The 128557-nt window shown below is 41.8% G+C and overlaps 2 protein-coding genes across 3 annotated transcripts; both read right to left on the reverse strand.

Annotated features, from left to right (window-relative positions):
• Positions 1 to 519: 519 nt before the first annotated feature.
• On the reverse strand, positions 520 to 67140 carry LOC134858106 (contactin-1a-like). Of its 2 annotated transcripts, none has more exons than XM_063873993.1 (24): positions 67010 to 67140; positions 37172 to 37301; positions 35253 to 35291; positions 21927 to 22053; positions 19781 to 19959; positions 18795 to 18890; positions 17587 to 17793; positions 15946 to 16045; positions 15484 to 15665; positions 15180 to 15304; positions 14611 to 14728; positions 14172 to 14319; positions 13201 to 13328; positions 12205 to 12377; positions 11357 to 11480; positions 8519 to 8680; positions 8069 to 8218; positions 7417 to 7487; positions 6123 to 6357; positions 5058 to 5161; positions 4685 to 4874; positions 4213 to 4325; positions 3791 to 3947; positions 520 to 2080 (listed from the first exon to the last, which is right to left on the reverse strand). In XM_063873993.1, exons 2-24 carry the CDS (start codon positions 37224 to 37226, stop codon positions 2004 to 2006), a joined length of 3060 nt encoding a protein of 1019 aa, XP_063730063.1. In that variant the 5' UTR covers positions 37227 to 37301; positions 67010 to 67140; the 3' UTR covers positions 520 to 2003. The 2 variants fall into 2 exon arrangements, with proteins under 2 accessions (XP_063730063.1, XP_063730074.1); XM_063874004.1 differs by having other exon boundaries at positions 66998 to 67018.
• Positions 67141 to 75228: 8088 nt separating this feature from the next.
• On the reverse strand, positions 75229 to 118533 carry LOC134880202 (neuronal cell adhesion molecule-like). Its single transcript, XM_063906972.1, is given in 34 exon segments — positions 75229 to 77288; positions 79819 to 79897; positions 80556 to 80687; positions 81330 to 81491; positions 82596 to 82715; positions 82964 to 83023; positions 83469 to 83504; positions 84672 to 84848; positions 85274 to 85396; positions 85919 to 86123; positions 86215 to 86249; positions 86252 to 86329; positions 86452 to 86677; positions 86944 to 87014; positions 87249 to 87446; positions 88098 to 88199; positions 88965 to 88994; positions 89291 to 89415; positions 89880 to 90027; positions 90631 to 90797; positions 90875 to 90986; positions 91092 to 91235; positions 91984 to 92118; positions 92308 to 92492; positions 92585 to 92696; positions 93994 to 94050; positions 94573 to 94743; positions 95445 to 95567; positions 95790 to 95822; positions 95924 to 96117; positions 96936 to 97041; positions 98572 to 98746; positions 114335 to 114416; positions 118438 to 118533. Coding segments are annotated over 32 exon segments (3978 nt in total). The 5' UTR covers positions 98657 to 98746; positions 114335 to 114416; positions 118438 to 118533; the 3' UTR covers positions 75229 to 77041.
• Positions 118534 to 128557: the final 10024 nt, after the last annotated feature.

Raw genomic sequence — 128557 nt, forward strand, 5'->3', positions numbered from 1 at the left:
TCAGTTTAAGACTTTCTCCATAAAACATCCTCTCCCCGAGACATCATATGAGATGACTGGCTTAATGAAGTTTAACAATAACCTATTGGGCTCTACACGGTCTCTGACGTAAAGGGATGTCACTCGGGAATTGAATGTGTTTCACGTGAAGCTGAGAGGTTGACAAGTTGCTATGATGTCGATTTGTTGCAAAGTAATGTACCGCTTCGTCTCCAATGTCATGCATGTTAGAATGTAGAGCCGCCGCTTCGTCCAAAAGTTCAAGGCATTCATGCATTTGGCAACTCTTTTATGATTTGTCGCATGAAGTAAACGTGGGAAAAGCACTTTGTGGTGGATGTTGATATAGTCACAATGTAGAAGCCAGCGTCAGTCACACAGGGAATGAATCGGAGGAATTCAAAACGCAGCATTTGTTCTCCATTCGAGGGATATAAAGTTTGAAACTGTCCAACCAGAGGTGGGTCATGACATACAAATATAATAATAATAATAATAATAATAAACAAAAAAAACGACAACAGTTGATAATGTTTATATATCTCTGATCACATGTTAATAAAAAGACAGAAACGGTTCAGTGGAAACAACGTCATGAGCTTCTGATGGGCTCCACTGACAGGAATGGCTCTGCTCATCTTCTGCTAATGTCAGATTATGAAAAATTATATACACAAGATAACTGATATAGGAGCTAGGCAAGTTGTCTTGTTAGAAAAAGATAAAGTAGCCACAGATGAATCGTACATTGCACAATTATTGGAGGGCATGAGCATCGCTACCTTTCACTATAACTGTTAATAGTGACTCTCACACAAAGCCATAAACGAGCGAGATGAAATGAAAATGATTCCACAAAATAAAATGCCAACATTCTTTACAAAGCACCAGCTGGTACCACTGAGGTCCTAATGATACAGTCAAAACAAAAGTGGTTCTTTTTTAGTCAGCTCTGCAATGACCCCGATGTTTGGAATGTCACTGCACCGTTTTACGAATATACAGCAATAAAAATAACCACTGTCACATCGTCTGTTTGAGTTTTAAATTTGACAGCTCATGTCTGATATGTTGTTCAGTTCACCTCCTGCTCCTATGGGGTGCTATATATAGCTTTTTCAATATGGATCCTAAACTCCAACACGCTTTGGAGCATTTTTTAAACTCTTCTTCCATGTAACAATGTTAACATGCACACAAAAGTGGTTTTCTATCCATCATGTTATGGTTTGTAAATAAGCATTGATTGCAGGTCAAACTAATCTTCCTTTTTTTTTTCAAATAACATCCATAGTATATTAGATAACAAAACAATATCAATTATTGGATATACTAATTCAGCGTGGCATAATTGTTTCTCTATGTTAACAAAAATCAAGTATGAGAGGATGAGATTTGCTTTGACTGTATCTTTGTAACGAAGGGTGTGCTTCATTTTAAAAAGAAAATGCCACTGAACTGCAAGTAAAGAAAGACATGAAGACATTTTTTTAATAAACTTATACACTTATCCTTCACAGCTACTTGTTTACCTTATACTATGGAATGCACTGTAGGATAGATTTTCTAAAATATCATAAATCAAATGAAGCCCTCATTTCTAACGTTGCTTTTATCTACAGTATACGAGAAAGGTCGGCTTCATGATGTAAAACGACTTAACAGCCCGCCTAAAGTGTAAAGCCCACACTTGCAGTCAGGATCCATTTTAAAACAAGTCATTGTGAAAGATAAGTGCAGTCGTTTATATAAGGCATATTTAAAAAGTTGACTCCTTTGACACCCCTCCAAAGAGGCTTTTTATGGATAAATAAGGGATGTCTTTGTCCAATTCTTCCATTTCTGTGTCTATTTCCACAAACATATCCCAGAGGGCAGGAGTTGGAATATAACGTCCTGGGGGTTACGAGGTGGAACCAAAAGATAGTGGAAAGAGTCCCAAAGTCCTTATAGGCGTCAACCGTAAAGAGTCTCCTTCACGAAGGACAAAGATGGCGCTACATTCAAAGGTTCAGGCAGAGGAGGGCCACCAGGAGCAGGGAGAGGAGGCTGAGAGCCGGGGCGGCCAGGACTCCTCCACCTGAGGGACAGAGAGAGAGGGAGACAGAGAGAGAGAGAGAGAGAGGGGAAGTCAGCTTTTCTGCTGTGCAATACCACTGTCTAAGTGCCATGTACAAATATGTGCAAATTACAATTACATTTTTTTTAGATTTATTTTCAATTTGCAAAGATCACCGGCGCCTTCTCTTATTCATTCACTCACTTTTTAAAATACTGCTACTTGCTTCTTCTTTTTTTTTTTACCATGGTGCCCTTTTATCTTAGTTGTTTTTTATCTGTATTAATGTTTTCTTGCCTTTAAATTTACAATGCAAGTCCACTCGTTCTCCTTTTGTCTTTCTTCTGCACCTTTGCTGCATTAATACCAGAAATGTTCCCGCTGCAGGATAGATAAAGGATTTCCGAGTCTGATTCTGAAAAAATCTAAATCAAACGTTGCTTTGGATTTAAGGGGGACAATATTTAAATATCTGAATAAGTCTTTTGAGTTTCTAGCTCTCATCCATCAAACTAAAGACCATGTTTGGTGTGTGAAGTGTGATACTATACCCCATCTGTGCTGAGATCACCTAAAATGCCCCTTCATTTGTCATTGCCCTGCATTTGAAATCCCCCACAGATTAAATTCCCGGGTCTGTGAAATCAAGCTGTCAGGTGGGTCTGCACCGAGCGATAAGGGATAAGGAAAAGCACAGGAGGGGTTTCCTCTACTCATCAAGATCAATTACAGGGGCTTAAGGCCTCCTCCATCCAGTCAGCCTACCTGTCAGTCCGTCAGCCGGAGAGGCGGCTATCAAGGCTTTAGTCACGGACTGTAAAGTTTCCCATCTCAGCCCCCCCCCCAATCTAAAGTCTGAAACCCCAAGTGTCCGCACTGCTCCAGCCCATGGGAACCCTCTAGCTGTGACGGGTGATAACCCAGCACCAACCTTAAACCTTGTATAATCTCAGTGGCAAATAGCAGGCCAGGAATGGACGCAGTGTGTCACCTCAGCATTGTGGATTAAAACGGGATTCGATAACTGAAGGCTTTCTCTATTTACGTTCCAATGATGTGAAACTAAACCCGGGTGAAGACAGAATACAGTAGTATCCTCCGCAAGAGATTACTCTCACTCAACTAGAGTTAATTTCAGTGTTCATTTAACAGAACACACAACTGGCTCTTTCTTCTAAATAAGTAAGCTGTAAAGTGTCATCGGTTTTGCTGACACCCAACAACTACCGTCTGTTAGAACAAGGATGGATGTTGGAGGCACCTTAGTTAACCAAAAAAATGGGATGTTCATTTAATTAATGCAATATAGAAATCAAAGAAAATGACAAAACATTACACATTCAAATGTTATTCATAGGTGATGAGTTAAAAATACCTTTAATGATATATATTTTTATTGAAGCTTACCTTTTTCTGTCACTGCCAAAGAAATAATCATTTTGGTTTGGTTCCAAATTAAGAGACCACTTCACTTTTACTATTTATAGGTGTGTCTTTTGAGTTAAAGAATGTTTTTAAATTGTATTTTATAAACTACTGACAACATTTCTCTGTGTTGGAATTCAACAGACACTGGAATGTCTGCCATACATGTAGAGATTGAAATTTAAGAGTGGAGTGGTCTCTTCATTTTTTCCGGAGCTGTATAATAGCAGTATAATAATACTACTACCACATTATTCAGCATTGTAAACAAGGAGCAGGAATTAAGGGTGGAGTGTGTTTGTGTACCTGTGACGTAGATTTGTGACACGGCCCCATCTCCCCCCTCTGTGAACGCCCGGACCTCCACCACATAGTTCCCCACTCCGGGCAGGGGGAGGTCGATGTACCGCTTGCTGGTGATGAACAGAGAGCCTGTAGTGTGGCCCTGCTGCCTGTACAGCACCTAGGTACACACACACACACACACACACACACACACACACACACACACACACACACACACACACACACACACACACACACACACACACACACACACACACACACACACACACACACACACACACACACACACACACACACACACACACACACACACACACACACACACACACACACACACACACACACACACGCACACACACTGTATCAGAAATGAAAGGGGCAGCTTCTGTTCATAACGTGTATCAGCGTCGTGCTCTACTCACTTTGTAACCATTTATCGACGCCTCGTTGCCAATCGGTTCCACATGCTCCCACGCGATGTTCAATTTCTGTGCCTTAAACTTTTTCCCAATTATTTTGGGAGCGCGACTTGGAGCTGTTAAAAGACACCAAAACAATATTTTAAAAATGTATGTTACATTAAGCCATATTGTGTCCAAACAGAATCAGAATACTTCATTTATCCCAAAGGAATTTGTATTTCATAAAAATAAATCCAATTAAATAGAATAAAAAAACATTAAAGATAAAATGCCGATGAAAAGAATTCTAAATAAAATTGAACAAAAATATTTAGATGAACATAAGTTAAAGTTAAAAAAAAATCTAATAAATGATAAAAAAAACCCAACATTTTATTTAAACAGACTGTAAGAAGTTAAAGTAAAAATGTTTGACTGTGTATTGTGAATAGGGACTATAAATGACTCTAAACGTCTTTATGGCACAACATACGGGGTCTCTTGGTGAGGATCTGGAAGTGCTCGCTGGGTGGCCCGAACCCTGCAGAGTTGTAAGCCCGAACCTCCACCAGGTAGTAGGAGTAGGGCTTCATCCCCTCCAGCTTGGTGCTGTTCTCATCGGCGGTTACCACCACCCTCTGGGCCCCACCCTCACTGTCCTCTTCAGTCCTCCAGTACTTCACCTGGAACACAGAGGAGCAGCGGTCAGAGGATTCAACATCAGCTTGGTTTTTAAATCTAGCTTTAATAAGCACTGATTTAAAACATGAGGAAAAGGATAATAGTCATAAAAAGTACAAGACTATAAATAGATTTCAGATAGGAACAATTTAGAGAAACTTGTAGGTATAAAATGTTCTACTGACCTGGTATCCGTCTATATTGCTCTGTGTGAGACGCAGCCACTGCACGACGGCTTCTGTGGCAGAGACAGATTTGCCCTCCACAATGACAGGAGCTTCAGAGGGAGCTGAGGAGGGACACAGTTTGGTAAAAAAAAAGGGTGCAGGAAGAGAACCATCTTTATATTACACACAGGAAACTCCAGTACTTTATTTATACACTAATGGATCCATTACCCTGCCTTTTTGCTATCGGCCACACTAATGGCATTTCTCCCTCAGTGGAGCGTTTTTTTTAGAAATGAGAATGAATCACTGTAAGGAACAACTGAAGTGACAGAAATCCCTCTTGGCCAGTGTCCCTACACTGGGCCGTCGACACTTTTCCGAGACTTTATGGGCCGGTTATACACTGTGGCTCTCCCTGCCAGGGAACTCTCACTCTGATAATAAATTGGTATTCGGGGCCTTGGAACGACAACTCATCACTTTCTGTCATCGTGTCGCACACAGAAACAAACGCACAGCACCACACAGAAACAAATGGCCACAACCCCTGGAGGCAGAGCAATGATATAAAATCACAGACGCTCAAACGGCAAGCGTTCCCAAAGTGGGTAACCATGGCAACGGGGCATCTCTGTAACCTATCATGTCTGGGTTGCCAGTGGTTATCTCAACTGTCTGTCAGTGGCAGTTAATAACTAGGCTAAATGCTTTGCATCCTTGGGCGAATTATCAGCTTTCTGGTTCATGCTACACAGATCATGATAATCCCCCCCCCCCCCCCCCCCCCCCCAGCAGGGAGAGGCGGAGAGAGGGGAAGATGGGTTCACTTTCAAGGGGGTATTAAAATTCCTCACAACTATACATGAGAACTTTTATTAAATGGGTCCCACTCCATTGAAAGCCGTGCTAGTGGTAAGTAGCTGACACTGACAGATTGAAATAGCAGAGTGTTGGCATACGGGAGAGTTCCTCATCCTGTGTGAAAACAGCAGCGGTTGATCCATGACATCGTTTCGAGATCAGCACATTTTCCCTTTTTATGCTTCAGCGTTGAGAGCTGTACATCTCTCCGGTGCTTACCGTCCTGTGCGGAGTAAACGCTGGCCGTCAGGCTGAAGGGTCCCTCTCCTTTGCTGTTGAACGCTTTGACTTTGACCTGGAACTCCGTGGATGCAGGGATGGAGGCATCTTTGTGGACGTAGTGCTTGGCCTCGGGGTCAGCCAGGGTCACCCTCATCCACTCCGTTCCATCGTGTGGTTTGAAGGCCACGATGTAGCCGAAGTTAGGCCCGTAGTAGTACTGCGGCTGAAGCGGCTGATGACAGACGCACAAACAATAAACCGGAGTTACCACAATGAAAATGATGCATCATATGCTTATGCTTATACCAGGTTTAACAGCAAGATTTTAAAAAAGGGGTGTGGGGAGGGGGGTTGAGGGGTTCTAGATACTATTATATGCACTTAAGGTGATCCTTTAACCTTGCTAATCATTCAAATTAGCTTTTTTAATTCAATTTTCTATTTATTTATGTATGTCTTATTACTTTTTGTTTGTTTTTGTCCGTTTGTTTGTTGTTTTGTTGTCCTTACTCGGTTATACTGTGTGTCTTTTGTAGTTATATCCATCCCACAGGAATCTGTATCACTGTATGTATGATATTTAATACAAATATTGGAAAATGATTTGTTTTTTAAAGCATATTCCTCTAATAAGATGATGTTTACACTCTGAGTATTTTACAAAGAGTCTCCTCTGGCTCGTCCCTCTGGATTTGTCCTCATGCCTCATTTCCTTCGATGGCACTCTGTTTTTCTCACAGCACATGTTGAGTTAGACATGCCTGCATTAGGCACTGCCTCTAACCTCTAAACACATCTTATCCTCCAGCTGCTTGGGAATTGAAAAAGCAATGAGTAAGCCAAGCAAAAGGCAATTTACCCATGAGAGCTAATTCATCTCAGGCTGCAGAGGGGAAATGGAGGGTAATGGTTCTGGTAACACATTGATTTTGTTGTTGGTGGTGATTGTTTCGTACGAGATTATCCAACACTTATTTTTGTTTAAGGTGAAATAAAATGCATCAGAGTCGTGAGGGTGTGACTTAAATCTGCCTGGGGCTAGCATCTCACTGTAGTGTGTTATCCTTCAGTTTTCTATTGTGGAATTAAATCTGTTTCATTTCATTAAATTTCCCTCGTTTAGGCATGTATCTTATTCTTGGGAGGCAATTTATATATTTGATACTCTGTTATTATCATTCTAAGAAAAGATTCACCTCCTTTAAACGTTCCTTAATGTGAGAGAATGGCAGCATGCCTCAGCGTTAGCATGATGTTTTGACACTTTTCCCAGTGGAAAGTCCACACTCACCGTCCACGTGATGGTCAGCTCTCTGCTGGTCCCTCCGCCGCCGCCCACGTCAGAGGGCGCCACCACAGGAACTACAATGAGACGGCAACAGCAAAAACTCTGAACCCACATGCTAAGAATCCACACAAACAACGCCAACCCACACAGGCTGTAACCTATCCCTGGCAGCGGTACTGACACATCCTCCCTCTGCAAACACAATATCAATATCTCCATCCGAGCCAAACGCAACACCTTTATGTCAATTTGGGAATCTTGCCACTGAAAGTTCTCTTGTTTTGCCTCGAGTCTAGTAGCTAACTCTCAAGGTATGGTTATTTTTTTAAGAGAGGTCAGAGTAGGCCTGTGATTTCCATTTTATAATTGAATTTCAGTATACAGTTTCAGCAAAGTGCTCATTTGTAGAGGTTTGTGTGGTGAGTTTGGCAGCAGGCTTCTCCTGTAGGAAGAACAACTTCATGGGATTTCTGCTGACTCATTTATACAGCAATACTTAGCGTAAGTAAACAGTGCTAAAAAAAAAATGATGAAGAATAAATAACAGAATGGAAAGCTGGATTGTAGGAGCTCATTTCCATGACCTTTGGAGTAACTCTGAGGCTTTGTACTGGAAACCTTGTGTATGAAATGGTAGCTCAGGACGTTATCTTACGTGCTTCCAGGGTTCTCTCTTTATGAGACGGGTTGCTCGGCTCTCCTGTCCCCAGAGTGCTGGTGGCGATCACTCTGAACTCGTACTCAATCCAGGGGATCAAGCCCACCACTGTGGCCATCTCTGTATTCCCCTCTACATCTGCGGGAGCTAGAGGAGGAAAACACTGAGTTTAATGGACAGGGCTATAGCACGGTATGTACATCATAGGTTATACTTTCCCTCAATTTAACAGAAATGTCCTTAAAACAACAATTAAGTTCCATTTTTGGAATACATTCCTATATTTAAGATCCTTGAGGCTTGACTTTAGCCATTTTTGAAATCACACCTACAACCGTATAGGCCTAAAGTATCACTATGTGGCATGACATTATTATAACACCAGTGCCAGCTCAGCATTTAGGTAGCAGTGTTTATTTGACCAAGCCGTGTGCTGGAGTTTCTCACATGTAGAGGCATTCTTCCAGACATCCTTTGAGAATGAGTCCCTGCACTGGATGGTATACTTGGTGATGGGGTTGTGGTTGTCTGCTCCGCGGCTCCACTGCAATGTTACATTCTTGTCAGCTTTGTTCACTACTCGCACCCCACCTGGGGCTCCGGGGGGACCTGGGGTACAGAGAATAAGAAGAGACGAGTTAAAAATGTTGCATGATGGATGACGAATAGTGTAGGTGCAAAGTTGTGTTGAGATTAGTGACACTGCTCCTCGCCCTTCACAAGTTAAACCCTCAAAACAAGCTAACTCTTCCCGACGGCAGAACATTTGGTACCACTTTACAACAAGAGTACCCTTATTATTATTTTTAGGTTGTGAACACTTTATAAATCATTAATAAGCTTTTATAAGACAACTGATAAACAGGGCAACGGAGAGATGCCAAGACACATTAAGATGGATGGGGGGAGAATCATCTCAGTGAACAGCCGATACCAAGGATGTCGGCTGATGAAGAAAACAAAGGAAGCTAGGTAGCCAATATAGGGCTTAGTCATCTTGCCAAATAGTGAGCCTTTGTTGATGTATGAAATCTATGTTAGAACTGGTTTATAAATGCTTCTTAATGATTAATAAAGTATTTAATTTATTGTAAAGTGGTACCGAACATTTTAGTGAATCACAAAGACTGACATATTGTCCTGAGCCGTTTATCAACTTTATACTTCAACACCAGTCTTCAAAGAGACGACTGCGTATGAAACACAGAGCATCAAACCCTTACATTCTTCTTTAAAAGACTTCAGCGAAGAAGGACGGATTAAGACATTAAATCTTAAAGCCCATTGACATACAAGAACTGAAAGTTAAGCACGAGCGTTTGACTCCAGTGTTTCTCTTGGTCCTCCTGCTCTCCTGGATTCTTCCTCAGAAACATAAAAACGGCCTAATAGAAAAGCCAGACTGTATCAAGGTTAGCTTCCCAACCCGCAGCCTCTGATGCCAGGATTTTTTTTTAACGTCTTGAATATAAGCTGAGACAAGTAAGGCGATTAGACATCCGAAGCTTCTGAACCTTAAGCTTCCCCTAGAAAGGAGTGAAAGCAAAGACGGGGGAAAATCTCACTGCAAGAAATTAAAAATATACGCAGATTTCAAATGTCCATACAACTCTCACATACAACTAGTCTGGCAACGCGTTTGAACTGATGAGCTCAAGTGTTTCTAACTTACTGACATTAATAAAGTTCATGGATAGTTTTCATACTCCACAGACAATTACATTAACACGGTTCCAGGCAGAACTGTAACATTACCCTACAATAACACACACACCCGCCATATGAAAACAGCTCTTCTCCCTATCTCAAATCCCTCCTAATAACAAGCTGCAGGTGCAGAGCCGTGTCTTCAGCCCGGGCGATCTCCTGACGCAGATCTGCTTCCTCATCTGCCGTGATAAATGGCCGTCTTTCATCTCCCCCTGGCTGCGCCCCGGACCGCTGGCATTTGGCACTCCATTAGGAGCGGCCCAGGGCCTGTGTTTTGCTTCTACTCTGGGAAACGTTACAGTCAGCTGCTGTGCTTTCACCTGGCCATCTGTCAACACCTGCTCAGAAAAAGCAGCGGTGGCGGCAGCACACCCAGCGCACAACAGGGATCAGCGGCAACCAGAGCACTGTTAAGAGTTCTTGGGTTGCTATCTGAAGAGGCCCTTTGTCCAGCAACACTAGGCCTGTTTCACGACCCGGGGGGAGGCTGTAAGGCAAGCTCTCACTCATCGGGAAGTGGAGGCTGAAAACAGAGCCTAATGAATCATCCAGGAGGTGAAATACAGTGGATGACAGATGGAGCACAGCGGCAGAGTGGCAGTGTTTATTTTGCGCGTGTTGATATGTGGCTGGGAGAATAAGAAGGGAAATCATCAGTGCTCCGTATCAAAACACCATGATTTAAGAAAGAAATCCATGATATTCTACACACTTAAGTAATCAAATACTCATCACATGGCATTACACAACTGATCTCTACAAACAGGGTAGCTGCTGTTATGCTGACAGCCCTACAAAAAGTGCTACTTTATTCAGTTATAATGAAGATAAGTGGGCGCTGACACTCTATTCAAAACACTTCCTAATGCTCCTTTCAGTTTATTCAACTCTACAACTTTTTCTAAAACCAAAAAAACCCAACCCGAATTTCTTTGCCTGGCTGGGTTTCTGAATGAAAAGCTTTTTCTCTTTCGATTTCCTTCGCATTGGGTCTCAGGGGTCGAAAAGCTATCTGGGAATAACAGCTACGGTCTGGGTACTCTGAAGAGATTAACTCATATTCAAACATGCACTGGATAAAGTACTCAAAACCGCGGTCTGAATATAAGGAGTTGGGGAAACATTTTAATGAGTAGTTTAGAAATATGGGTCTGATGAAGTGTGGAATAATTTGGTCCTCGGTTGAGTTTATTACGCTCTATCGAATGAAACCCCTAGGAAACTTGGCTTTAATCTTTAGTATTTCTATAAAACATGATATACTCATTCAAAAGCAACCATCAAATGTTAAAAAAAAAGGTTATTTATTAGGCGTTTAACTGTAAAAACCCCCGCTTCACCAGGACTGTGAAGGCAGAGCTCAATCCGATTTGATGCACTAACCAAACGATCCCAAAAAATGTATTAAATAAAACACAAATTACATAGAAAATAACAAAAACTGTGAGAACTTCGACAGAGAATAGTGTTACCATGTTAATCCCCATCTCTCAGAGCTGATAAAACATGTTTTTTGAGATGTTGAGACATTTTAAATACAGAAAATAACAGGTTGTGTAAGCCTTTATGACTCACCCCTGACAACCAGGTGGGCAGAGGCGGTCACGTTGTCGATGGGGGTCTGTGCAGTGCAGGTGAAGCGTCCAGCGTGCTTCAGGTGGACGTTCTTAATCAGCAGCTCGCCTTCTGAACTTCCATTCTGCATAAAACAACAAAACAGACAACATCAGCAAAGCTTCCCCTCTGTGTTCCTGTCAGAGCACAACTGTAATGTGTCACATCTGAAAATATGAAAAAGATATTTCAATCACTAAGGTAATCCCTCAAGGCAGAACTTGAGCATCCAATTAGGTGAAGTGAACATGGGCTTCAGCTGAAGGTCTTCACCTCTCTTCCTATGAGGAAATGTCAACTTTCAGACAGTATTTGCTCTAGTTAGCTCGCTCACTGCACAAAGGTTAAACCCCCACAGAAATACACAATACATGACTGCATTTGACTGAGTTTGAGAGTCAAATTGGCTTTGCTATTGCAACACAACACTATCTGTAACTCCTGGACCCCGAATCTATGAGCGGAAAATCCTCCTTGTGTACAAAAATGGAGTATCATCAATCACAATCATAATTGGCACGCAGAGTGACGAATGAGAACTGCTAACCGCTAACTGATGCCTTGAGCTGCACTAAGAGCAGAAGTGAGTCATGTCAACAATTGTGGATGTGAGCGGAAATTGCCATTAGATTGATATAAAACGCACTATTCCACTCAGGAATGTGAAATGGCTTTTAGAGTCAGAAGCATTTAAAGCAGGCGGTACTTTTCCATTTCAGGTAATCCAATAAAAGCAAAGTTGGGGCTAGTTTTGAATTATTTATGTAACTGTTTCTTTCAAATACTTGATGACCGACATCATGCCTCACCAGGGTGCGTTCATAATGCTGGCTTTCCTTGTGTAGGTCAATGACCCGGCCGTCTACAGACCAGATGAAGGTGATGTCAAGAGCGGTGTCATGTGACGCGGCGCACTGCATCGCGATGGTCTCGCCCACTTTAACGTCAGCATTGGCCGGTGCCAACGTGATCTTAGTGGAATCTGGGGAAGGGGATGAGACAATCAGAGATGATGAACAATAGATCAGTCCAGCAGGAGAAACTTTATTAAGGTACGAAGTGGAAATCTGATTTATTGGATAATAACATTTTAAAAAAGCTGATCTAGATTTCTGTTTTGTTGTCACCCTTGTAAAACTTGTTTGTTGTCCTTCTTCATACTCCTGAAACAATGCTAACCTTTATCTGTCATAACCAGCCACATGGCACCTTCAAATGTTTAAAGGTTGTGGTTCCTTTTTATGGTTGTTTCTGTAATTTCCTGTTTTTAGGTAATTTTAAAAAATAATAACCGGTTAATAACTTCGCAATCTGTCTGGTGGTACAGTACTCTAAATGGTGCTTAAATGTGTGTTAAATAGCTTGAATTGTTCAATGGACACAAATGTCCAGCAGAGGGCAGAAAAGAGCTATAAATAGAGGTGTGACGGCTGGGATTTCATGTCTACAGAAAAATATTCCCAAGCAAAAAATAGCAAGTTGATTATTTGCTTTTCAATAAAACTGTCTCAAAAAGGTTCATAATTCAAGACCTTTTCCTCATATCTCATTGAACAGTGCGAGGACAGAGCCCGTCACATCACATCTAATGCAAAGCAATCCCCTCATGCCTCGGCCCTTGGGGAGTGACTGAATATCCAGCCTGTATACTGTCACTCTGCTCAGAGGGACATAATTCAACAGTAGACATGTAGAGGTCAGAGCTGTTTGGTTGGACCCAGAGTGACAGGGATGATTTCCAGCAAAGGTCAAAGCATCACTAAAAAAATAAGTATAAAGAGCGTTATTCATTTGGTCTTCTTCACCTGTAACCATCAGATCCCCCGTGCTGTTGGCCTTGCCCCGGTCGTTCTCGGCGAAGCAGGTGTAGCGTCCTACATCGGCCCGAGTCAAGTTGAGGATCTCCAGGCTCCCGTCCTCCAAGATGAACACCCTGAGAAGGAAGAAATAATTATTCTTCACACACTGCTGAGAAAGAGCTATGTGATATAAAATATTCAGAGCGATATGGAGGTCAAAAGTCCAGAGTATGTTTTTCTATGCATGCTGAAAAATGATGAAAGTAGTTCCCTGATGGGATGTAGGGGTTACCAAACAATAGAGTGTGAACTGTACCGCAACATTAAATTGAGCTAACAGCAAGGCAACAATGTTTGATTTGCTTCTGCATACTTTATATTCATGCATGAAAAATACTCAACTACTCTCAAACACAGACAGTCACCATAGAGATTATTATAAGGCATTAGCTGCATGGTAATTTTGCCGCTCCTCCTGTGTGTGACTTCCTGTGGTGCATCTGGGGGTGGGGGGAAAGGTTTTGGGGGTTTTAGAGCTCACAGATTAGGCTTGTTTTTCTCAGTGAGGAGTACAAGACAGGGTTTACACATCCGGTCTGTCCATGCTGATGAGCTTGAGAATGAGCTTAATGTCAGCGGCTGACAGACAGCAGAGCAGGGCTCAGCCGGCGCTGACAAACAACAGCTCTGAAGACTTTACTGGCACAAAGTAAATTTAGAAGATCTAGAGCTTATTTAGATCCCTAAAAATCCCCGTACTGTTCTCCAGAGGGGATCCCCTCTAGAGTCGAGAGACATTACATTCCCAGATACTCGTCCCAGAGGTGATATGACCCAGATGTGTCGCAGTCGCAGAAGAAGCCTGACGAATATTTGCATTAAAATCTGCAGCACAAAGGGAAACTAAACCTCTCTGAATGAATATTTACAGGTAAAAACACAAAAGGATGTATGCTGTTTATTTAGAGAGCGCTCACCGGGTAGAGTTGGAGAGCAGCTCGGTGCCTTTGCTCCAGGAGAAAGAGGGCTTCGGTGCTGCTTTGGGTCGACATTCAATCACCACGCGGCCATTTTTAGGGGCCATCACGTCCTTCACTGGGTGGTGTTTGAACGTGGGAGCACACGCTGAAGAGGGATATATTGGATTATTCATCACAAACTTAGTAGGATATGCATAAGAAATGCATTTATTTACATACCTGTTTTATATTCATTTTAATGTGCAGTGTGCTGCTTTAACTTACTGCGCATGCTACTTGGATGACCAAGGTCTTGGAAACAATCTCAATATTTTTCCGCCATGTAAAAGTTGTTCTTCTTAGTCTTACTGAGCTACGATTAGTCAGCTTGAACCCTGACATTTAAATCTCTGACTCAAGACGCTTGTGCCGCGGCTGTAGCCAGAGTGTGACTCACCGTATACTCGCAGCTCTGCGTTGGCATATATGATCCCGTGGTGATTCTCTGCGATGCACTGGTACATCCCTGAATCGTCAAACATCAAGCTGCTGAACCTCATGTCTTTCCTGTTGGACTGTGGATAATAAGAGAGGGAAGTCAAAATGTATCAGTCGACATTTCACTATCTCCAGTTTATTAGTAGCCTACAGTGAGCAAATGATTCAAATCAAACTATTGTTGACATCCACAGAGGATGTTCAGATGTTTATTTGTATGGGAGAGGATTTCATTAATGCATAATGATATCCAGCTGCATATATCAAACAACCACCCCCGCTGCTGTCACTATTACTCTTGTATATTTCCAGGCCTGATGACAGGTGTTTCTATGGAGAGCTACACAACCCATGCTGGCAAACACTCAATACCAACAGGTACTTTCTCCTGACGTGACGTGAACCCCCGGTGCCAGCTTCCTGTCACTGCTGAGCTCCTGACTGTTGCCATATGAGCTCTGTGTATATTACAACAATAATTAAATCAACATTTATGTCACACAGTGTTTATGTGAGTTTGAATATTACCGGTTCTCCATTTCTCAGCCAGCGAATGCTCGGTTCAGGTTTGCCGCTAGCTTTGCAGGACATGGTGTAATCCCTGCCGAGGTCCTTCTCTGTGCTGCTGATGTGCTGCACCCACTCAGGAAAAGCTGCAAATGAGCAGAGGTGGAAAATCAGAGGAAACTACAAAGCTGCATGTGATTTGAAACTTTGAAGAAAATCCTGAGAAAATGTACTGATAACGACAGGTTTTTGATGTTACCCTCACACATCAGTGCCCTGTGCTCCCTGTCAAGAAGGCTGACGTGACGTACAACACATATCTCACCTTCTACAGACAGACGTGCAGCGTGGTAGTCCTTCCCTCTCGAGTTCACCGCCTCACACTGATAGCTGCCTCCGTCTTCAAACTGCACGTTGTACAGGTGCAGGTGAGCCCCCGCCATCCGCACCTCGTGATTGGGTGGTAGCACTCCGTTCAACTTCTTCCAGCGGATCTCAGGGACGGGGCTGGGAAGGGTAGAGAGAGAGAAATAATTGACTTTGCATCAAGGGTGAACTAAAATAGTTATTTGAGGGATTGGCATCATTTCAGTTAGTTATTTCATAAAATGTTATCACTTTAAATAAATATTCCCCATTATTTCGTACTGACAAAGCAGAAAGAAACCTGTAAAACTTCCTCTTTATGTATTTTAGATCCATTTTATGACACTTGAATATTATAAGACAAGACTCACTGATGGATGCACATTTCAAACAAAGGTAACCAATGCTCTCTCAAACTTACTTCCCCAAAGCGAAGCACTCCAAGGTGATATTCTGCCCCACCAAAGCAGTGGTGTCTGGGAACTTGACTTTGAGGTCAGCTGGGTATTTCCTGATGGGACCTGAGAGGAAAAGGCAGCAGACCAGAATCATGACTCAGGTGCTCATTGTGACCATCAAAGATGTTCTTTCAAATCCCCTTTGGTCATTGCCTACAGTAACTGGGTCAAATAAACAAAAGATACCTCTGTTTAATCACTGTGTTACTCCTACTGAAGGACACACATTCAAAGAGCCTTACATAAGAGGGTTATTTAAGGCCTGTTTTTGAGATTGTATAATCCCCGCAAGTTGTATAGGCACAGTTTATCTGGCTTTCTCTGTCAGAGGATTCACTTTTTAAGGAAACTTTTAATGTGATTTTGTCTATGGTGTGTGTGTGTCTAGATTGTGGAGTACATTGTGTGGATTTACCTGAGTTTTTGATATCTTGACATGAGGAAAAGAGCATTTTTTGTCATTGATGTAGACGAGAATGAAATGTACCCTTTACATTTCTGATTTCATACTTTCACTTTTTTTTTACAGCAAACCACTAACGTACCTCACTACTTTATCCAACAGGTATTATCCCAGTTCCTAAAGCCAATAAACTGCATAAAAACTGTAACAACTGTGATACTAGTACACCTGTTAATCCACTCAATGTAAAAATCTAGATGATACAGAGGATTATCTATCATGACAAGTACAATCAGTGTTTCCAAGTGTCGGTACACACAGCATTTCAAAAAGCACCAATGAAAGACAGTTATGCACTCCCCTGCCAAACACAAAAAGTTAAATACTGTCTGACGTCATACCCAGAAGGCTTCTGCCCTAATCCTGACCTTTTTTCTGTGGGACAAAGATTGCAGTTTGTGTTCTCTGATAGCACTTTTAAAAACACATCTGCCACAAGTATAAGATCATGAAAGTCAATATCAAAGGTGGGAATACTCATGGATTCCTGGAAGCTAAAGAAGGAAAGACATTCAAAGGGTCGTCTCGTTCCAGTAAATGTTTTATAACATGTTGCCTCGGTCTCAAAGCAGGTTTTCTTCTGAGCTAATCAGTTCCAATACATCTGATTTAAAGACAACAACAGTGGCGTGACCTTATCACATTTAAACAAGCCCTTTTGTGATTAAACATGGTGCTTCAGCAGGGCCGAGGGAGAAAAATCAATTCAGTGCTTTGCTGCAGCCAGACAGAGTCTTATATCTGAGCTTACTTGGAAACTCATCTCTTTAGGAAAGAGTTACAGTATATACACACATTATTCTGCTATAAAAGAGTATATCATTTCCTTAATGTGCATTCCTGGCTATTATAGAGACACATGTTTTAATTTTCTGTTTTATTTCGTGATTGTATTGAGCTAAGGTTTATTTTATACATCAAACAGGTATTGGATTGCATTACTGAAATGAGAGGCATTCAGTGTATTGCATTGCAAATGTAATAATGGCCTGAGTATCACACTGAGATCAATCTGGTACAGGACAATAAAACGCAGATGTAGTCAATGGTTTTATATCTGATATAATAAAACAAGCAGCTTTAATGTAATTAAAAATCAAAGACAAGCAATAGGAAAAACTGTAGGAAGTGAGGTACTAACGTTCAGCCAGAGGTACGAGGGGGATGTAGTTGGAAAAGACGCTTTTGGAAATGGACGGGCTGGATGCGATGCAGGAGTAGTTGCCGCTGTCGGAGGAGTCCACCTTGGAGATATAGAGGTTACCCGTTATCTGGGAGACAAAACGCCTCTTGTCCAGCGGGATGAAGGTGGGGAATTCATTGAGGATCCATCGGAACGACAGCTCGGCTGCACAGAAAGAGACAAAGAGGCACCCGTCACTCAAGACTCCAGACACACACATGCTTTAGAAAGAGCTGTGGGGATTGGATATAAAACTGGCTCACTTTGGATAATATGAATACATGCTAAATAAAAATAGCGCTATTCTTGCTGAGGGGACTTTATTATTCAAGCATCTATTGACCTTTCAGATGAAATCTTTTAAATCTTTTAGCCGAGAGCCATAATAGAAAAGAGAACATTGTCTTGTGGAGGTAATGCTGATGCTGTGGAGAGAGAATTAACGATGCTTTCAGACTGTTGTGTTTATGATTTGCATAAGCATTAATATGGAAAATATGTGTGCAGTTTCTTGGGTTGAGGGCTAAGTAATGGCAATGCTATAAAAACTATTAAGAAAATGAGGCCACATACAGACAAGAAGAAGGAAGGAAAACAAATAAGAACCCTTGTAATGATATTAGCTTAATCTGGAGATGGGAGTGATGAAAACATTTGGATTCTTTCCCTTTTCGATGCGTTAGGGAGCAGTAAACCCAGCATGGGGATGCTATCTGAGACAAAAGCTTATAACTCATAATGAGGCAGTGATGTCATTATTTCTGTACCTCAGAGGACATTAGGAAGGGCAATTCAATCCCAAGCTGATAGGGGACAAAATATCTTTGGTTCATTGTCAATCAGTTCCTCAGAGCCAGGAAATCCCCCATGTGGATACATAAAAGAGCGCACAGTAAAGTACGACTTCAGTGATTTTCATTTCAATATATGGTAAATGTACAATCCTCCTGGAACTGTGACTCCTGGCTGGAATGCAGCAGTGGGAAAAAAGGAGCCCACATAATCAAGCACGGCCCATTATAAATCCACACAGAAGGAACCAGAAATCAAAGCAGGGAGCAGCTATGAATACTGCTCCTCTGTTCCATACGCCCACTCCAATCAATCAGATGCCACATAATGATGGAGGCTGAACACTCCGCACACTCAGCCTTCACATGCTCTACCTGGATAATGTGGTGGGGGGGCGCAGAGCAGCACGGCCCCCTGTCCCTCCTTGACGTACACAGACTCCCTCTCCTCCGACGAGAACAGATCGAGGTCTGAGGAGACAAAAATCAACTGAGAGGAGGTTTCTGCCAGAGCCACTGAGAATCTACAGAGGTGTAAAGTACATTTACTCAAGTACTTAAGTACAACTTTGAAATACTTGTACTTTACCTGAGTATTTCCATTTATGCTACTTTGAACTTCTACTCCACTACAATTCAGTGGGCAATCATGTACTTCCACTGCACAACATTTATTTAATATCTTAGTTACTTTGCACATTTGGATTAATAATGTGAAATATAAAAACACTTAAATAAGACTTTAGTTACACTTATAGTAAGAGTACATTTTTAAAAGATACCTGCAGCATAAAAAACTAGCTGAATGAATCAATATTTATAATTCAAACATATAATACATTATTCTGAAATGGCATAATTTGGCAATTTGCATAATCAGTACTTTTACTGTTGGTACTTTAAGTATAATTTGATGCTAATACTTTTTTACTTACATAACATTTTGAATGCAGGACAATTACTTGTCACAGAGTATTTCTAAACTCTGGTACTTCTACTTTTACTTAGATAAATGATCTGAGTACTTCTCCCACCTCTGTTCATGTATCTCTAAAGGTAATATGTATACAACCGAAACTAAAGGTTAAGGGGTTACATAAAGTTCAGCAACTGCTTAAGAATTGAGCTGTAGTTGATGGTAGAATAAAGTACATTGGAACGGTGGAATCATGAAGAATCATGACGTTAGACCAATCACAAACGGCTCTCTCTACAGCACTTATCATTGGTCCCAGCTGCCCTTGCAATTTGAGCGCTCTTAATATGCATGAAAGTACAGCTCCAGGGCAGCGCTCTGCTAAGTCTGCATGGTGCTGTACATCGTTGCAGCTTGTAGGGGAGTTTGGATCTCTGCTACTTACATCCGAACTGGACTGAGGCTTTTCGGCTGATGATGGTGCCGTGCAGGTTACTAGCCGAACAGAAGTACTCTCCTACATGTTCGGTCTTTATGGGATTGCTGATGACCAGGTTGCCTCCTGATAGTCTGTAGTGACTGCTTTGTGCTTTCAAGTCAATTTCCCTGCCGTCCAGCATCCACCTGCAGCGGAAACAATCGGTGTCAATACAGCAAAGCGTTGTGGAAACTGTGTTAAGTGGAATATAGTGCAGGGGTGTCCAAACGTTTTTCACGGAGGGCTACATACAGACAAAGGGCTGGGCCCGTCACTAGAGGTTAGGTATATAGCATCAAGTTAAGACATAAGTTAGCAAACTAAATTAAATATAGGTCAATTATTCATGATATTTGAAAGTGCTTCACATCACAGTTTTATTTTGTTGCACAAAGTATTTGCAGCTCATTCCTTAAAGGTCCTCTATTATGCAAAATGCACTTTGTGATGTCTTTTATACATCAATATGTGTCCCCGATGTGTAAGGAGACTCACAAAGTGTCAGAAAATACAACCCTCTCTCTTTTCCTCCTTACCCACATCTCTAAAAACGGGAGTACAAACGAGCTGATCCAGATTTGCTTCGGTTATGACGTCATAACGGAAATGTGGGCTGGCTTTACATTGAACTCCTGGCAACGTCCCACCCACGTGACACGTCCCAACCTATCATTCCCAGTTGCGAGCTGAATCCCCTCCGCAGCACCTCTGTGTGTCTGTGATGTCTGCAGGAGGGACTGAGTTGTTGTGTATATAATACATAATGTCACTGTTCTAGTGGTAAACACTGAGAAGTGTTTCAGAAATAATGCTTGATTTGGTTTGGAACATAATATCGCGTTAAATCGCGGCAGCGTTTAGCTGAGTTTCTCCATTAGAAACTTCTCTCTTCAGATAGAGAGATCATGACGCTGCAAAGGGGCGTGGCCAGCTTCAGCTCATTTGCATGAAAGAGAAAGTCACAGAATCAGCACTTTCGAAAACCAGGTTGAAACAGAGGGATAGCGGACATGCTAAAATGCAAGATCTGTTTGGTATTTTGAGCAAAACACGTCAGAGAAATGTTTTTTTTTAATATATTTGAGACCTATAACATAGGCCATAATAGGAGAACTTTAAAACAGAAGGCTGAGATTGGAGGGTCAAATAGGAAGGGTACATTTCAAGCATTTCAGCATGTGAAAATAAGTTATTGTTTTTTTTTTTTTTAAATCAATCTACATTTTTAATTATGATTTGTTAGAAAATGTTTTCAACTTAAATTAACTGAGTTTATTTGAAAACTGGCCTTTCTAACACATCAGTAATACTATGTTATATATCTTTACAAATATATTTAAGAAGTACAATATAAGACACGCACAAGTTGCATGCGTGGGTCATATTCCATTATACTTTTGGAATTGGCTGAGGAGCCATTTAAAAATGCATGTCCATTATTCCTATTTGGCCCCTTATGGTGTGGCAATATGTGACAGTCTGCATTAGAGTAGCTCTGTCTTGTGCTAAACGTATACCTAGAGTTATTTACAAATATGAAATACTTTTGAAAAGCGTCACGGACTGTACTATAGATGAACTCTCTCAATGCCCGCTGTGGTCAAAGCTTATTCCTCCCCTTCTGACGTGTAATTCTGGGCTCTCTGACAGTGAAACCGATTTGGAGGATGCCAAGCAATATCATTTACATACATTTACATCTAAATTGAAAAAGATCATGCGAAACAATTTACATTTTGAGCCGCGAAATGAAACACGATGGCAGTGCTGTTTGGAACAACATCATATTTGTTGTTCATTTGTCCCGGCGTGTGATATTTTTTGTTACATTACATTTTGGTTAGTAAGAAGAAGGGAAACGCTTGCTGCAGAAAAAATTATTGGAGCAGATTGTTTGACAGCAACACTATTACGTGGGTCATAAACACTGCGGGATGCTCACACACACACATGATGGACCTTGGTGGTGCGGTCAAGATCAGCATCCTAGTGACCTTGCCATTTAAAAAGGCAGATCATAAAACAGTCTGCCTGAGAGATGGCAAGCGATGGGAGGCCCACAGAAAGCACAGCGGGCAGTAATGAGACCGGGTTTATGGAGAACATATGTTACTTGTATGTGGCAGGTGGATTGGCCCGGGCCCGGCAGCTCATGGTGATTTTTGCCTCGGGCGACTCCTCCGGGTAGATGGTTTCCACCGGCTGCTCCTCAAACACTGGCCCGTAACCTGTGGCTTCATCTGGTGACAGCAAACAAACAAAACCAGGGTAAACAACAAGCGGGAATTTATAAAAAAAACTGAGATATCAAAGTGTCTGTCTGGCAGTTCTGGGGCAGCTCCAGCAAACACAAGCCCGCAGGGTTCAAATGGAAGAAAAGAAATACACATGGACTAGAGATTGCCCCTGTGAGGACTTCTGATATTTTATCCTGGTTTGGTTTTCACACACATGCTTACTGTTCAGAGGCTGGTTTCAGAGACATCCTGGCTGTAGCTGTAACTAATCCAATCTGTGATTTATGCCGCTGAGTTTTATTCAACATCAAACTAATCATGACAGTGACGTGCTCACTCAGGTGCCAAACAAGAGTGACACACTCATTGTCTGCCAGTGGATATGATATTGTTACAAGCCAATACGAATTCTGGAACTGAGAATGCTATCTTGACTAATCCAAACGCCTTTCATACCGTCATCCTCAGTGCCGTGAAGCAGATGCACAGATGAATCCTGGGAGAAAAAAAGTCTCCTTGATGAAAATGCCTTTCTTGGTTCAATCTGCCTTTTACACCATCAACACACACGCACAATTAGCCCCAATTACTCATTAGAACAGACAGACATCGGGAGCAGAGGCATGAATAAGACATAAACACAATGCTGGGCTATGAATAAGCAATGAGGTGAAATGTTTCCAAATGCTGATTATTCTCTCAGATCAAGAGTGTGTGTAGGTGACTGCGGAATTACAAATGTGAGGCGTGTATGGACGTGCGTGTGTGTGTTGTTATTCCCCTGCGTCTCGGAGTTCTGAGAGAGCGCAGCTGACACCTCAATGGGGAGAAGCTCGCTCTTTCAGACAGTAATATCCCACTTCTATTCCAGCTTTCTATCCAGGCCTGCATCGGGCCTTTCACTACCTCTGCTAAATGTCATATTGACTGGCAGAGAGCAACCTTTAGAAACCCGAACAAAAGATGCATTTTCACTTCTATTTACTCCCACAAAAAACAGGAAACTATGAGTGTGTAGAATCAAAAGAAAATAAAGCAGTAATCGTTAAAAATTCCAGCAGTGGAAAATGCATCAGCGAAGCAAAAGGAATTAAAATCTTATAATCCGAACCAGTATGGAGACAGACTTGTAAAGTTAGCTGCACCCTCACCGCACCAGGATGGCCAACCAAGAGGGAGCAATTAAGATGTTAGGAGACAGGATCCACTCCCACTCACACACTCCAGCAGCCAACCGTGTGTGTGTGAGTGCCTGACGCAAATCCCAATTCTGAATAACTGCTGGCTGAGAGAGAATTAAACATGTGGGAGCATTGTGGCACTGGGAAACTGTGTTCTTGGAACAAGAGAGGAAGAAAAAAATGGAATTGGAAGAAGCAGAGATGAGTAGAGTTGAGGGAATAGAGTGACCCTATTCCAGTGTTGCACTTAAATTGCTCTGCGCGAGTGTCAGATAAACGCTTTACATGTAAATATGAAATATAAATGTGGAATGGGCTGGAGGACGGGAGCCAATGAGGCACTGGTGCAGTGCTGGAATAGCGGTTGGAGTGAAACACAGAGGAATGAGCGCTGGTGCCGTGCCTATCCTCTCCCTGCAATGCTGGTTGTGACAGATGGTGAAGGGGAGGGTTGAAGCAGGCCACAGAAGGCCCGCTGCCTGGAGACACACACAGGCCTCTCTCTGCCTCCTTACACTTTCACATCCAACTCTCTGGCTTTCCCGTGTCCTCACTTCCTCTCTCTGAACTATATCCCACCATCAGGTTCTTGATTGACTTTTCCTGGAATTCCTTTCACAAATACTTAACTCTCTAGTTAACCATGCTATGTGCTAGCAACACGGCTCCAAGGATGGGGAAGTCAGTCGGTCAGACCACCACTTCAGGCAAGACTGAAATATTTAAACATTATTGGATGGATTACAATGATTCTGTTTCGATATTCATGAGCCCCCACAGCTGCGGTTTCAGATTTGTTTGTGAAATGTCTCCACAACTTTCACATGTTACATTAACTTTCTTTACAGTCATGAAGATGCCTAAGATGAACACTAATTTCCTTGTTTTCAGAAGTGAAAGTTAAATAGTTTTTCCGAAAATTACTACGGACATTTATGTGCCCCTCAGGATGAATGGTAAGTGGTAAATGGACTGGCATTTATATAATCACCTTTTCAGTCTTACGACCACTTTAAGCACTTAAACACTACATGCTAGGATTTACTCATGAACACGTGCATACACTAATGGCAGAGCTTCAACAGGATCATTCACACACACTCACACACTGATGGATATGACGGAGCAATATGGGTTCAGTTTAAGAGGAACATTTGACAAGCGGATTTCAGAAATCAACTTACTTTCAATTGTTTGATGATCTGCTCTACCTCCTAAACTACAGCCTCCCATTTATTTGCAATTACTTTGGTGCACATTCCATTTAGTACCATTATAAGGTAAATATGGATAATGGCCAAATAAAGATTCCTATTAGCCTTCAGAATACTTTGTGTTAAGAGCACATTCAATCCTGATAACATGAAAAAGACACCATTATACCTGCTAAATGTTGCTAAAAGTGTGTCAGCATATTAGCATTGAGAGCTCAAAGTAGTAGAGTTTGAAAGAGACTTGAATGGCTGTAAATTCAGAGTTTTGTTCTTCTCAAATGATCAGTATTTATCCATCTCTCAAAGCCTCCCACTCTCAGCGCCTGGTGAATTCTCCCTCTATGTTTTGTCCAAAACAGAGAATCTCTTTCCAACTCTCCAAAGCTACATGCCTATTTCAATCCCTCTTTTTTCCGTCTCTTTATATCCAAATGTCTCTTGGGTTCTCTGTTTCCCCCTGCATGAAACACTTTCACTGTCTATAATATAAATACGCAGACTTTGGATGCCCTGAATCGCCCTGTTTAACAAGCAAGGAATTATTTTCGCACAGCCACGCACATAGAAAACAAACACATACTTAAAGACAAAAACCGAACGTACTCTCACGGAAGACCACATCCTTACAAAGAGGGAAAGACATTCACAAAACCACAAGTAAAAGTCAGAGCCTGGGAGAGATTTTCCTCTGAATGGATCCCATTATAAAACACAGAAGACATGTACGTGTTGAAATACTGTAAAGTCTGTTCATTTCCCAAGCATCAGTTTGTCAATATTTATTTAGTTGTTTGTGTTCTGTAATTTTGAGTTGTATATATTTAATGTTTATTTTCTACTTTATTTGACTTTCAAATGACATGCAATGCTTGTTGTACATGTCCAAAATTGGGATCAAATCCAATCTAATTCGAAATCAATTTTCCATTAAGCTTTTAAGGTATAATTTAACAGTACATGCAAATGAATTTTGATTTAAATACATCTAATCCAAGAACTGCAATCTGTCCTATTTGTTGAATTATTTCCTCTTTTGTCAATATTTCCAGCTGTTTCATGTGTTTTCCCTTATTGCAATATAATGTGTTCTTATTAAGTATTTTAGTAGTCACATAATCAAGCCAAATCCCAGAAGGACTTCTTCCCCTGATGAACTTAACTTTACTTACAGCTGTGTGTTTCTCTTACATCTGCTGCATGGTTTGTTTGCATGACCAAGAGTGTCCAAGTGGGACAGATAACATATTGTTTCCTGCAGGCACCCAAAGCACGCCGTGGCAATAATTACCCACAGGCCCTTGAATCACATAATGAGGCGTGGTGTCTGACTAATTTCTCCCTAGGGTAGAAATCTACTTTTTAAAATGTTATATGTTGAATAAATAATTACTCTGCTTCACTGGCAGCCCAAATCGTATTTCCATGCCGACATGCAGCGGGTGTCAGTCAGTTGAGTGCTCGGTGTGGAGCCAGCTGTGCAATCACAAGCGCTGTCAAACAAATTACTCTCCAACCTGATGGCTGCTACGGAGCAGAGCCATTTAAACAGGACATTTGAGAGGGTGACTTTGAATACAGATGTTTTCCAAAGTCACAACACTAATGATTGTAAAATAAATCCCAATACAGTCACTGATGTTTCAAAATGGTAATTCATAGACCATGGCTGTCCGTCAGATGTTCAGCCTATTTATATTTACAATTGAGCTGCAGCTAGCAATTATTTATATGATGGATAAATCTATTGGCCAATTTGCTTTGTTTTTTCTATAAAGGGAAAAATGCCTGCTAAACCTTCCAAAAAAAAGGTGACATCTTCAAACATCTTGTTTTGTCAGAACCCAAATACACTATATAGACAAAAGTATTGGACCACCTACACATTACACCTACAGGAGCTTGTATGACATCCCATTCCAAATTCTTAGGCATTAATATGAAGTTGGGCCCCCATTTGCAGCCATAACAGCTTCCCCTCTTCTGGGAAGGCTTTCTATAAATGTTGTAAAGGCAGACTGCATGGCTAGGTGCTTGATTGTATACCCCTGTGGCAATGGGACTGAATTAAACACCTAAATGCAATGATTGAGAGGACTGTCCCAATACTTTGGTCTATATAGTGTATATTCAGTTTATTATCATGTACTTCAAGAAGTTAAATCCTCACATAAAAAACAAACAAACCAGGAATGTTAAACAATTCAGCAAAAAGTACTGAAAATGTGTGTGTTGATTTCCTGTTCCAGGGTAGGAAGTCAAACTAAAACACCCACATGCTCTCCAATGTCATGCTTCAAAATTGAGGAGTGGTGTACTCATGAGTGAAAAGTACCGACCATATGGCGGGGGGAAAAAACTGAGAGGTGATTCGAGGAGTCCCTTCTGACATTTGACACTTTTGTGGAAAACTTTTTTACAGCCATCTTTCGAGCCTGCAGGGGATGTTTGCCACTGAACGATCAGATGGGCATTAACATAGATACGGGCTGAATGATAAGCAGTTCACTTGTTAGAAGCGATGGAGTCTGCGTGTGTGTCCCAGCTGGATGTCCGCCTCCACAATGCTCTGACCTTCGAGGAGTGTGGCGTCGACTCTGCCTCCTCGTATGGCTACACCTTCATCTTTGTCCAAGAATGACAAAGTGTTCAAAGTTATAAAGCCTGAGCAGCATTTTCTCACATTTATTGCGACCTTAAAAATGTGTATCCGACTGACGTGTGCAGCATCAAAAGCACGTTGCACAGTTTGCATCACGCTGTGTTATTTCTACAGACGAGTGGAGATAATGTCAACGTGTGCAGGAGGTGACTCTCCGTACAGGAACACAGATTTTAAAAGTCATGTACGGTCGATGCTCCATGGAGAAGAAGAGAGGGTAAATGGATGAAAGAAAAACAGAAAGAGAGACTACCAGAAATGAGTCCTTTTCTTACTGAATCCATCAAAAATTCAACCTGCATCACAATCTTTTCCCAAAACACAAATCAACAAGCCTTCCTTTTTGCCACCTCACCCCTTGCAGACAGCCTCTACTTTATTTTTCTCCCACAGAATAACACCCAGTACAACACAAATTGTATGAAATACAGGGGTAATCACTGACATTGAAGCCATTCTCACTATATTATTTTAACAATAAAGATCAACACAGAAATGGAAAGATTTATATATTCATATTTTTGAAAGCACCTTTGAAAACATCACTTGGGCCAGGAGGCTTAAATGTTAATTTAGCTCCTTTCGGCCCAACATAAAAACATTTCGAGGAAAAAGTCATTTACTTTCTCGCAGGGTGTTGGATAAAAAGATCGATATGGACTATTTCCGGACCTTTTCTTGGCTGGGAACAGTGACTTCCTGCAGTCTCTGGTGGTTGCCCAGCAACCTCGCAGCAATTGGTGCATATCCCACTGTAACACCTCAACTTGTCCTTTACACACTTTGGTTTCCAAACAGATAGAACAAACATGATATAACGTGGTTCTTATCGTTCTGTAGTGTAGAACAGGCTAGCTATTATCCTGTTCACCGGTCTTGATGCCAAGCTAATGGGTAGCTGGCTGTAGCTGTGGCATATTTACCATACATTGCATTAATAGAAGCATGAATGCAAATCTATCTTCTCAAATAACCATTTTGCAATAGAACAAAAAGAAGATCTCTTCAAAAAGCCTCCTCCATTTTCCCCCTAGTTACTTTACATCTGAAAAACGTTGATTTGGAGTTTAAATATCTAAATTGGTACATAATCTTAAAGAATATTATGAAATTAATATTAAAATGATATATTTGAAACTAAATATAGAACATTGCATATCTACAGCATGATTGGGTGCTTGAATGACTCACACCGCCATCTATTATCCATTTTCTGCTTCATCCATCATACCAATATAAGCCCACAATGGCAGCTCTAACAGCGTCCAGCTCTAATGATCATCCTGGATTCATCTGAGCAGAGCAATGTCTTGAACTTCAACCATCTCCATTAGGATTAATGTTCATCTGTAAGTAGGAGAAATCCAGAAATAGCAACATTTCCAAGAACTGTGACCTCTAGACAGGATTTCATTAGTCCTGGTCTATTGTGGACCCTCAGAAAGGCAGCCATCTGTCACTTCCTGTCGCCTAACCATGCAGACAGGCAGATAGCAGTGTTTCTGCCTCAGGGGCCGCAGCGGGCAGAGGATGGGCAAAACTGCACCCAAAGCCCATTTGGATCTGACATACTTCTTTTACTTATTTTTCATTTAATAGTAAGTGAGAGGAAAACATGACAAAAGGTTGAATAGTGTGTGTTTTGTTAGGAGTATGAAAATGTCTTAAAAACATTAAGTTTAATCTCATAAAAAAATGTATATATGTTCTTATTTCTTATTAGCATTACAGAAATATAATGTATTCAAGGAATATACCTTTCCCTATGGGTTTCTATTTAGGTCGTGTTCACATTAAGATCACATGGTTCTAAATGTCCTATCACAAGTCCCGTAGTTCGGGAGTAAACGCTCATTCACGGCCAGCGCATTTCAGCGATTTATTCAAGTTAAATCCTTTGCATTCCACAATAATCTGTCGACAGCTTGTGCCTGGCATAGCATCGTTGGTATTTATACTTCTTTCTTGAGATTGTCTGTAGAGTTTTATAATTATTTGGGCGATAATGTTGGGTTTTGTAGAGTATGGTCTCAATGTACTACGGTTTGTGAATGCTACGTCTTGCGTGTGTGCACGACGGTGAAAGACGGTACAATAACCAGAATGTTAACATGTTGTTTACTATAAGTATGTTTATGTTAGTTAAAATAAGTACCAACGAAATGCAACAGTATTAATGCAAATTAGCCTTTATTCATGTGAAGGTAAATAGGCGCGGTGCTAATTTGTCCTTGTTTGTTGCAGTTTCACCTTTTCTCTGTAACGTCAATAAACCTGTGGAACGAAGAATCAACCCTCAGAGTCTTGGTGTTGGGAAAAAGTTTAGCTGGCCTTCAGGATATTACGGTTAGGCATATCGAGGACGGAACAGTGTGTTTGTTAAAGAGGAGCTGAATATTCTGAAGGCGCAATATCTCGCTTATTACTTCTGTAGCTGTAGTGCTTTTCTATTTTTCCAACGGGTTAGGGGAGGGTTTTATTGAGCAAAACAAGGCTTCACATGTGGTTTGGATGTGCAGCAGATTAAACAGTGAACAAAAACAGGACATTGTGCTACACGCAAGCATCTGCTTTTGAACAGTGGGTGCATGGTATTTGTCCTTTTATTCAAATCAAAACCATCTTATGGCCTCTACGAACAAACGACTAAGTAAATGTCAATGCTGAGTGTTTTTCTTCAGGATCGAATGTCATTCACACACACCATGCCCGTCTCTTGTGCAAGAGTTGTTTTGAGAGTATAAAGCAATAAGCGAACACACGTAGCAGGGCTTTCAAACACATTGCTGTGCCGACTCGATGAATAAAAGCCTGATTCCTATTCTGAAGAGCAAGGTCAGAGCCTCACCAGCCTGACAGTCAACAGGTGCAGCGTGCTAGTTAGGGCTGGGCATTCGATTACATTTTCTTAATCGATCGTCGGTAGAATTAACGATATATTTTCGATTAATCATTAATATTGTTTTAATTCAAATTCATTATTTAACTTTTTATATATTAAAAATGCAATGAAAATACCAAAATACAGCGTGTTTTCCTCTATGAGATCTTTATTACAAGAACAACAACTCTTGTGGCAGTTAAACTGGACGTTCAATGGTTAAATTTGAAGATATGCGCTGCGGTGCTCTAAGGCAGTGGTTCTTAAACTTTTTGTCTGACGACCCCACAAAAAAAACTGGAGAGGTTTGGTGACCCCACTTTCCCAAAAGTGTGTAAGTGTGACGTCACGTTTCCGTAGCAACCGATTTTTTGTTCCAATCCAAACAAATTAACAATGTATGACGATTATTTTATGGAAAAGGAACGATTTTGTGTGAATTAATTTACGAGTTTGCGTCTCCAATGATTTGAGTGATAGTCATACATTTTGAAAGAAACAGCAATGCCATCTGCAGTTTGGTTGTTTGGGGGCGGGCTGTAAATCGCGTTGCCAGGACAACGTTATGCATTGCAAACCCATGGTAACGACTGTCAATCAAGCAAAAACAAATAGGCAATGTGTAAGAAAAGGCCTGGGCGGCAACAATTTATTAACGCAAACAAGAACTGGAACAAACAAAGCAATGAAACAAATGTCCAAATCAAACGGGAGTCAAGAGTCAACAGAGAGTGTGTATGATTGGAACGATCTCACTTCCTCTTATACGGACGCCATGTCAATGAGAAGGATGGGCCTGCTTCCGCGAGCATAGCAGGTCAATTCGGGGATCGATGCTGCTCACAGCAACACGAAGATTCTCCTCCATGCTGTTGAGACGACATCTGTATTTGTTCTTTATGTAGGCCAGGGACGAAAATGTCTTTTCGCACAGATAGGTTGATCCAAACGGCGTGAGGATGTCCATGGCAGCCTTGGACAACCCGGGGTATTCCTGCACAACTGACAGCCAGAATTCATCTAGAGTTTTTGAGGCAAACGACGCCTGCAATGTGCGGTCGCTGGACAGCTCAATCAGCGCATCCTCGAGCTCAGATGGCAGGTTGTTTGAGGAGCAGTTGGTGAATGGTTGTCGTACCCAGTCAAAAGGCTCTACATTCTCCGTGAGGAAATACTTATTGAATTTGTCGAGGAGACTACGAAGATGACAGGTTATTGACTCTTTCAATGAATTGGCATTCATGTCACTCTCCAAAAAGTCGTGCAGCTCCGAGAACATTTCAAAGTCCCCACTCTCTGCACGGGCTGCCCAACGCTGCAATTTTTTTGTGAAAGCATTCACTTTGTCTGAGAGGGTCAGGATGTTTGTGCTGGGGCCTTGTAGTGACAGGTTGAGACTATTTAATTTGTCAAATATGCACGCCAGGTATGCAAGACGTGATAACCATCTCGAGTCAGTGAGATGGTCTGCAAGAGGGGAATGCACGTCTGAGAGGAAGGTGCGCACCTCGCTTCGCAACTCGAACAGGCGTGTAAGAACTTTGCCCCGTGAAAGCCACCTTACCTCTGAATGAAAAAGAAGGGATTCATGTGCAGACCCCATTTCCTGGCAGAGAAGGGCGAAGAGTCGTGAATTTAAAGGGCGCGATTTGATCGAATTCACTATTTGGATTGCTGTTTGAAGAACATTGTTAAGCTCGGGTTCAAGTGTCTTGGATGCCAGGGCCTCCCTATGGATAATGCAGTGTGTGAACTTGACATGTGGTGCAACGCTAAGGACCTTGGCTTTCAGCCCTTTGTGTTTTCCCATCATAGCCCCGGCACCGTCAGTGCATATGCTTATGCATTTATCCCAATCCAGGCCTGTCTCCTCCATCCAACCATTAAGACAGTTAAAAATGTCTCCACCAGTACATCTTCCTTCCATCGGAGAGCAGCACAGCATGTCCTCATGCAGTTTCCCGTCATGACTGTAGCGAATGAAAACCATTAAATGGGCTACATTAGTCAAGTCAGTAGACTCGTCTAACTGCAAAGAAAACCGGCTGTTTTTCACTCTCTCGATGAGCTGGCATTTCATATCATTAGCGATGTCGTTAATGCGTTTGGACATGGTATCATTGGAGAGGGGAATCTGTTTAAGCACACTTGCGATCTTTTCACCATGCATTGCTGTGGTCATCGCAATTGCTGCAGGAAGGATGAGGCTTTCAGCAATTGTGTGTGGCTTTTGTGCTTTGGCTACAAGGTGGGCCACTTTGTATGACGCTGCCAAGGCTTTGGTGGGCACAGTAGCTTGGCTATGCACAACGGTCTTTTGCCCATGCAGCGCAGCTTCTTTTCGTAAAAAAAATGTCATGGGTTTCTGAGCATCATCTGGATGTCGGCTTTCGAGATGTCGTCTCATTTTTGTGGGCTTTAAACTTTCATGTGCCAGAACATCGCCGCAAATAACACACTGTGGGTGGTCGAGCTCATGTTTTACCTGGCACGTGAATCCATATTTAAGAAATTCTTTCAGGTATCGGCGACGCCTCGTTGGTGGGTCTTTTTTATTCTCACCACCGGCCAAACTTGTCCCATCTGAGGATCGCGGAGGAGTAGGTGCACAACTGGAGGTAGATGGCACTTCTGAGCTCAAATCATTGTTTTTTAGCAGCCACCTGTCCATTTTTGATGAAAGTTATAACTAGGCTAGTGGCTAAAAAAGTGGCTAGTATCACAAACGTGGCTAGTAACGTGGCGAGTTAACTATGACGTATTGTAAAAAAACCGGGAAGAAATTGAGTTTGAACAGTGGGCGCAGATTGTTACATTGTTTCTATCATAGGACCAATAAACGATTCGAAACGCCATTTAAAGCTGGGCAACTTTTTTTTTTCTCTCTCTCTCTCCCTCTTAACAGCGTGTAGGAATGAGAAAAAGGCAGATTTTCATTGTATTGACATTTTATTTTTCGTTGTTTCACCAGGTGTTATAACAGCTAATTTCCGACTGAAGTAACAAATAATTTTGCGACCCCACGGAAGTTTTTGCCGACCCCGTTTGGGGTCGCGACCCCTAGTTTAAGAATCACTGCTCTAAGGCAGCGGAGCCTGCAGCTACGAGTCGGCGCTCTTAAACACAATTGACCCTCGTTTGTTCCAGAATAATAATAAAAAACAAAACAAAAAACAATCATGTTAATCAATAACTTAACCAAAAACATAATAATACTTAGGTCTGGTCTTACGTCTGGTTTTGTCAAAATGTAACTCAAAACTATCCAAAAGGCACCGAGTCGAGAAAGAGGGTGAGAGAGATTAGGCGACCTAACAATTAATTAGGCTACTTCACAAAGCCTCATAAAAAATAACCAGTAACTCACATACAACTTCAGCACCAGTCTACTGATGTTTGTTGATAAAGATAAGCATGTCAACATGCTCTGGGGCCAGACGTGACCGCAGCCTGGTGACCGTCAGTCCAGCCGCCGAAAACACCCGCTCTGAGGGGACTGACGTTGCCGGGCTGCACAGGTACCTCCGCGCTAACCTGGCCAGCCTGGGGAACCTTATTCCATTCACTTTCCACTAGTCTGTAGGGGTGCAATCCAGGGGTGAGGAAGTCTCCCTCACAAAGTTCCGAAGTTCTGCTTCGATGTAGTTTTATCGATAAAAAGTTAACGTGATCGACGAAATTCTTAACGATCAATTATCGATCGTCGATTAATCATACCCATAGTGCTTGTATCTGATTTATTTATTTTTACATTTCAGGTATTAACTAGTATGGTCTTGGTCTGAATAAGCAGCTCGATATCCTCAAGGATACTTTATCGGAACACATAGATGTTCATAAAAACACGACCGTGTGACCCTTGTAACCAGGGTGCGATTTGTAGGGGGGGATGGTGAGGATTTCCCCCCCTCTGGTTTTCCTATCCCTACCTCTGCTAAATTATTTTTATCTCCGGTGGGGACAAGGATTTCCCCCCCTTGATAGCGATGAATGCAACTTAACTGCTAGCCTACTTAAACTCTTGAAATCTAACGATCTTCAGTGTCTTTACATCAGAGTAGGCTATTCAGCAGCCTTCTGGCAGACCGTGCATATTTCTGAACGTCATCGAACACAAAAACATTGTAACATTTTTGTGCGGGAACTTCGCAGGAAAAACAGCGCTGATGCAAACATGAAACGCGTTCAGAGCAGCATATCATCTTACTTTACAGGACCCATTTGCAGAATTGTGGATAGAAGAGGGCCGAAATGCTGCAGACAATGCCCCGATAGGAAAAACGAAAAAGCCACCACAAATTTGTCACCAGAGCCGACTGTTTACTTTGTCTAGTTTTCCAGACCTGTCCCTGAGTGTTGACAGCACGTTGTGCTATTTAGTGAATTATTTTGAGTGTTTGATTTAAGTTAATTGGAGGGTCTTTTCATGGAGAGCATTGATGCTGTTCTATGGTGCTTTCTGCCTGTTAGTGCGTACGCATGTTTTTGTGACGTTGAATAGAAATCCATGTATGGGTTATTAAAAGTGTTGCCATGTTGTGATGGGGACTAATCCACGGACCCGAAAAAAGGGCCTGTCTACTTTTAGCGTTTTTTTCTCCCTAGTTATGCAAGTTAAAAGTCCAATGTTCTTGTCTATGAATAAATAAAAAAAAACATCCCCCCCTCTGTTTTTTTGTCAAATCGCACCCTGCTTGTAACACAGCTCTGTCACCTCTTGGTCAGCCTCGAACATATGACCTTATCACCACTACAATTCAATTGTATTATTTGTTGTGCCTTACATGAACACTTTGGATGCATGAATGTAGGATGGAATCTCAGAGTTGCATTCCCATTAGACTCTCCCTCTCTCACGTTAAATGCAGTATGAGGAGGAGTTTCTCTGTATGACTGTTTGTGCTGGCAAGCTCAATGTACAAACATGTATAAGAGAGAAATGGCAATAACTACCAAATGATTGTGTGTGTGTGTGTGTGTGTGTATGTGTGTGTGTGTGTGTGTGTGTGTGTGTGTGTGTGTGTGTGTGTGTGTGTGTGTGTGTGTGTGTGTGTGTGTGTGTGTGTGTGTGTGTGTGTGTGTGTGTGTGTGTGTGTGTGTGTGTTAATGCTGAATGTCTCATAACGCAACACTGTCCAAAACCAAGAAGCATCTATTTTCATTATTATTGGAAACTGGTGGAATATTTTATAACGCTTCAGGAAGATTTTTTTTTTTTTTAAGAATTGAAACAAGTGACCATTATTATAGAGTATTATAATTCTTACCTCTATAAAAGTCAGGTTCCTCCCCATGCGTTGATGCATCTGTAAGAGTTAAAGGAAATCATGTCAACATATTGGACCATGGCACTGCAAATATACGACTGCTGATGTTTCCACTCAAATTACTTCCTGTGTTCCTGCTCATATGATTTAACAAGATCAGAACCAATCATACAACATCATGAGACTTTATTCAGAGAGGAGAAGGCCTTTTCACTGCTGAGGGTGTGAGGAATGACTGAAAACCTTGCATTGAAACTTTTTGGCCTTCACAATAAAACATAAAACTGAAAGCATTTGTGGTTGGACTTGAATGATTGTAAGTTTAAATGTGCAGTGTCAACGATGTCCAAAACAAAAAGGGAGAACATGATCATCTTAACTTGAACAATATTCCTGTATTTTTATTCTAGTTTAAACCCTACAATGGTCCCGCTGAGCTATAGAAAATACACACTGCACTTCAGTGTGTGCTAGACTGGTTTTGACCTCATCGCATGTCACATTAACCATCAAACCTTATTCTTGTTGGGGCTAAACAAAAATGTCAGAAAAATGTTCCCTCCCCAGGTTAACAACAGAGTCCATTGGTTGGCTGCTGTCGGTTTGGATGGAGTAGCCGTACAGTTCCACCCTGTGTTGGTGAGCTCTGTATACCGTGCGTTTTCTTGCCTATTCAGCTCATATATTTTGCACATTCTAGTTGTAGCTGCCAAAAGCTTTGGTGGGCTCTCACAAAATAAATCTCCTCAAAGTCTGTTTGAGAAAGATGTGGTGGGAACCTGAATAATACCCAATCCAAGCTTCCCCTTCTTTCAGTTCATGTGAAATCAAATCAGAAACAAGTGAGTATAGCCCAAGGAGTGGGAACACAGAGGGGGCTGTATTTTTAGCTCATTTTCAGGCCTGCTGTTTTCTGACAATGTAGCTTTGTTTCCAAAACGGCTGACTGCACAGCAGCATCACAAAGAGAGGAGAGTAAACCTGCAAAACTGAGAGGCACACGTCGTATACCCAGACCCCTCAGATATTCATAGCTTCTTCGTAAAATCTTTTGGCTTTAGCATGTGTATCAAATCTTAAGTGCATCTACAGTAGGGGTGGTGGTGGCAAAGTCCATAGGGGCTTGGCCTGGGAACAGGAAGGTCACCAGTTCAAGTCCCCGAAAGACCAAGTTGTTACCGTGGTGTCCCTGAGCAAGGCACCGTTCCCTACACTGCTCCCCGGGCGCCGTACATAATGGCAGCCCACTGCTCCTAACACTAGGATGGGTCAAATGCAGAGACCTACTGCATTTCGTTATCCTAGTACTTGTACTCTGTGCAATGACAATAAAGTTGAATCTAATCTAATCTAAAAAGTATATCTGAATGAAATGGTCTTCCCTGCCAGCGTCACTATATCTAGTTGTTTAAAGCTGGTAGTTAGCACCTTTTCTTTTGTTGCATCTTCTATCCTGAGAGGCCAGTTTTTTGATAGATAATTTTTGTAATACTTTTAATAACACTAATAATAATACCAATTACACTTTTCACAAATGGATTTGAAAGGGGTACCTGAAAAGATGAAGGACACGTGAGTAAAAAAAGAATCAAGCTAAAGTAGTAGAGTGTTTTTTGAGGGCTGCTTTCCAGAAATGTTTGTATGGAAAATGTTCAGAAAGCAGACTCCTCATACTGCTGAACAAACAACATCATCTAAGGCATTGAGCCCACATGTTTTATTTCAATTGTAGCTCCAAGCTGAGAAATTAAATGACTCATTGGGTCATACAAACATCCATTAGCTTTATCATGATTTTTAAATTAAAAAGGACTGAGTGTAAATAGATGCGTTGCTTTCATCCCAAGGCAGTGACTCAGTCTCTCCGTTAAGACATTATGGATATAAATGTAGCCATTCTCAGTTTAGCTGTTACTGACCTGCAGTGGAGAGACGGAGGACCAGGAGATGGAAGAGCAGGGTGAGGTGCAGCATGATGTTTAGGACCACCTGGTGGGGTTACAGCTAGAAGCTCAGCTGAGGGAACATCAGCAGGACTGCCTGGTTTTCCTTAAGGAGAAGAGAGAAATAGAAAGAGAGAGCCGTCAAATTAGAGAAAAACATATCTGTGAGTCTGAATGAGTGTGAATTTGAATAAATAGAAATAGTTGATTTCTGACCGGATTTTTATTTAGATTACTTAAGAGTTGTTATGTTGTCATTTAAAATGTAAAAATCAATAAAGAGAGTTTTAAAAAACTAACAAAAGAATAGTTGATTTCTTTATATATATATGATAACAGTCTGCAAAAAGAGTCTCTTTAACCAGTTGCAATTAACTATGATTTTACACTCGGGTTTAAAACAATTCAACTAAGAATAACTGTATTAATTACAAAGCACGATTTGGTTATTGGACTTCTTTTTCTTACAATATAAAACTCAAAAATAGAGTAAAAAGTCAGGAACCTGCATGAATGAGTCAGGAAAAGTGTTTTAACTTGTTAATGGGAACCATCACCATCTAAAACAGTAAGTGTGTGTATAGCCGCAACTAACTATTACTTTTATCTGTAATAAATGCAATTCTTTTTCCAACTTGATGGATAACAGAGCCTATAAAATGTCCAATTTGAAAATATCTCGGACAAGCCAATCCCTGCCTTCCTGTGATCCCTGGCAGACAGCGGCACAGCGTCTTCACTGTGTCTCTGCTTCCTGTCAGCCCCCGAGGCACAAGCTTCTTGATAGGTTGATGCCTGATGATTGACATCTCAACAGTCATGGCAGAAAAAAACCCCGAGCTCTGGTTTAGCAGAGCTGGCACCTAGCCGCTTACTCACCGCCCCCCCCCCGCCCCCCCAGACGTTAACACCACACCAGTAAACACCAGCACTGCACCAGCTCTCAGCATCTTGCCCAGTAACACAACATGAAGAGCAGCAGCTGTGTGAGTCAGGAGCGCTGGAGGAGACAAGGGGAAGGACGATTCCTCCACGGTGGAGGGGAAAATGGGATTTGAAAATAATGCAGTGACTTCGTATAATTGGTATTTAAAATAAGAGGAGATTAATCACGTGTTTAGAATAATGTACTTGATCAAAAATAGCACCGAGACCCATCAGAGAGGCAAAGATGCTAAGACTGAACAAAAGCATTTCAGTTATTGTGACAGCATTTTGAATTAAGTGGTATCCAACTAACCTCATTACTTATTTTAACTGATTTAAGCCAAAAAAAACATAGTCATAGAGAGAATCTTCAGGGAGAATATAGAAGTAATTCTATGTAGCAGCTTGCAGACAACAAAGTGTGTACATTTGCAGCATCGTTAACAAGTCTTTTGATATCAAAATGGCTTAAAGAGAAGAAAACAACCTAATTCACACCATGATTTCTCCTAGTGTCAGTCAAATCTGCTTTGAATGCCTTCTCGGTGCTCGACAACTGGTGCAGTCTTTCAGGGCAGACTGCCAAAGCTCCCAACCAAATCTAACACCTTTATATATTCATTTAGAGGCATCACAGTTTTGAGCATCCGTTCAATATCTTCCACTCATCGCCGGGTCGGGCCCGACAGGTGTGTGTTGATTAGAGTGTAATTGAACATGAGGCAGACACCATTGATTCTCTGTGCGCAGACTGAGGTGTCAGCTGGCCGAGACTCAGACGTGTGACAGCAGAATTGAGATCTCAGCGCTCACCGAAACAAAAACAAAAAAAATGGAGTCTTATTTTAGCAACATGGATTATGAGACAGAAGAGAGTCCATCTAATATGCAGGCTTTCAGAGACACAACACTGCACCTGTACTGTACGGCTGAACATCCACACACTGATACACACACACAGAAAAGAGGGATTGAGACACACTGTACGAGACTACACAACACGCACAATAAGTTGGACATAATGTCCAAACTGTACAGCTGCAGGAAAGCAAAACAAGAGATTTCCATCTTCACACTGGCCTGTATCCTAGCAACACCTTTCAAAAGGAGCAGTTTAGTGTGCTGCGGGGGGGGGGGGGACTTTTGTGACCACCAATGAAACTATGCAAACACTAATTATAATCTGGAACAAATCTGCTGTTGTAGAACGAAGCCCCCTTTAGGGCTCCCCGCTCAGCTGTGACATGTCCGGAAGTCAAACAAAGCCCTTATATATAACTTAAAGAAAACTCCCTCAGTGTTTCTGTCGCTCTGTGCACTTTACTCTACAGCTATAGTGCTACTATATCATTTCTGAAGATCATTAAACATTCATGAACTTAATAGATGCACTTAACAGATTGAAAAAAAGACCTGGAGTCTCATTACAGCGTCACAGTACATACTGAAGGAGCCATTCCCATCCATCCCATTAAGACGTGTCACTGAATTGATATAGTGTAAAAACCATCAGACCAGCGCCGCACAGAGAAGGCAGCATGCTCTTATAATCAGTATTAATGGGTCTCCTCCCTCCTGTCCTACCTGAGCAGGCTGGATGCACGTGGTGAGGCTCTCCCGTCATCACAGTGAATCACAGACGGAGCAGGCCATTCCCCCTCACCCATAAATCACTCCCTGGATGCTGCCAGAGCTATTACTGCTTCTGCTTTGAAATTGGTGGTTTTTCTTGTCAAGGTCTTTTTTCCCAGCATTCCAAGCTGTGCTAGCTGAATTTCAATGTCTTCCTTCTCCCTTCGACTCTCCTTAGAATCAGACTCATTGCTAAGAAATCACAATATGGAGACTATAGGCTGCCGGGGGCCGATATTTATCTGCTTCACTTCAACAGCCAGTACTGTCATTTGTGCTCATTCTTTTTTCTTTTTTTTTGACCCCACAACGCCCTAAGGGCACCTCAGGCTCAATTGAAAGTGAGTGAAACCCCTCCTTTTTCTCAGCTTGGCCTGATGTGTGCTGCATAATCAAGTAGGGAACTTTAGAGAAATGTCTTCCCTGATCACAAGGGGCAGCTCTGTGGTGTGGGGGAGGAGAGACAGAGAGAGAAAAGGGGATAAGGGAGACGTCAGAGTGGTAGACTTAAAAAACAAGACGTTTCTCCAACAACCCCACGCCCCCCACCACCGCCACCACCACCAATGTCACTCCTTACACACACAATCCCCTCCACCTACGTCACCACCATCAGTTATTAACCGCAGATTTACAATAATCCGGCAAGGGGAAGCAAAGACGGGGTTAACGCTGGATTGATCTTAATCGGTAAGAGAAGAAAAGATGAACACTGAGCGGCATCAGCTACTGCAGCATCCAAGATATGTCTTCCTTTTCTAGAAAGTCTCCAGTAGTGAAGCTGGGGATGGAAAAAGGGCTGGGAACCCAAAATCTGAGCAAGAACAAAAATGTAAATCCCAAGTATCGTGTACCCCCAAAAAAAAGAGACCAGAATTTTGGTTCTGTTTTTTGGTTCCTAAATAAGCTGGTGAGTGACGGCTTGGTTCTGTCTCCAGGCTCTCACTGGCTGCTATCTGCTCTGCAGCGTCATCCTGACTCAATCGCACCCACGCTGCACATATTTAGAAAGGTGGAGTCACTGCCATGATGGTAAAGGCTGAGTTACCATACAACGGCTCTTTAGACACCTATGGGTGACTAGATCTATATTTTATAAAATCTCTGTAAGGTAAACAAAGGCTGCTGGGTATAGCTTCGTAATTCAACTTGTATCGATCTTTTCATCAAACTCTCAGGTAGATGTATTACATTTTCACAACACCTTTGCATATTACACTGAGCCACAAGATGTGGAATCCAATATTAATAAGGTTTCCGATGACTACTCGTTCTGAAATCACACATTTCGAGATTTAGTGTCATCACCAAATGCTACGGGGAAAAACAAGCGAGACAGCGAGAGGAATATTGATCCGGATTAAATTAAGACGAAACATTGAGATACTGGGTCTGACATCATCTGTGAGGCAGGAGGGTTAGAGGGGCATGACTGTTCTATCTCTTTTGAGCTTTATTTATCCATAGCTTGCTGAGAAAAGTTCCTGATTTACATGTATTATAAGTATATACAAACATTAGCACAGACTGCCCAGTACATCTACTGCTGCTGTTTCTCTGAAGCAGCCGGGAAGTCTGATAATTACACTCTTCCATCAATAATTCAGAATCACACATTTGAAACCAGTTCAGCAGCCAAAAGAACATCTCTTCCTCCCAAGCTGCCAAAATCTGTCTATTTTTCAAAGCAAATAAGTGTAACAATCCATACAGTACTTTCTCCACGTACTAATATAGAACATATTCTCCTCTGTAGAGAAAGCCAAAGAGTTCCAAAGGATTACTTTGAGATGTAGTTTGACAAGATGTTCTCTTTAATGGAAAGCAAGAAACAGGAGAAGACACAAGTCGCATCACATTTGTTGAGAGCCGACACCTGATATGATGCATTCTTTCGAGCCACATGCTGCGATCCCTTCAGTTTTTATGTTGAATCAGTGTTATTTTACCACAAAGCAGTGGTGATACATTTATGCTTACTTATTATTTATTCATGACCAAAATCATTGATTTTCATTCCGAAAATGTACAACACAGAGTGTGTCTCCTCAGCCTGAGCTCTGAGATATGCTCTCCTTCTGTGAGGAAAATAAGACTGGACAGGCTACAGACAAACCGGTTTTATCTCCCAGAAGACCCAGCAGAATGATTCAATCAACAGACATAGGCTATCCAAGCCTATTACACAGCGGATAAAGCAGTAACCCCAACACACACATACACACACACACCTGCCGATAAAGATGCTCTCTACAGGCTTTGTGCAGCACAGGCCCCCTGTTGCTAGCAGAAACTGGTTCAGAATAAATAACAGTATTTTTCAGATTCTAACAGCATGTGTTCTGCAGTCAGAGTTCACTTTTATTCTTTTTAGAAATCTAGGACAGCAAATTCGCAGAGCCATCTAAAACATTCCTAATATTGGCTGAAATTCAATGTGTCTTAATCTTTCAAAATAAAAGAGAAACTGTGCAATTGTCTGTTATTATTCGTAGGGAGATGTTACGGCCCCTCCACTCTACTGTTTCAGCAGTTTCAATTTGTCAAGCTGATGAGCCGCACCTGAGAGGCTTGGATTAAAAAAAGCCCGACACACGAGCGCTGACTCGCATTTTCACACACCCATCCTGAGTCTCACATTTGTTTGAGTCTGTTAAGTTATAAAGTATCGTTATCTAAATAAATCTGATTTTATTACACGTAAATGTGTCGTGTCTCCCATCTTTGTTGCAGCCTATGAGTCGGGCTGTAACATAGAAGATACAAATAAAATAAAAAAGGTAAAATCACATTTGACATGGACTAATTAAGAATCCCGAATCTAAAGCACAACATTCCAATTGTTCACGCTGTTGTGCTCGGTGCATTTTATTTTTTTACCCATTCTCTTCAAAAACACCCCGCTCTCCCTGCGGACAGACAGTATCGGTGTCAGTATGGAGTCCAGTACCAGTCGTGATGTTATCCAGCTGCAGATGATCCAGTTTTGGCTCGTTCACTGTGTCACTTCGTCTCTCCCCTCCCTCCATCTTTTCATTCTCTCTCTCTCTCTATCTGGGTCTCTCGCCAAATAGACGCAGCCATGCTAATGTAAGCTATTTATCCCGACCCATGCAGTCAACACAATGCCCCTTCAGGGCCACACAGGCTCAGCAACCTCAGCTGACCTGAAGATCAATGACACCGTTGACTCCATGGAATCCGGAGCTGGACGGCTGTATGAATGACATTAACCCCAGATCAGATACTGTCTGAGGGGCAATACACACATGACTTGAATAGAAAAATTATCTCTCACCTTTGATGTTACATTGCAGATTAGGTTACTGTAAGGCAATGAAGAAGAATGAGCTGCAACTACACAGAGAGGTGCTTCTTGGTTCATCTGACCCTTCATATAAGCTAATGGTTGTTGCCATTTAGTGTTCACACAGAATGCAGGGTTCTGTCTAAACCGTGTAACAAAGCTGTGCACTCTATGCGTGCGCCCTTATACCAAAATGCAGATTTTCCCCATAAAATCTTAAAGTGATGCCAGAAAACAATATGTTCTGTTTGTCTCACAAAATATGAAAATCGTGTCAAATACAGCATCATACGGCATAGCTTTGTTTTGATGGAGCTCCGACGGTGGTCGCTGGTGGACGAGTGACATGCAGCAGGCTTACATTTAAACTGTGACTTCTGAATTAGATTTCTGTAGAGGAAGTAAAGAAACACTAACTTGGGATTCATTTGGTGTGTGAGGTGCAATATATGACCCAGCATCTTTAAGACATTAAGAAACTATAATTTCCGCTTCGCTCTATAATAATAATAATAATAATAATAATAATAATAATAATAATTAATAATAATAATAATTAATAATTAATAATAATAATAATTAATAATAATAATAATAATAATAATAATAATAATAATAATAATAATGCTTTATTATCGCGGGGAAGTGGGCGGGCCGTCATTTTGGCCTGAAGTGACATTCATACTATATTTTTCTAGAAAAACCCTTGAATGTGTTCCAAATGATCCTATACGAAACTGAAGATGCTACTCCAAAGAATGCAGAGCAGAACACAAAGATGTTACACATGTTTATTTACCTGAAAAGTGTGTCATAACATCAAACTGTTTTTCAGTTTGTATTTATGTGAATGTAATTAATTGTAAAACATCAATGCGTTGACCTTTCAGTGCAACGGTCATAAAGGATGTGAAACTCTCTATGGAATATCAGACCCAAAGGAACTCCCCAGATATGAACTACTAAGTGGTCTTTGTCACATCATGTATGATGAATTGTGTCATATAGGCGAAGGTCAGAGGAGACTTCACTCCACAGAGAAAGAGTGCTCCGCTTAATTACTTCATCCGTCCACTAAAGATATTGGCTTTCTATAGTGGAGCAGTGACATGCTTCCACTGGAGGCTGCACTCTCTGCTGTAAATAAGAAGAACTACTAAGTGATACTTGATGTTAAAGCTGCACAGATAAGGAAGAAGGGTTCATATGTTGCCATTAGTGTTAGGGAATATTTTGCTTAGGTGTTTAACCTTTGACATAGGTCATACTGTTCTCCTTCCTCTGTCTCTATTCCCATGGCATAGTTCTTTGGCCTTGGGGTTGCTGTAATCTCCCTTAGGAGGGGCAGCTTGGGCGCTTTGCTGATGCCAGTTTCTGACCGAGCACAAGCTGACATGAGATAGTTTATTGCTCAGGGACCTCTAGAAGCCCTTATTTGGAACGTAGGTTCCCTAGTGCACATTATTTTCCCATGTGCGACAGGATATATGATCCATATTTGTTTAGTCTGGCGACTGAAGAATGTTGATTGTCCATTCCGAACTGGTTAAAGCCTCGTATTGTAGTAGAGATTTTAAGAATTGGTCGGGGAACCGCTGTGTCATGTCGTGGCTGCAGCAAATGTCTTGTCAATTTCCAGCTGTTAACTTCATAATAAACCTTCAGTGTTTGCCATCAAAGTTCCAGCTCTCCAATGTCTCTCTGAGTTTTGTCTCCATTGCAGAAGTTTCCATCACAAACAGTGCATCCTGTATCCTGAGAAAACAATCAATACCTTCCAGTTGCACCAAGAAAATCTCAGAGGGAGAGTGTGAATGCATTTACTCTGCATTGGGTAGCCACAACAAAGGGCAAACAATAGAAAGATTAATCTAAAATCGAGCCTTCCCAACAACACTTCCCATGTATCCCCTTACTGGATTATGGGGTATGAATCCAACATTAGGCAGCAGATTAACTGGACAAACTCAAAGTGTAATCAGAAAAGAAGCCTGCTTAATTGCATGGTCAGGAGGAGGAGGAGGTTACCAATCAGAAGGAAACAATCACCGCTCAAAGCTATGAGAGACACAGTAAAACAATCAGGACAGGGAGAGTGGTGTGGCTCAGTGGCTCGGTGCTTACCTTGCTGTGGAGAGTGATCATGCCAGTGGCTATGTGACAAGATGAGCTACTTAGCCGCCCGTGTCCCCATCCCCTCCACCATGCCTACCCTGCCAAGTGTCCTAAAAACTCCGCTTCATTGTCTCCCTCAGAAATGAGCAGAGCTGCTGCTGGAAGGAAGCACTCTCTCCAAGGTGCAAAGAGGGAGGGAGGGAGGGATGGTGGGAAAAGAAAAAGGCTAATTCCCCGAGCAGGACAGGGAGCCATGCAAATGGGACGCCTGGAAGAAGCCTCCCTGCAGCGCTCGGCGGAGGGGTCTTCTCCCGTCACTGTGGCCAGGCTGGGGTTTAATCTTTTAAGCCCTCCCCACCGTACACACACACACAAAATACACCAGCACAAAAAAAATATCCCTTTTCCACCAGCACCCAAACTTGAACCCCACCCTCCATTAGCCTGGCAGCGGGCCAAACGTATCATCAGCACTGTCATAAACATCATCTGCTGTGGCACAGAGAGACATTTTTCCTGCTGGAACCGAAACCCCTTTCTAAAGAGGGGAGCCAAGAAAATGCATGCTTTGCAAAAAAAAGTGCAATTCTGTAGAACACCAACACAGTGATGACAAGACTGTTACTGTGACTGGATTGCTCACTTGAAAGTTGATATCATTCTCCCAATCCGAAATGAATTCTATTCTCTTGGATCTATCTTACCAAAGAAAGCCAAATAAAACTGAGCTTTTCTTTGAACTTCAACAATCTACCCTCCATAGTTAATAAGTTAAGAAAAGGCTACTTATACTTCATTTAGTTTATTAAGAAATAAGCATATTGAATGTCTCAAAGTTCCAGTTTTAAAAAGTGCAATTCAACAGCCAGGGTAAACTGAAGTCACCCGCCCATTGAATTATAAAACAAAGGAGGTAGAGAAAAGCTATTCTCAACTAGACAGTGAACCCCGTACATCTCCAGTGGAGCTGCTCATTGGCTAACAGCATCTTGATGATATAATACTCAGCTGTTGTGAAGGGAAGTCCTGAGGACAGGAGGCAGCCACCATGTTTGTGAACAGGGTTGCGGTCGAATTGTCAGTATATCTTAGGAAGATTCCTAACAGAGTGAAATGACCCGGAAGTACCCAAGTGCAGCCATGATAAGAGCTGTTGTAATTCGTCTAGATGATAGGAAAGGAGCTTTGAAACTTCCTTCCTGGTTTGTCATAGTGTAAGTTTAAGTTTCCTTTTTCCGTACAATTCCAACATGATGAAGAATATATGTTTCACTGATGTCCTCGTTCATAAAGCATAAAACAACTCCATAAGAGCAGAAGGTGCAGAGTAGATGTGCTTTCAGTAGTGCTGTACAGAGAACTGTACAGGTTTCCTCGCAGCAGACGCACGTTAATAACGTCCGCTGGCGCATCATGAATACGTCGGATAGTGTGAGTGCTGACGGAATCTGAAAGCACCGCAGTCTCTTTTCCTAAGTCCTTTTGGATTCTCCTATCCACTATTCCTTAACCCAGTGACGTTTCACGCATAGGTCGAGGAATAGTAGATAGGAATAGACGATGGGAGCTGATTTTTGGACAATTCGACCGTACCCCTGGAGTGTGGCAGTGATTTGGTAAAGGGGCCTTAGAGCGGATTTAGGAGATTTACAGACGTGTACAGTGTGGTCCGCACAACCAGTTAGGTTGAGTTTGAACCAATCTGTCTAAAGACATGCAGCAGCATTTTAAGCACATTTAGTATTGGTCTTGTCCCACATCATGCTAAATTGTCCAAGCTAAACAATAAATAAATAAAGGCTTTGTGCTGCGACAACAGAACACATAGCGATGAATTGATTTATGTTATTGGATTTCATGGTGTTTAATCATGCAGAGGTCCAGATACCCTATAACCATCTATCTTACTAAGAAATGTATGTCCAGCTGGCTCTACGGAAAGAAAATACATCTCAAATGGTCTTGATTCACTCCTAAGGACTTAAGTTATGTCATGGAGGGATTTGGAATGACCCAGACAGGAATGAGGAAGCATTAAAATAGAGAAAAAGAAGATCCTGTAGCATTATCCAAGGCTGTGAGTAACAGTAACTTTGTGGGTCATCCAACTTACATAAGTGATTACAGAAAATAAAAGGGATTATGGAGAGCAAGGTGGGGGGAGCTGGGTGTTTTAGTGCTGAGAGCATTGCATTTGTATCAAAATGAACCCAATAAAAATCGGTTGTCTACAAATGTCTGCACTTAACCTTCAAGTCATCAGAACTAATGGAGCAGGTCAAGAGAGCGGCAGATGAGACTCGAGACCAAAGTCAACATAATGGCTTCCATTTAGATCCACCAGACAGGCAGGAGACTAAAAAAGGAGAGGAATTATGCAAAAAAGTACCACTGTTTTCTTTGGGAAAGCACTCTATTGCTATTTATTAACCATGAGCTGATCCAGAGGAGTGCACATGTGTCAGAAACATGTGGAGAGCAGGGTCGGAGCAGAAGGCTTCAGAGCTCCAGCTTTGTTCTTCCAGCGTGGTTTACTCAAGACTTCTGACTCGGCACAATCCAACCGCTGACGGGAATAAAAGAGGATCACTTCCTCCCTCCTGTCTTTGTTGCAGAGAAGCAGTACAGAGAGGATGAATAGATCTGTGCTTGTTTCCCAACACCACTCTGACCACAACAGACACAAATAGCTAGGTAATTGTTGGTGCTTGTTTCAGTTGGGAATATATGATATGGGGCATCAGACGGGCCAGGGATTTCTTCATTTTTGGAAAGTCTGCAACTGAAAGCTTATTGGATGTCAACTGCATTTTAGATTAGGGAAGAATTTCTGTATTTTGAAACTCATTCAACTTGGTTCTACTTTTTAAAGTAGGACGTCATGAGATTATCTCATTTGGCTGAACTCTCTCCCCTCCTTCGCACCTCTCCACCCTGCCCACACTGGACCTGGAATTTAACTATCAGTAAATTAAGATCAGTAGCTGATTGATAAAGCATCTTACTGTGAAGTGAGAAAATCACTAATATTGCTTAAACTACATTACTTGTGTAATATTTGACAATGATGCAGGGCAAGTGAGCCTCATTTGTGGTATGCATTTCAGTCGTCACAAAACGGCCATGCCCTGGTTTGAGCTCCCTATGATCACACTTGATGTAGTATTGTGGTATTGTATTTATATCAATACATAGGCCTTCATTGTAGGTTTTACCCTCAAACATGCAGTTGTTGGACGTTTTGTTTCATTGTCACAAAAACCCTCGTGTTCCTTTAGCTCTGAGCTGGTTCATGTAGATGTTTAGGTGTCAGAGTAAGAAGCTCAATATGTAGTGAACTGTCACCACAAGTTAAGGACAGGTCAGTGAATTAGGCCTTATTAACGTGCCATACTGGAATAAATTAACTTCCACGGCTAACAGGGCTTTACTGCTGCTGTTTATGGTTGATTGATAATAGGACAGGCACGAATACTCTTTTAAAGGCTTGAGTTTAAGCCAAAGCAAATTGGCCCTGATTGCTCAGATCTGATCCTCACTTTGTCTAAGCCTTTTATGCTGCTCAATGAGTTAGTCCAGGAGAATAGAAGCAGACAATCTGTCCAACCTGTGACCAAGGAGAAGAGTCTAAATTCTATCCAACCTTCCCAAAGAGCTTTTGTGTGCCTGTTAATATGAGTAGCGCTGAGAGGTCTGTGTGAATGAAGCTGCCTTGAAAGGCGTTCAGCTCTCTTGGCAAAGTCAGCTGGGGAATGAGGCAGCGAGGGAAGCACAATTGGATTACTTTGATTACTTGATAGGGGAGAGAAAACAAAAACAACATCTTTCAAAGCTCCAGTGGGTGTTTTTTGGCTTTTATATCATGCAAAAAATCCAGAAATGTTCAAATATTTGCACATATTCAGTGTTCACGTTAAAACCCATTACTTATAGTAAGAAGCTTTAAAGAAAGTAGCTTTCCAGAGCCTTTAATTGGCGCACACATTTGGCAAATGCAAGTCAAACTCATATCACCTTGGGTTAATGTCATTATTCAATATGCAGTTTGCTCATGGGGCTGAAAATGAAGCATCTACAACCACAACCTACTGATCAAAACCCCTTATGCACATGCAGGTTTAGCTTTACAGTATCTTCTCAAGGGTCTGATTTCTGAGTGTATGGGGGAGCGTGTCATTCTGTGGTTGATGGCACAATGACATAAAATTATGCAAATAAAGTCATTACAGAAAGGTCACAGAGACTCTCATCGTATGGTGTGAAGCAGCTTCTGGAAAGAAAAAATCATTGCCACGAGCGACATTTCCAACACTGTTCAAGTACTTAAAACCTACTAACACAACATACATGGATGAGCACTGCACATATAGGGCACAACATTATAGCAGCATACATGAGGATGAAGCTCGACCATTATTGGCATTAATAGGCTACACTGGGCATATAGGACAAATAACACACTGTATATGTGTTAGTCGTACAGTAGTTGTATTCTAAAAAGACTGAAATCAAGCGTGAATATTTAACGAATAGCACCCATGGTGGCTCAAACATGCTTCAATTAGGAAGAATGTAAACATGACAAGCCTTGCGTGATGCCCAGAACAGAGGATAAAACACACACACTGGGACATCCACCTATCCTTTCCTTTCAAAAACCTAGAAACAGACATGTGCTGTATGACCAGGCATGCACACACACATAGAGCAAGCCTACATTGCTTCAATAGGTTTCTCCCCTCAGTTCTGCAGTGCTGAGGCAGGATGTTTCATTCTTAGAGGCAGATAATGAGCTCTTCCCTCTGCAGAGGACAAAATGACAGAGCCAGCAGAGTTGGGTTGTGCTGCAGAATACACACAGTAAACACACACAGTTTACAACCCCCCAAAAAACAGCTAGCAAACTTCTCCAGCTTGCTCTGGCTCTGGCTCCTACACACACACACACACACACACACACACACACACACACACACACAAACACACCTCTGTCCCCGAGCACACAGCCCTGAGGTGCACCCCAACACGACTGCAGTCGGAGTCCTGCTAGAGTTTGGCAGCCAGCTGTGTATCTCTGCTCCAGAGGGCCTCAAGATAAACTGCTAGCGCTGGTTAGCAACCGCTGTCCATGGCATCCGGCCCCCTTCTATCAGAGCCACTAACACACAGGAGCCCCCTCCATCACACACACACACAATGCACTCTCACATAAACATTTAGCTGTCAAATCATAGAGCTCACAACCCACTGGAGGGGGAGGAAAGTGATGAGAGAGAGAGAGAAAAGGGGAGGGGGCTGGGGTTACATGTGCGAGTGGTTACACGGTATGGACAGAAAGCATGGCAGCCACAGTGAGGAGGACAACAAATGACAGAGGGAAGAAGAATAGTTTGCACCATGGGGAGATGTGGCTGCTGTGAGGAGGAGAGAAAAATAAAAATACAAAAACATGCAGGGGTGAGGACAGCCTATGGGAGGGAGGGAGGAAGACAATTTAATCTAGATAGCTGTGTTGTCTGTGTCCAACCCCTCAGCTGGAAATAAACATTACAGTCGCGCTGCAGGAGCCAGCCAGAAAGAAGCAGCTGAGCTACAGCGAAACAAAAACAGCTGCACGGCTCCCTGCCCGGCTGCAATCTCCACCTTCATCCCCATCTTCCTCTCCTTTTGTGCATCAGCTCTTCCTCCCATTTTCACTTCCTGCATTCCCACCCCGTCTTACAATCGTTCCCATACTCTTATTTTCCACCCTCTCATCCATAATGGATAGTTTGGAGATATCCGCTTCCTTTCGTGGGCCCCGTGCCCCTGGAGCCCCTGGAGCCAGTCAGGCTGTATTGATTCCTGCACCAGAGGAGTCATCAAGGCATAGATAATAAGGTTTAGAGTCACACGGAATATTCTGCATCCTTCCCGTCCCCGCCTTGGGGTTGTCAGTCCATCTTCTCTCATCATCTGTCTGGTTTTGTCCAACATAACTTGCATACAAATTAAAATAAAGGTTTGTCAATTAGGAAACATCCAGTCTGGAAGTATTTCAGAGGCACTGTGAACAGATACCCTATTATAATCTAGCAGCACCTGCTCTCTTTTTATAAACGTGGCTATTTAATGCCCCTATAAGCTTATAATACACATCAATATTTACACAGATGCTTTCATTATCAGTTAGTGGCGGTGTGGCTATTGTAAAAGTATTTTGCACTGCATTTTTAGAGAAAAGTCATAGATTTGATTAGAGTTTAATTGATTAATTATCCTAAAATCTGATGTATTTACAATTAAAACATTCCTTTGAGTCTTATAACATTATTTTGCAAGGTACGCACAACCAAACTGAGTCTGTAATAGTAGAATTTGAACACCGTTTGCTCCTAAAATACTTTTTTTATTTACTGTTACTGTGAAATCTTTTTAAGGGAAATAATGGGAACAAGATCGAGCGGAGAGAGAGGACAGTGAGTCTAAATGTGAGTGTCTGAAGGTTTTCATGCGTGTCATTTTCACCCAGAAGGCAGTGGCGGTGTTACACAACACAACTGTTTCCTCAAGTAGAATTTGCCAGAGTTCCACAGAAATTCCGTCTCCTTTAGCGATCGATCGGAGCCGCAGTCTGACGCGCATCGTGTCACTGCGCGCTACTTTAAGGCTCATTACACTGGAGCTCAGCCCTATGCTGTGGCTAGCCTGCCCCTCCCTTGACCCAGGCCTTCATATATAGGTCAACACTGAAGTGACTGACATGTCTCACAAGGCACAATGCTGCTCTTTTTAGGACCAGACAGACCATCACTCTCGCCCTGCAGCATTAGCACACAACAATGTCCGACACAATAGGAATAAAACACAAATATGTTGTTCACTTACATCGACATGTTCTTTTAGGTTAGGAGCCTTTAGAGGAAGGGTCAGTGAGTTCTCAGTACTTCAAGAGGCATTGCGTCTTGGGAGGGTGTCATTAAATAGGGCAATGTTCATGCTCGCTGAACTAAACACACACAATGTAAAGTAGGCAGCTAGATGCAAAGAGACAAGAGGAAATATGGCAAGAAAACAACTTTCCAAGCCGGTTTGATGAGCCTGGAAGGAGATATAGAGGCAATTATAGATTGATTTATATATCATATCATCTCTTTTTTTACTACAGCTTCTTAAAGTTATAATCTATAAGGCTCGGCTATATCGATACATTTCTACCATAGTGTCTGTCTCTTAACAACAGAACATCAATATACAGCCGTGGAAAAACTGGAGAGACCACTTCAGCATTATCATTTCCTCTTGTTTTATTATTCATAGGTAAGTCTCTGAGTTAAATACAGGTTTTTGTATTGTATTCTATAAACTACTGACAACATTTCTCTGTGTTGGAATTCAACAGACACTGGAATGGCTGCCATACATGTAGAGATAAAGATTTAAGAAGCATTTGGAGTGGTCTCTTGTTTGTTTTTTTCCGGGGCTGTGTATTGTGTTATAGTATATTTTCTGTGAGCAAGAAATGAAAAAATAATTAGGCATTAAATAAGACAGTTTTAGCTTGATTAGCAATTGATTTCTTAGAAAAAAAAGAGTTATTTCATAGGAGGCTTCCCGATAATATTCCCATTTGGACATTTGAAATGGGTACATGTTTGCTAAACTGCCATCAAAGAGGGACTGGAAATACTTGTCTATTTAGCTGACTTGTGCTTATAATGCAGAACACACATACTGCTACTACACAGCCATTAGTTACTGGGGAGAAAAAAAAGCAGAAATCAAGCAGTGTGTGGAGCAGACGGATTGTTTGCTTTGACTGCGTGTCAACATTTTGTGGAGGAGGGTAAAGATTACAGCCACACAAACAATAGCGGTGTCTGCTAATAGTCCCCACCTAAAAACTCCTACGGGGAAATCTTCTCCTCTGCAGTTTGTTGGAACAGTCTTCTGAGCAGATGTAGATAATGAATAACCCAGAGTTGAGATGTACACCGGCAATCCACACAGTTATATGATTAAGCTAAAGGCTTGAATGTACAGCAATGATGAACAGACTCTCTATTGTGAGAGCGAAAGAGATCATGTTTTGTTTATATTGTGCATGTTTGCATTTGAGCGCTTTGGAAAGAGAGAGAGAGGGAGAGGACAGTGGGAGAAACGGGGGACCAGGGCTCAGAGCCGTCTGTGACCTTGTTTTCTAATTAAGTGTCAGACCTATTTTTCCACTCCAAAGGGGAAAAGCTCATATCTTAGGGGGTGAGATGGCCAGGAGGCGATGGGAACACACATTCTGCTCCTGCTGGCTGGCTTCTCTGGGTCCCCTCCTTTGCGTGTGTGTGAGCATGTGAATAAAAGTCATTAGATATGCTTCTGTACGGGCTGCTCCTGCTCATGAATACTGCATACAGCTGTGAAAACAGATGTAACAACACAATATAGGCAGGCTAAAATGTCAGGGGTAGATAGATCGAATTGGAGGATGAAACCCTCATTATTGTCACATACATGCACACAGCAGAGCACACACAGTGAAATTGGTCCTCTGCATTTAACCCATCCTAGTACTAGGAGCAGTGGGCAGCTATTGTGCAGTGCCCGGGGAGCAATGGGGAGGGGGGATTGGAGGTGTCCAGTGCCTTGCTCAAGGGCACCACAGCAGGGCCTAGGAGGTGAACTGGGACCTCTCCAAGTAACAGTCCACTTTCATATTTCAAGTCTGTTCGGGGACTTGAACCAGCGACCCTACGATTCCCGGTCCAAGCCCCCACTGACTGAGCCACTGCTGGAGTATTGGCTCCAGTGATCAGCTCCATCTGAATCCTGGCACAAATCCAGTTAAAGAATAAATCAATATTGGGATACAGGATTAAGTATGGCCTGGGACTGTTATTTTTATATTGAGACATCCTAAATGTTGACATTCCAAGGTATTAAGGCAGCAATCCACACTTTTGTAGCCCGGTCAATGCATACTAATGACATTTAAAGCTGATTCCAGACCATTAATCTGCATTGTATATTGTTCAAATGTGACACTGCAAACAGAACCTGAAAGGAAGTGAACACCAGGCTGCCTTTTCATTACTGCTGCACATCATAGCCCCTCCCCACTCTGTCCTTTATCTCTTCAGAAGCAACATCTTAACTGTTGGCTATTCTGTCTTCATTATCCACGTCTGCTCAGAAGAATGTTTGAACAAACTGCAGGTGAGAAGATTCAGGCGGGGGAGTTTTTAAGTGGGGACAATTAGCAGACTGTGTGTGCCGATCGGCCGTAAACTTTACCTTCCTCCACAGAATCAAAGTCAAACCAAACAATCCTCTGCTCCACACACCACAGCTCTCTCTAGCAACTAAAGGGTGAGTGAGGGAGTGTGTGGGTGTGTAGTGTGTAAGAGCAAGTCAGCTGAAGAGATAAGTGTTTCCCCGCCTCGACACTTTTGATGGACTTTTCACCAGCCGGCAATATTGATTGTAAATAAAAAAATGTACCTTCCAAGCAGCTGGGAATAATATGAGACCCAATGCGAGTCAGTGGCGCTCACAGGAGAGGATTTACACGGCAGGAGATACAGCAGTGTATGTGTGTTCATCATTTACATTTATAAATCCGTTCACTGGCATGTGAGGATACACAGAGCCTGAGAAATGGAATCCATCTGGAGATAAATCGATGTTTGTCAGTAAAGCTCAGGTAAATCTGAGTCAGAGCGGCTGGATCAATAGCACCGCATCGATCAGTTAATACCGGGCTGATCATGGCACCACATAATCAGCATGATTACAGAGCAAGCCTCCTTTCTCTCGTTGCTTATGTTTTCCATGGTTTCTGGAAGGATCCGTCTGGCTTTACTCTAGACTTTTCTTATTGTTAGCACAGCCCGTGAAAAGATAATGTTTACTTTGTGTCTGCCCGAGACAATTTGCGGCCCTCAGCCCGAGCCCATTCATTCCCATTAAATGAAAAGATGTTTTTACCTGCTCAAAGTTATATAATAGCAAGAAGCAAAAAGCCAAATGCAGCTAAACACTGTACTTTTGGCAAATAAAATGACTGAATCATGTTTTTTTTTAGGGGTAGTCTTCTATGAGGTTATTACAGTAAGACAATTTACGCGGCATAGCAAAGTTTGAATGTGTATTTGAGGCAATAACAATGAAGTCTTAAATTCCTATGCAGCGAGTGCCCATATTTTGACTGCTGAGAGTATAAACTAGTATATAAATATATATATATTCTGATGCCTTAGGTTTTTATTTTGCATAATCAGTGTGTTGCTGTATGTTTGTACAAGAACAATGCGTCTGGATCCGCCCAGCAGCGCGACCCGCAGCTTCCCTCGCATTATCATGTCAAAGCTCACAGCTACAAACAGACTGTAGCAGAGCAGATGAAAACAGAGGCAGGAGAAAGGCAGAGAGGCAGCCAGATGTATGCCTGCGCTGGACATGCGGAAGCTTTGGGGGCAATAATTTAATTTGTAGAAGCCAGTGTGGCTGACACTGTAACTCCCCATGCCTCTGTAGCTTTGATGCAACGGCAGCCCTGTTGCCAAGGGCAGTGTGGACCAATTTGCAGCTTTAAGAACTTGATAGCAAGCTCCACAGATACTTGTTTACTCGTGGTATTTCATATTTTAAGATGACACATTATTCTGGGAAATGAGAAGGAGAGAAACAAATCCCCTGCCACTTGGTCGCTGAACGGCGTCGGTGCCAGTCTAGAATACGTACAGAACACAAAGTGTTTATGACAACATGTTACCAGATCTCAAGAGCACCAGACGGACCACTTGTTTACTTTGGTAAGCAATTACATAGCGAGTTCATTAAACCAAATCAAACTCAATGAATCCCCAAATGAAATGTCATAATTCCAAGTTGGTTCATGGGATGTAAACTGATAAATAAGTCATTATGTTGTGACTGAGGAAATATAATTACCCCTGAGGATCCTCATTGCATTTAGAGGATGTTGAGCAAGATTAGAGATTTTCTGATAGTTATGCAGAGGCACTCTGGGGCCGAAAGTTCACTCAGACACCTCCTCTAGAGTTGAAAGCACATGAGACAAAGGCTGCTCTGTGAGTCCATGGACTGCAATACTGTATCAGTGGGCCAGTGCTGGTAAGCAGTGCCATGCATATTCATGCCTACCCATCAGGAAGTCTTCCTCCACTACTTGAGCCCCTGCAAGCTCCACAGTCCCTCTCAATGGGTGCACTTGTGTGTAAAATCATATTCCCCTGTTTGGCACTCAAGATCTTCTCGAAAAGCTGCGTTTACTATTTAAAACATCAGCATGAGCTATTATTCAAGAAACCAGAGTATGCCAGCGGGCCAAGATATTATTTGATATATTACAAAGTGTGAACAGACTATCAAATGAATGTTTTCTCTGCTGGAGGTTCCTTTGTATTCATTAAAAGAATCTGTTCATTTATAAGTGCAGGGATATTTGCATGATAATCACTCCAAAAAGGACAGGGCCTTCCCCATGTAGACGTCCATGTCCGGAACACTGTGTCCGTGGTCAACAGAGCGATTCACCTGTGTTTACTGCTGAGCACATGGCCACAGTCAGACGGCCTGTTTGAGAGCAGTGTGTGTTCCGACTGACAATGAGCACAGCCTGGGCAAAGACCTGAGTCATGTGGCGATTCTTAGCCAAGTCACACCATGTGATCATGGCTCATAAGACAGAACAGGTGCCAGCTTTTTTTTTTAAAACCAGAGAAAAACAGGAGGAGATGTTTGGGGGAAAAAAAGTGTTTCAGACATGATGCCAGACCATGATCCAAGGACTCTTTACAGCAGATAACGCTGCGGCTATGATACGGCTGAAGTGCTCTCTCTTGTATTCCAAAATAAAATCGGTACATCCTGACATTATGTCTATTCCAGACGTAAGCAGAAGCAGATGTGTGGGAGCTTTATGGCATTCAGATCACAACGTTTATCATCTCATAAGGAAATCCTCTCTCCTGTTATGAAGCCGTTTACCCACAATGCAGTGTGACTGCTGAAGACACAGCTCTGATCACAGCCCACGCAGCAACAGGGTTTACAGCATCTCCAATCAGGAGAGCTGATCTAGGTTAAGACACTGCTCATATATTATGCTGCAAAGAGATGCTTTTGCTTGACTGCCTTAAGAGTACTCACAGGCCCTTCACCTACTTTGTGTTTACTTTTATTCATGCAAGTGCTTAAGTAAACTGTAGCAGGAAGCAATCATTTAGAACTTTCTTTTAAAGTTTATATTTGTCATGATTCCTGCTGCCTTACTTAGCATTTACTCATATTATAAGACACTGAACATCGTTTAATTAACAAGAACATCTCGTATTGCATGGACTTGTGTCAAATATATACAGCTGCGGAAAAAGTTAAGAGACCACTCCAATGTTTTCTTAAATCTTTATCTCTTCATGTATGGCAGTCATTCCAGTGTGTGTTGAATTCCAACACAGAGAAAAATTGCCAGTAGTTTATATAATACAATAAAATACAAATAAATAATTGAACTCAAACGACGTATAAAAAATAAAACAAGAGAACCTGATAATGCTGAAGTGGTCTCTTCATTTTTTCTGGGGCTGTATAGAGTGTTCCATTAAATAGTTGCAAAATGTCCAGGTTCATGTGGCCTAGCTTTGCTCAAAAGTAATCTGGCCCCTCTGCTGGTAGCCGGGCAACTTCATAGTGATAACAGGAATTCAAGAAGTCACTGATCAATAAATTGTCTTAAAATCACGGTACTATCCATTTTGAATCAAGACTTGATTACATAAATATATATATATACACATACAGCTCCGGGAAAAATGAAGAAACCACTTCAGCATTATCAGTTTATCCGGTTTTACTATTTATAGGTAAGTCTTTGAGTTAAAAAAAAATGTTTTTATTGTATTCTATAAACTACTGACAACATTTCTCTGTGTTGGAATTCAACAGACATTGGAATGGCTGCCATACATGTTGAGATTGAGATTTGTGGTCCCTTATTTTTTCCGGGGCTATATGTATATGTACTATATATATATATATACACATATTTGACATAGGTCCATTTATGACCAGTGCCAGAGGTTTCAATTTTTTTTTGCTTTGGACAGAGCCTGGCTGTTTTCCCTTGCTTCCAGGCTAAGCTAAGCTAAACTACAGTATGTTCCAGGCTCCAGCTCTCAACAGACCGACAGAACAGGGTTATCAATCATTTCAAACCTTCCACAAACTATTTATTTAATAAAGAAGTGTATTAACATTTCACAGCAATTTCCATCCATTATACTACTCTCTTTGACAGATCTACGTAGGAAATGTGATTCATATGTCATTTATCTTCCTGCCTAATGTATACACTCAGGTATTACCCTGTACCGGGTCAGTTTATCATCGGGCTGCTCTCGGGTCATTGTGAACAACAGTCAGTGCTCCAGCAGTCTCTCTAAACACAGAGCAGGTTCCTCCCCCCCTCAATCACATAGAAGAGCAGTGTTTGGCTTGGTGTTGTTGTCCTCTGTTGAAGGGGAATTAAAGAAAACCCACCCCCTCCTCCTCCTCCTCCTCTTTCTATCCATTGTGCGTGTTTGTGTGCGCGTGCGTGTGTGCGCGTGCGTGTGTGTGTGTGTGTGTGTGTGTGTGTTTGTTTGTGTGTGTGTTTGACTGTGATGCTGTGCCCTTCGCTCCTTCTGTCCTCAACACACTATGGCCCTGTGTGAGCAGCATGAGTGGAGCTGTGTGTTGCCGATAAGAGTCATACTGTAGTACTGCAAAGGCGGGGATGTGTATGTTTGTGTGTATGTTTGTGTGTATGTTTGTGTGTATGTTTGTGTGTATGTTTGTGTGTATGTTTGTGTGTGTGTGTGTGTGTGTGTGTGCGTGTGTGTGTGTGTGTGGAAAGAAGACAGGGGGGGCAAAATGGATTCAGTGCCCTTTTTCACAGTCAGATTCACCTCTGGATGCCCTTTCCTCCACTCACCGTCCTTACATCTTCTTCATGAATAATCCAACCGCTGTAAGTGGCCACTACTACGGACACATCTCAGCACCAGACCAGCAAGTGGAGTACGGAAGTTTGCCGTGGTCCAACTGAACAAATGCCATATTAATATGCATGCATGGCTTCATTTCTTCCATAGGATAATGTGAGTGGATGTTGTGATTGCTGGCACCTCCCTCAGTCTAGACGGCCAGTAATGAGAATAATAAGGGGGTTACATCTTCATTATCTGCGGCCTGCTTACTGTTTGTATACATTCCTCTGCAGTGAGGCTGAGATGTGAAATGAGATGAGAAAAATATCTGTAATTAGTAAGCTGGCATCCCCTACTCTCCTTTTGCTTCTTTCTCGCCCTCGCCCTCTCTCTCTCTTGGCATCAGTACGACTTGCTCCAGCAGTAGTGTGACTCGTGCTCGCCCAATTAAAACATAGCGATGGACTACATGTGTTATTTTTTTTCATGGGGTAATATTAGCCACTTCTTCTTGGGGGCAATTTTTGCTGTTGCTAAGTGAAATGGTGAGGATCGTGTGAGCAGCATGAATTAGCAGATTGCAACAAAAAAGCTCCTGCAGCTACAAACAACGCCAAGGAGAAGAATCTGCAGAATAATTAGTGCACAAATCTCTTGCATAAGTCAGCCAGAGTCCCTCAGAATGCTGGTTCCAGATCTGAATAATGATATGCCAACGGAAAAGAACAACCCTTGTTCAGGGACGTTTTAGGGTAGTTTGTCAGAAGCTATTAGAGCTGCATTATTGACCCGCTAGCACTTACAGCAAACATGACGCAGAGGGTTACATCACCTGGTGAGTTTGACAGCCAGATGTGACAGTACTGCCTGACCATGCAGTTGGGAGGGGGGCGAGTACACTGCTCGGACTGGAGAGGCCTGCATTCTTTGACCTCTTTTATCCACACTCATTTGCAATGCAACAAGAGGGGTTGATTTGAGACCTTTTGGAGGGGAAGCCGAGAGAGAACCGGTTTGTTAGTGTGAAACGGAAAACCGACCTGTTTGTCGTGCTCGCCTGCAGCGCATGCTAATGTCACCCACATCAATGGGCTCTTCATGTGGCCATGCAGCCCCGAGCCCAGTAGCTGGGAGGCTGACCGGTGCCACACAAACGCACCCGGCAGCGCGGCCAGAACCAGGAGAGGACAGCGGCGACCCGCAGCCCAGAGCCTGCACCAGCCACATCCTTTATTTCTGGTCTCACTGATCTGAGGAATGAAAGGAGAGCTCCAAATGTTTTGTTCTTTCTGATTATGCCCCCTTCATTCTCTCTTCATCCCTTTTCTCTCTCTTTCTGGATAGCCAAATGGAAAGGGAAAACAAAAAGGCATTTTAAATAAGTGTTGAATCAATACAGACAGGCTGCAGCCAGGCTCCGGTCATTATGGGCTGCATTAATATCCAATCAGCTGGCCCAACACAACCTTATAACTTTCAATCGATCTGTCCGGGAAAACACAGCCTGCACTGAATGACTTAAAAATACAGGGCACACAGCATCACTTCAAAAGAAATGATCACCAGGTGCTGATACTATTGGATAGTAATGGACCGAACTGTGTGGCAGAAAAAATGGAAAATCGAAGAAAATGTGATATTGAGAATAGCAGGACTGTGGGTGGGCTCAGCCGCAGCGCTGCAGGTAAACAAACAGCGAGGCTGAAGAATGGCCAGAGCACTTGCTGAGGCCCCTAGTGCCGTGCTTCCCCTCTCTGCCAGGGGTAATGGGATTTCTTGGGTTTAAATGCACTTCACTCACTCTGTGGAGCCAGTAGGAAGCTAAACTATTGATCCACAAACAATTTAGCTGTCCGGCTGTCCAGGGAGAGAGGGAAAACAGGACACCCCTAAATGTATAATGAGACTTCCCAAGAGCTCGGCGTGCTCAGTATTCGCTCCACGTGCCGGGGGGGCCTTCGCCTCGGTGCTCTCTCCACTATTAGCCTTCTTTCCCTACACTTTACACACTTACAGTCCCTCTGCAGGAGGCTAAAGGTCAGCCAGCTAAAGAACTATGCTTCTCACCAAGGACGTTTCTGATTAGTATAATAAAACATTTGACACCCCCCCCCCCCCCCCCGCCCCTTTCAGGCTGTCACCATCCAGGATGCATCATCACTGTGAGCTGGGATACGATGACGAACAACATGAACGGTGACGGTGTGAGCTGAGGAGTTACATGTTGATGAACTAGCATGTTTGTGAAGTCGCGTCTGCCACAGATGCTCCCATCACCGTAGCAACAGGCCTTGTTCACATGCCCCAAGAGTGGCCTGGCCCCATTGAGGAAGACGGTTTCCTTGTTCCTAATTGGACAGTTCCTTGCACAATTGCTTCTTTATCCCCAGCACTATAAGATTACAAAGCAAGCGGGTGAACTACAGTAAGCTCCCACCAACCCATGATGAATTAAACGGGATTAAATCCAAAACAATGCAGCCTATTTCTAAGAATATAAATGACGACGGATACAGAGGTAATCTAATCTTCAAAAATGATACCAAATACTAGCTTTCAAGAGACGATTAAGGAATAAATGACTGTCAGCTGGGATATATCTGTATAGGTTAGGTCCTGCTAGAATCAAAAAGATGCTTGTTTTCATTTCTAAACTTTCATCATCCAAAATCTCATCATCCTCATCCTTACAATTGTGCAACTTGCTCGAAAAGACTTTATAAACAATCTCTCTGAATCGAGATGATCTGGACTGATGTGTATAATCTGTTTTGGAACGGCATCAAAAGGAACAACGCTTTCAACAGATTCACTTTTTTTAAGTTTTCTGGTTTGGCTGAAATCCCAGGGAACAATTCAGACACACGCACCACTGATTTTCAAGTTGCACAATAATAAAAGTCACGTCTCATAGGACCAAAATAGCACATAGTGACTGCACAGCTTCTCAACAGCGGCGTAAACAATGCATCTCACTGAAACAGATGGCTCAAGACTCCCGTGTGAGAAGTCAGTCCGCTGTGTGTAATACTATCTCTGCTCAGTCGAATGTTAAACGTATACACAAAAGGTGAACCCGACCCATTGAGGAGTAGTTTAATTACGAGCCCTTCACATTAAGATGCCTAAAATTGACAACATAATTAGGGAAAACTGTCCTTTGAACTCGCTCCTCATGTAGTGCCGTCCCTTTTCCTGCGTGTCATCATTAAAAACAAACCTCTTTGCTCAGAGTTAACAACACGCAAAATGCAATTAGCTATCTGACCAGCAAATCACTCCAGAAACGGAATGCATCCCAGGGAAAGCGCGGTAAGATTTTGCCCTGATGATAAGCAAACAAACAGTCGTCTGTGCTGACATTGTAAGGAAGGAAGTCAAATATTATCTGAACGTTAGTGATCGTTCTGGTAACCGACAGATTAACAGGCGAAGGGCACACGTTAGTAATCTCCTTCTAATTGAGTTCATAAATCCCAAAAGATTTACTTTGATTGTAAAGTCTAAAAATATCTCAGAGAGAAAGGAGCAGAGAATATAACCTAGATACAGATTTTAATTCTTCTTTATAGCAGCCCAAATAATGTCTTTGACAATTACAACTGAACGTTAAATGTCATCAGACACACACAGATGGCTTGTGAACCAATACATCAATTATTCACTCAATCATTTCCCCCATCAGTCTCCTTGAACGAATAAAGGAATCCTGAATCTTTTTGTGTTTTGTTTTCAATATTATTCACAGTTTAACTCTTCACATGCCCAAACAGAACACTTACAAATCTCTGGACCTGAAACGTGTTCAGCTGCAAGACAACACTTCAATGACATTCATCAATGTCCTCTTCCCCCCCCTGAGTGACAGGGGGAGATAGCTGGCAATTTCCGAACACTACCTGCCTGTCCGGTCAACATTATCTTAATGGACGGGGAGTAATCTTGTTTTGAATGAGACATCACTTTGGCAGAAAGACAAACTGTAAGAGCCGCAGAGGAAGCTCGGCACTTTATCGCAAACAAAATCACACTGATAAGGAAAAGAGGAACGGATTCAAATGTTCTATGATAAAAGACACTCTAAGTTCATCTTTAGGGGAACTTTGTTTTCGATGATTTTACAACCTAGCCATATCTTTAAAAACTTTTTTTGTTTACCTTGTCAGTAAACGAATAACATCTTTCTCCAGGAGCTTTAAAGCTATAAATAGACAAAAGCCAGCGGTGGATATCAAAAATGTTCTATTTTGGTCTTCGGCATTGTGCTACATTTGTGTGAATCAACCAAAGGTCATTTAAGCAGACTGTTTCATGGACATGCATTTGTATTGTGCGCATACACAAACAAACAAAAAACTACTTTAATCATGTGAGGCTGAATAGTTATTCATTTGGAGTATGCCTTTAAAAGTAACTAGCCTCCTGATGTGCCGGGAGCAAAGATTCAAGATCATTAGATTCAGGTGAAAGCCACAGAAATAGAACAACAGAGTGACCGAGAGAAAAGTCTTACACGCATAAAACAATGTCAGGTGCTTCACGGACCATCAGTGTGGCGGTGTTGAAAAAGGATGATTAATGTGTTTGATCAATAAAAATCTGACAAATGACCATCAAAATGTAATATACTACCACATTAGCAAGAACCAGTAGTGTTCTGCCTTTTTGCATGAAGAAATCATTTTAAATATCAAAAACAGACCAATTAAGAACTCTGTCGATCAATTAATATACAAGTTACTTTAGCGCTCAACAGCGGCTCTCTTTTTTAAGTATTGGCCGTACAATGCACAGAGGTATCGCCAAAAACCTTCCATATCTGAAAGGCTACCAAAACAATGCACCACACAGTTTGGGCTACATCAAATGGCATGTCAACAAGTGAAGTAGAAACATGAGAATTGTTTCCTCTTAGCTCAGTCTCTCACACATAAGACGAGGGTCACGTGCCTGCAGAGAGCAGAGGGCCGCCCACAGTGGGAGAATCAATGCTAGGTCTAGTGCAGAATGTATTCAGACAGCCAGAGATGGCAGATGGGGACTGGGGCCCTTTCTCCTCTACAGGCATGAACAGAGGCGAGGTCTGTCTCTAGGCAAACATAGAAGACGTCATGTCTCCGCCTCACTGCCGTACCATTAGTGGATCTCGCTATTGATTGCCGGTGCGCAAATTGCTGAGCAATCTAGACTGAAGGATCCAGACGAGAGCATGGCATCTTTTGTCAGCAGGATGGAGAAAAGCACTTGCACATGCAGTGAAGACAGTCACAGCAATAAGGGATAGTTTGTGTGTGTGTGTGTGTGTGTGTGTGTGTGTGTGTGTGTGTGTGTGTGTGTGTGTGTGTGTGTGTGTGTGTGTGTGTGTGTGTGTGTGTGTGTGTGTGTGTGTGTGTGTGTTTCTGCACATAAATGTTGAAGGCTGTCTCATCAGGATATATATACTCTCCCAGTGCATTCAATTTAACAATGAAACAAGTCTGCGGTTATACTCCTTCCAGCGTGACGAGCACTGTGTTCAGGGACAGAACACACAGCGCCTAACCAACCCGCCCTGCTGCCCATCAGTTAAAGACTCTTTCCAAAGATCTATCTTGCTTTGACTCTCTGCCCAATCATTTGTCACCCAGGGCTCAAAGGACATCTGGAAACAAATCTAATCTCCTAAAACAACTTTCAAATGGGTTAATCTTAAATGGCAAACATCCAAATGTCTGCTTCGAGCACCAAGCTGCTTGTAGAAGGACTTAATTGCTGATTATTTTAACTAAATGCATTTGACAGATTGACGTAAACATTCTTACACAAGATATGTAAAAGCAGTCTGTCTCGAAATCATAAATAACATGCGGTCTGAGGTGAAGTACAGATAGGGACGTTGGAGACAGCTCTATTTTCTGCCTCAGGTGAAGTTAGCCTGTCTACTACATGACAGATGTATGCGACTGAAGCTTCTAACCAAAGGAAAAGTGAGTGTACAGCTATGTTGAGTCATTCGACTGTGACACTAATGGGGGCTGAGGCTGTAGCCTTGAAATGCATCACAGAACAGCCACATCCTGCAGGGAGCTCTGTTATGTAAAAAGTTTGTCACTCCTCAAGCCACTCGGGCTCTATAGCCAAAAATGCTGGCTGGGAACATCTTAATACAAGATTCATAGCTCCACATTCAAACATAATTCGTTGTGGGGCAAGGGGTATAAATGTAAGATGATGCAGTTGGTTAGCCTACTTCTGAGCAGAGAAAATGTGTTCAGCTAGCATGAAGGAGTGGGACTGTCCTCAGGGTGTACAGGACAGCACAGGATGCATTAGCAGCATTCGAGCTTGCAAGACTCATAAAGTGCTCCACCTGACAGGTGGCAAAGGAATTCCTCGGACATTTTGTGCCATTATTATGGCTCTGATTCAATCAAGGCGACCACACAATAGAAGAATCTGAAGAACGGTATGGCAAAAAATGTAACTCGTACAGATATTTACATAGATAGCTGCAGGAGCAGAACGGGGTCGGACAGGTATCAATAAATCATCTGAGAGTATACACATTTTTATAGGATGAAAGCCCCACATTGTACAGGAACATAAAAGTATTATTGTATGGTAATCTTATACCAATAACCTCCAAACCAGGCACTGATTGAGCTAGTGCTGCCCATCACAGAAGCAAAACTACTCTAGTGATTGTGATTAGCGAACAACAAGGCCCATGAGATGCCATAATTCTGTTCTGGAATGGTGACATTTATTACATTACATTAAACACATGTTTTGCAGGCTCATTAGACCACTAAGAAGTTGTGGTGACTTAAATCTCACTCTGCTGTCTGCTGCAGGGAGCGGTGCCAAACCCATAACCACACTATGCATGTAAACACAGTATGTGGTTTAATAGGAAAACATAGTTAGCCTTCCAAGTATATGGGACATCACACGTTTAAAAAAAAAAAATGACCCCCTACATAGATGTGAAATACAAAAGTAATTTGGGACTTTGTAATTCCCTATGAATATGTGCATACTTGTGTGATTTCTGAGTCATCCTTTTTTTCACCATGTCATTAATGAGTATACAAATATAAAGAATAATATTTATAGAATAATTAAGACCCTCTTTCGAAACATGGGACTTATGGAAGTCTATACTTCAGCAACATGTAAAATGAACAGCTTCTCTTCATTGAAGCCTTCAGTCTGATGAGACAGGACGCGCCCATGACACCTTTTCCAGCACCTGACATCCGGACTCACCCTGCCATTACTAAACACTACGGTTCAATCTTCCAGGGATGATGACACAGCCGAACCATATGCCTCAATCGACAGCCACACTAAGACCAAAACATGCATTTTAGTTCCGCCCAGATGAAAGTGTTTACAGTCGTCGGGGCTTCCTAATCTTTTGGCTGACAGGCAGGCGGCAGTTTGAATCATCGCTATGTCGACGCTGATGGCGTGGTCAAATAAAAGCTGCATTTAAACACTCAGACTTATTGCACGAAAGCAGATGTATACTGCCAAAAATATCCTCACATTTTATCCGTGAATCGACTATTTTTTGGGAGGGAAGTCGTGCCAGGATGTGCAGCAGATCTGACACAGCATCACCCTCAACCACGCCACAATATGTCAGATTTTGCACACACATGATCCCTTTGCATCTGTCAAGACGACACAAAAAATATAAAACGCAGATCCCCATATCGTCTAATTCTGCATTGCGGAGGGCTGCACAAGCTGCATCCCATCCGTGCATCCCACTCAGTCGGTTGTAAACAACACTGATTTCCGAGCTGTCAAAACGCAGCGCCTGGCTTCACTGATAATAATGTCAATAATTCCGTTCTGATTGTTTCTGACCGGTGTCCTTACCTTCTGTAGAGGGCAAATGCGTCCGTCCGTGTGTCCTTCACGATGCTCACACACCTGCTCAGCACCGCATCGCCGGGCGCTCAAGAGCGGGGAAGAGACTGACGGAGCAGCGGTCCTGTCCCCGCGGATTGGATGAAGGGTTATGGCTGTCAACTGAGGGGGCGCCAGACCCTCTTGTTCCGCAGGAGCATGGAGCTGCCACAGTTTTTTCCTCGTCTGCTCCATCATTGGAGGATGACCTGATCAACATTTAAGTGTATCTTATAAAACATTGAATATCTCTATATCTACAATCATCAAATTAAATGGCGCGACCTTGCCTCAGTGAAGGACCTTGCCTGGCTTCTAAAGTGACATTTATGGGTTGCGTTTAGGTATTTTAAAATCAATGAATTTTTGTTTTGTTGGAATATAAAGCATAAAGTTAAGGTTAGTTTATAATATAGCATATTTCAGACAGAAAATTCACATAATTATAAACAAAAAAAGGAAAGTAAAGGTAAACTTTTTTTTTTAAATAGTTTAGAAATAGTATAGAAAAGAAGTGTTCATCTGTAATATACAATATATTTTAAAATCAGCATTGACTCCCCATTTCCCTATCTACTGTCAAAATCATCAAAAGGGTCGACTATTTGTTTTTAAAAGGAGTCTTCCCATAAAGCAGCCAGCAATGTATTATTATTATTTAGGCAATGCAAGCTCCTTGTAATAACTTATTTCATAATCTATGTTATTGTATGTGAAATAATTAACATTCAATTCTACAGTTGAAAGCAACTAGCTCATTTTCTATTTGCTATACATTTGCTTAGCAAGTGTGCTAGCTAGCTATCGTAAACGTAAGCTAGCTCTCATAAATGTTTGCAACCTAGCGTAACGTTAAATGTTAGGTACCTATAGGAAACGTAAGATAGCTTCTAGTTTTTATGCAACTCCTTAATCGTTGCCCTCAACTTAAATAGTTTTCAAAGAACAGAGAAGCTTGGCTAACTCCATATTACTGCCATACTTGCGGGCAGAAACACAAGCTACGTATTCCAAGTAAAAGTTAACCGACAGGTGCCCACCTCGGAATCGACACCTGCAAGCAGCATCCATCTGAAGTCTACTTCCAGCCATCTGACGAATAGAGGTCCAATATCCAGTCTCCCTTCAGCTCTTTTAGTCCCCTCTTTTGACGAGAGGTTGTTACTTTGTTCACCTTCATTATAACTCCGCTTTTGTCTGCCGTTTGGTGTATAGGCAGGGGTGATCAGGGAATTTATCCGAGCATTATTGCTGCAAACACTACTAATGGCACTAAATCGTTATTAGTGATGTAATGTTTACCCAACGTTTGTCTGTTCAGACAAAGGCAGAGTGCATTGCATTTCCAAAATGATATTGTTACATAACTTAAGTCATTAAGGTCCAGAACAAACTGTTATACATTTCCTGGAATGAATAACTGATGCATCATCTGTTATACCATAAAGATGTATTGTTTTTATCTCATGCATCTGCTTGTCCTGACTTCTGTTGCCAGGTTTTTCATACCTCTACAGTCCACCCCTGTCATTCTTCACCTGCCCACCAGTTGTTCTCAATGTTTTTCCCTGCCCACACACCTGCTTCTCATTAGTTGTCAGCCCCATTTACTCCCCATCGAGTTATAATCTTCCAATTCTACAGGAGGTTAGCATTTGGATAATTGTTACTGATCAATTATTCTTCTATCACTTGCTTCTGCCTCACTCTTATACATCAAACTTGACTCCAGACACAGTCCAGTATCTTTTTATTATATTTTAAAAGATGTCAAATAAATAACACTGTTGTTTTATTGCAACTGATTTACCTATGATGCAATGTGAATTTCCAGGTAAAAGTTTGTTCAATATTTTTCATTCACCATTTGGAACAAAAAATATCCATTATGTTTTGTAACAGAAAGTTCTAAAAAAAATCAAATCAGCATAGGAAAATCATTTCATTGCGACTTCACATGGTTGGTTATAAAGCATAATCAGTTGAGAAGTAGCTATGTTTTTGATACACTACAATATCAACACCTTCTAATTACAAACTGCTGTGTCAGTCAAAATGAAATTCTCCCCAGGATAATAACAATACTCAGTGTAACCACACACTGCAAAAAAATTAGCGTCACCTGCGGCCATAAAAATGAGAATTGCAATAAGCATAAATAATAAACTATGCCACTTGATATTTGGGAAATAAAATAATTTTTATTTCATAAACTATTTATGAAGTATCTTATTCAAGATTTAGTCTTTTCAAGGAGCTTATTTTCAATTACTATTTCATCTAAAATATTGTCATTGAATGACTGATGTTCATAATAAAAAAAAAACATTATCTGAACATACATTAAATATTCATTTCATAAAATCCAACCATGTTCATAAACATTTGAAAATTCATATTCATAAAAGAGCGATAATATCAAAGACCATTAAAAATCTTTCAGTGCTGTTATTCATAAATCTATTTTCATCAACAACACATTTGATTCCTCTTTAACTCATTGGCATTCATAAACAATTCCTGCTTGTAACTATCATCTCACCATAGCCAGCTCTGGTCGTGATGAACGAAACTTCATCCAAACACCCTCTGTTTGGGCAAGAATGGTGGCTGAGCACTTTTGATACTGCCATTCAATCAAGTGGAGAGGCAGTAGAACTTATTCAGGAATAGGAAAGGTGAGATTTAATATGGATTTATGTGATCTCCCATCAGGGTATCCAAGGATACGCTCCCACTCATGCAGCAAATACACAGACTTCAGGGTCGGAATAAGAATCAAGGGCTCGAAAAGTTATAATCTGTCCACAGGCGGATGCTGGTGATCTGTCTGAGAAGGGTTGGGGTCAAGACGCCTGGACTACCTCATTAGCTGCCTCAATTGCTTGTACACCACCAGCATTGCAGCTCTCCTCTCCTTCACTTACCTCCCTTTCCAAATTGTTGACAATATCATGACATAACCCTCACGCCGTTTCTCCAGTACGATCTGCCCTAGTGACAGGGTTGATATCTCTCGCTGCCTAGATATTTGCTTTCAGCAGCACTCATTTGCCTTCCTAAATATTGAAAAGTACAAGCAAAACAAATAACTATCAAAACTTACTTACATATATATAATTGTGTTGTGTGGTGTTTTTTTTTATTGGTGTTGTTGTTGGTGTTGTTACAGGTGTGTTGGTGTTTCACAGCCTGTTTAGCCAAGGAAAGTAAGAGTAACACAATTATTCCACCATGCTTGGGGTAGAAAAAAACTACAATAATAACAAAATGGCCCGCACTTGTTAAGAACTCCTGCTTCATGTATCAAAAACTTAAATTTTTTATATGTTTAATGTTTTATTTTAATTGTTTCAACAGGAATTATGCAGGAAGTTCATGCGGCTTCACTAGCTCTGATGCAAATCTGATAAATCAGATTTTGGAAAAAGAGCATGACATTGACTTACCTCATTCGCTTGACATTACCACAGAAATTAACCCTTGCCCGACCGTAAGTCAAGAAGTGACATTAAATTTCAAAATAATGGTTTGATGTAGCCACACACACAATGACCAGTAATTATGAGGTGAAGTGGAGATGTTGTTTCAGATTAGAAGAACTGTGGTTGATATAATAGGGGTATTGGGTCATGTAGTTTGACACAATGATCACCAATTGACATTAATTAAAAATGGATTTTTATGAAATTATAACTTCCTCTTACAGTATTGTAATTGGGACCAGCGATTCATGAAGTGCCATTTAATTATAATGGTTGATCAAATTAATATTTAATATTATACAATGAACTTTGTTTTAAATATTTGAATACTGTCTTCTGATAATTTGTACAACAAAACTTTAGTTGACCGTTCACACATCTATGGCATTCTTTTAATGTTTAATAACCTGTTGTTATTTCACTATGGTCTTGTCTCATATACAGTGCATTGAGGGAAATCTTAACAATCAATTGATGGTCTCTCCGACTGCTGCCGATCATTCTGCTTTGGCATCAATGCTCCTCAGTGTAAAAAAATATGACATCTTAACATAGTTAAATGTATCTTTCAAAAATATAATGGCCATTGAGAGAAAAATTGATTCAATTACTATTTGGAGAAACCATTTCAGCCCTGTGTAAATTTATCGCAACAATCGTGTAAATATCCCTCAACACTTTAGCTGCAATAAATCCATTCATGTCCTGAGTGAACAGAAAGAGTCTTGCAGAGGAAAAAATTCAAACACATGACAGACTCTCTGAAACTATTGCATGAAATACACCAGAGGGTGACGCTGAGCGCTGATGAACTGCAGTATGCTGTAATGAACGAGCCTGTTTTTCATCAGACAGATATCAAAAGGGCACCTCTCCTAATTACAAAGCCGTGCTGGTGTGTCAGTCCAAACATGAGACCATCTCAATCCCCAGGGATTAGATTTAAATCTCAGATGTAAACACCACACAGCAAATAATAATCTGCTGTCGCCGCGGCCCATAAATAATGCAGGAATCTTTGAAATAGAGCAGGGTAGAATTAATTGAAGGACTTAGCCCTCTTGGATGAATTTGGGGTAACATATCAAAGAAGTAATTTTATAGTGTGATCAGAAACTGACTTTACATGAAGGTTATACTCTTATTGCAAGTTGAGTTTTAGTGCTTTGTCCTAAGGCTGCGTTTATTTTTCAGATTACTATTTATCATAAAAAGTATTGTTGTCTTTGAGATGGGAACTGATGTTAATGCACAGTGAAAAAAAAAGACATTATCTGCAGCACAGGGGAATGGAAAAATATGTCAATCCATAGGAAATAGCCAAACCATAGGGATTCAGTAACATTGAGGAAATTCATGATATCTAAATAGAGCGGCATAATACAAGACCCAAAAGAATACTGTTTTCTGTGCTGGTTATCCAAGATCTAGGTGTATTCAAGGCTCAGACAAACACTTTTGTTCCTCTTACATCATGGCAGTGCAAATAGAGAAGGATCCTGCTTGTGAATAGCACTGTTACATAGCCGGTCTCTGGGGTGGGTGAGAGGAACAGCAAACACCCTGCTGTTTGGAGGGAAGAATAGGTGGCTGTCATCTATCTGCCTGCCAGAGGAGGAGGAGGAGGGGGAGGAGGAGCAAGGAAAAGGAAGAGGTGGGAGGGGTAAATATGATTTAGCCCCAATGATCTCCACAGGGGGCTCATCCAAAGGTAACCCCCCACCCACTCACACAAAATACACAGGGGACATGCAGGGGGGTGCCCGGGGAATAAGAATCAGGGCTCGGAAAGAGTTATAATCCTGGTGCTGTCGAGATAAAAAGGGGGGGAAGGTAGTTTGATAGAGAGTATCAGATCGATAGAACAAAGCACTCTCACTTTATGTAGCATCCGTCCAAAAGGAGTTCAATGATATCTGCCACCAGATCAGCTCCCGCCCCCCTCCCCCAACAGGGAAAACTGCCTCTTTGAGTTGATAGAAACACCAGGGAAGAAATAATATTGCTACACAGGAAAGGGTGATTTCCTTCCTACAATTTGGATTCAATTTCAGGCAGACCACACCTTCCATTCAGGCTCCCAAAAGCTTGGTCTTGACAGTGTGTGAGTGTGTGAGTGTGTGTGTGTGTGTGTGTGTGTGTGTGTGTGTGTGTGTGTGTGTGTGTGTGTGTGTGTGTGTGTGTGTGTGTGTGTGTGTGTGTGTGTGTGTGTGTGTGTGTGTGTGTGTGTTTCAGCAGGCCGTTTGTCAGCCATATGGAAATGTCACAGAGTAGTCATAAACAATTATCCTCCCCATGCTCTCGGAGCATCAGAAAAGGGCAAATCTACATAATACACAAAGGCTCTGCCACTTACATCTAAGGAACTCCCTGAAGCTAATCATATACTTACAAAAATATCAGGAACTAAATGATTTTTCTAATACCTGCCTTTGATGTCCTTTATTCTATAATATGTCTCAAAAGGAAGGTTGATGCTGGAAGTTCATGCCCTTCACTTGAGCGTCTGGGATGCAAATGATGCGCTTTAAAACCCCCGGGATTGTTGGAAAAAGAGCATCTGATCATGTAACGAATTTTTCTCCTATTCAAAGGCTGAAGGTGGACATTAAAACAGCACTAGATCAATTCTAACCAGGCTTTCCGCCCGGCCGTAAATCAAGGAGCTGGACACAGTTAAGGTAGGAATAGATAATGGATGCCATGGCAGACACACAGCCGACACGAAATGAATCCGCAGAGGATTGGATGAGGGATGAGAGGGTGGAGGGAGGGGTTGTTGCAGATCTGGAGGAAGGACGGTGGGTGGAGTAGAGAAGGGTAATGGGGCAGCTGCTTGTTTGGCCACAATGATCACCAATTGACAGACAAATAATGGGATTCTTTTGCCATGAAAATAAAGAGCTAATCCTCTTACAGGAAGCCTTTGTAATTGAGGACCAGGGATGTCAACAGAGGGCCAAACTAATTCATAGACTGCCGTTGGGTTATTCAGTATATTATGATTTCAATATTTTATAGCATGAACTTTGGCTTCTGTAAGAGATATTTGAATGGCTGTCTCTGACATTTTGTACCAACAACAACTTTATTGACCGTTCACATCATCTAGGACACTTCCTTTTAATTGTTTAAAGCCTGTTGCTTATTTCAGCTATGGGTGTAGTTGCCTCATATCACTAGGTGGCAGTAAAGTCAAGAGGGAAAATCTGTCAAACAAATGCAGATTGATGAATCATCATCCAGTAGCTAAAGGTCATCCGATCATTGCTGCTGAGTGTGGCAGTCAATGGCTCCGGTTAAAAAAAATATGGACAATCTTCCAACAGCTGCAGTTCCTAATGCACTCCTCCTTCATACAAATATATTTGGCTTCATTTTGGAAAAGAAGAAAGAAATGGTTCATTACTATTTGGAGCAGCAGACCACTTTCCATCCCTGCTGTTATTAACTGCCAACAATCCTGATAAATATCCCCAAACAACTTTACTCAGGAAAATGAATTAGTGTACCTGAGTGAACAGAAGGCGAAAAGTCCTTGCCAGAGGGAGAAAGTATTTCTAAAACACTACATACCAGACTTCCCCGCTTCCTGACACCATTGCTGTGTGATAATACACCAGATGGTGAGCTGCTCTCTCGCTATTACCCTGACAATATGACTGTAATGGAAGTGGAAGTGCCATAAGTGAGCGCCAAAAAGATGGAGCCCAACTGTCGTGTTCCATAAGGTCTCTCTATAGCTGCTTCGCACTTAGGAGACTGAGGCAGGTGTAGGCATCCATATTAACATAGCCCTCGGCTTCTGCTCACTGTGCTCAGTAGTGTTATGCAGTATTGAGAATGTATATGTATGTGTCTGGGGTACTTGGTTGTGTGTGCAGTTGGTCTGACTACTACGCATGCAAGGAGGTTTTGGAAATCTAATGTGTTTGGCATCACTCCCTTCAGATTCAGATATAGCCCTTCATATTTCAAAAGGCATGATGTTGATCCAATGCCAACACACCCACACATGCAGTAGTGGAAAGTAACTAAGTATATTTACTCAAGCAACATATTTCGCAATACTTGAGGATATTCATTTTCTGCTACTATATATTTGTATCTCACTACAATTTAGGGAAACAGTATATTTTGAAACCCTATATTTATTTGACATTTGGTTGAATTACCCTTTTTATTTGTGGCCATTAACAAAAGAACCATGTCTGGTTTGGGCTCCTAGTCACGTTTAAAGATATTTATGAGCATAAGCAGCCTCACATAAAATAAATGTCCCTTTTTCTTTAAGCGTTTGAGGTCCAAAGCGGTTTATACTCTATTATTTCACAGAAACAAACACTTTTTGTTGCATAAATGTGTTTTTCAACATCAATTACCTCACAAATCTTCAGGATTATCATGTGACCCTTTGGAGGTGACCTGAGAAGCAACAACAGTAAAATCCTGCTCCGACGCGTCATTATTAATAGTGATGTGGTGTAAATCACATGGGCACATATTCAAGAGGAGCACTTTATAAGTGGTGTCATTTTTGTTGGGTAAAGAATATTATACAGTTCAATCATGTAGCACTAAGCATGCTCATCAATAGGGCTTTTATAACTTGTCAAATCCTCTGCTATTCAGAGCATCACTCATCTTCGAGAGAAGGCAATGAGGTTTTGAAGAAAGAGTCTGAAAACTGAAACTAAAGCAGATATTTTTTTTATTCATTCTTTATATTTCCAGTAGCTTGAATTTCATACTTGCACTAAAAGGAGAAACTTAAATAGAGACAAAGAAAGTATCTGTTAGTACAAATCTGTTTCTTAAATACAAAACCATTTGCAATACTGTCAGAAAAGAGCAACGTTTTGGCAGTTTCAAGGGGACTGCGTAGAACCAATACAAATCAGAATAATATAATTCTGTGCATCAATTAATATTGTCTATATCCTACATGTTGTACAATACCAAAGTCATATAACTTGCAGACAAGCAAACCCGAATACAATCCAAAAATTCAAATGTATATGCAATTTTCTGTCCAGTTAGTTACAATACAATGTACAGTGCACAGCAAGAAAGAAAAAAAAGAATATATATATATATATATATTCTCTACAAGTACTCTATATTTAATACAATCCTATCAACAAGTTAAACCATATCATGCACAATATTGCCTCTTAGGCTGCCTTATAAGCTCCTTGTCCCTGTACAATCAATTGATGTATTTACAAAATTAACAAATATTCTACACCTTAAAAAAAAAAAAAACTTGATGCAAGTTAGAGAAAAAAAACCTTGATCCGTTCCAAAGGCCCTCAAGTGTAGTTAGTACAAGTGAACAATAGTTGCCTAATAGGAATTGAATAATGTATTCTCACACACACACCTACACACTCAGTTATCCATACATTCATCCATACACTGCAGAAATACAATCAGGTTCTGTACATAATGACTGCAGACTTTGAAAATGCACCTGGTATGGTTTTAATTATGATTTTGTCTGATTTAATGTGAGTGCGCTTTGCTCCTTGGAGGAATCGAAGCCAGCCCTGTGTCTCAAGGCATTGGGATGTCTTTTTAAAGACAAGATGACAAGAGTGTATGGATTATTCCTCCCTCCACAGCGTCCTCTTTAGCTTATCTTATCCTTCCTTGGATGTGACTTCTGCAGTCCTACCACTGTCTCTGTTCCGTCGACTGAACTCTTGAGAGAGACTTCAGGACTGAATGGTTGTTTTGAAAAAAAAAAAGGCACTACCTCCTGAAGGAGCTCTGCAGGAACTGAGTCAGGCTGTCACCCCCTCTCAGTGTTTCCCACTGGCCCTCAGATCAAGCTCAACAAGAGGAGGTTACATGCAGGGCAAAGGTCATGAGGTCATGTGACAGGCCATGCAGCGTTTCAGCCCCCCTTCTTCACAGGTGGTGATGTGACAGATGAGGATGTTTCGTAAGCATGCTGTGTGCATTGCTCCAAATATTAAGATAGTTCACTTTATATGTATTTACACTGTACATGATCTACTTTGTGCGATGATGGAATTATATTGAGGATTTACATGATTAAATACAGGTTCCTGTACAAGCTTTTGTGTTGGAAAAAAAAAACCACATGGAGTAATAGTCGACACTGATTACTATTTGAACATAGTAGATAATATAGTAACAAAAACAAATATAATTCAGACGAGCACTGCATAGTCCATAAGAGATTCCTGGTAAGAACGCAACACTTGTTAATATCAAGGTGTTAATTTAAATATGGATTTAGGTCATATCAGATGTTTCATGCACTGTTAAAATCAAAAAGTCTGGTTGAGCTACTTCATTCCTAAATAATGCGTAAGGTATATCGAGCCACAGGTCTCCATAAAGATTTCAAAAGGAAAAAAAAGTCTTTGCTGTGGTGAGTATTTCATGTGTGGCTCTGGGGACTGAGATCATAAAGCCATGCGGTGTCGGGACACCCATCTAAGAGAGATGCAGGAATTGAGCAGTCAGTGCAGCACCTCACAGCGGCCTACACAAAAGAGTTTAAGGAGTTCATGGCATTTATAGGGGACGGGGCCTCCGAGCTCTCGTGGCCCTCAGCAGTCTCCCTGGTGGCACTCTTCCCACTATACTGGCCGATAAACGAGCCATCCTCGTTGAACTGTCCGTCTCCTCCTTCCCCGTAGTCAACTAAACTGTCGTCACTGTCGTCTCTCTTAACTGTCCCATTAGACGGCGTGCGGCTCCCTTTTAACGGTTTATGGTCCTCATTGTCACTGAAGGAGAAAATAACATGCAGGTGTTACAGGTGAGATGATGTGACAGATGCAACAAAGTGATTAGTGTTTTTTTTTTAGATGGAGCACTGACTGAACAACCTACTGTAAAATCAGTAGGAAGTGGAAAACTTTTTTTTCCAGATTCAACAAAAAGTAGTTTTTTAAACTTTTTTTAAACTCAGATCATGAATATGCATCAGTTTAGCTCGCTCCATGTCTAAAAAACAGCAGCAATGAATGATTAGTTGGTTTCCATCAGGCAACAGGGGAATAAAGCTCAAGCAATCATACCCTGTTCACATTCCCCCTGAAACCAAATATGAAGTGGTAAATGTATTGTCTGACAAAAGCGTTTCCCGCCCCAAGACAGAGGTTGTGATGACAAACAGAAAATCCAAGGCAATGATGTGAATAAAAACTTGGAAAGCAAGGTCTCAGCCAAACATCCCCCCAAGCAAGCATGATAATAATCACAAATTGGCAAAATGCATGAATAATCTGCAAAGAAAGTTTTTCTTTGGATATCAGATAGTCGAAAACATTCCACATACATGAGTTGAACATCAATGAGATAAGATCACAAAGCCGTCATAATGCTGAAGTGTTTTTTAAAATTTAGTAGAGATATTCATCTGTTTTTAAAAGCATTTTCATGGATTAAACTAGCACATTAAAGCCATAAAATATGTATCCATGCAAAGTAGGTTACATGATGAAGGCTTTATGACCGGATATTTAACTTGATGATAGCCGTGAAAGAACCTGGGATGCTTACACAGCGAGCGTTTTTCTCCACAGTGACTCGACTATCTGCTGACCCTCCTCTCATGCTAGATTTACAGCACAGTGACCCTCGGCCCCGACACACACCAGCTCCACCCTTACCTTTCCTGAGACCTACACCCCTGCGATCAGATGAGGAGATCCAGCTGAGATCCCACAACACAACACACACTCCTCGGGAGGATTGCACTTTAACAGGCACTTACGCCATTTACACACTGTCTGGATTTACAGTATGCTCTCTTGCAGTCAAACAAAAACAGCTCAGTTGAGTAGAGTTATGCCTTTTATTGACATATTGTAAGGTTCCAGCTGAGCTTATTGACACAGCATGGATAGAAAGTATTCTATCACAAAGGCACTATAATATTTGTACACTTTGCCTTGTGTTTTATTGTCTACTGTGTTCTTTGAGTCAATGTCCAATGGAGATTCCCCTGCAGTGTAAATAGGTCTCCCTACATGAGTTTAAAGGAAAAGTCCTGGTGATAATCTACATTTCTTTCATTCCCATTAAAGGCCAAAATCAACAATTGATTTAGAGCCACAAACAAGCATTAGAAGTTGGAAAGTATTGTGGTAAAAACCCAAACATTGTGGGTTTTGTTCTATTCAAACAAATTGTTGACAATAGAAAAATGTAGAATATCAGCAGACATATCTTTAAGAAGTGTTTTTTTTTTTTGTATAGAATGGCTACTGGCCTACATTAAACAGCATTAACCAGCTCTTGTACACTCAGTGATGATTGTTTCCCTCAAACATGCTGATAATTTCATAGAAGATCCATATGCATCTATATACTGTATATCTATATATGAACAATAATTCCATTCAACACATTATTGCCTAGAGCAAATTTCCATATAGCAGATGTTCACACCATGCATGTCACATTTTATATATACTATATATATCGATATGTATATATCACAGCATAAAATCCATAGAACATATTTATGTTTACATAATACAAAAAGGAATATAAAATATAAAAGCAAGACCATCTTATAAATCGACTTGTAAAAAACAATTCTGAAATGCTAGCGATACAGAAGTAAAGTGCTTCATTTTCTTTATTCTGTGTGCGATTGGAGAAGCAGCCTAGAATGAGGATGCTAACAGGCATGTCTGTATATCTGCTGTAAGTCAGAAGGAATGATCATTCAGTGATTTTAATCCCATCAAGTGTGTGTATGTAAGTAGCAATACACTAGGCAAAGTGTCAATACTATATAGACTGTACACAGGATGAATATGAGGAGCTTATTAGTTGGAATGGGATTCGATGCGTAGGGCCGGTTAAGGTTGCGTTGCACATGACTCTAGCTTATATATATTTTCCTGACATTCCTATTTAAAGATGTAAAACACCCAAACCCCTATATCCCTTGAACCTGAAGAATACTGCTTCTGAAATGACACCACAAAGTCATACACGCACCAGAGTCCGACACAAGTAACGTCCAGGACGTCCTAGAACTGAGAGAAAAAATGTTTGTGCTTCACGGTCGTAGAAGTTCAGGTGAGGGACACTTCCTTTTTCTTCTTCCTTTTGATTTCTGTTACTGGTGATCCTGGGTCAGTTATTAGTCAGCTGTCAGGGTTGAGAAGAGGGAGGGAGTGCAGAGCTCTAGCCCAGCCAGAGAGAGCAGATCTGGGCAGAGAGCGGGGACGGGGCAGGAGGGGTTGATGGGTAAAATGAGCCTCTGGGGGCTCCAGAGGCCGGAGCACTTTCTCTCACCTGTATTCCCCAAAAGTACAGTCATCGTCTTTCATGGGCTGGAACTCTGGGTCTGTGTGTGCGTCTTCCTTCTCTTTGACTAATGCGGAAAAGAAAAAAGAAAGAAAGCAATATGAAAACCAGCAAACAGACAATCATGTGGGTGTAAGTGTAATATTGTATAAAAACTGTAGTTGTTGTTATTATGCTCATAAATGCTCCTTATTAATAGTACATTTGGCAAAAAGCAAAGCAGAGTCATTCTAAATATGTTGTCTTTTTAATTTCATAAACCAGATAATAAACAATATATATAAAAATATATTTTTTTATCAGTAGAACATATCAAATTGTTTTATAAACCAATATAACGTTTATTGTTATCATCACAAAAACGTGCTCTCAGGTTATTATGTAATGGTTTGGTAGGGTAAGGAAACATAGTATTGATTGGGAATAAATGGGAAATATAATTTTTAAATAACCTAGCAATATATTTAGAGATGCATAATCAAGATATTCTAAAGGGAAAATCTGTCCAAAAACAAATGGAGCCATTTTTTTCCCTCATTTTAGCAGCCATTTATTGTCACACAGAGCTGTCTTAGGGCTGATTAGTATGCTTTCAGAGCAAAAACAAACCAATATTCCAAAACCATGAAATCTAATCTTAAAATCCTATTAAAACATATAATTGAACGTGGCAAACAAAGCATTAGAGTGTGGGTTTATGTATTGGCATGTGTGCCTCTACTCACCGGGATACTTCCCTCCCTTATTCCTCTGGATGAAGCAGATAATGAGGAGGATCAGGATGAGCAGAGCGATGGCACACATGAGGCCGATGAACCATCCCTGAGTGGCGATGTCCACCTGTCTGCTCGCCACAGCTGGGGGAGGAAAATTCTCAACATTTAGGAAGAGGTGATTTATGATTGGTGAAAATATAAACATTTATCCGTAATAATATGCTAAAAACAAACATGGAACAAGACGTTCTCATTGTATTACTTGTTAGAGATTTCCCTTCATGAGTGGATCATGATTGCTTATTGTTACAGAGAAGACAACTGTCACGTTAGATGAGTTAGAAATCTCCTATATTAAGCTAATGGTGACTTGGACATAATATTGAAGCCTCATTAGTACAAAATGTATCTTTCTCTCACACAAGTGCACACACAAACAGACACGGACACACACACACTGTACACGCAGGAATACTGTGGGTGATATTAGGTTGGATATTATACCACTAAACATATATACAACTTCTATATGAGAATTACCATGGACTGACTTCTAATACGCTAAAGATTCAACCACACGATCATGCAAGCTGCTATACACTGTCTCTATATGTCTACAGTTCATGCCTGGCATACTGCGTGACAACAACACGTCTGTTAAACCCATGCTCGACCTGATTATAATTACACAACGGCACAAACAACTACACATATACTACACAATGCACGGTACAGCGCCATGCCAGGCCAACGGGGGAGGCGACCACCGAGGAACTGCCTCACCTGGGACCGAGACCACAAGCTCCTCAGAGTGGTGGAGCTGCTGGTCGTGGTGACCTTGGGCCACCAAACGCACCCTATAGGAGAGGCCCCCCTTTAAGCCCTTCAGCATTACATTCTGAGAGCCGTTCACAAGCTCTTTCTGCCACTCCTCTTCACCTTCACCTGCAGGAGGGACGTTCACGGAGAGAGGTACGTTTGAGGGAGCAAACACAACTTAAGTGCTGTCATGGAGATTGTGACATCATGGGATGTAAAGAACTACGGATATGCGATTACACTGCAGCTAATTTGGTCTATATTACATTCAATTCTAAAATGATGGAGTCTATCTATGAATTATTGCCCTGAAAGTTTAGCACACTGCAACTTAAGAAGACACATTTCACCACCTTCATCAACAGCCTTTGCACTTGCTGCCAAAAAAGAAAACATAACCAAATGCAAAAATGCTACAAATTGCAGAGGACACCACAAAAATGTTTCTGGAGGACAATAAAAAGTGATGAACACACCTGCTATATTTATTGTCCCCTGAAGTGATGCTTTGCAACTCATTTGTTTTGCGTTTTAGTATGCCATTGTGTTTCCTGTATTAGGTTCTGCTTTCTGCAATTATTAGCATTTTATCACTTTCCATTTTCAGCCACGGTTGCTAAGCATGTCTTGGCAAGTCGCTGAATATGTTCCATTATTCCTTTTCTATTTGTGTGTGTTTCCTTACCCTGCAGTGCGTTGATCTTTCAGGGCAACCGTAAATGAGACATGTGGTGATGAGCTTAATATGAAATGTGTTTGACTTAGGATCACAAGATAATCTTTTTTGATAACATTTTCTCAATTACTGTGAATCTATGATTATAGTGTTTGCTAATTGAATCCATTAAACAGTAGGTGTGAGAGAGCCATACTCATACAACAGGGCTTTCATCCTCACTGCAGGTGCATAAAAACAACGGAGAGTGCTTCAGTCAAAAATTAATTGGCATAACTAAAATGTTTGTGCCGCTTTTTGTGATGTTTGTTTACATAAGTTCCAACGAGATTGTCGCGGGAGATGCATGCAACTCCAGGCAATAAGAGGCCTGGGTAATTAGAAAATCAATCACAGAAAGCCTTGTTTATTACATCTGGGTCCACGTTGGCAGGAGCCAGCTTCAACGTGACTGCCAATATTTCTATTCACCTGCACGAGCCAACATGAAGTAGGAGTCTCTCGACACCTATGTGTGAAACTGACAGAAATTAGAGGTGAGATGCTTTGCTTACTGTTTTTCACTATGTACTCTACATAAACGTTTTTCTCTGGGCCCCAGTACTCCCAACTGATCAGGGTGCCGTCCTCTCCGAACGAGGAGCTAATGTTCTTAAAAGGACTCGCAGGCTGAGCTGAGCACACAAGAGAAGAGACAACCATCAATATCCGTTTGTGGATCAAAGGGCAATCCAATAACTGGTAATTAATTGCAATAAATGGATAATAATTTACATAAATGCTATTAAGAGTCACCCAATCTAGACCCTCATAGCCTTACACAATACATCTGTCAAATCAGGACACTATACCAACAAACACAAGAATATACAAAGCTGATCATGTAACAACTTAGGCACTAAAATCACAGCAGTATCTGTACCCTTGTGGGGTGGACGGCGTGGAGGAGACGGTGCAATGGGATGAGGGGTTTGCGTGTTTCCTGTAAACAACATGGAGAGGGGTAAAGACCGCACCACAAACAAGACACACACGGCAGAGACACCACAGACACTGGAGTCATCATACACTGCACACACAGTTCATCGGCATGCCAAGCAAACGCCTGCCATGCAGCGGGAAGAATTATGAGCAGCCAGCGTGAAGAAGTGAGGAGGGGGTCAAAGTCGCCAAAGGCACGGTGAATAAACAGCCGAGTGCAAAGACTTGTCTAGTTTTATCACATGACATTAAAAAGCACATGTCTCCCAGCATCTTTTGGCTTTGAACTTTCCTCTGCTTTGAACTCAGCGGAGACTTGTGGTGGTCTGCAGGATTTGACAGAGACGAGGGGGGAGTTGCTCAGTGATAAGGATGGCATGCTTGCGTTGGGTTTTGAAGCTATGGCTGGATCTGAAAAACATGCACGAGTCTAGATACGACTCTACCTGTGCCCACATCTACTTCATACTGTGATATCAGAGCTTGTGGAGAGAAACAGGACACAGAGAAACAACGGGAGAAGGTTCACAACGGGATGACCCCCCGCCATCCCTGCCACTGTAGGTAACAGCACTGTAGCTGTAAGACATGTATGTGGGTCATGCTGCGTAATGTAGGAGATGATCGGGCCGAGGGTTTAGAACAGCATGAGTCATCTTGTGTAACAAAGCAACTGGATCACACTCAGGTTCCACTACACATGGATGAAGAGCTTATGTATTTCATGCTATGTAAAATGCTAAAAATAAAAGATAATGCTATGCAACTGTGCATCATACTGCAAAACAAACACTGTACAATGACAAGGATTTCACAAACACAGAACACATGACAATGTTCTGACTGAACAGCAGGGCTATTGATTGTCTTGAGCAGTAAACGTAAAAGTACTTCGACAGTAAAAGTGGGCATCTCCTAATTGCTTGTTTTATCTGCCCAGCAGCCCAAAACTGGACAATATTCACCTACAAACCAATAAAACCAGCTTATTTTTACACTGGAGAAGCTGACTCTAGCAAGTGTTAAATCACTTTAACAACTATTTCAGTCAATGCTGTGAACTAATCAATACATTAATTCATTAATCAATTAAATAATTGTTTCTGTCATAGGTTACAGAGAAAACACACAGAAATGAAAGACCATGCTTCACTAAAAACAGCTTTTCAGCTTTGGGAATAATGTTATTTGCGGCACACCAACAGTTTTTAGTTTACTTTGAGAAGACAGAGTGAGGTGCAAACACTGTGAGCCTCAATGCGAGTCCATCACAACTAAAAACACATCGCACAACCTCTCACCAGAACACCAGGATGTATTCCTCTTACAATTTATCCGTCTCACATTTTTTATCAGGATGGTTTCTGAGGTTGATTGTTGTTCCTTACGCAGTTCATAAATGTAATGAAGATCACTTGTACATCAACACAGATGAATGCAAGATAATCAAAAACATTTGAAGAATAGTAAAGTGTACTGAAGAGTTGTGTGACGTGTTTAAAGTTTGCATGGATGATGTCTGGAGAAAAATACTGGGTTTTAATCCTCTTACCTGAGTTAAAGAAACAATTCATATTAATCAGCTTTCGAGTTGAAGAAATAGGAATATTACTCAGATTATTTATTGCTGTCTACATTTGCCGACTTACCTTCATCCATGATGGTGACAGCTTCCTGAGAAATGACCGGGCCTGCTCCACTGACTGTTTTCGCATTCAAATAAAACTTGTAGCGCGTGCTGTACTTGAGGTTGAACAAAGTGACTGATGTCTCGTTGGCGGGCAGGGCCAGCTCCTCCAACGGGCCCAGCTCATTGGAGTCATTGACTACAGGGTGGAGGATGAATGGGAGGAATAATGGGATGGAGATTGAAGTTTGGAAGTAGTGAGGTAAGTTGAATAGAGGTGAGGAGGAGGAGGGGACATAGATGAAGTTGGATGAAGGCCAATGATGGAAAAAAGGTGGAAATGAAAACGTTTGGGGCAAAGAGGTGTAGGGTTTAGGAATAGAAAGCGGGAGTGACAAAAGTTGATTTGTTAATTTGTATCGTTATTGAGGTACAACATCTTAAAATGCTTTTAGTTCTATTTTATTTTTTACTACTTTTTGTAATCTGTCTGAACAGGATGACACTACAGTACATGACATGACAAAGAAGAACATACAAAACTACACACTACATGAAAGAAGGGGACATTCGCTTTTAAGATATACAAGTTCAGCTGTTTTCTTAAAGGACTAAAAGCCTCACCTGGCTGATATTTGAGGGTGTAGCCAGTGATGTGTCCGTTACGGTCATGAGGAGGACTCCATTCAAGGGTGAGAGAGTCCAGGTTGGGGTTTGTGGCCAACAGGGAGGTAGGAGCCCCCGGCACTGCAGGAGACACATAAATGATGACGATAAAAACACGTGTCCCTCTCCACTATAAAGATGTTATGATTGTTTTGACCTTCACTGGGCAGGACGTATATGCATGGGTTAAAAATTTTATAGAGGAAAGTTTTACAGTGCTCAACCAAGAGTGTTAAGTGTTTATGAGCGCTATTTCATAAAAACAAAACAAGTTTGTGAGCCGATCATGGTTGAATAGTGATTTTTCAAAGATATGAAAACGCCCAGGGCTCACGCGCCAAGAATCGACTTCTCAGTAAAGCAGAAGACATTTTGGGTACAGTAGTTGAGCAAGAACATATTTGCATATTCATATATTCTGGAGAGAGATGGAGAAGATGTGGATTCAAGAATTATGACTCCGTTATTGATTTTTCTGTTTGTGGCAAATTCATTTTTTTCCACGGAGAGTATTTTGATATGTAATCAAACTAAAAACGGTACCTGTAAGGTGTTAAAAACTGTCCATTAACTGCAGTTAGGAAGAAAGATTCCTTCTCTTACCTCCTTCAGGAGTCTCAAACTGCTGGGTGGGGCTGGGTGGACCCTCACCCTTGCCATTGTAAAGCCTGACATTGAATGAGTAGAGGCTGAAGGGGTGGAGGCCGGGCAGCATGCCGTGGGTGTGGTTCCCGCTGAAGGTCAAGATCTGCTTCTCTGCGTGATGGGGGTTGTGCTTGTGGAGGCTGCGATCTCTCCAGTAGTATACCTACAAGACACAGTGAGCAGACAGTGAGTGTTGAGTGTGTTATGGTGGGTTTGATAACATGTTACACTGCATGTGGACTTCTGTACTCTACCCTGTATCCTTTCAGATGTCCACGTATTAACTTGAGGGCACGGGATCCCAGTGCACCTTAGCCAGAGTGCTGTTCAGCAGCACGGCCTGCACATTTTCTGGAGCTGCTACCGGCACTGCACATAACAAGCAACACAACAACAGATAAATACAGAGGAAACATACTGAGTAAATGTTAAAAGGTTACTTAAGACTCTTGCACTTATTTTTAAGGGTGGAAAGAATCGATCTAACTCACAGTCCTCTCCCGAGAAGCCGATGGCTGTTGGCGGCTCAGGTGCAGCTCCGTGTTCATTCACTGCCTGAACTCTTAGCTCGTAAGGAACAAATGTGGGCGTTCCAGACACAACAAACTTGGAATTGTTTGCCACGGTCACTGTAGTCCAATCACTGTCCACCAGCTTCTGCCTCCACATCACTCTGTAGTGAAGCCCCGGACCGTTAGACTGCAGACCTGTCAGTGGCTGCAGAGAAACAGAAATGTTGACTGTTTTTTCAACACACACACAATAACTAATACTTTTCTAGAAAAAGACAGAATGATGTATGTCGTTGATCTCTGGTGGTCGATAACGAAGAGAGAAAAGTAAGAAGGCAAAATAAAGCTCATGAGGTTAGAAAATAACAAGAGTGCTTGATGGTACAAGGACACTTTAATATTTCCTGATACTCCAAGGACGACAGTAAATGAGTCAGGATTAAAACAGATGGCTTAGTACAACTTTATTACCGTCCATGAGATTACAAGATTATCATGTTCCGTCCCAAATCCCTGCACACCTGTCGGGTTCTCGTCTGGAGCTGAAAAATATTACACAATAAAGAAAACATGAAACTTCCATCATGGCTCAGATCAAAACACTGATCAGCTTTCATTAAAACTTGCTGCATAGGTTAATTTACTTTAATATGTAACGTCATTTTAAAGATCATTTGTATTTAGAAAACATCATTAGATTTGTTGATTATTTACGTATCATTAAAACATGACATACGCAGAACGAGACCGTCAGAAATTCCACATTAAATCTGTACCTGCGGGCTCGGTCTTAAACATCCTGGAGGGAAAACTGGGGCGGCTGAGATCCACAGCGTTTATGGCCAGAACTCTGAAAGTGTAGTGCATGTAGGGAGACAGTTTGAGGTGAGCCGTCGTCTTGCTCCCAAGGACCTCGGTGAGATTGTGCCAGAGACCTCGGTGGTGGAGCACGTCTTCATACTGGATCAGAAATTCTGTGCAAAATAAGCAAAAAGACAAGTATTGTACACACCTGAACACTTCATACACTGCCTGACAGTATATCTGCATAACTTGAACAACGACCTACAAGTTATTTTTGGAGGCAGCCCTCAAAAAACTACAACAACTTTACAGCGTTCTTTCAGGCCTGTAGGGTTTTATGTTTCTTTCCAAAATACTTCTTTTTTTTTATGTTGGAATACTGATTGTTTGTAATTAGAGGGAGCCCGAAGGTTTGCAGATCATTCTGATTCTGCTCACATATCCAGCTAAATGTCAAAATTGTAATTAATTAACGGGATACCGCAGTGAATTAGTTTTGCATTTCCATAATTTTTAGAGACAGATATGTAAAACTAAATGTCAAAATGATCACAAAATGAATCTTAAAATCACTTTAACGGTCCCTGCCTGTCCCTTACATGCCTACATCTTTCAAGCAACACACCACTAGTTTCTAATATAACGCTTTCCATTGTAAGATAATAAAACAGTTAAATTAACTTGTGAAAAAGGGGGTGTGAAACTTGTGCCTGATGGACTTCTCTTTACAGCACAAACGGCTTGAATGGACACATACATCACAAACAGACACAAATACACACACCCTCGTACGCTTACACATAAACACACATAAAACATACTGTGAATAGGACTGTTGTGTTCATCCCCAGGGGTCCATGTGAGCTGCACACTCCTCTTTTTCTGGTCCGTCAGCTCCAGGTCAGTCGGGGGGTCGGGTCGCTCTGAAGTGGAGATACAGCACAGGCAGAAACATCAACACACAGTCGCAGCTTCAGAATAAGGAGGGTTCATGCCACGAGAAGATGAAGCAAAAGCAAAAGGGGATAACTAGTGACAAAATCTGTTTCTGTGTTTCTAGAAATGTGACAAATTCTTAGTATGTTTATTTAACCAAGCAATCCTCTCAGTAACTTCTCTATCTCCTTACATGTTCCATCTAATGTGCTCTATAATACACATGCAGACACGGCATCATGCATATGAAGCGACTGCTGCTCAACTGAGCGTGTTCAATAATCACTCTGCATGAAATAGAGTCTCAGGCTCACTAGAGAGGTTAAATGAATGCTCATGTTTTGGAATTGTAATGATAAAGTGGATCGCATGCTTGGAATAAATGAGTGATGAGGAAAATGGTGCATCTGAAAAGATCTCAAGTGTTGCAATGGGAGCTGTCTGCTTTACAAATTATCTTTGCATTCAAGCTTGAGTGGAAATCGCTGCCCCGTTTAGAGATTTATGCATCTCAAATGTATGCACTTTTGTGAAAAATTGAAACACATACAGTATTGAGAAGAAGAAACACATTAAAAACAAAAATGAATAAATGCTACTAAATAATAATTAAAATACAAATGCTCTGTGATTGTCGGGAAAACAAAATATTCGGGCCACAGCATGCTTCACTTTACTAAAACATCCAACAAACAACGCAAGCCCACTTCAGCTGAGCACGTAAGGATGCTCATGTGTGCTGCAAGGTTTACCGTAGACAACAGCTGGTGTTGGCGTGGCCTCTGCCAGGTAGGAGGGCAGGAGTGAAATAGTTTAGTGGTCAGTCAGCCATAAGAAAGCAAAGAAGATTATCTGTCTCGCTAAGAAGTAAACAATCAAATATTCATGCTGCTGACACAATAGCTGACTAAATCTGCCCCTGCCCTCTTAAGTAAACTCTCAGGTAATTAACCTTGAAGGGCTGAAAGACAATCTGTTGAGCACAGTTATTGAACAGATTCACATTTCTGCGAAGAGCTGAAACGGAGAGAGGTTACACTTTAATCATTTGTGAGTTTGTTTGCAAAGCTGAACATACCGACAACAGTGAGCTCAGCGCTGGCTGAATCATGATCCAGAGTGGTGTTCATGACGCAGGTGTACACCCCCGCATCGCTCTCTGTCACATCAGTGATGGCGAGGCTGTCAGAGTCCACGATTAATCTGGAAACAAAGAGTTTGTGCAGACAGTTTAGATCAAAAATGTCAAGTGGTCAAATGTCTTCACCTTCATTTGTTTACAGCACATACGTTTCTTTGGAGTTAACATATTTATATTTCATTACAATAAGCAGTACTTCATTCCACACACTGCAGTGACATTTGGTTTAATCATATTTTACATGTACCTAGTTTACTTATTCCTTATTCTTGGATTGTATTATTTAAATTCTACTATTGTGTCCCTTCTATTTCTTTTTGCACTATGTTTCCCTGTAGGAGAAGACTAGAATTTAAACAACTACGCTGCAGCTATTGTACACATAATGATGAAGCCTTTAAATCTTGCATTAGAATATTTAGTTAAATGTAAAATGGCTACTTAGATTCTGTCTGGATCCAATATAAGTCATGGAGACAGACAGTAAACAAGGGGTTAACGGTCTAAGGACAGAGACAACTCTGACCTTTCGTCGTCGGGCAGCTCTCCGTCGTCTTTGAGCCAGGTCATGGTGGGGATGAGCGAGGGGTCGTGTTTCACCTTACACTCAAACACCACAGACCTGCCCCTCTGGACCACTTTGTACTCCGGCTGCTTCAGGATCCGGGTGGGCTCTGATGGGAGGAGGGGAAGAGTTGCAGTTTAAAGAATCAATCATTTGAAACAAAGAGCCTCTCCAGCGGGAACAGATATATATGATCCGTTTTGAAAAAGGCTTGAATTCAAAAGGTAAAAGTTAAGGTTGCTACTGTCTAACTATGTAACTTTTTTATTGAGGATACAAAAAAGTGCCTATTGCAGTAAAGGAAACGACAAAATGATGTCATGGAATTGTTTGTCTTGTGATCAAATTGAAATAACATCAAGAGAGGAAATTACTTCTAGGAAGCTGTAACCTTTCTGGTTTTTCTTTCCAAATTAAACCAGATGAATTGTGTCATATCTACTGTGACAAAGACTTCATATCAGATGTGTCAACAAATTAGACATTAGTCATTGATAGAAGATTATTTTCCTGACTTTAGTCTTGGTTCTACGGTAAACTTTGTTGGTTGGGTAAAAACTGCTTTACCAGAAATGTTTTTGTTTCAAATACCAGAACCATATGACCTTAAATTACAAATATGCCCAAAACAATAGCTCTATGCGAGTAGTCAGCTAGTTGTATGCGATGCCCTGGCTTGTAATATTATCATCATTAGGGCAGAAACACTCACCTTTGACCTCCAGGTAGACGTGATTCTCGTAGTTACCGAGGGTGTTTCTGGCCACGCAGGTGTATTTGCCACTGTTCCGGGCCTGAGCTACGTGAATCTCTAGAGTCCCGTTGTCATGCACGATGTAGGGGTCTCCATCCAGGGTGCTGAAGCTACTGTCTTTGAACCTTAAACAGAGAGGGAGCGCCATGAGCTTTTGAATAAACATTTAAAAAGTTCCTCTGTTAAAAGATCATTAACTCACCATGTAATTTTAGGGATGGGTGACCCAAAGGAGACGCAGTCAATCAGTGCCGGGTGATTTTTGATGACCTGGTAGACTTTGTTGGATGGTGTCAGCACTCTGGGCGGCTCCGCTGCAGTGAGGCAGAAGCAATTATTGCTGTGTTATTACACTACGGAAATCAATGTAAATGGAAAAAGCACTCCAACACAAAATGGATTTTGTGTAATGAACTTACAGAGCACATTGACAAAGGCGTTGGACAGGAGGTAGCCGTAGTCGTTGGAGACATTGCACTGGTAGACGGCGCTGGATCCGGTCTGCACATCGGTGAAGATGATGGTGTCGTCCTCCACTTTTCTGCTGAGATCCTTAGGGGCATCTGTTCATGAAATCAGATTACAGATGTTACTTTGGCTCTTTCATTTCTCAGTTAATCTTGTAACATGCTCATGGAGCTTTTTGGGGATAAAAGGGCACATTTTGACATGTATACATAATACTTTAGGAGTGGCAACCCAAACGTAATTCAGATTGTAATGTCAGTTTTTTGTGTTGAAGTAAAAGTCAAGGATTTTGGGAGAGAGAATATTTATGCACAGCAGCAGCTTGGAGACTGCAAACGGGGGGTAAAAGCAGCCTTAAAGCTCATTAACTTAAACGTCGTATCTTTCTTGTTATTCTGTACAAAAAGCAAGGTGTAAAATTGTCAAGTTGTGGTTTTACGGGGGATAATGTGCAGGGTCTTTTGGTAGCTTGGTGTAGCTACTTCATGTGGTCGCTCTCCTGGTGGACTAGCTATCTTAAGGTGAAAATAATTGCTGTGTTTTCCAGAAAAATGCTGAACTTTTCATTTGAAACCAAATTGAAACACTGATGCAATTCAGTTTTCTTACTGAGAAAGGATTTGTGGAGAAAAACATGTCAATATTCATAACTGGTGTATTATACTTGTAAAATATTGATACCAGTCTCAAACTCACCCCATAGGTGAGAAAAATGCTACACATTATCAAGGTTATTACAAATCTTCAATGAGAAATACATTATTTAAACAATTCTCAGCCTATATCGAATTGAAATGGGCCATGAAGACGGCGTCATCAGTCAGAGGAACAGGTTCCACTCACTCTCTATGGGGATGCCGTTCATGGCCCAGCTGACGGAGGGCTTGGGCGTGCCACTGGCTCTGCAGGTCAGCACGCCGTTCTCTCCCGGAGCGAGGACGAGGTTTCTCGGGGCGCCGCTGATCCAATATGGAGCAGCTGAAAATAGAACGGAGTGCAGCAGAAGGCTGGAAAATTAATCACTGAACTCACTGCCCTGTTGGCATCTGTGCATAAATCAATGATGAGATGGAGGGAGAATGAGGAGACAGAAAGAAGGAATGACTGTGTTGCCACATGGTGAACAAATGGCCTGAAGGGAAATTGTGCGCTCCATCAGAGACACACCTTTGACCGTGACATGGATGGTGTGGTGCGCCGAGCCCAGTCGATTCCTGGCGGTGCAGCGGTAATCTCCGGCGTCCGATTCTGACACGTTGACAATGCGAAGGGTTTTCTGGTAGTGCAGGAAAGACGTGCGCTTTGATGGGAGATCGCCGCTCACTTTGGTCCAGGAGACTTCAGGGGTGGGCCTGAATTCAATGAGAGAGAAGACAAAGAGCGTTGATGACACTCGAGCAGGTGGGCACTCGAGGCTGAAGTAATGGCAGATTCTTTCACTTACAGTCCTTCGGCAATGCATTCCATCTCCAACACCTGTCCTCTCAACACCATCTTGGAGCTGGAGGGGCCAGATGGAATGAGGAACGTTGGCTTCCTCTCATCGGCTGGCTCTTCTATACACACACACACACACACACACACACACACACACACACACACACACACACACACACACACACACACACACACACACACACACACACACACACACACACACACACACACACACACACACACACACACACACACACACACACACACACACACACACACACACACACACACACACACACACACACACACACACACACACACACACACACACACACACACACACACACACACACACACACAAAAATATTACCATCTCCTGCACAGGCACTTCACCTTCCCAGTCCTTTCTTCTCTGCTCCCTCTCTTCTACAGTGAGTCTGTTCTGCATGAGGGCTAAACCACTTCATTACAGACCACATTCTCATATTTTATGATTAGATTTATGACTAGATGTAAATCTTATTGCCATGCTGTGTTTTATGGCAGTTCATTCTGTGTGTATTTAGAACCAATTCATAATGGATACAATTGATATAGTATAGGATTGAGCATGTTATCCATAAGCATCTGCTACTGAATAAGAAGACAAGTAAACCGCTCGTCAAAAAATAATAATAAAATGATGATTATATTGAGGACAAATTAACACACTGGCATGTGAGCGTCATTGAGAAACTGCTTCCATGTTTCTGATTAGACAGGTGTTGTAATCTTGAGACAAGGATAAAATCAAAAGCTTTTTTGAGAAATGAAAAATGAAGTGAGATGGAAATGATGGGTGACAGACAGTAACTACAGGGTGCGCTTTAAAATTAAGAGGAGCAGCGGGGAAGAGTGATTTTGAAAATGAAGATCGCAGCTGGATGTTTGACAGAGGAAATACAAATAAAGAGGACTATGAAAATATCTATATTTTAGGAGCATGTTGTTTATCTCGTATTTGATAATAGTTTTAAACACAATGTGTTTCTTTAAATAGTAGAAGTAGTTTTCAAAGCTTAAAAACTGTACAAATGTTGCTACATAGTCTCATTACACAATTAGCTCAGTTGATATTGGAGTCATCATGCAGTGCTGGTTTAAGCAGTTCATAGGAGGAAGTGATTAGGTTTAAAAAGGTTTTTGATTGGATAGAGCAGGAGTGGCAGAAGGATAGAGATTGGATTTGGGGTTAGTGGGTAACAGCTACAGTTTAGAGCACTATGTTGGGGGGTGAACACTAGAGGGTGCCAGATCCCAGCCCTGAATGAACCCGTGAGATAGTGAAAGGCTTCGGGTTGAAGGGGTTAGTGTTAGTGGGTATAAGCTAGAGTTTGGAGATTGGGAGAGTAGTCACTAGAGGATGCCAAAACTCACCACTAAATAAATCAGTGTCATTGTAAAAAGCTTCCATTGTGTCATTGATTGCATCCACTGTAACACAACAAAAAAATTCACACACGTTGAAATCAACAGGCACAAGGAGAAAATAAAAACAAAGTGTTCAGAATCAAAAACAAAACTTTAAGATGACTCGACGACAGATGACGACAATAAGATTCTTGTGGGAACGGCGTGCCACCCTGTCAACAGCAAACTTGCTCCGCTGAATGAGAGCAGTCTTTGTTGCTGGTGGAGAGTGCGTATTCTGAACGCCTCGCAGAAGTAATAAAATGAACGGCTGCCTCGCAGATAGCGCTGGGAGCCATGAGAGCTCTGACAATATGTCTTTTCAGTGGGATGACGACCGCAGGCGTCTTCTAGGATGGTTTCAGAGATAGGAAATGTTGCTTCCCTCCTACGCAGTCATACAAGCACATACTACTGTGAATGAACTGCCTCATGCAGACACACACAATCTCATACTCCAGCGTCTCCGTCATGCTAGTTCATTACGCCTACATTTGACTCCCTTGATCTTGGTTTCTCCTTCAACACACACACAGTCAGACTTACGTTTGAGGACCTTGACGGTGATGGGTTGTTTCTGCTGGATGGTTTGTGTATACGGGAAGCGGGCATAGCAGATGTAGTCGTTCCGGGAATCCTCTCGGAGTACATTAGAGAAGTAAAGGTCTCCGTTCAGGGACTGGGACACCCTGCTGCTCTGAGGCAGCCTCTGGAAGTCTGAAATGTACGGCACACTCAATATTTACAAGCACACCACGATTTCAACAAATGTTATTAAAGTTATAAGGTCCAATTGGAATGGAATGTCTTTCTACCAATAAACAATCCGTAGTTACAGCCTTTCTTGCTAATTATCTAAAGGTAACTAGGGTATTGTTTTGAGGAAAGAGGCATACATCTCAGAGACATCTTAAAACCTAGACAAATTTAGATGCTTATAATACTTATTCTTCACCTCAACAGAAGTTTCATCCATTATCTGATTAAATTGAATCAAATTAAACTGACCAGTTAAATGTTAAGACCAAAAACTACTCAAGTAATAATGAACTTATTGAGGGCGATGCGAAACAGGGTGACATTAAATAAACAGCACCAAGGATGACACAACTAATAGCCTCTAATTAAATACTTGCGTCTCTACAATTAGACCACATTTCCCATAAACCCTTAATCCTCTGCCATAAACAAGACAAGTTATTTAGTCACAGTTGTTCATATTAATAATATTAATGTCTATATATTTATGTGAAAGGTGCACGTCTTCAATAAAAAGCCAAATACAGGCTTTTAACGTTGGGAGCACAAACCAAATTTTGATTAAAATCTGATTTCCAGAATGACGTGTCAGCAACAGTGTGTTGTAATGTCTTCATGTATGCAGCTAAAACCTTATCTTGTAGGACGGAAGCACTCACTATTGTCCATCCAGAATATGATGGGAGGGGGGAGGCCAGCGGGGGGTCGACACGGCAGCACCATGGACACGCCCTCCTGAATGACCATTGCCTTGTTCTTCTCCTTCGACCACAAGGGGGACCCTGGAGAAGGAAACACACATCAGTGGATGAGGACTCTTGTAGTTTGACAGTAAATACGGGTTGCTAATGGACTGTTGCTGACAGCATGACAGAGGTGACGAGGCAGGATGAGAAGGAAGATGTCTGACTGAATACGCAAGAGGAGGAGCACAGAGGATAAATCGCTCCATCTACTGCTACGTCCTGCAGAGGAACATGGCGCTTTCTGCATGCAACCTTTACCTGGCAGGAGTTCTCTTAAGAAGGAATGTGCAACTTAAGTGTTTGAAGAAGAAAAAAGAATGATGTGAGATATGCATGACGTTAAGAAAGTGGAAGAAAAGTGAAATGTTAGAAACCGACATCGTTGCACTTACTGGACTGTTGTACGACGATGTTGTTGGAAACAGCAGTTCCATGTTTGTTCCTCGCTGTGCACTGGTACACAGACTCGTAATGTTCTGCCTTTGCTCTGCTGATGTCCACCACCATCGTCCCAGAGTGGGGCTTCATGGTCACGTAGGGGTCCTCGTCAATGTCAAAGTGGGTCCCATTTCTGGTCCAGGAGAAACTACAGGGGGGTAAACAGAAATCTTTTAGAAAATGTTGCTATGATAATCTGGTGAAGCATACAGACACCATGCTGTATTGTAACAGGCTTAAAGAAGTACTGATAAGTCGCTTTAAAATGTATTATATGTTTTGAGTTGTAACATTCTTGTGAAAACACTTTATAAATTGGCAGGATTCTGTGTGCACCAATCACAGATTAGCGACGTTTGAATAGAAGCCAATCAAACCTGATGATCAAGCCACACTCACACAGTTCTGATGCAGGTGATCAGCTGAGTTTGACTTTAAACTACTAAACAGATTTCTTTATACTTTAACTTTGATTTAATGTTAAAGGAAACGTTTGAAAAAACGCTTTCAAAACCTTCAAACTCTTTGCCCACATTTCAGTTTTTCAAAAGGATGTTTGGAGGAAAACTTGGTTTCAGTGTTAAGGTTATAAAAGGTAAAGTAAAGTTTCAGGGCTGAGTGTGTATTCTGTCGGTATGGGTCATAAGGTTTAGAAGTACAAACGTGCGTGTGTGTGCATACAGTATTCTACCAAATTAATTAGGTGTTGAAGGGAAGAGGATGGCATAATTTGGAGAGAAAAATTCAAAAGCTTTAGCAACAATCTGTCTCCTGCAGGTGCAGCATGTGCATGAATAAAATAACTTTTCTTATTCATAGCTTGAATAAACTTGAACTTTACTCATTATGTTTTAGACTGAAATTCCTGGAAACCTGCTGTCAGCTGAGGCTTTAAACAGATGGTGGTGGAATATCTCTCTCTGTATAAGCATAATGAATGCAAAATCACACTTCACAGATTCCTACCTGGGGTGAGGCTTCCCCTTGGCCTCGCAGTGAATTATGATGTTTTCTCGTGGGTCAATGATGCAATCCTTGGGGGATTGGTGAGTTATGGTCGGTGGCTGTGGCACTGAAAGTGATCAGAAAGAGGGTGATATTTAATCACGAACTTTACTGCATAACTAAGCCTTTTTCTGTTGCTGTATTGACCGCACAAGCAGTCGTTACCAATCACATGCAGTCATACCACACTGAATCAAACCGGACGGCTGTTTGCTGACAGACACAAAAAGCTCTCATAACATGAGCAGCAGGAAAAACGGCCATGCAGCACACTCAGGTACATTTCCCTTTATTGTAATGATCCAATGCTTAATGTATTCCTGTCAGTGCTGGGAAATAACTAATGGACTATGACAAAACAAAAAAAAAAGAAGTCATGCGCTTTGCAATAATGATCTATCGAAAACACTCTACCACGGCGGAAGCACAGAGAAACCAAAACAGCAAACAAGGAAAAAAAACACATCAACGCATGCAATGTATAAAAGTACACTCCAAATCCCACTCAGCATCTTATAAACTTAAAACACACAAAATAAGATACAAAAATTATAAAAAAAAACATTAAAAAAAACCTTCAATGCACAACAGAAAACTGCTAGCACAACCTCTGCACTGAATTCACACTCGTTTGAGACTTACATCCTTCCAGAACTTTAGTGTTATCCCCAGAATCAGCAAACAAAAAGGACAAATTGTGACAGTAAAGAGAACCAGACGTTAGTGCTGTAAAATATCTTCCTGCATTATTTTGGCTTCAGACAATGACTCCATTGGTAAACAGCTCCAGCCAAGCATTGTGTACAAGATCTAAAGGATTGCCATAACATCAGGCTGCGGGGCTTCAAGTCCGTCTGGAAACTTGTTCCGGTTTCTCATTAGTCAGAAGGTGAAACACTGGTTGCTTTAAAAAGAAAACAAGGCAACAACATCTCTTCTGAAACAAAACATCATCTGTTAGGAAAACACATTTCAGTACATTTTTGAGCAAGAAAACCAAACAGATACGAGTCTCTGCTTTCAAATGTCAGGATTAGATTTGTTTTTGCTGTACACTATAGGATTTATGTTTTGTTTTTTTAGATTCAAGACTGCTAGGATGAATACAGATTAATCTAGAGGAATCAAACTAATTGTAATTTTGACAAAAACACTATTGTCAATACAAATTAGTTTAAGTATAATATAATCTATTTCCTCTATTCATGGGGAATAGCTCAACATTTTGGTAAATACTCGTATTAACTATCTTACCAAGACTTAAATTAGAAGCTCTGTAGCACTCTTGGCACCCTGTTTGTAAGGTAAATATGACACCAGAGACAGCTAGTTAGCTTAGCACAACGACTGGAAACAGGGGGAACCAGCTAGCCTGGCAGAAGATTAAGAAATGATAACAGTCCCAGTGAACTGAGTCCAAAGTTAAAGTACAAGTTTAATATTGCTTGTTTTTCGCAATAACAGTCCAAACATCCCTTTATTTGTTATATGATAAATGAACTAATTAAAACATCAAATTTGCAGAAGCTGCCAATTACACTTTTGACCTGTCACACTTCATTTTACACATGGATATAAATGTGTTGTGTAGGCTTACGGTCTAGTGGGACCTCCAGCGCAGTGGTGAGGTGCACCAGGAACAGCATCAGCAGCGCTGCGTCCATCCTCCTCCTCTCCATCATCTGTGTGTGATGCGAAGGTCTGCCCCAAATAAAGCGATGCCCCGCCTCTCTGCTCAGTCACACTGTGTGAGGACACGTGCACATCCACAACTGCAGGGAGAGAAAGAAAGAACGAGAGAGCGTCAGAGATAAGAGGATAGAGCCCGGAACAGAGATTACTGAGTTGAATGGCACATCCGGTTAGAGCAGCTATCAATCATAGAAGCAAGTTTATTCTGTTGTGTTCATCAGCTGAGAGAGAGGCAGAGAGGGGAGAGAGAGACTAACACATATAGCCCTAGCCACAGATCAATGTTAGTTGCCATGCAGTGCAGTTTGCTGGAAGCTATCCTTTTGATCTAGTGTACTCCGATACGGACCGACATGGCCCACATGGGCTCACTTTGCCCAGTTAATCACCGCCGTGGCCATGCTGCCATTAGGCTTCTCTGCCATATCGATCACATCAGCGGGCATATGACATGCCAAGGGACAAGACACGGGGACACTTTACTTTCCATTTCACTCTCAGCTTTATCAGTTTGATTGACTGAGTGACTGCGCCCGCAGCAAACTGATCTGCAATGAGGTCAGATTTCAGACAGGGGACCATCATTCTCTCATGGGACTGCCGAGTGGGGACATCACGTGTGATTGGGCAGATCTTAGTTTAATTGGGACAGAGTGTAGAAGGTCATCAGAGTGCTTAGGTTCAAGGGAGGTGACTTGTTTACAGGTTTTAACAGAGCGTTGAAAGGCTGATTGGTTATTGAATAATTGTTAATTAAATGAGGGTTTTCTATTCCTTTGTTACAGGACAAAATCTAATTATCCTCCAACACTAGTGTTAACAGGCTGTGAATAGACTGGAAACAGAAATGTATCGAACATAAAAGGACTGAAATTTGAAACTCTCTTCTTGTTGCTAGGCAGCTCAGTGTTATGTCGCACCTTCATCCAACCAGAAGTAGACAAAATGCTAAAAGTGAAAGATATTTTAATGCAAATGTTGAAATAATCAACGCTAGGATCATGAAAACCAGTGCGACCCAAGCTTCAGAGATGAATAATTACGACTGCTCAATTTAATTCATATTCATCTGCATAATTCAACACTGTCACAAAGGAGTGAGCAGTTTAATTCATTCATTTCCCAGGAATGTGAGCGCAGCTAGCTTGCAAATTATGAGTAAAAAAAAGTAGGAAACAGAGGTTAGGAGGAGTCGTTTTCTGTCTTAACAACTGCAGCCTGACCTGCTTGATCTTGCTCTCCTGCCTGTCTTACCCAAGGCCTCCGCTGGCACCGCATTAAAATGTCACAGCTTAATTTAGAGCTCAGGCAGATTAATTTGCTGCATTATGAGACAACCACACTATCAGAAGTGGGATATCATTACCCATTCATGCATAAAAGAATCAAATTGAGTGCATTAAAAATGGAGCTGCGGATGTGTGCAGCTCTCCTGCCTCTGGCTGTGGGGTGAGGTGGTGGGAGCTGAGTCTGGGACCAGAGGCTAGGCAGGCAGACTCTGGCCGGCTCCTCCTTGAGGATCTGGTGTATTTGTTAGTGCTGCCCTGCAGTCATGATTCAGTATCGGCCCCAGAGCCGGAGTCTGGTGGCATGGGAGGAGACCAAGGCTAATGTTGACTGCCCCTGGCTTCCACTACACGTCCCGAGGGAGGGCCTGTATTTTTTGCCTAGGGCAGCCAATCATCTTGCCATGTACACCATCAGGAAGCTCTGGCTCTGGGATTTGACATAAAAAGATCCACAGGGGGCAATTTCATCAAACTCATCTGCAGGCTGCAGGACGGGCTGCTGCATCTGCACTGAGCGGAAAACCTGGTACACATTTTTGTCATCAATGTTTATTTTCTGCTTACAAATGTGCTAGGAATGTATAATCAGATGTTGTTAATGCAAAATTAACTTGTGGAGATTAGTAAGGTATTGGGCTGTAATGACTTCTCAGTTCCAATTAAATTGTATTGATGTGAAATTGCCTTCTCTAAATTGCCTGGGGACACAGTAACTTGTTGTTCTTGTGCCTTGTTTAAAATATAATTTCTGTGTACATACTGTGAAAGCCACATTTCTCTATAGGAGACGAAGAATGAAACTGGTTTGAACCTAAAGAGTTGTTGACCACTGTCATTTGTTATTCAACAACAATATAAAATACAGTCTGAACTTGGCAGATCACATTCACAGGTGAAGGGAAGAAAAGGACAGTCTGTGACGGCAAGAGAATAAATGTGTTAATTATACGTTTTATGGCGAATCCCTGAGAGTCTGGTGATTCTTATCTGGAAAGGAGCCAGGGCTTCATCCAGGATTCATTTCCCAATTTAATGAGGTGTAGCAGCTCAGCTCAAGCCGGTCAGCATGTGTGTGTCTCTGTGTGCAAACTGTATGTGTGTGACTTTTTTCATGTGCATGTACGTGTGCTATAATTATCCCTCTGAGCTGCAGTGATACGGGGACCAACATCCCTCTCACAGTAGGGCAACAGTGGAAACTCAAGTGGGGCTTTTAAGATGTGAAACTAACCAAACTACCGCCTGAACAGTGAGCACACAGATTTGACCCTATTTAGACTGAGTGCTGGAGTATTTATTTCCTTAATTTAAAAACATTTACTTTTCCAATGTAGGAAGAGGCCGAAGCCTGCAATAACAAGTGTGTCATGAGCTGAAGCTAGAGGAGCGATGCATCTTAAAGAAGAAAGATGCGTTCAAATCCCATTTCAATATGCAATTCTTCAAGTGGACATGCAATCAGAAAATATCCATCGCTTTTGTTCAACTTTCCAATGAATCCTGTGCCAACGGGACTGGAAAAGCCAAAGTCAATCATGGACACTTCAGTGCAGAGACCGAGATAAAAACAGGGTTCTGTCTGGAGTGCCGCGCCAAAAGCTGTCCGCCTGCTGATAGAATCGAACAGAAAAGGGTCTCTTAGAAAGAAAACATGGTAAGTTGGAAAGGAAACAAGAAATCTTAGATCTTTTTTAGATTAGATAGGGCAAAGATGAGGATACATTGATACACTGTGTCACTCAATAGTTATTAAAGGCAATACCTCATGATGACAGCTGCCAGAGTGCTTAAAGAGACTTTGAACAACCAAACCGGTGCTTCGAAACAGCATTAAATCTACTTTATACGGACAATAATTTAACCAAATCACCTTTCAGTTGACATTCTGAAATGCTTGCACACCGTTATTTAAAGATTTAAGGGAAGGGTTTGCCTTTATTGGATGGCAAAGCTAAATATTACAGTGAAATTGAAGAGAGAGGGGATGCAGCTGTGAGGAACAGCCCTAGTATATGAGGTGCTGCTCTACTAGGTGAGCCTCAGCACTAATATCATGTGTTTTATTAGGTTTCACCGTTATGTTTACCAGCTAGTTACTAACTGCCGACCGATGGTGCAAGTTAATGGTGCCTGAAATGGATGAAATCCTGAGACTCAACGGCATGGTTTGCAAAATGGTAGGCCGTGATGTAAGGTCAATTTGATTTGTATATTCCTGTAAAACCCGTGTTAGGGACCTTTAAATGTCAATGCACAAACTAACTAGTTGTATTTCTTGAGTAAAAATCAGTGTCAGCAAAATGAAAGGCAATAATGTTAATTACTGTCTACAACTACAGAAGACCACCTTCCCTTCAGGATTTGCTTTTCTATGTGTTCGTTTTGTCCGTGGAGAAAACACTCGGCACTTGTAAAAGCTGCATTGAGCTGTCTGGCCTCTCATTCAGCCAGCCTCTTCAATTACTCCATTGTCATTTTCCCATGGCCAGCTACTTCAATATCCCAAAACTAATTGGTTTTGTGCACATGTCAGACACGTAGCACATTACAGTGACACACACACACACACATGAGCAAAGACATATTCATGCGCGCTGGCTGCAGAACGTGAGGGTCAGGACTTGTCTGAGCACACAGATGGAGCTGACAGGGGCACGAGCTCTGAGAATCGAAGCACAGCACGGTGTGAATGAAAAGCAGTCAGTGGGGAAAAAAGCCCAATTGAATTTCCCTCACATCAACAGCTAATAGTACTCCATATGCTTTTTGTTAACCACTAGCGAAGATATTGTCATTGTCTGTGCCGAAAATAGTGATGCAATATTGCAACACTGACAGATCAGTTGTGTTGCATCAGTACTGTAAAATTTTACCATCCATGATGAAAGGAAAGCCATCCTCTTATGCCAAGCACCCTCATTAAATCCTATAATCAGCGCTATTGATGATGGCTCACGCTATCAGGGGTTTGTGGGGCTCGGTATGGCCTTAATGGAGCAGCAGGGATCCCCTACAGACGGCTGAATGTGGGGGGGATAATGATGAGAATGGCTCCGCGCTCAGGAAGGTGGTGATGAGAAAACGGATACGGTTGGAAGAGTTTATTTTCCCGAGGCCGCCTGGTGCTCCGGCTGCAGCTCAGGTTGTCCCTGCACGGTTTTCAAGCCCATATAAGATATGTGCGCCTACTGCCCTGTGCCATTAAGCATCTATGGGGGAGTAGGAGGTCGCTTGAAAAGGACTCAACGTTAAGATAGAGACAGTTGGAAAGTCACAACCGTATTGCATTAGAATATGAAGTTCTCACTCTGTAAAATAGTCCTCTGTAAGTGCTTTAAATCAAAAGCTTAAATAACCTTTTACTGTCTTTAACTGCTGTGATCCATGACGAAAGCACTGATATGAGTTATATGATGTATGAGCTTGGATGTTCAGTGGCTTTGACTAATGCCTCTCAAAAGGCTTCGTATCTGCGGCGTCCGGATCACAATGGAAATTCCACAGGCCGGCTTCAACGTGCGTTTCCCATAATCTTCTCATTAGCTTTTATAATTGGGGCACCGTATGCAAATAATTGGTGTGGTTTACATATGAATTGGGGTCCTGTTGTTCAGGGAGACCCCACAGCTCAAAAACACGCCGCGGCCCTTTCATCCGCACTGTACAATGGCTGACAAAGTGAGGATCTTTACACTCTCTGTATGTCCTTCTCTTTTCTCTCTAGCTGGATGTGGACATCCAAAACACTTTATATGCACATTTCCTAAAGTTAAACTTGCACCTATGGTGAGTTAAAGGGGCTCTCCACCATTTTTGAAAATCAGGATTATAAACTCAACATTGGTTTTGACTGGAGGCTACAAATATGCACATGTTATATCTCATGCAAACTTTCTGGGGCTAAAGATGAGGGCATTTTGCAGTAAAAATCAATCGGTTTGCACGATGGGAAGTGTAGCCTCTGGTGTTTTCAAACTTGATGTTTGTGAGGAAGTAAAAGTCAGATTTATGTTCAGCTTTTTCACTCTCTGTAAACCAACCTGATGGGAAGGCAATGTAATCTCTAAAGCAGACCTTCAAAGACGTGTTGCTCTGTTTACAAAACTTCTCCCCCGGCTATCACTCTACCACCACTCCTAATGCTAATGGGCATCTGCTCCTAATGCAACGTGTCCGGCAATTTGTTTGGTTTTCCTCCTTTCAGAGAGAGCCGCACATTGGCATTCACCAAGCTTGCTCCGCGTACACGCCAAAAACACTCTGGGATTCGCTCTCTGTCCCCTCTGCCCAAATGCTAATCACTGCCGGCGCCGGCACTTCTGAGAGGGCGCTCTTCTTTAGCATGCAGATGGAAGCAGCACCGCTAGATAGGACGGCAGTGTGAAGGAGGAAATCCCTGCGTGTTCAACCTGAACGGAACTGAAAAGTGTTTTGCTTTCATCTTATCGCTGCAGACCAGCTAAATATGACATGTAGTCGGTGTGTCACATTACACCCGCACTCCCTCTGAGAGCCTTCTTGAATTGGATTGGTGTATGAGGCGCGCTCCATCTCCTTAGGATAATTGCTGGTGGCAAATTGGAGGTCTTTTAATCTTTTCGCAGCCTCACAATGCAGCAAAAGCTATAAATAATTAGCTAATAAAGTAGTAATGGCAGCATGTGGCAAAAGTTAAGTCCCCAATGTGCATTTGTATGCCTGTCTGACACCTGAGTTGTACAGTAGCTCATTACTGGTGAATTAAACGAGTGAAGGCACTTTTTAAAAGCGTTCATTAAAACAAGATCAGAAGTGCAAGTAGCACAGTCTGTGGATCTGAACTTCACCTCTGTTTGATAGCTCAACCCCACACTGTAATTACTCCTTAAAAGAGGATGTTTCAGTATCCCAGAGCAGTCCTGTTTATGTTATGTTGCATGTGAAATCATACTCCCTTACTCCCATTTGCATTCGCCTTGTTTGTGAGTGTTCACAGAGTCTATGGGTCAGCGTGGGATGTCAGACATTCAAGCTTAAGTACACTTGGCCTGCCACACGAGTGTGTTATGGGTGAGGCCATTCATATGCTGAGCAGAAGTTCATTATCATAAGCAAATCAGGAGAGTGGGAGGAATGCAATGCAGACTGGTTTCCTGTATAGCTAAAAGGACTCTCAAAATCCTCGGCATACAACGTCACAAAACACACTTTAGCTACAGAAACATAACAGCTTTGTGAAAGTAATCAACATAATACCAATCTGTTGGGGGATAGACAAGCAAATCCTTTGAGACAGTAGACAAAAGCACCGGTGCGTATGTGGAACGACATAATTGTTATTATAGTTATACAATCCATAAGCTACAGATTTTAGTTTTTAGCTAAATATAGGGACCCTTATACAGCTTTTAGCAGAGCCACTCAAAACTCCACTTGAAAAGGGCACTCTGTAACCATGGCAATCACCTCCTGTTCTCAGATCTCCCTACCGACAAAGAGATGTCAACCCTCTCATCAAATACAGACATATAGAGACGGAAAAAAGGACAAAGGGGCCCCAAACCCATTTGTCATCTCATAAGTAACCTTGGAGAGAAACTGTACGCTTGGCATCTGCTCTGCCCCCAAAAACATCTCAACCTCCACTGAGCTCAACAAAAGAGGTATGATTAGAATCTCAGTTTGCCACCATGTCCGCACCGGACGGCTTACTCCACAAGTGAAGGGTCTCTCACGATGGGGCCAATATGTGGAGTTTACTCTGAGCTTAGGGGTGCAACAAAAAGAGCGTGTGAGACAGACACTGGAGGAAATGTTCACCTCAGAGAAGGCACACACAAAACTGGCAGGCGTGATGTTTTTCAGCCGAATGAACTGCTGTGGGCTTTGAAATGTCAGCTGGGGAAACACAGAGAAACAGTGTCCATGTGTGATTGCTCAGAGTCAACAGTTAATGCAACCAGTCCTTTCTAGAAAAAGCCCTACTGTATAATAAACACTCCTCTACTGGAATTTGAATTGTGCTGATATAGTACATGCAGGCAGGCTGGCATGCAGCGATGAGTCATTTAAAGCCACCCAAGCTTTGTATGGTACCGTTCAGTCTAGCAAAATCTGCCAAACATCACACAACAAAGCATGAACACTGACTGTGGACTGGAACAATCCTTACCCATGCGCTTTACCAGAACATGCAATTTGCCAGTGAGAAGTAGCAGGTGGACGGGGGAAGGGAGGGCGAATATTATTGAGTACAATCTTCTCTGCCCTGAGGCCATGTCTGGGACTCATGATCAGACTAAACAGCGTGCTGGAATCCATTCCCAGTGTAAAAAGGGACTCCAAGTGGGAGAGATAAAAGGAAAAACATACATTTTAATTAAAGTAACTGTAAGACAACATTGACATCTAAAATGTGCTAACTCAAGAGTCTAGAGCCATGCTAGCATCACTGGGAGGATATACTTTGAATTAGATGCTAACTAACATGCTTTAGTTAGCATAATGCTAAAACTATGTGCACCATCTTCACTCAGAAAGAAATCGGGATTTATCGTCTGGGCTTCATGGATATATGCCAAAAGTCATGGCAATCCATATTTCAATTGTTAAGGATTCAAGTAAGAGCCAACAATGCTATAAAAGGTTGGTCCCCGAGTGAAATTCATTCCCTGGGGACCATGGATGCTTGTACACCATTTCATGGCAATCTATAAAATTGTTTATCGGTCAATTTGGACCAAAACATTTGACTGACCCTAGAGACCATAGCATGGCAAAGAAAGATCAAAATATGCCAGCAAATTATACCCAAAGATTACAAGACTGACGTGTGCAGGGATAATCTGTTATCAGAACTAGTCATTTGCCAGGGATAAAGTGGCGGTGAGAAAATCCCCGGCAGGTGGACAGAGGCAGCGAGGTTAGTGTTATAGAGTGCCACCTCCACATTCACAGGCTGCAACAATAGGCCTCTCCTGTTGTTCCCCTCCTCCTACTCCTCTGCAAGCCCCTTACACTCCACCCCACCTGTGTCTGTGAAAGGTCAGCGCAGAGGAGGGTCCTCGCCCCCCCTGCTAAACCCACAGCTCCCACTCCACAGCACGCCCCCAACACTGAATCCCAGTGCCAGGAAACTCTATCAAAGAGGGGCTTCAGAGGGCTCCAGACCTCTCAAAACCCTCCATTGTTTCCAGAAGGCTTCCCCACACCGAGACTGCTCTATATGTAACACTGTAAGAGGAGTTGCTCATTACCGCCCGTCCCCGGTCCCACTTTGTCTCTTTTGTGCATCCGACAGAAGAATCCAGTTGCCCAGCTGGGCCAATAAAGTGAGTGCGGTAAAGAAAAAGTTAGAAAAAGTTAGAAAAAGGATTCATTTGCTGGACAGGACGACGATGAAGACACATGAGTTAGTGCAGCTTATTCAGACGTGGAAGAGACATGTAACATATATCTCCTGTGGTGTCACTGCAAGACAGATCTTTAATGGGAAATGTTTAATAATTGCCATTCATCCCACGAGGTAGTGAGTATTGACTGATAAACACACCACAGCACAATGTGTGTGAATGTCAGAGCAATCCATTATCACATAAAGGAAGCACTATGTAGTTGCCCCCCCCCCTCCCTTTCTCAGACCCTCCTCAGCTCCATTCAGATACGGCAGGTGAATACAAATCATTTCCCCTTCGCTGCTTTCTAAAAGGACTCACCATCCAATTTCAGACAGAGAGGACACAAACAATAGCCCTTTCAAATTGGGAGAAAATCAAATCAAGGCCTTTTTTTTTTAAATGAAAGAAACAACCAGGAGTTAACCCTTCCAAAATGCTACACAAGTTTTCATTAAATCATCAGAAGGATATGGCTTTGAAATATGACAGCAGCTAATCATCATATTGTTCATTAACCGTCATTACTTTCTTTTTTTCTGAATAGCTGTGACATACCTTTACTCCAATGTAAGTCGCTTTATGCGAGTGAAACAAAGAGACACTTTGGGGCAGAAAAAACTAATCACGATGGATATAATGTGGGATTTTGCAGTTGCCATTTGTCCATCTTTCACATCATTCCATTTTTGGGGGGGGGAAACAAACTATGACATACTTTTGGCAAAAGTCCAAGATACATTTCCACAAGTGTATTCATAGTTTTAGTGTTTTTTCATATGAAGCAGCCAATGTTTGATTATTATATTGTTGTTAAATGACATGCAATAAATGATGAATAGACTTAAAGTGACACTTTAATTAAGTACATTTATCCATCACTAGTATATTGACCCATGATCAGAGGACATCCAAATTTCCCACATCTGTTAATGCATGAATACTAAATAAGACAGAATATAATCTACAAAATAACACATGCAGAAATGCTGCTTAATGCGAAAAAATGGGTGCCAGCTTCACTGATCCAAACACTCTCTTAAAGCCAAGTCTGAATGAGCTTTGATTACATTGGCATGAGCTATGGCCACTCTATTTCATGAGTCAGGTTTTCATATGCTAAAACTCAATAAACAACTCCGGGAAATAAAACCAATCATCTAACGCAATGAGTAAACTCCTCTGACTGTATTTGAACGGAAGAATCTCCCACATCCAAATACTTTGGATTGAATTGAACCAATTAAGCTGAGGCTGACAAACTTGTGATATTTTACAAAAAATATAATATCAGGGGGTAAGATAACATCTCTCTCTTAAGCGAATAGAAGTCATTTTTGTAAGGAAGTAATTGGATGACCCCATTTTATGTGAGTCACAGTTTTTTGTGAATTGAAGAGAGAGTTTTGAAGATTAAAGAAAACAAGGGAAAAGCCTCTGGTGGTGACTGACTCATGGCGCTTCACCAAGGCTTAGTGTGAACATGTTTCTTTCCGTCTCATGGGTCTGGATGACTGAAATGTTGGCTAATGAGTATTAATGATACAAATGAAGGACTTGGCTTTCTCATAAAGGAAGTCTCTTATGTGCTCTCTTTGCAAGTTAAGTCAAATTGTAATGTGAACACTCACAAGAGACTCGAAACTGAAAAAAAAGAGTAAAAGTTTGCTGGTGTTGTAGCTCAGAGATTTTCCCTTTTACATCCATCATGTGGAGAGTTTGAGTGCGTTTCGAGTGGGCTCGGTGTTTGGCCCATAGGGTGTAGCAGCTCAGACAAACAGTGCTCAATCCCTACAGATCATCTGGCAGAAATAATGGCCCCAACAAGAACTGCACCATCAGCCATCATTTGTCAAATTGTGAATCCGGAGGAGACATTGCTCCCGTTTAACACTAACAGTCCGCCCGGCTTCCGCTAACAGCCTCTGTCCTGTGTCTGTGTTTGACAGGACGAGACCGGTCGCTAATGCAGGAGAAGTATCGGCTGAGTGTTTGATAATGGCTGGGCGAGGCTGTAGTGAAGGTTTTTCCTGACTGTGACTGCGTCTATTTCTCAGAGCATGTATTAAAAAAAAGGTTGGCAGTCTGAGGTCGAGCAGAAAGGCTGGAGAGTGTGCAGCTCGCCTCCAGGGAAGGAAAGCAGAGGTGTTTCGGTGCGTTTCTGCCCTCAGGGTCGAACATGACAGGAGAATTATTTCCTGCCATAACCGATAACGGATCCTGTATTTCTGCTGGAACCACTTCACACTCGGTGCTCTACACTGGACAAATGAGATGCACTCTGGTCAGCTAAATATAGAATAAACATTGAACCCTGCATGTATACATATTTGTGAGCAGGGCTGGATATCGTTAGAATGTGTTATATACTATTGCTAATATTTACAGTATGTACGGTATCTGGATTTTGGTATCAAACTATTCGAAATAATCCTTGATGACACAGGAAGTGGGGTTTTTTTTTCTCAAATCAGATTCCAAAAAATGTATAATTCAAGTCATGTTTACAGGACTCAGTCATTAAAACAAAAATATTTGAACATATAAAACGATAGGTAGATAGAGATTTGATTCCATTGAACAAGACGGGAAATTCAATGACTGTAGCTTGTTATTTCAGTGTGCTGTAATGTTTCATATTTATCTCATTCCTTTACTCTGGCTCTCTTTCTCTCAGCAGGTAAACAGAGAGATTTCTCATTAGAATTGGCTGAGACGCAGGTGAGCGAGGGGTTACATCTAAATTTGTCCATTTGTATTCCAGCACACAGCCCTTGGAGAGCAGGCTGTTTATATTGATGAGCAGATAGACTTGGCCTTGGAGCAGGACCCACGCCTAACAGCCACATAAATCATGTGGTTTCTTAGAGGCCCCCTCCAAAGAGATAGATCCCCGCAGCTTACGATGGTGTGAGGAAAATCTTCTCTGTCCTGAAGCCATGTCGACGCTTGGACTTCAACCACAGTGTGAGGAAGGATCCAGAGGCACATCAAGTAAAAAGACGATGAAGATCATGCTGAGGCAATAGCTCTTGGAGATAGAAAATTAGGGACAGACAATTAAAGCGCACTAAAATAAAAATGTAGGGCAAATTAAACTGTCTCCATTTCCTCTACTCCTTTCGCTCTGTCAATATAAAGAATAAAACACGAGAATACTACATGCTAAACCTTTTTGCTTTGAAAAGGAATATCCGTCCTCTCAGGCCAGTCAAGTATTCTGTCTGAACATCTCTTTCTCTAGCTCAGGTGAGAAATCCACTTCCTTTGATCTGTTCAACAAAAACTACTCGAAACAAAAACTCCAGGTCAACTAAGGAAGGGAATACCCAAATTGCCCCCTAAAGAGAAAGTTACATAAGAAGATTGAGACCACTTGTGTTTTTCGCTAAATATGGAGCTTATGGACAACAGAGGAATGAACAAAGAGGAGTGAGTATAGATCCATACAGCAGTGAGAATATGGAAAGAGTGAGGCTGGAGGAGATACTTGCACACAGGGCAGCGTGCTGGAATCCATCCACAGTGTTAACAGGGACTCCAAGTAGGAGAGATAAAAGGAAAAACATACATTTTAATTAAAGTAACTGTAAGACAACATTGACATCTAAAATGTGCTAACACAAGAGTCTCGAGCCATGCTAGCATCACTGGGATGATATACTTTGAATTAGATGCTAGGGCAGTGAAGGCAGAACGACGCCTGGAGGAAGGTTGTGCAGGTGAGAGAAGGTGAACAGAGTTGGGGAAATAAAAAGCAGAACGATGTCTCCTCAGACTCTGCAGGCTGTCTGCTGAGCAGTTTGTGAGTCAGTTGTGCATGAAGCCAACTTTCTCCACTGTGCTGGAAGATGGAGAAGCCGAGCAGAATCCCCCCAGGAGGGGCCTCACCAACCTCTTTCACATCACTCAGCCTCATTCTCTCCTTCACTGTCTTTGTATCCATCTATTCATCCATTTCTGTATTCATGTCCTTCTTTCTGACACTTTAGCCATGTCTCCGTGCAACTCCCTGTCTCTGCTTCACACACACACACACACACACACACACACACACACACACACACACACACACACACACACACACACACACACACACACACACACACACACACACACACACACACACACACACACACACACACACACACACACACACACACACACACACACACACACACACACACACACACACACACACACACACACACACACGTTGACAGAGAGAACAGTCAGAGAATTGTCAAGCTCGTATCAAAGCAATACCTCACAAATATCTGGATGCATTCATCTGAAACAGGGGCCTGCTGGGAGCCGCCCAGAGGCCCCTCTGTGCGTATATGAATCCCTTTACTCATCTGATTTCAGAACTGCTGCCGCTTTATAACCTTGCGCGAGAACGATGCAGCTTCACTGACAACACAACACTGTTTACGTACGCAGCCTTTATGGGAAGGACTGCATTTGTGAGAGAGAGACCTTAGGGCTTTGAGTGCTAACCAAGTTTTTCAAAACCAACAACCAGCAACAGGTTTGTTCTGTACAGTTCAGTCAGGGGTTATTCAGATAGACGCACTTGAACTAAGTTGAAGGTGTTTCCATCTACATCAAATGAACTGTGTAGAAGTTATACATGATCTTCAGGGAAAAATATAGTCGAAAAAAGAGAGAATTCGGGTCTTCTACTATAAGAAACATGAGCAGTCAGCTGATGATAAAAGGTATAAACAAAACCCTAGGTCAGCCAAACTAAGGTCAAAAAGTTCTAATGACAGCCAGAACTGTTTCTGTGGTACTGTTGGCATGATCCACAATCTCTGTAATTACTTTCTACTTATACAGATCTACAACAAAGATACATTTTAGTAGTATTGAGTGTTTTGGGGGCTTTGTTTTCATCTTACTTGGTTAAGATTTTTGGGGAAATAATCTGGAGAGAGAAGGAAAAGGTTATGGAACAAAAAAAGACAAGAACAGTACTGCTAATTTGTAACTATTTTAAATAATTCATCATTTTTAAAGGTGGTTGTAAATGTGGTTAGCAGGAGGTGCTAGTTGCTGCAACCAGACATCCACTGTGGATTGGCAGTGCTGCCGCTGCAGGCCTTTACTGCAGCCATTTGCACTTACTGCTGGTTTCAGGGGCTTTTGCCTTTAGTCTGGTATTGAAACTCATGATGAGTTGGCCTGAGGTCTGGTGGACAATCAAGAGTTTGGCCATAAAACTCTCTGCTTGCTTGCTCAGTGTGTGGTGGATTGTTGTCCTACAGCACTGTGGGAGAACTGAGGCTTTTAAAAAGGGCTTAGCGCCATCCAATTTCAGTCAGCAGTTTGACCTAATAGTTATGTTTTCATTTCAAATCAAATGGGTTTAGTGAGTATAGTGAAAATTGGAATGAAAAAACTGCAGTGTTAAAGACTATCTACTGATTTAAAAGACAACCTTAAGTGGAGTTAACTAAATTGTAGCAATTTCTAAAAGAGGGAAAGCTATCGTCTGTCTGATCCCCAATCTTTCTCTTGGCATTAAAACAGACAAACACAAACAATAACACCCCACTCCCTCACGGCCATGTGAGAGGAACCAGTGAAAAGCAGCACTATGGAGGTAAACAGAAACCTCTGCGGCCTTCTATTGAAGGGCATGGGACCTGAATGCAGCTGCTCACAAAAGGCGCTTCACGGCTCACTGGGTTTCAAACCGAAAATACGGTCTGCAGCTCCTAAGTGTGGCCCTGTGTGACTCGGCCATTGAAAAACGTGGACTCAGCCTCTCTGGCTTACAGCACACATCCAACATTACTGCAGCAGCAGGATGACAAGAGAGAAACGGAAAGACTGAGAGATTCAGAGGCAAACAGACTGACAGGCAGGCAGAGGCAAAGCGAAAGACTGAAATAGGCACATAAATGGATAAACACAGAGAGAGATAGCGAGCCCACCCCGCAATCCTCAAAAATCAAACAAGCGAAGCAGCAACAGCAGAGGTAGATGAGCTCCGAGCCGTCAGAGTCCCTTAACTCTGCACTCGGCTGTGCGTGCAGACTCCCTTCCCGCCCTGACACGGCGGTGGGATGAAGTGGATTCGAGGTGGGATCCTTCGTTCACGCTCCACTGGGCGGTGGACACACATCACACCGTCTCACCTCCACTCACACAGCATTAGATCAACTCCTATACTGAATCCCAAACGCACTTTCAGTGCCGCAGAATGAGGGAATGAGCCAAAGGTTACTGAATAAAAAAAACACCTGTGTGAGCGGAGAGTCAAATCTCTGGGCTCTAATGCACGCCGAGACCCCATGCTTATGGGACGCACCTTTAGCTGTTAATTGTGGAACTGCCATTAGGTAACTTTTTCTACCTCTGTGTGCTCCATTATAACACATAATGTGTCAATAAGTGAGGGGCACTGAGCAATTTATAGCCTCTAAGTGCTATTTTGTGATCTCTAAGTATTCTCGCCCACTGCTGTGACAGTGGGCGAGGAGGAGAGGGTGTGTTACCTTGACAACCATATGCATCAGACAGTTGGACATTAGAAACACAAGAGTTTTTAATTCCCTGCCAACCCTCGCTGCCAAAGTGGAGGCCAAAAACAAAAAGAACCTTTCCCAGTGGACAAATGCCAGTGGGGCTAGCGGTGACCTTTGCCTTACAGCTAGAGCAGAGGAGCAGGCATCACAACAGAGACGGAGAGAAGCGTAGCGGTGGAAGTTGTTAGGGACGTAAGAGGTCTACAGGGAGTGTTGATATTAATACATTCACGCTCTGGCAGCAGCATGGAGATATTTGGACTGGAGACACTTGCCAGGCATGGCAAACAGACTGACATTTGTGTGTGTTCACATCCTACGGGAGGGGAAATGCCTTTGAGAAGAACAAGAACGTTTGATTCCGAGCGGCAGGAAGCTCACACTGTTTTGGAAAATGATGATGTTGGTGGAGATCATGGGATGAGAACAGAAATGGAACACAAAGCCTGAAGGAAAAGTTTCCAACTCACCAGAGAAACTCGAATATCCTCTCTCCTCCTCAGCCCTGGCTCGTTGTCTGCTGCTTATTCTTCTTCTGTGGTTTTCCTCAATCTGGTTAAAACGTAAATGACAGAGAAATATATATTTTAGTGCTCAAAAATTCAGATTTCACGGCTTCCCCGTTCATGGAAACAACCTGGGACTCCTAACCAACAAGACAGGAAAATACAGTATTTCTTAATAGCGTTTCTGGGGAGGATGTTTGGCATGGTGATAGTATGCATATTTTCCAACACACAGTACATCAATTTGACTTCACGATGTGCCCACTACTCCATGTTTGATTTTATTATAATCTGCTGAAGTCCTTTTTTTATATTGGAATTCCCCTGCTCTGTCACAGCCACAGATTACACAGCAGGATGTTCTGGCATGAAATCTCCCATTCTTATCAAACGCTTGCTCTTGTGAAAAGAACCGTTTATTTTTTAATGCATAATCATCCTTGAGTGTGTCGACTCTTGGGAAATGCACTTAAATCACTTCATACTGGGAGATGTTTGATAGGGAAGAGAAGGCAAACATTCAGGCTGTGCAAACCAAGTGTTAACATGGATGTCTGGTCCGAACCGATAGACACAAATGCCTGTTGCTGAGAAATGGAGAAGAGACATCTCCTCCCATTGCCTCTCCTCTTGTCTTGTCTCATCTCCCTGATCTCCTTCTACTCTATTCTCTCTCCTTCTCCTATTCTCTTATGCCGGCCTCACTCCTGTCCTCTGCCCTCTCCCCGTATGTGCTCTTCGGTCTTCTCCTCGGCTCAACAGTGTCTTCATTTTCTTTTCCCTCCTCACCCCTCATGTGTTATCTCTTGCCTTCTACCTTGCCGTACCTAATCAGCTTTTCGTCTTTAATGTCTTTTTTCTCAATTCCTCCCCTTCTTATATCTTAAGAGTTTGGTTCCCTACATTCAGAACAGGAGTCAAAACCCAATCCTGTCCTTAAATCTCCTCCAGTCTTTCAGCCCAGAGTTTTTAAGCTCCAAGACGAAGACCTCCCATGCTGAAAGTCATGTTAAACGATATATGGGTGCTCTTCTTCACATATGTCAAGAAAGTTAGGATTTTTATCCATAAATCATGGTGTTGAGAGAAAGTGCTAAAGTGTTTTTTACATGACAACTTCATTACTTATTTTGATAATGGACATTTGGGAGGGTCAAAAGTTCAGAAAATGTTTAGATACTCTTTCTTTTTCCCTTTTATTCTCACCCCTGGTTTTGTCCTCACATGGGGTCACAAGTCTGTTCAGGCTCAGATGTCATCTCTTAACCTGTCCTACTTTTGACAAATTCTCATCCCTACCTTCCTATTATGTCCTTCCTAGCTTTATGTCTTGCCTGAGTCTCTCCTCCTTATTCACTGTGAATTCAGACAAATACCAGAATCGAGGGGGCAAAATGATTGAGGAAGCCAATCCAATTTACTTCTAGAAAAGGCTTATCGAATTCAGTCTGCTGCTCCGAATAAGAGTGTTGAAGCCCCACTGAGAGACGCTGCCGTTTCCACTCGGTTAAATACAAACACTGCTTTCTGCACCGCTACGCATATACTATTGAGAACTACAGGTTTATATGAAGTCTGTTTCACACAAATAACAGATGCGGTTTCTGCAGTTGTTTCCTCTCAAGATGCCACAACCCATAAGCTTGTCTTAAAACATTTGAGTTTAATTTTTTCATGCTATTCTCTTGAGAAAAACACCTTTCCAGTTCCAGCTTTTGTATAGTTCAAGGATTCAGAAAGCCTTAGCTCGATAGTCAATAACAAAGTACTTCTTATAGAATCTGACAATAGAAATCCTGGTCTTTCCACAACCCTGAATTTGACCCAGATTTCAGAAAACACTGACACGTGTTATTTACTCACAGCACTACATTGTAATGTTGCTGACACCTGTGCTGACACCATCCCTGTGCACACAACTACAGTTCAGCCATCATCTCTTTCAGCTCACGATCATTTCTGCCCCCCTGTGCATTTTTCTAGAGAGCAGAGAAACATCTCACAACAGCCAAAAGCTATGAATAAAACACAACAACAAAATGACCTTTCCACATCCGGTTTGAAAGAGCTGAAGGCTGATCCCATCAAAAGCGACCTCCCCCCTATGACATCGAGCCAGACATCCAGCCTTCCCACCTCTGAGACCCCACAGAGTCCAGCTCAGTCCAGCTCAGCTGCCATGGTGATATGAAGAGGGTCCGAGAAGCAAGACTGAAAATAGCCTGAGCTCGGATGCCGACAGTGGGCAACGAGCAGGACTACAAAGCATGTCACAGCAAAAGAGGCACGGTGCCCTCAATACCTCGGGGAGCGCTCTGGTGTCACAAGTGCTGTCAAACAAAACAGACTGCTAAAATATAGATAACACAACAGAAATGACAAGCAGAATAGACAAGAGGTTTCAGAGGTAATGTGTGTCATATGTATCCTTATAGGAAAGCTCCACTAATCAATATTTTTACATTACAATGGATCATTTAAATAAATTCCTATTTATAACAAAGGGGTAAATATCACCCAACTCTGCACTTCCTCTCCTCTCTACTGAGTGTTTTTAAGTGGCTTTCACCTCCCTGTTTTTGGTTTTACAGCCCACTTCACCCCCATTTCTGTGCACTCTCAGACCACAGAGTCGTTACCAACAGCAATAAGGGTTTTTTAGCAAAAGGTCAGATAGATCCACTGCCTGCCCACCAACAATAGTGGCACAGACAAGGATAGACACAGATATTTACTTAAGGAATAAGAGACTATCAATATATTGAACGTATATGTATTATAGGGCCAGGAACATGACTCTAAATGACTGCTCATGTCTGCAAGATGTTTAAATTAGCAAATATTTTCTTATACCTTAAACAACAGCCTGTTGTGCTGCCCCCATGTGGATGCAATAAAAGCAGATTTAAACATAAATAGCTCATCTTGAAATCTTGAAAGAAATACAGCTCTATGAAAACACTATATTAATATTCAGTATTTAGTAATGAGGATGTGCTGGCACATGTAGACAAGGGAAAGGAGGCTCAGCACTGGCATAGCAGCCTGTGTGTTTCATTTTAGTCTCTTCCCTAATGAGAAGAAGAGTGTGCATGCATACGACACGGTTCTCCCCATGAAGCATCATTACAGCCAAAGAGGGGGAGAAATAGTTAGAGCCAAAACACACTCTGCCCATATGATGAATTTACATTTGGGCTTGCAGAGATGTGCGCTTATGCCATTACAATTAAGACAAGCTGAGATTCAACAGATGAAAGATGATGTGATGATATGCAAGTGCAGAAAAAGTGCAAGCTAACCTTGAAAAATGTAAATAACAAAACAAAGCTCTTATAGAAGACCGGGGGGGGGAAACTGTTCGTCACATCTGCACCTGTCAACATGACACAGGCTGCAATAAGAGGTCAAAACCAACCATATATTTGCTGTTTTAATAAACACTTGGCTGCTACAGACTACTGTATACCTTATTGCTTAACCTACCAGCATTCTTCTTAATTATTCTATGAATTGAGACATTTTAGTCAAAATAAATGTCAAAAAAACGTTCCCAAGCTAACAGATTCAAATGTGTCCTCTTGTCCAACAGACTTAAAAACTAAAACATTCAATGTGCTATCCCATACAACCAACAAAAGCAGCAAAATATAACATTAAGAAGCTAATGCACAATAATATCAAATTAGCTGCTGATTAAATTGTTCTTAATTCAGTTTGAGATATTGTTTGTCCATAGTCAACAGTGAAGAACTCCAAATTGTATTTAAAATGATCAAATGAAAAGTTCAGCAAATCCTCATCTTTAAGAGGCTTCTTCCATTCAATATTTGGCATTTTCCTTAATAAATAACTTGAATAAATACAAATAAAAACAGTTTTTAATCATCGATTGCTTCAGTTGTTTTATCATCCAATAGGTTTAATGTTTCAGGAGTGCTGGATCATTTTCATTTTACCTAAATCAAATATCACCTGCAGATCAACAGCATCACAAGCTGCACTTTCCACACAACAGGTTACTATGGAGTATAAAACATCCATCAACAATAGAGAGGATACATCACCTTTATCTGAATCTGCATTAAGCATAAATCCCTTCAGTGTGAGAGTGGAGCTGTCATAATCCCAGTGGCTGTACTCCTCGGTGTGTCTTCTGGGACTGAGTGACAGTAAGAGAGAAGAGCCGATTCCCTCACAAAAATCACCCCCTACAACACACCCACAACCCCTCCCCCCCTCCTCCCACGTCCCTCCCCTGACCCTCCCTCCCCTCTCACAGTGGGATTAAAACAACCTTTTGTCTCTCTACAATAGAGGTTAAACATTTCCTGGTATCACATGAACAAGCTATCAGAATCAACAAAATTACTGGGTGGGTTTTTAAAACACATTTGTTCAGACGTGTTAAATATTCAACAAGTTATTTGTTTGGTATCAGACAGCAAGATGAGGAGATGACAGAGACATCCTGTGGTATGAATTTGGCACAGCATTAAAGCACCATTGACACTGTAATTGCATGTTCAATCAAATGGTTCCCGGTGTACACTGGAATAACTGTCAGCTGGGTTGAGGCTGCTCGAGTCAATGCAACGTTACTGGATGTTCAATAGAGGGTGGAGGTGGTGGTAAACCAGCAAAGCTCAAGTCTGAAAGGAAAAAGCCTGAAGGCACATCCTAAGGACTTCCTTTCCCATACAGCGAGAGAGAAAGTGCTCACCTACGCTCAACAGATGTCCCCATGCAATCTAATCTAGTTGACTCGGAGAGGGGAAGCTTATTTATCGCCGACTCCTCACCGGTATTATTGCCACCCTTTTTTTTTTAAAGAATAGATGTGAAAAAGGTCTTTTGACGTCCGTTAGCTATGGTTGCAGAGGGCAACAATGGTGGGAGCTATCCCTTTGAAAGACTCACTATTCTCCCGGCCTGGCCCTAAATAATGCTCCTCTCATTACAAAAGCACACAAAATGTAACATTAGCTGGCTCAAAGCACACTGCCATCGAGGAGAACAATGATTTAGAGTCCGGTATCTGAAAAACATTGTCAAAACACTTATTTCGGCTCTCAGTACACTGTAGATATAGTAGATGTAATTATGTATTGTACTTGATTACAATGCTGGGGTATTTCATTTGAGTATTTCCATTGTGTGTGTGTTTCCCTGCACTCTGTTCTACATTCAGAGGGAGATAATGTGATTGTTACCCCAGTACTTTTACATAGTATTGCTTCTCTAGGTTAAGCTTTTACAAACAAAAACATATCATCAGCTTTGAAAGGACTAACCAGTGGATCCCAGTTCATTCATTCCTATCCAATATTCACAATAAAGCAATAAATAATGACAACAGAAAAGTTAGTTTGGTACCCTTCAGATTTCTCTTACATTTGAGAGCCCTTACCCCTAGATTTTGAGGTGCTGGACTAATGCTAACTGCGTATGAAGTGTTTAAATCTAGCTCCACCTCCAGCTGCCTCAACTGTTAGATCCTGCTCACACATTAATGCAGTGTAAGCAGCATTGATCATTGACTGAGTACATTTGCTGAGCCATTAATACCACATTTTGCAGATAATTCTTCTGCAGTTTCTTCAGTTTACCTCAAAAAGATTTTGAATACACTACTTTCATTTGCATTAGAGAACTTTACATTACTTAAAGGTTCCATGTGGAGTTTATAACCTGTGCTGTGGAGCTGTTTACCTATGGGTCCCCGCTTTGTTTCCTGCATGCACTTGATGTTTGATGATACACATTTCTGCTCAATGTTTCACACAATTCCACTGAGGCACAAACAAACCAGGATATGCACCAATGAGCCAGTAAAGGCAGGGAAGACTGCAAGCATGTAAACATTGATTAGCTGGATTTTGCTTTGTTTTGTTTCATGGAGAAGAAAATGCACTGAACACAATTGTTAATGCTCAAGGATACACACAATCCATTTGTTGAATGACACAGTGTGAGAAAAAAAACATGTATTTGTTGACAAGAAAACCCAACAGGGCGCCTTTCAGTTAAAGATCTGAGAACTTCTTCAACCGCTGCGCAGTTGTTTTCACTGGTGTTCCTTGCAGGTTTGGGAATAGCCACTTAATAATCCCACAAGGCATATGAATTCTGTCTGCACCCATGCAATATGTTCAATGGCTTCACAACACAGTCATTGTTGCATGCAACTGAAAGTCTATAATTTCCACCCCACTTACCATGATGAAACTTTCAGCCTACACAGCATCAGAGCTTCATTGGTGGTCAAGAGGCCTGAAACCGCTGCGCTGGAAATCCACCTCTAATTCACTAATGAACGGCCTCAGTAGTTTCCTGTGTACACATAACTCATCGCTGTGAGCTTTCTCAGCATCTAAAGTCACTGCATGAGAAGCCAGTCATTTAAAACATTTATCATAAATAAAAGTATTCATGGTGGCAGACATCTCTCAGAGAGATGATGGATAGCGGCGAGGTGTATGCATTATGGTATGAGCGGAGTGAAAGGGCCATATTTCATTGAGCGAGGGGCGTGATTGACCAAGTCTAATGGGCATTATTTCTGCACACTGACTCTGTTGAGCAGAGACATTGGGCGAACCCCGCCGACCCATTGCTCTCTCAGACTCACACTGAGAAAGGACCGGCACCCTCCCTGCTCTTTGTCACAACACCAATAGAATAACAATATTTCAATGGCAACTTTTAACAGAACAAAGTTCATGCTGCGGTCTAGACCAAGCCCTCCTAACTACAGCTGTGTGTGTGTGTGTGTGTGTGTGTGTGTGTGTGTGTGTGTGTGTGTGTGTGTGTGTGTGTGTGTGTGTGTGTGTGTTCATTCGTCTATCAGTGGGTGTTCGTGGCGAGGGATCCTTTCGAGTTTCCTATTCAGAAACGTGAATGGGAGTGGAATATGATTGGCTCAGGGAGAGAATAAAGGGCTGGGTTCAGAAGGCTATCGAGTCAGGGTAGGGTGGGGTGGGACGAATGTGAAATACTTCAGACACGTATAGATGAATTACCTTTTAAGATGAATGCTAAACACATTCCTATACCGGCATGTCGTTCTCAACGCTTGTTTGAGTACTCCAAACACGTATTCGTGTCACATCGAATCAGTAATTATTTAATATGGGATTCTTTATAAAGTAATAAACCGTGACAATAACGCTGATAAGGCAGAACAGCACTGTCCTCTGGCAACCGCTTCATTTTGTCCTCATCCATGTCTGTATAAATGTTCGCCTTGTTAACGCTGGCTGAACTCATTACAACACAATAACGCTGAGGACTCACAGAAGTATCACGTAGCAAGACTATCATGATAACTTGAGGTGTCTGGTTAACGATCAAAGGAGCTAGGTGAATGAAAATCTTATTTAATAAAACATTTTAAAAAAGGTTTTCTATCAGGCTGCATTGATGACACGGGCATCTGATCTGACAATGAGGAAAACAAAGAGGCCGAGGTCTTAAGGGAATTTACATGAATTACAGAAAGAGGCCCGTAGGAACCGCCGTGACCTCTCCTCAGCTTTTTGAAACTAAACAAGACCCTGATCCCGCCCATCAAGACACAACTACACACACAAACACACGCACAAAGACACACTGGTGGAGAATGGTGTGACTGGTTGCCATGGAGCCATGAGGCTCACTGACAGGGCTGGAGTGTTAACATGCTCACGGACAACAGAGCGGATGATGGAGGGAAAAAGAAAAGGACAGAGGGAGAGAGAGAGAGAGAGGCAGAGAGGAGCGCAGTAAAAGAAAAACAAAGAAAGTAGAACAGGAGAGATTTACCGCACAGGCAGCAGACCGTCCCTGAGGTTAAGGACCTGTAGTGTTGTGTATCGTATTTCTTTTTAACTGCAACACCCTTACTGACACAGTTCCAAACACACAATGGTCCAACGTAACGGAAGCCAGAGCAGCACTCGTCTATTTGTTCTTTTCCCGAACCGTTAAAAACGTCAATTAAGTTTATGTGGTTTACAATATTATGGGATGATTCAGTTTTATTTTGATGTGGGCCTTATTTTTAAAGTCCTGGACATATAATCCTTTAGACTAACACTATACTCACCAAGCTAATTGCTTATATAAAGGAAAACAAGCAAAACAAAATTTAAAGCTAGACGGCCTCGTCATTTTCAGCTGAAAACTAAACTGCAGTAGCATTTAACCTGGTGTTTTACAATGTTGGGAAATAATATTAACGTCTTCTTTCTGTATCTGTTTAAAATAAGTTACATGAATGATGTGCTCATGTTTGTATCCCCTCTGTACCCTCTCTAATTGTAGCAATACCTCGGTGTTCCTGGATCTCAGTAATTGGTTTGGTGAGTACAATGCTGTCAAAGACCATAGAAACTAATGGAGTTAATAAACTAATAAACCATTGTTGTAACCATGGTTTCCCTTCCAGCCCAATGGACGCCATGAGCCTTCTATCTCAGAATAACAAAAAAGCAAATGCATTTGTTAACTATGATGTTTTGTTTGACTGTATTGTTCCCAGGAGGGGCTCTTTAGGTTGTTTATATTGTCTGTTGCCCTCTTGTTAGTTTTGCTGCACAGCTTCACTGGTATTTTCAGCATGCTCGTTTTGGGTTTAAACTATGAATTGAGTTAGATTGTTAGCTTCTTTGCAACCTTTATTATCATCAGCTGGGTTTTGATCCCAGATTTATAAAATGAAGTTGATGAGTACAAGTCATAAATGAAAAAACAAAACCTAATGAATCAGAATTCTGCTTTAATGAGAGACCACCATTACTGTTTTGGAACCCACAGAAGTAGGAACCCCTCCTCTTCGGATATTGTTAGCTCACCATGTTCAAACCAATGACTTTGAGTGACTTGCCAACAATAGTCCTACAGTATATGGCAATATGGCAACTATTCATGTGGTAATGAAGCAGAAGAGGAAGCACTGCAGCCTGGTTTGAGTCGGCCTGTGTGTGGGGCTGGCCTCCAACTGCAGAGAGCACCAGCTGAGGACGTGAGGGGAGGTGGAAGAGATCCAAAGTTTTCTCCAGCAGAGAGAGAGAAAGGGGCCTCCTCTTCTATATGCTCCATACTGTCACCAATAAGAAGATCATCCTCGGTCCAGCGAGCACCCACGGCCGTCAATAAACACACACTACCACACACGCGCGCAGACACACACCCTCTCTTTTCCTCTCAGTGTGTACATGTGTGCTGATCCCTGCATCCATATGTGCCCACAGAAGGTGCAGGCATGTGTGCGCCTCCTTTGCTTCCCCACCAGGACCAATTTCCATCCGCCGTCTGTGTGAGAGTGCGCGATCGATGCTGCACAGGGCGCGTCATCCAGGCTGTTCATTACTGTTGGCAACACTGCAGCCATAAGCATAAACAACCTGCCCCACTGATGCAGTGCACACCAAGGCCGCACGAATGGCTGGACATCAGCTCTATTAAACGCTGTGCTAGAGCCTTAACCCTTTACTACTGAAAAAGTAGACCTTGAGTTTGCTGCTCGACTGTTTCTGATATACATTTAGTTAGTTTTCATTAGCAAACCATAACAACAGCTGAGGGAGCCTGGCCTCATCTTTGAAGTGCATGTTTGTGGCAGCAGGAGGGGAATGAGATTCCTCTTCTTCCCTCCATTTTTCCATCCTCACCCATGCTGTGTGATAAGCTCTCACACCACCTGTCTCCTCAGCACATCCATAGCCTCCTAAGATCATACGACACATATAATATGCACACAAACACAAACACAGTCCTACAGAAGTGGCATAGCCAAGCTGTCAGGTATTCCGTGTAAAAATAAGACGAGGATTGTAAAGCCACACAAGGAGCTCTGGAGGAAGTTAAGCACAGCAAGGCTTTGAGGTAAATGCTGACAGCATGATCAGCATGCACTAGCACTCATTGATGTTTTGCAGCTACAATGTTTGCCTTCTAAGTATAGTATGTTTTCACTAGCTGAGGCTGATGGGAACGTCAGGAGTGTATTATATAGACCTGAAGATGCCACAAGACCTGAAAGGTGAATTCACCTGGAGGGGAACATGAATATCTTTAAATTCTATGGCATTGGATCCAACAGTTGTCAAAAATGTTTAACTTAAACCACCAATGTCATCCTTATAGTGGCACTAGAAGAAATTCAGGGGATCCCCAAAGTCGTTGGGATTCATTCTCTGGATATGCCAAATGCCTGCAAGCAAGCTGATGACAATTTTTCTGAAGGATGCCAAGATATACAGTCTGGCCATAGCGGGACCAACCATCAACAGCAAAACAACCAATAAGTGCAATAGAAACCCCATTGTGTTTCCCTCATGTATTTGAATGCAGCTTTTGGCGGCAAAATCAATATTATTACACCTGCAGTGTACTGAATGAGCAGGGAACATTTTTACTTCTTTGATCTTCACCTCAAGTCTTACTTTGTGATGTGTGCCATGTTGTGAAAGCACTTTGAGCCGCACCTGGAGTATGAAAGGTGCTATACAAATAAAGCATTTTTCATTATTAACAATAATAATACAAAACCACATGAGACGGATCTACTGAGAAAAAACTGGTGGAAATCTTTGAAGCACCTGCATCACAGAAAATGGCTATGTTCAGCCTTCCCTTTGTTCATACAAACAGAGACAAAATATTTGGCTTTTTAATGAGTCGAAAAACTTAAATTCAATTTAAACAAAGACTGAGTACAATTAATTCCTTTTCACTCCTTCAGCAAACATACAGTTGACAGATATTCCTATAAAAATAAATAACCGCAGACAGCTGGCAGTGTGGGAGTGTCAGTGACGTGGCATTATGTTGAGCTGTGCTGAGCCATTGGTGAAGGAGACAGCGCTGAAGGGTTTAATCAGCCTGTCCACAGCAGACTGATTCACACACGCACGCACACATACACACACTTTGTTGCTGCAGGTGCTGCGATAGAAATGCAGAGGTAGGGAGACAGCGTGAAATATAGGACATAAAGAAGGTATGCCAATGGCAGCAGCAAATGAGAGAAGCAGAAGTGAAGGCCAATGTACGTGTCGGCTAGTTAGCTGCTATGTTTGAAGAATGAACAATATATATGTGAGTGTTAGCGGGTCTCTTTCTGCAACATGACTCCGCAAATGTTTGTGTTTGTACACCCGCAAGAGTGAAGTTGTGTGTCTGTTTGTCATACAAGTACCTTACTGAAACATGAGTCCCCCTGTGAGTGTGTATTTGTGTGTGTGCACCGTAAATTCTCAAATAACAGCCGGGTAAATGGCCTGAACAAACAAACACAGGCTGACACAAAAGGCATTGAGTGGATGTAAAAATTGCCTGTCGGTAATTTGGCCGCCACTAACTGTTGTTGTAACTGTGAACTTATCCCTCAATTATTTTTTCTAAACAAAGTGATTAATCATGCAGTCTATAAAGTGGTGAAACATGTCAATACGTGTTTACCGTTTCAAATAAAAGAAAAATACAGGCCCTGATGTGTCCCATGAATTATTTTTGGCTTGGCTGTCTCTGTTGTTTTCCCCAAAGGACTGTCTTTGCAGTTTCTAACTGGCCCACTGGAGGAAGACCACTCAGACCTCCATCCCTCTCTCTCAGGACTCCTCACCCTCAGCCTCTTTTCTCCCACTCCTTTCTCCTTCAACCTCTCTTTCCCTCCCGCCTTCCTGGACTCCATGCTCTCTGATGCAGGTGACAGCGCAGGGACAATGGGATGATATCATTGGTCGGCTCTCAGCAGCTTGTCTGCATGCAGCACAATAACAGAATGCTGCAGCTCGAGTGTGGCACATTGTGAAGTATGTGGGAGAGAGGAAGGAGTATAAAGACAGTGAGAGACAGAGAGTGAGGAAAACTGTACGGCTCATCAGAGGCTGAAGGGATGATAGGGAGCGAAGATATCTCTAGCATCAGTGTGTGTATGAACGCTTGTGTTCGTGTGTGTATGCTTGTAGCCTGTGTGCATGTAGCTGAATCTGTGTGGGCAGGACTGCAGACTGTGCTGCCTTTTAATTACAGCGCTGCTCCTTCCTCCTCTCTGAAAACATCTCACAGACATACATATACACACAGCAAACAGCACACACAAACAGTGCACCTGCCATGAGGCAGATTGGATTTACACTGCATCAATAATTCACCCTCACATATCCCAAAACGCACTCTCACAAAAACACACACACACGCAGGTTGTCTTTGAGTAACCGATAGCGTTTAGAGGCGGCAGTGGTCACAAATGCACAATTATACAGAAGCAGGGGATAACCATTGTTAAAGGCTAACACGTGACCCACTGACTGCTTCTGCATCATTACTGCACAAATTACCTCAGGAATTAAGCCACTTATGAGCAGTGTAAACAAAGACACTTTTTTTGGAAGCAAGCTGTACTATTCTTGGAAAAACCTGAATAAAAACAACATCCCTGGGCTTCCTATTCTCCAGACCCGTCATTACATTTCATTTGAGACAGGCCGAGTACCAGACACGCTGCGGGAGACGCTTTCATCTGCCTCGCTGTGTTGTGCATCCGGCAGAATTTCAGCTGCCCTGATATTGTTGTTTTGGTCTGTTGTTTTTTCCCCATTTGTCCAATACCTTATTATATCTCAACTGTGAAGGTGTCGTCACTGAAGTATCTTTGCACTAAGTGTTGAATATAATCTCTTTGAGTTTTAGGAATACGAACAACAATATCAGTTAACTATCAGGGACAAAGCTAATGATTTTAAATTGCCTTGGTTTGCTGGAAGACATTTGCAGCTTAGTTATCAAAACGCCCTTTCAGTATGGAAGACAGTAGGCTGACTTTATTTATTCAGGGTAAACAAATCAGTCAGTGATTAGTGCACCATTTGCCTAACAACGCTAGGCTGCTGAGGTATTTTTACTAATGAAATGTCAACATGTGTATCGCAGGAGAATCTGTGTTTGCTGTGAAAATAAAAAAGGATATATGGAGAAACCAAAACGGTTGACATTTAGGATGGACGGTAAGTCAGTATGGGAGCAGATTTGCTGCAATTATTAATGATATGGAAAATAAGTTTCATTTTATCTTCCAATTCCACTTTAACTGGGAACCGTCAATTGCATACCAAGACAAAAACATATTACATCTAAAATATAAGGATTTCTCACTGAATGAAATATCATGATGAGCATCAATGTGGGATATGATCTAATCTCAACATACATTATGTACATCATCCATGAATATCAGATGGCGCCCTGATTCAAGCCAAAACTTAATGGATTCTAATGCTTCAACTTTGGTATTTACAGTGGAAGGGCTCATGTATTGATCAGATGACCCATTAGCACTGTGAACCAGGTTGTTATTGGAAATACTTAAAGTGGATTCCTTTAAATGTTTTGCGAAAATGGATCTCCGGCACTACAGATAATGCACTCATTATGGACACATGGTTTCCATTAGACTGAAGACTATGGGAAAATGATCAGTAAGGCAAACACAAGACTTGCTGATCTTGGAGCGTACAATCTAAATATTCTTACGCAACTAATGCAGTGCACTGTGTACCAAGTGGATTCTTAAGGGGGAAGTTTGATCATTTTCTTGAATGTAGTAATTTATTCACTTGAATGTCAAGCACAGGAGGGGGCAGGAATTTTGAGGAGTGTGTAACAATTGGGCTTTTCTTTCCCCAAATCTGCATAATTATTGAGGTTAATTCAACGCAGAGCTTGAGCACCATTGTCTTTGAATGCGGCTGCCACTGCTTAAGTGAATAAATTGTTAACAAAACAAAGCTGACAGACAAGCTCTGCCTGAATGCGCCATGTCAGAGAAACTGGCTCCAAAAGATAGCAAGAAGCTGCAAAATAAAATGCCTCCATTTGATTTGCTTGAGACCACAGCCTCGTCATTTACAAGTACTCTGGGCAGAGTTTTCTCAGTGATATGATTTCTCTAGTTTCTGTGCTGCAAACTGAGCTATTGACAACCATGATGAAAACAGATTGTGTGTGTGAGAGTGTCTGAGGTTTGTTTTCCCTCTGCATTATTCTTGATAAGCAAAACTAACATTGCTTCAGTTGTGAAAGACACCTTGTACTCTTCAGGGAAATGATACAGTAAAATGGGACAGATGCTCATCGCTGAAATAACTCCGACAACAGCATACACAGCTGAATAACAAGAACAATAATGAAATGGTGGGGGGG

This window comes from Eleginops maclovinus, chromosome 2 (assembly GCF_036324505.1).
Source record: "Eleginops maclovinus isolate JMC-PN-2008 ecotype Puerto Natales chromosome 2, JC_Emac_rtc_rv5, whole genome shotgun sequence".
Classification (NCBI taxonomy): Eukaryota; Metazoa; Chordata; class Actinopteri; order Perciformes; family Eleginopidae; genus Eleginops; species Eleginops maclovinus.

Coding starts and splice junctions, on each gene's coding strand:
- LOC134858106 (XM_063873993.1), bottom strand. CDS start 37,226: ATGCTGCACCTCACCCTGCTCTTCCATCTCCTGGTCCTCCGTCTCTCC. Junction 11,481..12,204: donor AGCATTATGAACGCACCCTG/GTGAGGCATGAT, acceptor TGTTTTATGCAG/AATGGAAGTTCAGAAGGCGA. Junction 7,488..8,068: donor AGAGAGAACCCTGGAAGCAC/GTAAGATAACGT, acceptor GTCTCATTGTAG/TTCCTGTGGTGGCGCCCTCT.